A 144179-nucleotide genomic window follows, 5' to 3' on the forward strand; every position below is an offset into this window, starting at 1 on the left:
CGGAATTATCATCACGAGCCACGCTTTTCTGAAATTATCAACGAGAGACAAAAGAGGTCTTGCTAATTTAAGCTGGACAAAAATGCCCTTTCCTTAAGCTACACATTTTGCTTTTCCACTTTTCCCTCTTTTCTCTACTTTTCCTCATTTTTCTACTTTTCCATTTTCAACTTTGTTTTTTTTTACCCCTACTAGTCATCTTCCTCATTCATTCAGCCACCATTGTCACTGGAAAGTCTCGAAAACTTGAAACGTGAGTTCACTCGCATCTATCTCTCTGTATCTAGGTTTTGTTTTTCATTTGTTTTAGGGTTTTGCATTTCTCCTTCTCCCTTTCAATGGTGGATGAGGAAGATGGAATCACAGGGTAGAAAGAAAAAAACCGTGAAAATGAACGACTGAAAAAAAAAAAAAAAAAAAAGAAGTAAAAACATGTTCATAAGGGACTTGATAAGCCCATTCCGAAATTGGTAACCCCATTTTGATACTGGATAACCCCAATCCCAATCCAGAGACTTGAAAACCCCCTTCCGAAACTTCAGTACCCTCAGCTAATTTTCAGGGACTTGATAAGCCCATTTAGAAATTGGTAACCCCATTTTGGTACTAGATAACCCCAATCCCAGAGACTTGAAAACCCCCTTCCCAAACTCCAGTATCCTCGGCCAATTTCCAGGGACTTGATAAGCCCGTTCGGAAATTGTAACCCCATTTTGATACTAGATAACCCCAATCACAAAGACTTGAAAACCCCCTTCCAAAACTCCAGTACCCTCGGCCAATTTTTAGGCACTTGATAAGCCCATTCGGAAATTGATAACCCTACTTTTGAGAGTTGCTAACTCCCTTCGAGAGAGTTAATAAACCCCTTCTGCTACAAAACCGCCTGCCTATAGCAACTCTTCTAATGGCATTACAATTCTGCTCATGATAGAAATAACAAGAGAAATGGATGTTGTATTCATTAAATGTGCTTCACGTATTACATCCCAATTCGTGTATTTCAAGAAAAATTAAGTACGTCAAAAAAATGTGTAGCCATCCATTCATGTATTACATCAAATTTTTCCTATACAACCACTTGTCTTCCAAAAAGTGAGTGAAGCCATCCATGCATTATCTCCAGAACACACCCTAAAATACAAACCGCTTAAACCCTAAACAAGATAAATCATAAACAGAGGAATGAAAAATAGTGCAAAACCCTAAAAAAACAAAAAAAAACAAAACCTAGATACAGAGAGATAGATGGTAAGAACTCAACTTTCTAGTTTTAAAGACTTGCCAGCAACAATGGTAGCTAAACAAGGAGGAAGATGACTAGTAGGGTAAAAAATCAAAAAGGTGAAAATGGAAAAGTAAAAGTAGAGGGAAGAAGGAAAAAACAAGGTGAAAACCTGTTTTAAATGACAAAGGGCATTTTCGTCCAGCTTTTACTGACAAGACCTCTTTTATTCTTTGTTGATAATATCTGAAAAGCATGGTAAAGGTTGGCAGCGGGATAATCATGGTCTCACGTTAGTCTCTTTTTCCAGGGATTAGTAAATTAGTAAAGGTCCAACTACACAAGTTTAAGAACATTAGATTTGCTCCACTTGGTGGATGATCTTTGTTTAGTCATGGTTGGATACATAGACCATTAATCATAATAATATAAGTTGGAGTTAACAGTAGCAGAATTTGGAATTAATAAGACCAGTTCGGATTGTATGAGCTCAGTCTAGTCAATAGCATAAACATGCAGAACCAACTAGTCTATGGAACAGTTGGAAGCATCAAAACACAGTTTGAGATCAACTTAATCCATAGAAGGTAGGCTGACTTTCATACAGGAGGATTTCCTTCAAACAATTCTTTGGGCAAGGAAGGATGCCTCCCTTAGAAGGAAAGATCATATTGATGTTAATGGAATTCTTGCATTGCTTAAAAATTGTGGAGAAAAAAAAAGGCTTCTTATACCTATGCCTTGTAATAGTTTTCATGGTTTACGGGTGATTGCGTGCATCCATAGGGATTAATCTCGCACTAAAATGGGGTGGGGAGGACACCCCATGTCATAAAAAAAGCCTTTTCTCTGAGATTCTTTATAGGACAGCTTCTTTTTCAGTCATTCACCACTGTTCTTCTTTAGAATAGTTGTCCTCACAATCGTGGGCTCTTTGTGTGGGTCAGGGTTGCAGGATGACCCAATAACATGGGTTTTTAGAGTCTGCAAAATGGGAGATTTGGAGATGCTTGAAGCTCTGTTAGAAAGAGATCCAGGTGTTTTACATGATTTTGGATCGATCTGTTCATCCATCTGTCTTGAGTCTTCAAAAACAAACTCCCCTTGCATTGGCTTGCAATGCATGGAAAAAATCACAAGTGTTCAGAAGCTCCTCCAAGCAGGAGTAAATAATTTGATGTTTGATTCAATGCATAGAAGAACTTGCTTTCATTATGCTGTTCATTATGATGAATCGGGGGACAAGCCATTCTTTGTGCTGCCCAGTGGGGATTTCCAAAATTTGTGAATGTTAGAGATGGTTGTGAAGCAACTGTATTGTTTTGGCATTTATTTAAAACCCTAGAGGAAGCAGTACTGTATATAGGACCCCATTGTTGTGTAGATTTTGGCATTCTAAGGAAAATGAGGAATCAAATAAGAAGTTTTCTTTTTCTTTTTCTTTTTGCAGTTTCAATTGGTTTGGCTTCCTATCAAACTAGACACTTTGGATTTTAAAGGGAGTATATCATGGTTACTTGAATCACATCAGTATTGTTTGAATATAAGAATATAACTTTGTAGGATTCTCTCTTCAGAATAATAATAATGATTGTTGTTCTGGTCATAGAGGTTGTGTTTCCTTATTTCTAATTAGACTAATGCATCTTCACTTGCAAGTATAAACATGCATGTTGAAATGTTCCTACTTTTATAACAATTGTGGAAATACTCAAGTACTGGAAGCAAATTGAGAATTCCCTTTCAACAATTCCAACACATCCATTTCTTTTAATATTAAGAAGAGAAAATATATTCATCAAATTTTCATCCAAAAACAGTCCAAGTCCTGTCCCACTAGAATCTTGGGATAACTGAATTTCTCCACATTCCAAAACCAAAATTCTTAAAGTTAAGCTGTCCTTACATTTCCCACAAAACAGTTGTAGTAATCTTAAAAACTATTACAGAAGCCATTAACAATAGTGAACATTGTTGGTAAAAAGTATAGCATGATAGATCAGTACTATTATATTTTATCATATGCACATATGATTAAAAAGATAAAAATCCAACAAAAGTCCATTCATATAAAATTACATTCACGACTAACAAGATGAGGGGTTGCGTGGCAATAGCATCTGCTAGTAATTTTTTAAGAAAGAATTCCATGAAAAGTAAGAGAAAGCAAAGTGTCCTCTCTCACTAAATGAGGATTCTTAATTACCAGCAAAACAGATTGACTTCCAGTATGTAACCCCATTGGCAATGTGGATCGTGCAAGAGCTTTATTGACTGGATTACAGATTTCCACATTACACTTTGAAGGTCGATGGTGGAAGGAGATTCATGGAATGCGGTAAAAAATGGGGTACACAAAGGAACAAGCGGCCTTCGTGATTGGGGTCTGTAGAAAAATGAGGGCTCTTTTTTCTTTTTTCTGCTTGTACATAGAAGTGGTGTGATTTGTTATAAATTAATTAACAATTTTTCATGAAATGTAAGATTATGGTCAATTTGACCATTTCTTATTTCCTAAAGAGGACTGCTTCAGTGATACATGCTCATTCTCATTCAGGAACAAATACCTGTTCATACAGCTGTTGGGATTCATTACCAATATGCCATTTTGGCTCCCAAATCTTTCTGCAGGGTCCCATCTTGCTTCAACAACAGGATTGGAATTTTTTTAATCGTGAAGCTTTATTTTTTTTTCAAAAAAAATAAGTCTGAATGTTGAAGCTCTTATTAATAACAAAGATAGGAACCTCGACAACGCACTGGTCAAGGGCTACACAACAAAATCAAAAGACATAACCACCCTGAAGGGCAAAGTGATCAAACACCTCAAAATCCTATCAAAGTGATCAAACACCTCAAGAGCCTATCTCTCCACTCTACATCGAGCCAGCTGATATGCCTCACTATTAGCTGAGGGGAGAACATTCAAAAAAGATTGGGAACTTTGTTCGTGATTCAGAACAAGCATGTAGTGCCTGCCTTTTCCTCTATTCTAAATAATTTTCTAATACTTTTAATAAAAATCTTAAAATTTTCAACGAGTTATTATAATTCAATTCGATTTCAGAACAATGGTTCTTATTATTCATTTGTACAAGCAACATATCTCAGCTGGCATTCATTCCACTTTCTAACACACGATCACTATCTGCTGTCGTATTTTTGCTTTAGTTACATTAGTTTGACAAATAGATACACCTTTTTCTTTTTAGATTAGCGCTGAGTGATCATAATCCATTCTTTGTTTTGCAGAAATGGCTTCTGATTCTTCGTTTATCGGCTGCACATAGGATAACGTGCTCCTGATGAGGATGAGAATAATACCTGATTACCGTCTAAGAGTCCTTTGGTAGGTGCTGGAGCATCAATGCCCATGTTTTACCGTCAGGTTTAAGCCCGCTGTTGCGCATTCGCTTGTAAAGCTTCTTTGCCAATGTGGTTCGGCCTCGTAGGCACATGCCACGGATAAGTGCATTATAAAGAGATGCATCTGGTGTGACATACTACAAAAAAATTTAAAAAAAAATTAAAAGTAATTGGAAAAAGAAATTCATGGGTACCAATCTGTATCCATGTGGGTGTGGTGGGCACCAAGGTTGCCAGAGCGGGAATCGAAAGCGGGAATCGAAACGGGAATCGAAAGTGGGAATCGAAGGCTCCCGGAATGGTCAAAAGCGGGAATCGTGGAGTCGCCGGAGAGTCGTTGGGAAGTTGGGAATCGCCAACGAATCTCTGAGGAATCGCCGGAAAATCGGGTTTCACATAACATTAAACTGCGGTTCCCAAAAGTGGGAATCGCGTTTCCGGGGAATCATAAACCACGATTCCCAAAAGTGGGATTCGAGTTTCCGGCGAATCCGAACCGGGATTCGAGAAGATTCCCGTTTCGGATTCGAGAACCAGGGAATCGCGGCTCCCTACTCCCAGTGAAGAATCATGCTTCCTTGGTGGGCACAAACACATGCAAGAGGGTGACCCATCGACTCCAAAACAATGTATATTAAGTTGCACAACGCAGAATACAGGGAGAGATTAATGCTAGGTAAATCAAGTTCATAAACCCGTAGGAAGAGCATCTACATTTGGGCCGCACATAGAATACAGGGAGAGATTAATGCTAAGTAAATCATGTTCATAAACCCGTAGGAAGAGAACCTACATTTGGGCCACACAAGTGTGCACACATACACACACAGCATCCCCGCTGTCTCTCAGAGAACAGATGCTCTCTCTCTCTCTCTCAGTATTGCTACCATGCTGCTTTGGTGAATATGCTTGCTAGCTGATCTTTGAAAGGGAAATAGATGTTGTAACTCTCATAAGTTGCTCATTCTCAGATGAAATTGCAGTCCAGTTCAATTTTCCTTTAGAAGCGAGTTGCTACCTTAGGAAGCAAATTGTCATCACAAATGGCCACAGATCAAATGACATCGAATCATATGCAAGAAACAATATAACATTATGTTGCCCACTTTGAAATCTTCTGCTTTCTTAAATCTTGGAACTCAGAGCTTTTTCTCAAGGGGACTTTAGCCTGGAGTTGGTGTTCTAGTTGTTCCAGTCACAATAATGCCATTGTGTTTTCTAGCACTAGCCATGCTTGTAAGCAGAATAAATCCTCTTCTTTTATCTATTCTATAGTTGTATGAATCTTATACTCCTGATTACCCAACATGCCACCCCAGAATAATGAAATGCAGGCACATTTTTGGGTTTCAAACTAGCGTACTTTTTACTTTTTGCTGCCTAACCTTTGTTTTTGGTAATCCATATCCTTCAAAGTTTTACAACAAGAGGCATTAATAAACTAAACCTTTTGATATTTACAATATGATAACTCCCCAAAATCAAGAAATGAAAAATTGGGTATACGGTTTTTTGAAAACAGTAATGGAATTTAATTAAAGAACAAAGTAAAAACAGCAAGCAAAATTACTCGCGGGGGGAGGGGGCAGAAATTACCCCTGATACATGGTTTCCCTCCCCTTAGCGAGAAGCTCGGCAATTTCATTTGCAACACGGGGAACATGGGAGAAGGACGGTCTTCATGGCCAATGGACTGCGCTTCCTCCCCCAAGAAATGATGTTCAAGGAATCCCCTTCCACCTCAAGATTTCCGTGGAAGTTACAAGTAAAGAGCTTAGGGACAGTCGTGACAATCCATGTTAACTTTGTTTCACATACCCACAATTGGGTATGCATACAAAGGGCGTCAAACTTGTTTCACACACCCAAATGCCTTCAACCAACCATTTCAGCCACAATCCAGGTCAAACTGTTGGATGGAATTCTAGCTAACATTCGCATAGTTCTATTTTATTTTTTAACAGTAAATACCAAGATAAAGCTTTCTTTCAAAAAAAAAAAAATATATATATATATATATATATATATATATATATATATATATATATCAAGATAAATTTATTTGCCAAGGACTTCCACCATCATTGTAATTAAAAACGATCTCACAAAACATAAAAAAGTGGTGGAGGTGTCCTCACTCATATCGAAAATGTAATTATTGTCTACCTATTCTAGGTTTTGAATTTGGAGGACTTGTAATGCGAACAAGAAACTGTAACTTTATGTGAATCATTTATTCATTGATAAACTTCATTCCTTTGGAAAAACCGAAAAACAAGTCAAGCACAAGTCAGTTCAGCTACGCATATATAAGCAAGCACCTGACCAAGAAAACTATAATTGGTTTGCATCAGATTTACCATGCTTATAATCCTCTGCTTGACAAAATACCAAAAGAAGAAAACAACAAAAATAAGGACCATAAATAAGAAAAGTCCATTACAACTTCAAAATTATTGAAAGGAGATATGTTGGGCTATCTAAGATCACCATGAATGACACTAACACATCTCCAAGTCCAAGTTATAGAAAAGAACTGTCTCCTATTGTGAAAAGGAATCTCTCAAGGCAGACAACGATGGCAAGGTCCAAATGCCAAGTGTTTTAAAATCTAACATAAATGTCATACCATAATAGCATCTCTGAATTCTCAAGCACTGCATAATCAAATTATAAACTTGGGCGAGCAAGATTTGGGTCAGAATTTAGCAAGCAAGAATACTTGATAGGATGTTAAGATGCTTTCTTCTTATCATGGAGGGAAAACTAAAACTATGTAGATACATCACTAAAAAAAAAAAAAAAACTAAAAATATGTAGATAATGTAACATGTCAAGAAATGGAAACTTACATCTAAGATTTCGTCCACTTCAGCCCATAGAGATCCCCATACGCAAGATCTTATCAATGACAAATAAGTGAAAGTGTCTGGATTAGGTTTGTAGACTTGCAAAGCAACTTTCAGCCTCACAAGCACCAATAACATGATTATACCACACAGTCGAAATTGCCATTCCACTTGCCTCCACATGCCACAAAAGTTGCAAACATCGATCCCACAAACCAAGCCTCTGACATGACATTAGAGACACATTATACAGATGAGCATTCAAATCAGAGCTTTTCTCCCTTGTAATCCTCTCAAAAAGTTGAAGGACATCGGCGTATCGATTTCCCCTATAAAGGGCACTAAGCAATGCATTACATGTACAACATCAGCTACATGACCCGAAGATTTCATTAAATTCTAAATTATAAATGCAAGGTCAACTTCCCAAGACAATTGATCAATGCATTATATGCAATAGCATTTGGCTTCAACCCACTATCCAACATAAGTTGGATAACATCAAGTGCCAAAGCCCACTTTCCCTCCTTTGCACGCACCAATTATAGCTTTCATAACATCCTCACATGGTTTTAGTTGATTCTGAACCATTTCATGGAAAGCATCAAGTGCCAATTCAGTCTGACCACATCGTACAAAAGTACTAACCAACACGCGATAAGTAACCACAGTTCCACTATAACCATCCTCCTTAAGTCTTCTCCACTGCCCCTCCATTTGAACCCAATTATTTGCTTTTCCACAAACTGCTATCATTGTGTTGTAAACAACAGCATCAAAACTCTTCTTCAACGTTCGTTCCCCTTCCAATTCTACAAACATTTTCGAAGCGGAATCACAACCCTGAGCACTCGCAACTGCTTTGAGGATCAAGCTGTATGTATGACCTGTAACTGTTTCCTTCTCCTTCATTATATCGAACACTTTCAATGCATTATTGAGAGACCCATATCACAAAAGACATGAAAGGAGAGAATTACAAGCATGTATACTGGGTCGAAGACCTGACGCCTCAATTGACATATACAATTCTAATGCACCCCTAACCTTGTTTGATCTGCTAAGTGTCAAGATCTTTTTTGATAATACCTCTTCATCCCTTTCCTCTAAAAAATGAAGCTTGGTATCAAAAGTAATAGAACAAGATGGGCTAATTCTATGTTCTAATTTTCGTTCATCAACACTCATACTAAGTTTTTCTTCTTCTCTTGAACTAAATTGTTGACTTCTTCTTCACAAACCAACCCAGATTCAAAACCAACAACCTTGACCAAATTATCCCTTGTTCTTATAGACCCAAATCCACATTTCACTGCTTTAATTTGCAGTGGCTGAATTCCATGCCAATTACCATATTGCTCTAAGTCATTATTTACAACAGATTTTCTCAGCCCGAACCCAACCCGAACTAGACACTTATATCGTGAGATTACAGGTATGGCGATCCTTCCTTGCAAGCATTTTTTTAACAACTTTAAAGATTTATTTTGTGTCAAATGTATATTGCATAGGAGTTTTTTTAAACAATTTCCAGACTTGGCGCTTGACACTTATATGAAAAAAAAGTTGTTACGTTTCAGTGTATCTTTTGATTTTTTATTTTTTTTACTTCAAGCAGTTTATCGTTCTTTTTGTCAGATCTGGTTGGAGTATTCAATATATTTCAGACCTTTTGACTTTTGCTGATTTTTCATTATTCTAGTTCTCCAATTCAGCTTATATTTAGAGGCTTTCGATTTTCTTGCTTCTTGATGTTTCTGTTTGGATTTTACGGGTTTTTGAATTTCAACCTATATTTCCAACCTTTTAATTACTACCAATTTTTTAAATTTTGGACCTTTTTCCCCATCTGGATTGTTTCTCGTTTTCTTTTAATATGCTTTTGATTTACCATATGTTTGTATTCTGCGTTCCAGTTGCAACGAGTACAAAAGAGAATCAGTGACCGGAGGATCCTAATTCAGGTGAGTGAAGCTGCAATTGAACTGTTGGGTAGTCTTGGATATGACCCCAACTATGGTGCGAGGCCCGTAAAACGTGTGATCTAACAGCACGTTGAGAATGAGTTGGCCAGCGGCATTTTGAGAGGAGAGTTCAAGGACGATGACACCATTTTCATAGACACAGAGGTCACTGCATTCTCCAATGGTCAACTCCCCCAACAAAAGCTGGTTTTCAACCCCCAACAAACGCTGGTTTTCAAGAAGCGGAATTCGGTTTCTGTTACAACAACAGCTGGAGAAGATCAGAGAGCTTTCTCGGAGAGTCGCTGATCTTGTTATTTTCCGTATTAAGCCCCATATAAAGCTCTCATAGAAGGCAACCACCTCATAGAAATTACATCTTTGCATGCATACAATATCTTGTTTTTTTGTTGTATCAAATCTGAAATCTGTGTAGAAATGTTTCCGCCTTATTCAGTGGAAAATGATGGAAAATAATCTATACACAAATCAAGTCGTCAACACGTTCTTTCACTGAATCACTGTGCATGTATTCTTCTCATCGGATTGTGAATGCGATTAGATTAGTTGAAAAATTATTGTCATAAACAACACAAATGCAGCAGGAATTTCAGTTTAGGGAGATCTATTGAGAATGAGAAATAAGAGTGGTTAGGGAAAACTTAAAGGTCCCCCTGCTTCACGGTAATTAGTTCTCATCGTCTATGCCTGCTATATCTTTTGGGATCTTGAATCAGTTTGAGATGTGGATGAAAATATTTTTCTACAGAAGATGTAATGATTTTCTGCTTAAGCAGATCCAATCCACATATATAAGATTCTCTCATTTGTGTGATTATCATGTAATTTGCTAGAAGGATAGCCCACTCAATGGTATACCTTTCGATCTATCAGTCTTGGGCCCGCAAAGCCCGCAAATGCATTTGTAAATTCTTTTCGAAAAGAATAAATATTTTTCGGAAACCTTTGATAAACTATTTATCGAAGAGGAATGATAATAGAATGAAGGGTGCCCTTATAAAAACCAGTTTCAACGGCGCCCCAATTGGTCAGTTTCAGCGAAAGTCAAAGCCATTCCGTTTTTTCCTGCGCCATCCACTATTTTCGCTGCCATCTTATTTTACTTTTGCTGAAACTGACCAATGGGGGCGCCCTTGAACTGGTTTTTGCAAGGGCGCCCTTCATTCTCTCATTCCTCAATCGGTCATTATTTAAAGCGCCTGAGATCGAAACTGTTTATTTTCTTTCAAAATAATTAGGTTATTCTGAAAAAAAAAAAATTGGTAGGTTATTCGGAAAATTTGTCAAACATTTCCGCACCTTTTAACTTGTTGATTTTTACTGTAGCCCCATGTATTACTCTGTTAAAGGGTGCCTATTGTCTTGAAATCCCTTCACTATTAGTAACTTCACCTTCATCTGCTTCATTTTCATTATCATCTCTTTTTGTATTATCTTGTTCTTTTCCTGCTTCAAGCTTCTGGCCTGCAAGAAAATTCAGGTAAAATGGAAAGGCGAATGTTGAACTTCTCATGGTTATTAGGATACTTGCACACGAGAAAATCAAGGAGAAAAAAAATCTCTTATTTAAGCAAGTTACAGATTTATATAGGTTTGGAATAGGATTAGAATTTATCATTTTCTGGTTCTTTGAACCATGAAATGGCCTGTTACTCTATTATCTTTCAATGCTCACTCTGAGAAAAGAACATGAGAAATGGTTGTTGTTTTACGTAGAAAAAGGGCATTTTGAGTTAGAAATCTCCTAATGGAGGTGGATTTCAGTGGACTCTTTTTTTTTTCTTTTTTTCGAGTTACACTTTTCTAGCTTAGTTGCTATGGTTAGGGAAAAAAAAAAAAACTATTGACAATCAACTTGGGAAAGTTCTTAATTGAGGAGTGCTATATCTATCGAGAAATTATTGGCTGTTTTCCATATCAGAGAATGTCCCTAACAGCCCCTCTTATTCTTTTAATTTATCAAGAGCATTTTTTTTTAATTACAAAAGCACCCGTACATTTTAAGAAAATGGCAAATATATCCCTACCTGGTAGTCTAAGCCATATTATTTATGGCTGCCTAAGGGACAATCTTGATCCAAGGAGGCAAGGAGGGAGGAGATGCCAAACCCAAGATCAACATTGGGTCCCATTTAAGGACATGCATCATTAGGGGTTTTTGATCGAATTGACCCACATGATCCTAGATCAAGGAGCTATGATCATCTGATTAAAGTGGGGCCAATGGCAATGGACTGACTTGTGTTTGTGGGTCATATTCGGATCAAACGATCCTTTTACATCCAACTATCCAAGCAAAGAAAGCTATTGACAGTCAACTTGGTAGGGAGTGTCATTACCAATATAGAGAGAGAAGAGTGAAAAAAAGTGAGAAAAAAAAGCATCATTCCCAAGAAATCGAAGCAAAAAATCACCTTTTTGGGGTGGTTTCTGGGTGGGATTTTGTAGGGAGTAAACAAGGGTGGCACATTAACATTAGCAGACATGCAATGATTAACCAAGAGGCATCCATGGTAATCTCTAGGGATTTCAATTTCTCTATATTCAAGTAGCTTATTGTTGAGAAATCTTAACCACCAAAATAGTTTAACTGATGAAAATCCATGGTAATCCCTGTTCCTTTTGGATTTTGAGAATTGATTTTGAACCAGAAGTGATTTGGGAACCAAAACTGCGTTTGATTTGAGTAAAATAATCAGTTTTGGACTAAAAAATCAATTCTCTAACAGGGCCCGAGTCTAAACAAATGAGTTGCTAAGAAGTCGATTGGTAATAATTCTCTATACAGTTGGCTGATATGAGCAACTGTATAGAGATCATCACCCTCGCATGACCAATCATTGTATAAATAAAAGCTAGGAACAATTACCAATGGTTGAGAAAAATTAGGCGGAATTATCCACATGAGCCATGCTTTTCTGAAATTATCAACGAGAGACAAAAGAGGTCATGCTAGTAAAAGCTGGACGAAAATGCCCTTTCCTTAAGCTACAAGTTTTGCTTTTCCACTTTTCCGTCTTTTCTCTACTTTTCCTCATTTTTCTACTTTTCCATTTTCAACTTTGTTTTTTTTACCCCTACCAGTCATCTTCCTCATTCATTCAGCCACCATTGTCACTGGAAAGTCTCGAAAACTTGAAACGTGAGTTCATTCGCATCTATCTCTCTGTATCTAGGTTTTGTTTTTCATTTGTTTTAGGGTTTTGCATTTCTCCTTCTCCCTTTCAATGGTGGATGAGGAAGATGGAATCACAGCTTAGAAAGAAAAAAACCGTGAAAATGAACGACTAAAAAAAAAAAACCAAGTAAAAACGTGTTCATAAGGGACTTGATAAGCCCATTCCGAAATTGGTAACCCCATTTTGATACTAGATAACCCCAATCCCAATCCAGAGACTTGAAAACCCCCTTCCGAAACTTCAGTACCCTCGGCTAATTTTCAGGGACTTGATAAGCCCATTTGGAAATTGGTAACCCCATTTTGGTACTAGATAACCCCAATCCCAGAGACTTGAAAACCCCCTTCCCAAACTCCAGTACCCTCGGCCAATTTCCAGGGACTTGATAAGCCCGTTCGGAAATTGTAACCCCATTTTGATATTAGATAACCCCAATCCCAAAGACTTGAAAACCCCCTTCCAAAACTCCAGTACCCTCGGCCAATTTTTAGGCACTTGATAAGCCCATTCGGAAATTGATAACCCTACTTTTGAGAGTTGCTAACTCCCTTCGAGAGAGTTAATAAACCCCTTCTGCTACAAAACCCCCTGCCTATAGCAACTCTTCTAATAGCATTACAATTCTGCTCATGATAGAAATAACAAGAGAAATAGATGTTGTATTCATTAAATGTGCTTCACGTATTACATCCCAATTCGTGTATTTCAAAAAAAATTAAGTACATCAAAAAAATGTGTAGCCATCCATTCATGTATTACATCAAATTTTTCCTATACAACCACTTGTCTTCCAAAAAGTGAGTGAAGCCATCCATGCATTATCTCCAGAACACGCCCTAAAATACAAACCGCTTAAACCCTAAACAAGATAAATCATAAATAGAGGAATGAAAAATAGTGCAAAACCCTAAAAAAAAAAAAAACAAAATCTAGATACAGAGAGATAGATGGTAAGAACTCAACTTTCTAGTTTTAAAGACTTGCCAGCAACAATGGTGGCTGAACAAGGAGGAAGATGACTAGTAGGGTAAAAAATCAAAAAGGTGAAAATGGGAAAGTAAAAGTAGAGGGAAGAAGGAAAAAACAAGGTGAAAACCTGTTGCCAAAGGACATTTTCGTCCAGCTTTTACTGACAAGACCTCTTTTATCCCTCGTTGATAATATCTGAAAAGCATGGTAAAGGTTGGCAACGGGATAATCATGGTCTCACGTTACTCTCTTTTTCCAGGGATTAGTAAATTAGTAAAGGTTCAACTACACAAGTTTAAGAACATTAGATTTGCTCCACTTGGCGGATGATCTTTGTTTAGTCATGGTTGGATACATAAACCCATTAATCATAATAATATAAGTTGGAGTTAACAGTAGCAGAATTTGGAATTAATAAGACCAGTTCGGACTGTATGAGCTCAGTCTAGTCAATAGCATAAACATGCAGAACCAACTAGTCTATGGAACAGTTGGAAGCATCAAAACACAGTTTGAGATCAACTCAATCCATAGAAGGTAGGCTGACTTTCATAGAGGAGGATTTCCTTCGAACAATTCTTTGGGCAAGGAAGGATGCCTCCCTTAGAAGGAAAGATTCATATTGATGTTAATGGAATTCTTGCATTCCTTAAAAATTGTGGAGAAAAAAAAAAGGCTTCTTATACCTATGCCTTGTAATAGTTTTCATGGTTTACGGGTGATTGCGTGCATCCATAGGGATTAATCCCGTCCTAAAATGGGGTGGGGAGGACACCCCATGTCATAAAAAAAGCCTTTTCTCTGAGATTCTTTATAGGACAGCTTCTTTTTCAGTCATTCACCACTGTTCTTCTTTAGAATAGCTGTCCTCACAATCGTGGGCCCTTTGTGTGGGTCAGGGTTGCAGGATGACCCAATAACATGGGTTTTTAGAGTCTGCAAAATGGGAGATTTGGAGATGCTTGAAGCTCTGTTAGAAAGAGATCCAGGTGTTTTACATGTTTTTGGATCTATCTGTTCATCCATCTGTCTTAATCACAAGTGTTCAGAAGCTCCTCCAAGCAGGAGTAAATAATTTGATGTTTGATTCAATGAATAGAAGAACTTGCTTTCATTATGCTGTTCATTATGATGAATCGGGGGACAAGCCATTCTTTGTGCTGCCCAGTGGGGATTTCCAAAATTTGTGAATGTTAGAGATGGTTGTGAAGCAACTGTATTGTTTTGGCATTTATTTAAAACCCTAGAGGAAGCAGTACTGTATATAGGACCCCATTGTTGTGTAGATTTTGGCATTCTAAGGAAAATGAGGAATCAAATAAGAAGTTTTCTTTTTCTTTTTCTTTTTGCAGTTTCAATTGGTTTGGCTTCCTATCAAACTAGACACTTTGGATTTTAAAGGGAGTATATCATGTTTACTTGAGTCACATCAGTATTGTTTGAATATAAGAATATAACTTTGTAGGATTCTCTCTTCAGAATAATAATAATGATTGTTGTTCTGGTCATAGAGGTTGTGTTTCCTTATTTCTAATTAGACTAATGCATCTTCACTTGCAAGTATAAACATGCATGTTGAAATGTTCCTACTTTTATAACAATTGTGGAAATACTCAAGTACTGGAAGCAAATTGAGAATTCCCTTTCAACAATTCCAACACATCCATTTCTTTTAATATTAAGAAGAGAAATATATTCATCAAATTTCCATCCAAAAACAGTCCAAGTCCTGTCCCACTAGAATCTTGGGATAACTGAATTTCTCCACATTCCAAAACCAAAATTCTTAAAGTTAAGCTGTCCTTACATTTCCCACAAAACAGTTGTAGTAATCTTAAAAACTATTACAGAAGCCATTAACAATAGTGAATATTGTTGGTAAAAAGTATAGCATGATCGATCAGTACTATTATATTTTATCATATGCACATATGATTAAAAAGATAAAAATTCAAGAAAAGTCCATTCATATAAAATTACATTCACGACTTACAAGATGAGGGGTTGCGTGGCAATAGCATCTGCTAGTAATTTTTTAAGAAAGAATTCCATGAAAAGTAAGAGAAAGCAAAGTGTCCTCTCTCACTAAATGAGGATTCTTAATTACCAGCAAAACAGATTGACTTCCAGTATGTAACCCCATTGGCAATGTGGATCGTGCAAGAGCTTTATTGACTGGATTACAGATTTCCACATTACACTTTGAAGGTCGATGGTGGAAGGAGATTCATGGAATGCGGTAAAAAATGGGGTACACAAAGAACAAGCGGCCTTCGTGATTGGGGTCTGTAGAAAATGAGGGCTCTTTTTTCTTTTTTCTGCTTGTACATAGAAGTGGTGTGATTTGTTATAAATTAATTAACAATTTTTCATGAAATGTAAGATTATGGTCAATTTGACCATTTCTTATTTCCTAAAGAGGACTGCTTCAGTGATACATGCTCATTCTCATTCAGGAACAAATACCTGTTCATACAGCTGTTGGGATTCATTACCAATATGCCATTTTGGCTCCCAAATCTTTCAACAGGGTCCCATCTTGCTTCAACAACAGGATTGGAATTTTTTTAATCGTGAAGCTTTTTTTTTTCAAAAAAAATAAGTCTGAATGTTGAAGCTCTTATTAATAAGAAAGATAGGAACCTCGACAACGCACTGGTCAAGGGCTACACAACAAAATCAAAAGACATAACCACCCTGAAGGGCAAAGTGATCAAACACCTCAAAATCCTATCAAAGTGATCAAACACCTCAAGAGCCTATCTCTCCACTCTAGATCGAGCCAGCTGATATGCCTTACTATTAGCTGAGGGGAGAACATTCAAAAAAGATTGGGAACTTTGTTCGTGATTCAGAACAAGCATGTAGTGCCTGCCTTTTCCTCTATTCTAAATAATTTTCTAATACTTTTAATAAAAATCTTAAAATTTTCAACGAGTTATTATAATTCAATTCGATTTCAGAACAATGGTTCTTATTATTCATTTGTACAAGCAACATATCTCAGCTGGCATTCATTCCACTTTCTAACACACGATCACTATCTGCTGTCGTATTTTGCTTTAGTTACATTAGTTTGACAAATAGATACACCTTTTTCTTTTTAGATTAGCGCTGAGTGATCATAATCCATTCTTTGTTTTGCAGAAATGGCTTCTGATTCTTCGTTTATCGGCTGCACATAGGATAACGTGCTCCTGATGAGGATGAGAATAATACCTGATTACCGTCTAAGAGTCCTTTGGTAGGTGCTGGAGCATTAATGCCCATGTTTTACCGTCAGGTTTAAGCCCGCTGTTCCGCATTCGCTTGTAAAGCTTCTTTGCCAATGTGGTTCGGCCTCGTAGGCACATGCCACGGATAAGTGCATTATAAAGAGATGCAACTGGTGTGACACACTGCAAAAATTTTTAAAAAAAATTAAAAGAAATTGGAAAAAGAAATTCATGGGCACCAATCTGTATCCATGTGGGTGCGGTGGGCACCAAGGTTGCCAGAGCGAGAATCGAAAGCGGGAATCGAAACGGGAATCGAAAGTGGGAATCGAAGGCTCCCGGAATGGTCAAAAGCGGGAATCGTGGAGTCGCCGGAGAGTCGTCGGGGAGTCGCCGGGAATCGTTGGGAAGTTGGGAATCGCCAGGGAATCTCTGAGGAATCGCCGGAAAATCGGGTTTCACATAACATTAAACTGCGGTTCCCAAAAGTGGGAATCGCGTTTCCGGGGAATCATAAACCACGATTCCCAAAAGTGGGATTCGAGTTTCCGGCGAATCCGAACCGGGATTCGAGAAGATTCTCGTTTCGGATTCGAGAACCAGGGAATCGCGGCTCCCTACTCCCAGTGAAGAATCATGCTTCCTTGGTGGGCACAAACACATGCAAGAGGGTGACCCATCGACTCCAAAACAATGTATATTAAGTTGCACAACGCAGAATACAGGGAGAGATTAATGCTAGGTAAATCAAGTTCATAAACCCGTAGGAAGAGCATCTACATTTGGGCCGCACATAGAATACAGGGAGAGATTAATGCTAAGTAAATCATGTTCATAAACCCGTAGGAAGAGAACCTACATTTGGGCCACACAAGTGTGCACACATACACACACAGCATCCCCGCTGTCTCTCAGAGAACAGATGCTCTCTCTCTCTCTCTCAGTATTGCTACCATGCTGCTTTGGTGAATATGCTTGCTAGCTGATCTTTGAAAGGGAAATAGATGTTGTAACTCTCATAAGTTGCTCATTCTCAGATGAAATAGCAGTCCAGCTCAATTTTCCTTTAGAAGCGAGTTGCTACCTTAGGAAGCAAATTGTCATCACCAATGGCCACAGATCAAATGACATCGAATCATATGCAAGAAACAATATAACATTATGTTGCCCACTTTGAAATCTTCTGCTTTCTTAAATCTTGGAAGTCAGAGCTTTTTCTCAAGGGGACTTTAGCCTGGAGTTGGTGTTCTAGTTGTTCCAGTCACAATAATGCCATTGTGTTTTCTAGCACTAGCCATGCTTGTAAGCAGAATAAATCCTCTTCTTTTATCTATTCTATAGTTGTATGAATCTTATACTCCTGATTACCCAACATGCCACCCCAGAATAATGAAATGCAGGCACATTTTTGGGTTTCAAACTAGCGTACTTTTTAATTTTTGCTGCCTAACCTTTGTTTTTGGTAATCCATATCCTTCAAAGTTTTACAACAAGAGGCATTAATAAACTAAACCTTTTGATATTTACAATATGATAACTCCCCAAAATCAAGAAATGAAAAATTGGGTGTACGGTTTTTTGAAAACGGTAATGGAATTTTATTAAAGAACAAAGTAAAAACAGCAAGCAAAATTACTCGCGGGGGGAGGGGGCAGAAATTACCCCTGATACATGGTTTCCCTCCCCTTAGCGAGAAGCTCGGCGATTTCATTTGCAACACGGGGAACATGGGAGAAGGACGGTCTTCATGGCCAATGGACTGCGCTTCCTCCCCCAAGAAATGATGTTCAAGGAATCCCCTTCCACCTCAAGATTTCCGTGGAAGTTATAAGTAAAGAGCTTAAGGACAGTCGTGACAATCCATGTTAACTTTGTTTCACATACCCACAATTGGGTATGCGTACAAAGGGCGTCAAACTTGTTTCACACACCCAAATGCCTTCAACCAACCATTTCAGCCACAATCCAGGTCACACTGTTGGATGGAATTCTAGCTAACATTCGCATAGTTCTATTTTATTTTTGAATGGTAAATACCAAGATAAAGCTTTCTTTCAAAAAAATATATATATATCAAGATAAATTTCTTTGCCAAGGACTTCCACCATCATTGTTATTAAAAAACGATCTCACAAAACATAAAAAGTGGTGGAGGTGTCCTCACTCATATCGAAAATGTAATTATTGTCTACCTATTCTAGGTTTTGAATTTGGAGGACTTGTAATGCGAACAAGAAACTGTAACTTTATGTGAATCATTTATTCATTGATAAACTTCATTCCTTTGGAAAAACCGAAAAACAAGTCAAGCACAAGTCAGTTCAGCTACGCATATATAAGCAAGCACCTGACCAAGAAAACTATAATTGGTTTGCATCAGATTTACCATGCTTATAATCCTCTGCTTGACAAAATACCAAAAGATGAAAACAACAAAAATAAGGACCATAAATAAGAAAAATCCATTACAACTTCAAAATTATTGAAAGGAGATATGTTGGGCTATCTAAGATCACCATGAATGACACTAACACATCTCCAAGTCCAAGTTATAGAAAAGAACTGTCTCCTATTATGAAAAGGAATCTCTCAAGGCAGACAAGGATGGCAAGGTCCAAATGCCTAGTGTTTTAAAATCTAACATAAATGTCATACCATAATAGCATCTCTGAATTCTCAAGCACTGCATAATCAAATTATAAACTTGGGCGAGCAAGATTTGGGTCAGAATTTAGCAAACAAGAATACTTGATAGGATGTTAAGATGCTTTCTACTTATCATGGAGGGAAAACTAAAACTATGTAGATACATCACTAACAAAAAAAAAAAAACTAAAAATATGTAGATAATGTAACATGTCAAGAAATGGAAACTTACATCTAAGATTTCGTCCACTTCAGCCCATAGAGATCCCCATACGCAAGATCTTATCAATGACAAATAAGTGAAAGTGTCTGGATTGCACTTCTGATGAATCATATGTTTGTAGACTTGCAAAGCAACTTCTGGCTTCCTTGCAGCCTCAAAAGCACCAATAACATGATTATACCACACAGTCGAAATTGCCATTCCACTTGCCTCCACATGCCACAAAAGTTGCAAAGATCGATCCCACGAACCAAGCCTCTGACATGACATTAGAGACACATTATACAGATGAGCATTCAAATCAGAGCTTTTCTCCCTTGTAATCCTCTCGAAAAGTTGAAGGACATCGGCGTATCGATTTCCCCTATAATGGGCACTAAGCAATGCATTACATGTACAAACATCAGCTACATGACCCGAAGATTTCATTAAATTATAAATTCTAAATGCAAGGTCAACTTCCCCAGCTTTCCCAAGACAATTGATCAATGCATTATATGCAATAGCATTTGGCTTCAACCCACTATCCAACATAAGTTGGATAACATCAAGTGCCAAAGCCCACTTTCCCTCCTTTGCACATGCACCAATTATAGCTTTCATAACATCCTCACATGGTTTTAGTTGATTCTGAACCATTTCATGGAAAGCATCAAGTGCCAATTCAGTCTGACCACATCGTACAAAAGTACTAACCAACACGCGATAAGTAACCTCAGTTCCACTATAACCATCCTCCTTAAGTCTTCTCCACTGCCCCTCCATTTGAACCCAATTATTTGCTTTCCCACAAACTGATATCATTGTATTGTAAACAACAGCATCAAAACTCCTCCTCAACGTTCGTTCCCCTTCCAATTCTACGAACATTTTCAAAGCGGAATCACAACCCTGAGCACTCGCAACTGCTTTGAGGATCAAGCTGTATGTATGACCTGTAACTGTTTCCTTCTCCTTCATTATATCGAACACTTTCAATGCATTATTGAGAGACCCATTTCACAAAAGACATGAAAGGAGAGAATTACAAGCATGTATACTGGGTCGAAGACCTGACGCCTCAATTGACATATACAATTCTAATGCACCCCTAACCTTGTTTGATCTGCTAAGTGTCAAGATCCTTTTTGATAATACCTCTTCATCCCTTTCCTCTAAAAAATGAAGCTTGGTATCAAAAGTAATAGAACAAGATGGGCTAATTCTATGTTCTAATTTTCATCCATCAACACTCATATTAAGTTTTTCTTCTTTCTCTTGAACTAAATTGTTGACTTCTTCTTCTTCACAAACCAACCCAGATTCAAAACCAACAACCTTGACCAAATTATCCCTTGTTCTTATAGACCCAAATCCACATTTCACTGCTTTAATTTGCAGTGGCTGAATTCCATGCCAATTACCATATTGCTCTAAGTCATTATTTACAACAGATTTTCCCAGCCCGAACCCAACCCGAACTAGACCCGATTTCCCAATCGGGCCGGGCAGAGTACGGTTGGATCAGGTTGGTCCAGTTATGGTGATATTTTTCCCTTTTAGGTTTGTATGTTCTAAAAAAGCAAAGCAGAAAAAATGGTATTAAAAAAAAAATTCATGTCGGGCTTTGATGCGGGTCGGGTAGACCCGAACTGTTCAAATTTGCAACAGAGGGAATCAGTGAACTGTTCCAAAACCGGGCCTTAGTTTTAATTTGAGTCCAATAATCAGTTTTTGACACAATCGGTTTGCAAAATCCAAAACAAACAGGTCCTAAATCCTCATGGACCAAGCTCATATCCATCAAGACATTTTTTGAAGTGGAACTATAATCAAAAGACTTGTGTGGAGGCAGATCTTAAAGATGCCGTCCATTCTTCAAGAGGACCTACTTTGGCAAATAAGATAATAGAAGTAAAACTATCATTTGAGCAACCCTCTTCCTCACATTTGGCTCCTAAGCGAAGTGACAGTTCCAACACTGGTCAACAGGTCCCCTAGTGAAATACGAAGAAAATATTAGATATGTTGGGCCCTTCTTCTAAACTCATGGAGACCCTTCAAATCCCTCACACACACTTAGACCTGATGGCTTCCTATTAGATCTAAATCAGCATACAAGTTCATAATAGCCACTAACAGGATCTCCCCCACCCCAACCATCCGGGTCTGCAATACCCAAATTAAATCAAATTCTTTATGTCAAGTTTCCTTTTCTCCATCAGGCAAAAGAAATTTCATCAGAATACAAAACTCACCATTTCAGTAAGCTTCATCTGAATGAGCTGATCAGGTGCAAAAGCAATAGGCGAAGCCTCAATTCCATTGAATAACAGACATAATACAAAATTTAAGGATTCTTGGTTTTTTGCATTTACACTCTGGCACAAATTACAAATATCTACAACAGGTGTGGCGGGGAGAGGCTGATGTGGGGTACACTTTTGAATCTGAAGGTCTGTTGCATCACTTGGATACAGAGCACCGTGATATAGACCTGTATGTAACTATTGGGAATTAATATTCCACCAAAAAGTTTTCTTTTACGTCAAAATGATCAATATGAGGCTCCACAGGTGGCAAAAAAGATTGCTGGGATATCAAACCTAAAGGAGTCACCAACATTAGAGGCCCTCCTTCTAAGATGCCTTCGAACAATTCCAACGCCCCTGCTAAACCTCAGAGGGTGCTGTACACTTGAATATGAAGGCCTGTTGCGTCATTTGGAAACAGACCTCCATGCTTTTATTCCTGAATGGAGGAATCTCCAGGTGCTTCAGTTCTGTAATCTGTGGTATTTTCTCTAGAGTATGCGCTACCAGGAACCTTGATTAATAGCTCATCGTCATCTGCCGTACTCTCACCTACATTCAAACCCATCCGCCCCTGAAACATAAAAGTATCAGTATCCTATCAAACTGAGCACTTGAAAAGCCCAGGAGAGACGGAACTTAATCAGAAAAAATCCCTTTGATCAGAGAGGAAACGACAAAATCAGGTTTCTAGTATCCCATCAACAATTCTAATACAATTTGGAGAGGACCCAGTACACCATTCCCATCAATTGCTTCAATGGAAGAGTAAGAGTTCCAATTAGGCTTAGTTTCTTTCGAAGTGAAATGTGCGTAAAACAAATTTTATGCCCATTTTCCCGTGTTGTAAAATTTGTTTTACAGACATTTTACGTAGAAGGAAACAGTCATTGTAACAAATAAAGAGAAAACTTTTCATGTTAAGAATTATGATAAACTACATTGAGAATTACAGGCAATAAATTTATTTGGAGCACTCGTAAAGTTGTAAATAAAGAATCTATAATAACTCTTCAGACATGAAAAGACTAGACGGTAGCAGAGCTCTTCAGACTTGAAAGCCTAGAGGGATAGACTACATTCCGAGTTTATTTGGAAGGGTCTTCACTGAGCTGAAGTCTTTTTTTGAGGTTTTCAAGACTAGTGTCTGAAGAGGTGCTAAATCAAAAGGTGTTAATTACCTCTAAATTAGAGTCAGACTCTCCTATGTGTTCTGTGCTGCTACCATCTTTAAGCTCCTTCATAATGACTTTGAGCTGTTCCTTTGCCTTCATCTTTGCTAACTGTCGTTCACCTCGTTGAGCTGCAGTAACCTCAGAATGACAGGCAACACAGAGTGTTCTCATGTTCTCTAGTCTGCATTCCCCTACCAAGGTTTTAAGATACAATTAAACCCAAAAGTACCTCACATAGATAAAATAATCTCATTTTCTATTCTTGTGCATTGATAATGAAACAAAATTCCATAAACATGGAAATAAAAAGACCAACTTCCATTTTTTTTTTATCATTGATGGAAATGAAATTGTGTTTCACACCTCCCCCTCTATAAACAGGTACTATATGGTCTGCATGCCATGCATTCCCCTCGACTGGTTCATAAACGAGTTTATCAAGCCTGCAAGAAATCAAACAATAACACCGTCTTGAGACCAGAACAATTCATTAGGTATCTTGAGAATAACAATATAGAACATATAGATAACTAAGTAAGCTAAAGCAAAATTTTAGCTCTGTTTCTTTCGACGTGAAATTCCAGCGTAGGCCCTTTTGGATGCTCCAGTGAGAAGAAGTGACTCGTGCCAAGTTGATGGAGTAAAAAGAGGTAGTGGTAGACCGAAAACAACTTGGGTAAAAACAGTGAGGAAAGACTTGAGGGCTAGGAACATAACAGAGAACATGACCTTGGATAGGAGAGAATGGAAGAAAATGATCCATGTAGACGAACCCAACTAGTGTCGGCATTAGACTCAGTCAATTTGAGCTGGGTAGATCCTTTCACCTTCTTCATGAAAATTTTCTAAAGGATTCAATAGCCGACCCCAACTAGTTTGGGACAAAGGCTTAGTCGAGTTGAGTTTCTTTCGATGTGAAATGGGTGTAAAACTTGTACGCCCATTTTTATGTTGAAAGAAATAGAGCCTATGTTGTCCCATTTGCCATAGGAACTTTCTCATGACAGCAACACAGGGAAACTTCCAACTGAGATAAGGGCGTACAGAACTCCCATTCACCCTTTATGTCATGAATTTTAGAATAGTGGAATGATGAGTGACATTCTTTGATTTTTGTCAATCCTCTCAATGGCATTTCTATACCCAACAATCCCTGAAAGATGAGATTTATGGGTTCAATGTTAATATTACCTAAAAAAATGGATTCAATGTTAATAAATTTAGTCAACTTAAGCTTTCAATATTTTTATACAATAATAAGGTTATATGGGAAACATACTAGATCATATGAGTGGATTGTTTTATTTCACACACACACACACAGAGGCACCAAAAAAAAATCTAATGAAAGCAGACAGGCTACACAACCAAAAATATGAAATCATATTAAATTGTAGATCGGGCAACTACTCTACATACATCAAATATTCAGATGAGTTACATATTTTGACTGGTTTGTTATAATATTTTATAATTAATTAACTATTTTTCCTAATTTTAAAGGATTTTTCTAACAAAAACAAATAATATCCATTTAAAAAAAACAAATAAAAATAATTGATTTTGGAAATGGGAAAAAACAACCTTGTTAACCGGTAGATCAGGCATCGGCATCTTACATACAAAAAGTTTAAAACCGAACATGAACAATGACATTTTTTTTCAAAATATAGGTTTTCCAAAATTAATTCAAAATCCATCAAAACTCAAATTTCATCCACTAATTAATGTGCAATTGCATCAAATTTAGACCTCAATCCAAAAAATTAACACTACAAATAAAAATAACAAGTTGTTCCGAAAAATTTACAAACCCAACAAAATGCAAGCTTTCTCTCGGCCCAGTTTGGTACACTTTTTAACTGCATTGGCCGCTGCTGATGTTATGTCGGCCGAACCCAACACGTTTCAGCCGACATTTGAAACCATTGCCAACCCTGAAAAGTAGGTCTGAACTTTGAATATAATTTTTTTTTTTTTTTTGAAAAGTAGGTCTGAATATTATTACCTGCAATTCCATTTTGTCCCAACAATCCATGAAATTAAAGTATTAAACCATCTTAAACAGTTAACATCCAGAAAAGCTAGCATTTTCCATATTGAGTCAACTGTATGATTTATATACACTTATGCCCATGGAGATTTAGAAAAATTGTGAATTGTTATCTGTGGGAATCAAATCATAAATCATAAGACTTTTATGACAAAACAAAGAGCAATGGCATTATGTGTTAAAGGGTTGTTATCTGTGGGAATCAAATCATAAATCATAAGACTTTTATGACAAAACAAAGACCAATGGCATTATGTGTTAAAGGGGCTCTGACATTATATACTGTATTGAGTTACTTTAAACTTTTAAAGGAGCATTTTCCTAAAGATAACAAAAGCTTTTTGAACAGCCACTAGAATCGAGCAATAAGGCAAAAAGAGAGTATGCCAGCAGAAGTGCTATTCATTAAACCTAATATCAACCAATAAGTAAACATCTCAGTATTTGAGGGTACGCTTCCGACGATAAGGCATTATGCAATCAGCGTTATCAAGTATGAAAAAAGACATATCTGTGTGTCTTTCAATTGACATTCATGACTATGAAATACCAACTGGTGTCAGTGAGAGGCTTACAAGTTCTTGTGGCTTGCCACCTTAGGAGCTGCCTTTTCGATGTGTTCTCGTCGCCTTGCAACAGATAAGGGTCTTATGCACTGAACGAGTTTATGACAGTCTAGTTCACACCGAGTGCAAACACCTTGCTCTATTTGCAAAAGTGCCTGAAACATAAAATAGTGAATAGTAAGCAGTGAAGAGAGTTCAGAAAAATAATGATCAATAAATAAAGGCTTACTAATGCTTCACTGCCATTTTTTATAATGAGACAAACTCACCTTGTCATTTATTATTTAACCAGCTGTCAAAAGTTGTTACAATTCCCAAAAAGCTCTCAGCAGCTAATTAAAAAAGGAAAAGACAAGAGAGTTTGTCTCATTATCAAAACATGGTAGTGCAAATATCAGTAGTGATGCATATATCCGGTCCTACATCAAGTAACCTATACAAATTGACGCTGTAGTAAATGTGGATGACATAAACAGCAAATTCTTGGTAGGAAAAAACCACCCAGCGCAAGTTCTTAAGCAAAAATTGTAATGATCAATTGGTAAATGTGTCAATATAAGATGAAGTTCCCAGGCCCACCTCACGCAGTGACCTTCGACTAGTTCTTATCCGATATTCTTCAAAGCAGCTCAAATTACAGAACAAATCCTCAAAGAATTCGGGTGTCTTGGCAAGCTTACCACTGTCAAAACAAAGTATTAGATGTTAGGCCATGTCAACACTGAGACTGATTATTACATAGGGACTTACCTGCAGGGTTTTTGACAGAGTTTACAAAGTGGCTCATCTGTTATGCTCCAAGCCTGGAAGTATTCTCTCTCTTTCTTTGCGTAACCACTTGAAAGCGAGATGTTCTTCCAGATAGCATTTAAGGGTAAGGGGTTGCTTATATCACTCAAAGGCGTAAAACGGCGCTTGCTTCCACCTTTTAACAGTCCCTGTCATGGTAAAATAATCAGATTATTGTCGTAAAAAAAAGGGTGAAAACATAGATCCACATAATGAGAAAAAAATACAATCTTGTTCATGGAACAGTTGGTCAGTTTTTTTATGGCATACATACCCCAGATCCATGATTGACGGTTTCCTTCAAATAGCAGAGCTCGAGGCTCAAAGGAAGGTGCAAAGGCTTCCCAAGCAATTTATTTCGATCAATTGGCCTTAGATCATTCCACTCCTTTATGAATGCCAGGAGAATATCCCAGTATGCTGGATTTTCCTTGATGAGTTTGGGAGCCGTTTCCTTGTTTGTATCAGTGCCAGAAAGAATCAGTGACTCAATTTCCTCTGGTCGAAAATTCTCAAACAATGGTCTCGGTCTTGAATCCTTTCCTGGAATGCAAGCATACAAGTGAATCCGCCCTGTATATTGGCTTACCTGTAAAAGTAAAAGTGCAAAGAATGTGAAACTCTTCTGTAGTAGCTTTCATCATGTTGTATTTGAACATGGATATGGGATATATGTGACATTGAAGGGTAGAGAACTGGAAACTGATAAGTGATACTCTCATCATCTCAGGTGCAGGATATGGCTAAGAGAGCATAACAAAAGAGTTAGTATTATCACAAAACAAGTACTAAACATTTTTCATGCTGCATACATAACAATGTTGTACCAAAAATTCTTTGACAATAGGCTGTCATGAATGAGATTACACTTCCATGATAATGAAGTTATGCTCTTGAATAGCAAGAGCACGTAAACATGTAAGATTTAACTTTGAGAGACAGTTAGGTGGCCCAAGTCTCCACATTAGGATGAGCTTGTATCTGTTGATTGGAACTGTTTAGCAGATGGATGTTCGGACAAACATAGCAGTAATTAATCCTAAACGTCCGATTAGTGGCCCACACATCGATGCTTAAAACTAAAAAATGCCATGTTTTTCAATTTGCAGGTCACCTGTTTGACAGTTAGGAGTCCCTGGTTGGTGCAGTGCAGTCTTTGTACTTTGGTCTTTGGCCCATCAATATTGGGCACAATGCCTGAACGGTCCCATAATCAAGCAGCGTACAACGGACCCTTGTGCGGGTTAAATTTTGGAGTCGTGAAGGGGCTACCTGCCTTTTTACCCTAAAATTTTTACCCAAAAAAGTGATCAAAGCACTAAAACTCACCTTCGAGACCTTGTCAGATTTTGTATCTGGGATTTAAATACATTCTTTGTGGGGTTGCAGAAATTTCCTAATTGTGAGAACTGTGACTTCTTGATATTCTTGTTACTTGTATAAGTCAAAGTAGATAAGTTATCTACTCTGGGGAGTAGGAATAGGAACTCTTTTCTCATACACACACACAGATATATATATATATATATATATATAATTAAATTTACTCATGGAAAATGCTCAAAACATTTGTTGTTTAATCATATTTTGATAACTGGGTTATTTAAGTCACATGCGGTCCATATTTATTGCACTTTTATTAATAATCTTTTCATATTCCTGGGAGTCCAACTTGATAATCTGTCACCCTCGTTTCAGTTTCAAGAAATCACAAACAAGAGTTACTGTCCTACGTTACTGAGCTTATAGAGTTCGTGATGGATTATAACTTTTGCAAACTTCTCATCATTTGCTGCTGCTTTTTCTTTTTCCTTTTTGACACTCGTTATGATGTGGCTCACCTCAACCTACGTAACACGGATTCTTTTGAATGGGCTAAAGTACTCGATTCAGAGTTAAGAAGCAAGAATCTTCCTTCATGAATGCCGCTCCCGTCCCGGAATTGTGATGCAGTGCTCATTAAGAAGGAGCTTCCAAGGAGCGTGAACCCGCGACACTCCCCAACCTGATGAACGCAACCCCGTGATGCTCCCAACCTATTGGCACCTCCATCTATGCTTGTATCTTCGAAATCTAGTGCATCAATCTCGTCCAACTCTTCAAAGTACTACATTGGAGCAAGCACAATGACGAAAGGCACAAAAATGAAGATGGCAAGAAATTACTTATTTTTTATGTACTTAAAATTTGAAAGATACATATGATGATATGAAGATGATTAGAAATTAATATTTTTTTTATGTACTTGAATTTTGAAAGATTTATAAAGAAAATATTACATAAACACTCCCATGGCGCTCCCAACCTTACGACTCTTCTACGCCCCACGCTTCCCCACCCCACACTTGCACCCATTCGTGCTTGTAAGTGTCGGATTCCAATACTTCAAGATTCACTCCAACACTTAGATCTCTCCCTTCTCAGTTTTTTTCTAAATACTGCTACCACAACTCTACATTTAACACATGTTTTGAGTTTTATCCATCCTAGTATTTAGTTTTTTTATATGGAATAAAACATTATATTTACTTACTAAAATTTTCAATATATTGTTATAACAGTAATTATGCAAAAGAAATTCTGAGTTAATTAAAATATTTTTCGTAAATCGACAAATCTTTCTTTCTGGGTTTGCATACCCTGAAACTCGATATCTATGTCAGATTCCAACACTCATACTCGTACTGATGCAACATGGAACTCAACCCATTGTATTTTGTACTCTCTTTTCTTTAATAAAAATAACAATTGGACACAACAAAAGTGTGGTAAACCCAAATTCATGACATGAGAATACTACTTCACAAAGGTTCAAAAACACTTGCATATAGTTCCAAACCAAGGTTGCCAGAACGGGAATCGAAAGAGGGAATCAAAACGGGAATCGAAGGCTCCCAGGAAAAAATCCTACTCAAGGTTGCCAAAGCGGGAATCGAAGCGGGAATCGTCCCAGGGAAGAATCCTGCTTCCATGTTCCAAACCCTACCATGATTTGATGATATGAACTTTTGTCTTTTTTGCATGTATTCTCCCCGGTAGATTAACTAACACGTGTGTCGTGTTACGCTGATAGCAGGTAAGCCATCCACATGAGAATAATTTGAGCGCCCAAAAGCACCACTCATAAGTTCAATGGACCCTTGTTGAAATGACCTACCAGACATTTCGGCGATTTCAGTTTCAGTCCCAAAGAAATCCGAAATTTAGGTATTTCGGCCGAAATTTAAAACTATGGCTACCTGTAAGGACCCTTGTTGAAATGAACTTCCAGACACTGCTTTTGACAAATTATCAAATCAAAAACAATTTCAGTACCAAGGTTATACCTCAAACCGGAGAGACTCTGCTCGCATGGAACTATTTGCATCAGTATAAATTAACTCAGAAGATCCCCTTTCAACTTCTCCAGACATTACAGTGCACATCTTTTCATCCTGTGTTATCAAATTCACTGAATTATTTTGAGAAATCATCCGTCCCGCATCGGAGAAAGAAATGGCCTTGCATGTTATATTCTCAAAACACTCATTCTTCTCGTCGCCCTTATCAACTTTACACGAAGAGACAATACCAGGACTTCCAATTTTTATAGGTTCAGAAGCACTGCCTTCGACAACTCCAAATGAGGCACAAACCTCGGCTTTCTCCGGAACGCTAGCCTTGTCGACCTGGAAAAAGATGAATTTCTCATGGAAAACAGAGAACAATAAAAAATGACTACTAACACCATAAAAAATATATATAAAAACTATGGCGTGTTCGGCAAGGATTCTCATTCTCGCCCAATTAAATTGGCGAGAAACAGAGTGATGAGAATCTTCGGAAGCGGTTATTAGTCGCTCTGTAGAATCCTATTTTTTAGTAAAAAAAAGTAGGTAAAATTTTAGAGAAGGGCCTTAGCGGGTCACGCAGCCGAATGAGATTTTTGAGATTTTTTTTTAGCTTTCCTCAGTCTCCACCCATAAAAAACGGGAAAATCCCGTAAAAGAATAGTTGCCGAACACACCCAATATTAACACAAGACACTGGTAAGGGTGTAAGAATTAAATTTCAAAGTTCATGTAGGATAAGGAAAGAAACAATTTAAGCATGAAATTCTACCCTATGTCACAAATGTCGTTCTCGGGAATTTCTCGGCAAGGGAAAATCTCGGGATATATTAATTTTTATTAACTTTTTCTGGTTTATATCGGGAAATAAACGGTAAAATTAAAAAATTTTATGAAAAAATATAAAATAAAAACATCGTAAAAATATCGGGATATTATCGTGATATTTTATGATAAAAACGAAAATATCGCTATATTTTTAAATTCTGGGGATTAGTTCGGGATTTTGTCGTTTTATCAAAATATAGCGATAAAAACATATTATTTTGAAAATATCGGAGATATTTGTGACATAGATTCTACCTCAGATGGGAGAGCATCTGTTCGGATTGAGCTCAGTGAAACAGCTTCAATCTGCTCGTGAGTATTAGCTTCATCTTTTTCAACTGTCTCACTGTACATTTTAACAGCCTGCAATTCTATCGCGGTGTTCCGAGAACTTGATGGCTCTAAATCCGAGTTGGAAAGTTTGTTACACACCATATTGTCCACCAACCCGTTTTTACCAGTGCCATTATCTAATTGACTGGTAATCTTTGGAGCTGAACTTCCATCTTTCAAACCTTCAGTGCTATGGCTTTCTGAATTTGCAGATTGAGCAAAACCGACGTCTAGATCCAGATCACAAACTCCATCAACCTGTCAACCCAATATAACTACGGTTTTCAAAATGAAGGACCAAATCAAATGACTCCTTTATTCCATCAACAATAACCAAACGCACATAATAAGGCATAGTGGCATAGGAGGATGCAAGGAACAATTGTAGTAAACAATTCAAGTTATTCCAGTATACTGAAAACCCTACTGTAATGAGCATGGAGAGATACGATAGACCAGACTATAGGTACAGTAGGAGAGAAGGGTTTGTAACAGCAGCTGGTGTGAGGATGACAAACAATTCAATTTAACGAGACATTTTAGAGATGGAATGCTAAATGGTTGGTTGATATGGGGTATGTACACTGTCCAATCATACCTAGTACAAGTCAGGGTAATGTACTTGGTGATTACACTCAGTCTAAGGGCAGTTTGTAGTGGAATCTGGTATGAGGCTGGACCACATTCAAATTCAATGAAATATTTTAGGGATTGAATAGTTAATAGTTATTTTATACTGAACCACACATTCTTCAACCTTATCAGGTAGAAGTATCTAATGTTTTTTTTAATGATGAAGAAAGATGTCCAAGAGTGGGAGCCTCCTGTCCGTGGTTTTTTGAAGCTAAATTTTGACGGTTCAAGTTTAGGGAACCCTGGACAAGGGGAAATCGGAGGAGTCTTGCAGAGCGAGAGGGGAGAGGTGATTTGGGCTTTTGCAGATCCCATTGGAGTTATTGATGCATCTGAGGCTGAGGTGAGCGCAATTCACCAAGGTATAAAGCTATTAGATAAAGGTTGCTTGGACTCCGGTGGTTGAAGGGGAGTCCCTCTACGTTATCCGGTGGCTTAGTGGTTCTTCTTTCAAGCCCTTGGAGATTGGATTGCCTATTCGATGAAATAAATGATTAGGTGGGGTTTTCCTCAATTGTCTTTCAGAATGTTCGGAGATCCGCCTATGGGGTGGCTGATAGCCTAGCTAGAGAGGGAGTCTCCACGGAAGCGCTAGCTTTGTTTGATTCAATGCAAGGGAGGTACCGACCGGCAAACCTTAAGGTTGGGGCATATATTGCCCAATGCAAGGGAGGTGATAAATGAAGCTAGAGCTTTTCTCAGCGATTTCTACCAACTGGAATGATAAGTTCACCCTTGGATAGAGGGACCCTTCTCAAATTTGTCAATTAATGTGAGGTTTGCCGGTCGGTACTTCCTACAGGGAGGAGTTAAAGACAACTTTTTATTTCAGGCATCAGGATAGAAAGAGAAGGTGGAGCGTATCTTTACATGCCATATGCTACAAGCATTGAACAAATACGCAACTTCTGTGGGCTGGCAACCTTTTATCTTCTCTGCCTCTATTGTCCACTAAAACATACCACCCCTGAGAGTCAGTGATCAACGGAATGACGGTCAAGCAGAAGATGAAACAGGCTCTTGTTTTATTTATATATTTTTTTGAAGGGCTCTTGTTTTATCATTGCCAATTTTCGCACAAGGGAAATTTTCTAGTCGGTTCATACAACAAACTCAATAACAAAAATGCTAGCCCATTCATAGTGTTGAAGAAGATAGATAGCAAAGCTAATGTGATTGATTTTTTTGTAAACCGATAGAACTACAATTCTCCCAAAAGAAGATCAAACTTGATGTGCAGCCAAAAACATGATGAGATGCAAGAATGACCACCCGCCTTGCTTCGAGACCATCAAGAAGGCTACACAATGTTTTATGTTTTAATGGTGAAGAGAAAAGGGGAGATAGGTTCACACTGCCTAAGGCCTCAAGGGAAGAAGTGGAAAATTGCCCCCAATTGAAGCGTAAGGAGAAGTGGAAAGTCGATGTGCATAACACAATTCAATTCCACTATTTGACCCTGAAACTCATTTTTCCGGAGTCTAAAGAACAAGTGACCAATCGACTTTGTCATATGCCTTGGTTTAAGCAAGATACTGATTTGGCCGCTGGATTTAATGGACTTAATCAATTCATTAGACTTAATCAATCTTCCTTTGACACAGCCAAATTGATTATGATTTATGAACAACCAAAACCGGCATCCTTTTTCTTAGTCTTAAAGAAATTACTTCATAAATGATTTTATAGACTCTCACAAGACAAATCAAGCAAAAATATTTAATATATGAGGCATTTTTTGATTTAAAGACAAGGGAAATAAAGGAGGCATTGAAGCCCCCACAAATCTCATTGGAATAGAAGAACTCTTCCATGACTTGCATGATGACGGTTTCAATTGTCTTCCAAAACACTTGGAAGAAGCTAAACAAGAAACCACCCTGACCCAGAGCTTTGTGTTCATCTAAACACACATATACCTCTTCCTTATTAAAGGCAACCCAAAATCACGCCTTAGAAACATAGAGGAAATGAATGTCATTACAAACCCACGGTCTGAGCTCTCACTAAACTCGAAGACAGATTGGATTTACTTTGTGATTTCTTCCTCAAGACCATTTCTAGCCTTGAGACCCTGACCATTAACGTCTGAAACATTGATGAGCTTTTTCCTAATCTTAAATGTCGACATGTTGAAGAACGGAGAGTTTCTATCTCTAGAGCCTAACCAAAGGGCCCCAGACCTTTGTCGAGAATTTCTATCTCTAGAGCCCAGCCAAAGGGCCCTTAGACCTTTGTCTCCTGAGGCCACACCTTATGTTATGTAGGTCCATATGGGAACCTCTATCTTTATTAAGCCTTCAATAAATATTCATATCCACTTTTCAAAAAAAAAAAAAAAAGAATTAAAAGAAACGTGCAACCAAAAGAAAACAGAAGTTCAAGCCAAGACCCCATCAGTTACATGCTTAAATCTCAAGTCATAAAACAAAAGAGAGTTTAAAACTTGTGATTAATGAGGATTTTGTGTTAGAATCTTTTTCTTGTTTTCACTTTCTTCTTTTTATTTTTTTATTTTTTTATTTTTTACAGTCACGCGGTTTCCTCTTGGCTAGGCAATCCATTTGACTCAACTTGCTTTTGAAAGATAATACATCAAAATGATCGTAACTCTAATCGTAATCCTAAGTAAGGTTTTAAATTTCAGTTTAGGTCTGGATGGAAATAAAAACGCTTCGACTAAAGTTGGAATTTTCGATGGAAATCATGTAAAATGACCGATACGTACGGAAATATATGCAAAGGATAGAATAAGCATAAATACACACTTAGAAAACATCACATAAGCAAGACAACCATCTATGCAATTGCAATTTATATAAATAATTATACATAATATATACCACATTTCACAGGAAATTCATGTAAATATAATTATATAACAAATATTGATATAATCTACCACTAATGCACTTACTATTTAGGTTTTGTTATGCATTTTGGTTTTAGTTTCGGTCGTGATAGAAATGAAAACATTTCAATTGTTTCATGTCGGTTTTGATGGATATTTAAGACCATGATTCTAAGTTCCCTGGTTCCAGTTCACTATCTACCATTTGGATATAGGAAAACCTTGATATAAAATTCCCACTACAAAAAACAAGATCGTAGGCATGGCACTACATCTGATTTATACAAATATCATAAATAAATAAAAAACTTAAGCACTAGGACGAGTTGTGCGATCTATTATCTTTGTGACAAAAATTATGATTTTGAAGTATATCTTTCATAAAATAAAAGGATTTTTAAATTAAGAACAAGAGCTTTTGCTTTATGTATCACAGCTAAATGTAAGGGAAAATAAGCAAATATGACATGACAAGACCAGACGCTTTAACTGATCTCGATCTTGCAAAAGTATAAGTATACACACTTTCAATAGACGGAGCCGAATGAAATAAATTATGAGACAAACAACCTATATGAAATACAACACAAACTCTTACCTCGATCTCTTGTATCGCATCATCTTTTCCATTCATCATAGATGAAACACGGTAAAGACTTCTGTTTAAATACTGCCAGTGCGATTGATCTGAAGTGTCCTAAAATATGAACAGAATAAACTTTCAAAACCAATAAAAGAAATATAGGAGGCAAAAGCTCCAAGCTGACCTATATACAAGAGGAGTTAAGAACCTTCGCACAGAAAATATATATGTTGACCGCATTGGTTTGCCCTCTCCTATGAGCTCGATCCTCAGCCTTTGGAATTAGTAGCAAGGATATATAAGTACAGAGTCAGAACAAACACCAAATAAATTTAAAAACAAAGAAAAGGTTGAGTAGAAATATGTGCAGAAGTATTTAAAGAATTTCCTACATAAAAATAAATGGAAAATGGACTATGGAATCTGCTAGAATTCCCAGAAATCAATTCCTTGAAAGAAGAACAAATATTTCCTAAAAATTGTCAAGCATACTGCACATTGAATAGCACTATATATGATAAAGATTGGATACTAGCTGCTATCATATTTATCAGCTTCTTCTATGTTTTCGGCTATGAGTGATTTTTCGGCTAGCTGCTATCATATTTCTCAGCTTCTACTATGTTTTTCTCTACATTAAAAATAAAGTTGGTGTATGGTAAGGAAAAATGGGGCACAAATATCAGCTCCGACACACATACACAGTACACAAAAGGAATGTTTTGAAAGTAGTAGGATAAAATTAGCTAAGATTGCCCAAGCCAAATAAAGTCTAAAAAGAGAGTCTAAAACAAGATAAAATCTAATGTGGAACATAAGTAGTAGGGTCATGACTTCGCACGTACAATTTAAAGAGTCCAACACTCCAACTCAACTCTGATGGATCCTGAAACATGACCTTACTTACCCATTCTACTATGGTCAACCCAATTTGATTAATCAAGAATGAGTTAAACAAATCGTAATGTGGGCCAGATGTTTCTAATTACTGTATAGTATGTCAGAGCTTGACTCTTGAAGAATAGATAGCTAACATAACAAATACCGTAAACCTGAAGCATTTCTGATGCGGATTTGGGAAGCTCCATGAATACAACATTTTGAGCTGAAGAAAAGTCTAGTCCTACGCCACCAGCAGTTATTCCAATTATTGCAATCTTGACCTGAAGAATAGAAAAAGCAAATTAACTTCTCAGTATCTGGAAAAAAGGACATTTGAAAGGATGAATAATGAGGAAAAGAAACAATTTATGCACCACAAAAATGGAAATAGACGCATTAGAAACAGCATAGCTTACTGAAAATGAATTGGTCAAATTTATGGTTGTTCACACACATACCAGTTACAAAGACAAAGTCGTTAGAGGAAAACAATATACAAACCTCTCCCGACGAACGGAATGCTTGCACAGCTGCTTGCCTATCTCTAGAAAGAGTGCTCCCATCAATACGGACAAATCCAATTCCTTTCTCACAAGCAAACTCCTAAGCAATTCAGAAATGAGTAAAGTTTGATATTACAAAAACTCATCAATCTTAATAAAATAAAACAGACATAACCACAAAATGAAGTAAATATCTAGATATCATGATCTAAAGGAAATTCAAGTCGGGTCAAGCTTATCATAACTTAAAGAAACATTCGAGAACTATTTAAATAACGAATGTAATGAATGATGCCAACAGTTGTCAGACTCCTTTGATAAAGAGGGGGCTGCAAGGAGGAATCTTTTGCCATTGTGCAGCTTTGCCTTATTGTGATTTTCATTTTTTATAACTCAATAGGAGCAATTGAAATTAAAGACAAGTTCTGATGAGGCGGTCCCAACTTTCCTCATAGTGAAGCAGACAGAATAGGCATCTCAGTGCTATAATTGAAATCTAAAGTATATCATCTAAGTGACGAATCATGCCAAAGAAAGACGGCCAAAATTTTAGTACCTGTACTCCATCAAGAACCCTAAGGTGATGGGCAAATATTATCATTTTTTGGGAGCTAAGGCCCATGTCGAAGTTTCTTGTGCCCTCAGATTCGGTAGCAATAGAATGATTGGAGATCCACTCACGAAATCCCGAAAGCTTTGCAATACCAATTTCTTGATAGGATAGTTGCCTTGCAGTATGACGACATCCACTGTTATCTGAAAGCAGGAGAAAAAATAACTGGATAGAAGCAAATCCAAGACCATGTACGTGGATGAAGTGCAAAATTAATCGCCTTGTCATATCCTTATAAGCTAGAGAACAATTGCATACCTCTAATGGGATGTTCAATACTACATAAATAATACTCTTATTTCACCCAGCCAACAACAAAACACCTAAGAGCATTCTTAGTTGATCATCTATTGGAAGGTTCTATATTATAATGTAAAATCACATGATTACCAAATAACTGACCATGGTAAACACAGCATGGCAACATGAATGATTGGAAATGAAGAACACATACAGATAGGCTTCGAGATGCAATTTTAAGCTCATAAATTATGCAGTAGTCTGGAGGTTACCATTGTTCTCACTAGAAATCCCCAGCAACCCATCTCCATCAGCGTTAGTTTGGAAAGTGCACGAATTCATTGTAGATCTTCTCTTGGGCCCACCATCCATACAAATCATTTTGTCTGTCATACAAGCAGTTGTTGCCGAGATAATATCTGGACCTTTCAGCATCAATATTATAATCTGTCGACGCTTGGGTGGTAATTCTGTCAATACATGCTCCTTCAACCGTCTTATCTATCATATCAAACAGGTAGCAAAGCATTAAATATTGCTTATTTTGCAAGTAAAAGATTTAAGTACACAGTCCTAAAGTTCACTAAAATGTTAATTTTTTGTGACATTCCAAGATAAAAGGCACAACTAAAATGCCTAAAATTGGATTTAAATTCCATATGCAGGAATGACTACATGATTAAACATCGTCTCTAATATGGTATTGTCTAATACCTAGTCACCAGGATGTCTCACATATTCTAGTTAAATTCTACATTAACTAAAGGGATATACAATCCATTTAATCTTGTAGTTTGCATATGATGCACTGGAGTACCCTATATACCTGTGAATTTATCATGCTTTGTACAGGAACGACAAGCTTTAAATCAGAGTTCACCATCAGGTTTAAAGTGCAGGGTGAGGATGATCAAGGCCTCAAGGGTACAGAAAAAGAAATAATCATGAATATGCTAACATGCAATAGTAAATAGATTCTAGAAATACAAAAAAAAAAGGGGGCATTACAAACATGAATGAAAAACTGTAGCATTTACAACCACGTCAAAACTCGATAACAGTTTGCTTGAGTTCATACCATAACAGTTTGCTTGAGTAACACATTTAGCTCCTCCAAGCGAATGCCCCTTGAGAAATCCTGTTAAGTATGAAAAAAATTGTTTCCAGATTTTAGACAGTGGAAATATAATAAAGGTAAAAATGTAAAACTATTTTACACTAGCCATATAAACTATCATCAAACATTTTTAACAATCGCATATGGATCATAATCAATCTGCATTACAAGTGCAAGTCCTTTCGACACCATTGCACTAATTCTTAGGGAACACTATGAAATATCGCATCTCTGAAGTAGGAAGGAAATCAGTAGTTGTGAGACATTTTAACAAGTATGGTATAGAGCAAAAACTTAACCATATTTCAGTTTGAAATAATGTGACGTGTCAACACAAACATGTATGAGATAGAAAAAACAGCAAGCAATGAAACAAGGCCATTGAGACATTGAGCCACTTTGTCGTTCAGAGGCGAGGGTGTTCTGAATAAAATTTTAAAGAAAACAGAGCTCTACCTCCAATCTCTCATCTCCTATATGCATATATCTATTGATTTTTGGAAATGATACGAAACAAGATATAAGGAATAAGCAGTCCTCGCTTTTTGGATAGAATTTGGAAGAGCTTGGTGGTGGGGGTAAATATGGAGAATGATAAAGGTTTTGGACCTTACAAACGTTAACGTGTGCAAATCTATTACCCTTCCTCTTCCTTATCTTGGCCTCCTCTTGGGATGGAACCCCTTCAAAGTTTTCATGGGAAATGGTGGTGGAAGGGGTGGAAAAGGAAATGGAAACATAGAAAAAAAGAGGGGGGGTGGGGAAGTGATATATTCGCCTCTTTTTCTTACTTGGGACAGCCCCCTCTGGTGTATGTCTGACTACTCTTTATACTAGAGGGGGCTGTCCCAAGTAAGAAAAAGGGGTGAATATCATTTCATCAATTCTTTGGCAGTCGGATTATCAAAGAAAAAGATTGGCAGGCCTTTGAAACTTTTCTGTGATAATAAAATTGTCATAAGCATCACCCAAACCCAGTTCAACATGATCGAATGAAGAATATTGAACTGGAATGGCAATTTATCAGAGAAAAGGTTGTTTCTCAACATGTATGTGTCCCTTATTTGAAGACCATTGTATCAAAACTCCCTGCGTCGATTTTTTGACTCATCCGAGTCAACTTCCTTTTACCTTGGTCGAGCTTTTTTCAAATTACACATTTTGTCCTACCAAGCCATCAAAAGTCCTTTGACTCTCGAGTTATGACTGCATCAACTGGACACTTGAATGTATTGCGCCAAGTAGGTTAGGATTTACTAAAGGCCGTGTTTTGGCCATTATCCACGTTCTAAAACACTGGTGAAGACTGAAGACTAGATCACTGATGTTCTTGAAGAAGGGGTAATAAAATCTAAATAAGATAAATTGGTTGGCAAGTTGGGCATGATTGGCAACTATGCCCGACTTGAGGGTGAGTGTTGAGATGTATCTTTTGTATTCAGGGGCAGACTTGTGATTATAATAAGAATGACTTAAGCTTTTCAATAAAAGTTGAAGGCAGAGGTATGATTCCCTCCCTCCCTCCTTCCTTCCCTGTCTTCTCCATCACAATGTGAAGCTCAACTCCAAAAAAGCACGACCCAAAGGTTTGGAGGGATTACGTCACTTTATAGGTACCGAAGCTACAAGATCCAAGTTTGACATAAACTTCTCCCAAAGGAAGTATGTTGTTGACCTCTTGTCCAAGATATTAGATATGTATGGTGAAGCCTATTGACACCCATATGAACCCCAATATAAATTTGGTAAAGGACAGGGGACAGAGACTTTGAAGATCTGGCAGATATCTTCCCCCGGTTGGAAAGATTATCTACTCGACTATTGCACAATCTGATATTGCCTTCCCTGAAAGTGTTGTCAGCCAGTTCATGCAAAGTCCATTAATATCATTGAGAAGCAATTCGGTGTATTCTAAGGTATCTAACGGGTTCACCAGGAAAATTGCTTATATTAAAGAAAAATGACCATTTAAGAATGGAAAGTTTCTAACATGCAGATTGGGGAGGGCCACCTTCGGAAAAACATTAAACTTTCAGACATTGTAAATTTGTAGGAGGTGATTGGATACCTGATGCAGAAAGAAACAAAATATGATTGTCTGATCCAATGCAAAAGAAAATGGCTCACATAGCTTGTGAGCTAATGAGGCTAGAGCAATGTTCTAAATTTCGGTTTCGGTTTCGGTCATCACTGAAACATTTCGGTTTCGGTTGGAATTTTCAGTGGAAATCCTGTAAAATCGTGAAACATACGCAAATGATAGAATTTTAAGATTAAAATGCAGAAAATACTAGAATAAGCACAAATACGAACTTAGAAACATTCATAAGCAAGACAGCCATCCATTATGTTTAAATAACATCAAACACCTAGTGAAAAGCGAGATCGTGCATGTCTGATAATTAAGTGCATACAACATTTCACATGTAATTCATATAAATATTTGTACAGAATACGTAAACTACATTTCACATGAAATTCATAAAAAAGAATACCACTAATGCACTTATGATTTTGGTTTCGATCCATCTTTCGATTTTGGTTGGAAACATTTTGGTCGTTTCGTGTCGGTTTCGGTAAAAATTTAAAACCATAGGCTAGACACTTATGGAAGAGATATGTTTTGATGTTTGTAAGCTGATGAAGATGTTATGAGGCAATCAAGAAACCACTTACTGCCAATAATCCCATGTTTCTTAAGAAGACTAAGCATATTGAAGTAGAAGCTCGCTTCATGCATGGAAATGTCACCATCATGTTGATATCTACTCCATGTATGAAGTCCAAAGATCAGCTAGCAGACATATTTATGAAGGCACTTGCCTGCAGCCAATTTGGAAGCATTTGTTTCAAGAGAGACGTGGATGACCTTTATTCACCAGCTTGATGGGGAGAGTAGAGACTTGAGAGAGTAGCTATTAGGCTAGAAAACGAATTTGGACAGCAAAATGGGGAACAGAAGCATGAAAAAATAGAGGGGAAGTGAAAAAAAAAGGAAACGATAGGAAATCGTAGCAGAAAAGGATTGAGAAATGTCAAAGGAAACCCGTTGGAAACCTTTTGAAACAATAAACAAGCATCAAGGGAAATGCATATGACATGCAAGGGAATCGCGAGACAAAGGCACCCGAAGCGTGTGAGGAATCCATAAAATGCATATAGGAAATGCCTCCAAAACATGACCAGAATGCCTGGTATACTTTTATTTTTATTTTAGTTATTTAATTAACTTTATTTATTTGTTTTTAATTTTTTATTCTCATATTTCCTATGAATTTTAGCGTGTTTATGGAATTAGAATTTGTTAATTTCAACTTTCAACAAGCTATTACGAATAAATAGATGCATTTATAATTTTCTTCTTTATTTTTCTTTATTTTGACTTAAATTAGGGACATACATAGATGATTTTTATATGTTCTTTACATAATTTACTTTTGTAATAGATTCTTTTACTTCTTTTTTTTAAGTGTAATAGATTCTTTTACTTATTTTTACTTTTATTAATAGGTATTCTTTTGTTTTTGTAATAGATTCTTTTACTTCTTCTTTTTTTAAAGTGTAATAGATTCCTTTACTTATTCCATGAAGTTTTTTCTACGATATCTACAAAATGTTTCATCTACATTTCCCACACATTTCACATGTGTTTCCTATGTTTTCTCATACGTCTCCGACACGTTTCATGTGTATCCCACGTGTTTCCCATAGGTTTTTGATACATTTCCCACATTTTTCACATGCATTTTTGAAGTATTTCCCTTTTTTTTTCTTCTTTTGCCTCCATTTCTGAAATGTGTTTCTAGTGACACCCCCCCGCCCCAAAAAAAAAAAAAAAAAAAAAAAACCTTGGGTGTTTCTAGCAAATATGATTAAGAGTTTAATTTAGATTTAAACTATATCCATACTAACTCTTTTGGTAAAAGAGTGTTATTCTTGTATTAATTAGATAGGACACTTTAATTGTAAAGATTGTAATTAGTGTTGGGTTGGGGAGTCAAACCCACACAAAATTCTTCTCCACTCCTTTCTCTTTTCCTTCGCTTCTACTACCTTTACTTATCTCTCTTATAGATGATGATGAAGGTTCTTTACTTTGACAATAACTATACGATGCATAGTAGTTAGAAGGTTCTTACACAACATAAAGGACCATAGAAGTTCAATTTTTGCACATGGAGCTTTTACAATAAGATGAGGATAATTTGGTAGCAATAAAATATATTTCAAGCTTTTTTAAATATGTGCATTACTCCATTTGTTTCACTCAAACTACATTTCAAGTATTATAAAAATCTGTGCCTTACTCCATTTGTTTCACTCAAAGTCATCCCCTCAGTTTAATGATACCGTATTAGAAACTCAAATGGTTCACAAACATAATGAAACATATGATCATTTACTGTTGGCTGCAAGTTTGAAAGCTTAAAATCGTGGGGATGGAGAATCAACCCACACAAAATTCTTCTCCTCTCCTTTCATTTTTCCTTCTCTTCTCCTTCTACCTTGTCTCTCTTACATTTAGATGATGATGAAGATTCTTTACTTTGACAATAACTATAAGATGCATAATGACACCACAATTGAATTACAAGGTTCTTAAACATAATAAAGGACAATGGAAGTTCAATTTGTGAACATATAGTTTTTACAATAGAATGACGATAATTTGGTCTCAATAATAGCGATAGCTTGATCATAAATTCTAGATAACAAAGCATAAATAATTACAATAAATTAAGAAATTATTGTTAGATGCAACTCTGCCAAGATACCTTAAACATCTTCCCGTGAGACCCTTGAGCAAATTTTATAGAACAATAGTTATTTGCAAATTCATACTTGTCCTTTCCCAACAAACCAGGCCTATGGAGAAATATTGTCATCAGGAGGTATGAACTAGCTTAATCGGAACATAAAACATGGTGATAACAAAATTAACCTCTTTTATAAAAAGACACCCTTATAAGTTGTTAAACAGATAGAACTCACCATAATATATTTATCTGATGAAAAATGTCATAGGGCCTATGATCACCTAGGAGAGAAGCCAACATATATATTAGAATGCATCATTAAGTTTCATGATCACATTTGAATATTTGATAAAGAATTAAGCAAAAAAAAAAAAAAAAAGGAAAAAACAAAACCAAAAGAGTCTAGACTAATAACTATGTAGACCACGAATTAAGGACTGGATGATAACACTAAAAGCATTAGAAACATATCATGCCATATAGAATGACTCTGATGAGCATAAGTTATTCAAACTAAGAATATCCGATGTCAATATCATTATTTGTTCTAGGAACTTAAACATGTACAACCTTGACAAAGAAGGCGTCCCAGATAGTAGAATTATGCGTTTGACTTTTGCGGCCAGATCAAGGACAGACTGTACCTGTTACAAACAACAAAACACAATTTTTTCAATGAAGTGAAATAAATTTCAACAAATGAAGAAATTACAGAAACATAACATAATAGTCATGAGAAACTACAAAGCAACATATGCTATATTGGTGGAACTAATGCAAGGATCAAAGCTATTATAAAAGTGCTCCAAAACAAATTAAAGTTCAAACATAAAATGAATAGTTCAATTAGTCTGAATCTAAAACATTTGACCAAACAACAATACACTAGCAAAGAAAAGCACACCTCATGTTGCATGAATTGTAAATCAAAGCAAGTATCACGTTTCAAATTTAATTGTGATCCAAGTCTCTTTTTTTCATGTTATATTACAGCATCCAAAAAGAAATTTGAGAAAAAAGCATACAACAAAAAATACTGATTAAAGAGTTGCTCTTTTTTTTCAGATTTTCTATTTCTTTTTTATAGAAGTGAAAATTTTATTAAACTGAGAATACAAAAGAGAAAAAAAATTATAAAGCTCCAACGACACAAGAAGCCCAGTGACAAAATAAAACCTAAAAATCAGGCATAAAATACCATTGGACTACATCACCATAAGAGACCAAAATTTGCCATATAATCTGCCAACAAGTTGCCTTCTCTAATAATGTAAGTTAGAAAATTACATAAATACCCTGCTTTAGGCCCTGTTAGTTTAAGATTATAACAACCGATGGTAAGTGCCAAACTGATTATTGTACTCAAATTCGAACATAATTGAGTCCAACAATCGGTTTGTCAGTCACAATCGATTTTCATAATCTTAAACGAACAGGGCCTTAGCCTTCTAGGAAACAAAAAACGAAGTGCCTTTGTTGTCAATAAAAAAGGAAAAGTAGCTACCATGTTAGTGAAGTTGGGCATGCGAGCATTCCCACACACAGAAATATGGTACTGTTCAATCAATGAAATTTTATCAATTAAAAAAAAGTGAAAACAAACAATAATCAACAATCCAACCATCGGGGATTAGTCGTAGGCTGTAAACCGGGCATAAAAGAAAGGAAATGGTTGAATGCGTCAATCTGGGATTCGGGACACCCAACCTTGATTCCTTAGGTGAGTGGGATCTGTTTATGCAAGTTGTTCTATTATTGAAAGAAGAGACATTCAATATAAGTGAAAAATGGGTGGTCGCAGGGGATTTCAATGAGAGCTTAAATCCAGAGTTAAAGGCAGGAGATAGGGCTCTCTGCATAAGATGATGGGGCTGGATTAGTGGATGTCGGCTGCATGCGTAGTAGATTTATCAGATATGTTAATTAGGAGGAAGGTGGAAGAGTGAGTGCCAGACTTGACAGAGTTCTCTCTAATAGATTGTGGAGTGAATAGAGTATTCAAATTAAAATCATATCATTTTTCTATTACTTGTTCTGATCATTCTCCTCTCCTTGTTTTGATAGGCAGTTGAAGCATATATTCATCCCTCTTCCTTTCAAATGTATGTGGTGTGTCATGCCAAAAGAAAAGGAGTTCAATCATATATTCGTTGACAATGATGTGACAAGAGCTATATGGTATCACTTTTCTATCTACCTTGGGGGTTACTTGAGAACTAATCCATTATCGCGAGGCTACTCCGGTGGTTCGAGCTAACGAAGAGGAAAAGTAAGTTGACTTTTGATTTTGCTCTGAAGGTCATTCCTTCAGTTATAACCGGGGAGATAAGAAAGGAGAAATGTAGTAGATGCATGGAGGGTTCCTCTAAGCCAATCAATATGTTAATTAAAGTTGTGACCAACTTGGGAAAAATGCTTAATAATTCATTCTCTCCATCTTCGGATTGCTCTTCTTGGGAAGAGAGGGCTCTTAGCGATATTGAGATATTTCCTAAGATATCGAAGAGCCATAGAGTTACTCGAGTGCATTAGGAAAGGCTCAAGTTAGATGAACTAAAATTAAGTATTGGCGGTGCATCCAAGGATAATCCTGGCTTATTTGAGTTGGTGGGATCGATAGAAATCATGATGGCAAGATTACCTTTTGTGTTCTCTCATTATTATGGAATGGGAAGCAATATCCCGCCATAAACTAGAAACATTCAAGATGGTCTTAGATATTGTAAAGCCTTTGGATTCTTGAATGCTTGGGTGGATTCATATAACAATGTCTGAATTGATATGATCTTTTCTAACAAAGATCCTCATTGGTCGATTAATACTATTGGCAGGAGCCGCAGTCTGTTGTCCTTGATTTGAAGCCAAACACTATATATCAGTTAGAGAGGATAATCAGGTTGTGGATCACTTTACCAACGATGCTTGTAAGTGTAACAAAATTAGTGTGTTTTGGCATTGGAGAGATCCTCCTACATTGACTAAAGGCGTTGTGAGATCCGATTTCTAGGGAATCCCTAGCATTCATAGCAAGTAAGACCTTTTGGGAATTTTATTTTTTTTGTTTCATGAGGTAAGGTATTATGCCTCCCTCGTGTACTTTTGTGACTCCTTGGGCATTTCAACTATTTGTAGCAGTTAAGTTTTTTTGTAGGGAAATGATATCCCGTTATTCGTTAAGTTTTGAAGGCAAAGAAAAATGTTAAAGGGGGGTGAATCTATCCTCGAGCAGTGAGCCATTTTCACAGAAACCGTTAAGGACACCAACCCCCCCCCCCCCCCCCCCCTCTCCTTCCTCCTCCTCTTTGTACTCTTTTACCATATTAATAAAATCTAAGGCACCATCCAAAAACAAAACAAAAAAAAGGTATCGGCCCAGGCTCCAAGATAAACTTCAGGCTATAAAAAAGGTAGACTTGATAAGATAATATTCGTAAGAGTTCTTCACACCAGATGATGGAATAAGTTTGATAAATAGGATAAATATAAGAGAAAAGGAAGAGACAAGCATCATCCACACAAATCACCTCAATACCTTATATTTGAGATGTAAACAGCACACAATCATAGCAAAACAGATGCATCGAAAAAGGTTTCATTTCTTGCCTACAAATAGGGGGAACAGTATATACCTCTTCCGGTTCAGCCTTTTTCTTCGAACACCGGACATTGTGAGATTCATCGACAATCATAAGTGACCATTCTCGATCTAACATACTCTTTTGAAGACGATGAAGCATTGTGAATGAGATAACAACTACTTTTGGACACTTTGTCAAATAGATGAGATTATTTTGATGGCCAAAAACTGCAAACAGAGATAAAAATCAACTTAAGCATGGTTTGAGTGTATAGAGACGAAGAAAAAAAAGGTAGCATTTGTAACAAGCTATAGGAAATTATATCTTCCAAAACATTCAAAAAAAGAGTAAAGTATATCTTCCAAATGAAAACAGAAAAATGCTAACAAGATATGAAACTCTTCATAAAGAGGACAGAATTCATGTGTAAACTACAGAATAAATACAACAAAACATGTGAATTACATAATAAATGCAGGACTAAAAACATGCATAATATTATCGATGTACCATGTGGATTTGACAAATTGAGATTTTAATTGGATAGCTGCAGGAAACAAGAATTGCAGCAATATTTCGTCTCAGTTGAAAATGAAGTTATCTATTTTGCCACATGCCAAAAGAAATCACGACCCCTGTACAAGCTAGTCTTCCCAATAAAATAGAATATTTTCGCGTTGTTTTCTCAATCCATTTCTCATCTGTTCTTCATCATGTTGTATCATGGAAATTAGGAGACGTTGACTACCACCATTATCTTGATTCAGTCACCATCTGCCCCAGCTTGACTTTGTTGCGTCTTGATAAAGAAGAGTACAAAAGCAAAAAAAATAAAGAATTTTTTTAACCGGTGTAATCAACTCAAACATCTATTTTCTTTCATGGTAATCCTCATTTCCATTGTTAGGGAGGAACAAAAACATTGCCACCTCCAAATGTTCTGATCACCATTCCATCCACCCACCCACTAACACCTAGACCCCGAGCCCTAGAACAACCTTATGGCCAAGCAGCCCACCCAAAACAACCATGCTCCCCACCAAAACAGTGTAGCTGTTAGAAATGAACCATGATTAGTTATCTCTTTAGCTCACTTGCCTATATGTTGGTGGTCTTCTAGTTTGTTCTATCAAGTCTACTTCATGGCATGCTCCATGCTTTTTGGCACCCTAAATAAATGAAGGCATTGATTTCGATTAGCATCATTTTCTCTCTGGGAAATATTTTTTTTAGTTGGCTTCCTTTTCATTTTGGAAGATATCTAAGTAAATATAGAGTGTTTCAAGAACTACATTGCATTGAAGTGTTGGTGTTTTAAGGATATGGCTAGGTATTGTTTGTTATGGTTCCCTTGTGTAGACTTTCTACTTTTTGTTAGGCTTTCTCTTGATGCATTGTTTACAACATGTAAGAAAAACTTGTTTATCCATATAAAGAGGAAATGGGAAAAGGAAACTTTTTTACTTGTTCCATTATTATGCTTATAATGTAAAACATATATATATACATTAGGTGACGAGAAGCTTTTTACATTTTCTTTATAATGTAAAACATAGATACACGCATTACCATTTTTAATTGAAACTGGATTAGATTCGTGGTCTTGCAAAGACATGTTAAGAGCAAGATTTATCTCCCTGCAAATAGAGATGATAAAAGAATCTTGTAGACGCTGCTAAGATTAGAAACCATTATTTTAAACAATTCGAAGAGGAGACTGAAATCGAGAGAAGGGATTTTCAACTCCCCTTTCCGATGTTTAGCATCTTTCCATCAATTTAAGGCAGGCAATTGAGATTAGAAATGTATTTAATGTCTTAACAGCAAACATATAAAAAGAAAAAGACGCTGTCTGGAAAAGAAAACTCACTAGAAATTGTCCATGAAATAATGATATCTAACGCATAGTAGAAGATAATATCCATAAACTTGTGACTATGGCTATGTGTTGGCTTACAAATTTTAAGTTTCTGCACTCACTAACTCAGATTTGTTATGGTTTAATTTTAGTTTCGACCGTTGCTGTTCATGATCATATATTAGATTAATGTCCAACAATCTATGGTTAACACCTTCAATATTCATGCCATTACTGTGCTCCCCATGCTATCAATATCTCTCTCATGGCCTAGCTAATATTCAATTTCAGTTGAGGATGTCAATGCTTAAATTGACGGGATGGGATTTATATAACCCAAGTTACTATACACCTCGGTGTATCTATACCTATATACACACGCATAAAAAAGAAAGAAAGCAATAAAACAGTATCATGAAAAAGAAACCACATAAAAGTTTCTCAATAGTACTACTTCCTTTGTAGTGAAACATATACCTATTGCATGTTGTGAAATAAACAAACCACGATATAGAGAACTTAACAAAAAGAAGAAAGCTTACATGAGGAAACCACGAATCAATACCAAAACAACAAATACTACAAACCCATTCTCGGAAAATAAAATACTCCACCACAAATCAGCCAAAGAATCCGTCTGACTAAAAGGGAAACTAACCCACCTCATTGTACCCCCCTATTTAGGTGTCGAAAAGACAGAGCAAGCCACTAAACAAACTTAATGGAGCAAATTAGAAGACCGCTAATACGTAGCAGTGATCAAATTAGAAAACCGCTAATACACTATTGCTGGGAGCAAGGGTGAAACTCCCTTTCATCGTGTTTCTCCTGAACACTGTAGAGGAGGATGACAATGGAAGCAAATGAAATTGTAATAACAAAAAGAAACATATATTTCCTTTTCTAAAAAGGCCGAGCTTCAATTAATACAAGTTTGTCAGAAGCCCGCTGACTCTCACCATACCCAATAGGTCGAGGATGAAGTAAAAATATTTGAAGATGGTTAAGTGCCTTCGAAGTCAAAAGTGATATATGTGAATGGGCGTTGGTAGCCCCAAACAAATGTTAAACGTACAAACATGGTGGTAACAAGATTTGGTCGGATAATAGCTTTGTGGAAGTGGAGGAGAGAGAGAGAGAGAGAGAGAGAGAGAGAGAGAGAGAGGTAGAGGGGAGAGAAGTATGGAAGTGGAGGAGAGAGAGATGGGCTAGGAAGAAGGGGAGGCAGAGAGAAGAGAAGTAGGTTTTTCATAAAGGAAACCAACAACAATGTAAGAAGAAACATCTCCCTAGTCACCATCTTCCATTCTCAACAGCAACTTCCTACCTTTTACCTTTTTTTTTAATGGTTTCCTACCTTTTACCATTATTTACCAAACATTTGAATATACCTTCTCCTCCACTACATGTTTCTATCACCAGTATCAATTGCAACAAAGCTAGTGTGTGGCATATAACTGAAAGCAGCCCTAAATATCACTCTAAATAAAAGCATAAGTAATGAAAATTAGAGGTACCAAGATGTATATCAGCTGGTAAAATGAAAGGAAGCCAACGCTCTAATTCTTCTGCCCATGAGAACCGCAAAATGGCAGGGCAAACAACCAGTACAGGACCTTCACTCATAAAACAGCTTGCAATAGCAATTGCCTGAATAAAAAAGAATAAAGACATGAATAAAAAGTCCACATACACTTGAGAGAAGACTAGCATCCAATATGCTAATATTGTGTCTAAGCATAAAAAAATTGCAAGATAACGCTAGCACATTTTATAAATATATACCTGAAATAAGATTAGCATCCAATACTAGGTTAATAGTGTGTGTAAGCATAAAAAATTGCAAGATAAAGCTAGAACATTTTATAAGTACATAAATTACAGTATATTTAACATGAGAGATGAATCTGAAAATGAATAAAGATTATGAAAGTAAAAAAGATTGTCTGGATACAGTTGCATTTGATGTACCATCAGTATTAGTGGAGACTAAACCTAAAAAGAAGAGATGATGATGATCAATAGGACCATAGCGCAAGCTTGAATTAGGATTAGGGTGCAATGCAGAGTTTCAAAATGTGGATGCAGGACAAAACGAGATGAAAGCAAATCCTAGTCGACTTAGTGCGGCATGATCGAGTACTCGGTTGACGTAATCAGAACTCAGGAGGTTCATAACTCAGAAGGTTCAAAGGAGCGTTGATTGACTTTGTAGGGCAAAATGTGGGCTCGGATAAGAAAGCAGCCAAGGCAAAAGAGAGTCAACTCGGGAGAGTCGACAATGACGGGAGGGAGTTTTGAAACTATGCACCCATGCATACAATGATATTAACAACAGGGACAAATCAATAGGAAAAAGACAACTCCTACTAATATTGGATACATGTTGCAGGCTTTCACACCCTCAACAGATGGGCTCCGACAAAAAATCCAATATTTCTCAAGGAGGACGATAGGAAAAAGACAACTGCTACTAATATTGGATACATGTTGGGTTCCGACAAAAATCTAATATTTCTCGAGGAACAATCCAAGTCAACACATGTTTTATTGTTTTTATTATCATGCTTACTTTGTGATCTTCGAGTTTGTGTGTTTGATTTCTTTTTCTTTTCCTTTCCTTATTCTTGTAGAAAAACGAATGTCTTCCAGCAGAATCAGTTAGTGGAAATTGAACTAGAAATAACAGGTAGGACTGAGTTTGAAATTTGGCTCACGTATTCCAAATAAACAATATATATATATATATATATATATATATATATATATATATATATAGAGAGAGAGAGAGAGAGAGCATGCATTTGCTGCGCTCGAGCACAGAAACAGGGTGGGGCCACATTTGGCTTTGGATCCCACACAAAATGTGGCCCCACCCTGTTTCTGTGCTCGAGCGCAGCAAATGCATGCTCATATATATATATATATATATATATATACACACACACACACACACACACACACACACATATGGGTATATATTCATGTTTGCATATGTCAGTAATGGGGACATTTACCACCCAAATGTGAATGCACTCCAACAAAATCAGGAAAGAAATCAAAGAGTGTATGAAGATACATCAAAAGAAAAAGAGCACCGAATTAGGCAGCACATATGGAGATGGGATCTATGGTTTTCCACAGCTGCAATAGAAACCTTGAAACCCTTAACAAATAGAGATGAGACTACATCCTCTGAGGAATCTAATTTGGGTACATTTCTACCCAGATCCATGTTGCTCCAAGATTTCTAAAAGTGATGGCTACGAGAGGATTCAAATGAGTCTCCTCATCTTCTTGGCCAATTCTGATAGGATTCTTGAGGTCCAACATGGAAGAGGAAACCTAACACATTTACCTGCTTAGGTGGGTGGTGACAATTTTCCAACTAGGCATATATATAGAGGAGATTGAGAACCAAAGAAATAGCATCACGGATGATCAAGAGCTCAGCTCCAATTCCTCCCACTTTGTAGGACGGTGTAGAAGAAACAAGAGGGGAGTCCCAATCCCAACACTAGAACTACAAAGGATTTGGGTTGATAAGGGGCCTTGCACTTAGCAAGTGATTATGATTCCCAAAAGACATAGAAATGCCCTAATTCGTCAGTTGCTAGAAGAAAGGGAGTCCCAATCTCACAGCTATGACGGGGAATGCTCATGATGAGGGCTTCCACTTCAACCGGACTGATAATCACACTTATTATCATTGGTATGAAATGGCATATCAACAGAAGTACAGAACAGCCGTAAAGAATGACACTAAAATACCGCTGAAATAACAAAAATAGTCAAATTGATTTGATGAACTTAAAATATAACTACACATTATACTTTAATAAATTTCACATAAAATTTACAAATTATCATTAGTACAATATAAAGAAGTGGAATCACAGAGACTTCTAATAAACACAAGGCACACAAATTTGTAGGATACAAAACAACAAATTTAACCTCTAACTGAATCAAGAAAGATCTAACATATCAACATACAATTCAAAGTGCAAAAACACTTACCTGGATAGTTTTCCCTAGTCCCATTTCATCTGCAAGCAGACACCTCCCACCCCTTCTGAGACCAAATCTAACACCATCTAGCTGAAATGGTAGAAGGGCATCTCGTAACATTTTAGGTATCTTTTCAGACAATGAATCAACTTCATCATCGGAGAAATGGTTAGGCATGCAAGCTATCCAACGATTCGCAACAAAGGAATGTGAAAATTTCTGGACAACTGCCAATGTTTTCCAAGGAATCTCTTGCAGCTGAATTCCTGGCAACTTCTTTAGACACTTTAGCACAACATTGTAATCCTTCAGCATACAAACAGAAGCCTTCTCGCTAGTCTGACTTTCAGTAGAATGAAATGGTAAAACCTAATAAAAAATCAAAGGATACAACCAAAAAAGTCAATAATCAGTTATGAAGAACTAGCATAACAATGACCTAATGCTGCTTGGAAACATATGAAAAAGAAATGGAAGCTTCCTAAACAGGAATTTTCAATACCACAACAACTCTTCAACATGGAATGTATAACACATGTAATCCTAAATGGGCTCATATTGCAAACAGAGGAACCCAAAGGAATTAAATAACAGAAAATCTAATAATAAATAAAAGTGATCACAAGAACATTCCATGAAGCATGGTAATAAACCAAATTATTTGGCGACAACTGAAACTTAGTGACGAGCATTCAACAGGAAAATAAGTGGCTTGAAAAGGGACAAAATAGGGGCCAAGCCATACAACAACACAAAGATGAAAAGGAGGCCAAACCAAGGTCACCACGAACAAAAACAAAGAAACTCGGACTCAATCAAGCCGAGGCCACAATTGAGGAAAACCATGCCAAATTTCAATTGTGTTAAAAGCACCATAAAAATTTACAAATTTATCTACTAAGCCATTTCACACTCGATGAATGTGAGTATTTTTTAAGCACACAGCCCATTAATGATACCCTGCATTTTCAAAAAGAAACAACAGTGCTTCCATGGAAAAGGATTCACATCCTTGAGCCATCTGATAACATGGATTTAAATTTCCACCAGAACTGACATGAAACGATCAAAATATTTCCGTTTTCATCCCCACCGAAACATATAGCGAAACCGAAAGGCATACCGAAACTAAAATCGTAAGTGTATTAGTGATGTACTATATTAGTATTTTTTACATAATTATATTTATATGAATTAGATGTGAAATGTGGCGTATGTTAATGTATAAATGTTTATATGAATTACATGAAAAAAGTGGAATGTATTGAATTATCGAACATGTGCGACAACACATGTCAATAGGTGTTTCGATGTTGCTAAACCATTATGGATTGATTTCTAGCACTCTTGCTTACATGATGGCTTCTAAGTATGTATTTGTACTTATTCTAGCATTTCCTGAAGTTTCATCTTAAAATGTTATCATTTACTTACATTTCCATACGCTTCCATGATTTTATAGGATTTCCATTGAAATTTCCAACTGAAACCTAAATATTTCCGTCTCTGTGGCAGTCAAAACCGAAATTTAAAACCTTTTTGATAATGTTGAGTCACCTTCAATCAATAAACATTTATGATAGCCGTGGTTTAAAATTTCGACCGAAATCTCATATTTCAGTTAGCACCGAAACTGAATTGTACATACCCGAAATGGTACATTATTTAGGCGAAATTTCATGTTTTCTGTAAATTTCGGCCAAAATTTACGGAATTGATCTCAATTTTTTTAATTCAGGAAAGTGTTACACGCGCCATTGGTTGTTTGACGCCGAGGGCCCACATTCACTTACAGAATATCGGAAAAAGATAATTTCAAAAATCACTTTTTACACAAAAGAGGGCAAATCTCACATTTTAGGAAAAAGTCAATTTTGTGAGTCTTGTAAAAACCCAAAACCCTGTTCTTCGTCTTCTTTGCTTGCTCATGGGGATTCAACTTTTCTCAGAATCCACGATCCAAATGGAGATTGTGTGTTCATCTTCAAGCTCCATGGCAAAAAACGTGGGATGGTGTGGTTAAGAAAGAGCCTTCCATCAGATTTGCAAAACCTATCAATGGAGATCAAACCCAACAAGAAAAACCCTAAATCTTCAATCGAATTTGCAGACAAGATCAGCATTTTTTGCTCGTCGGGTGTGCCTTGGATTTGCAGATTCCGAAGAAGAAAATGGGTTTGGGAAAGTTTCATGAAGATGAAGATTGGTTTGGGAAGTTTTTTTTTCTTTTTCCCGATATCTGTATCTCATTCAATTTGGGAAAGTGTATTTGGGTAAACTCAAATACGAAGTGTATCTTATTCATATTAGCGTCAAAGAACCAATAATAGCGTGTAACTTTTCTGTTTTTAATTATGTAGTATTTCCCCCAAATTTCGACTAAAACTGCGGTAATTTCGGCCGAACTTTGGTATTAAACAAAATATTATTTTTTAATGGTGTACCTGATTAAATTTCAAAATTTCGGTAAAGGACGAAACGCATACCGAAACCGAAATTTAAAATCATGATGATAACAAGCATTTTAATGCCAATAAAATGTTTAGATTATGATAACAAGCATTTTAATGCCAATAAAATGTTTAGATTTTGATGCAGGATATACCATGAAGTAATTTTTCAAGGATTACAGAAAGAGACTTCTTCGTTTGAGCAGTTGACGGCACGACACCTCTCAATGTTGATCGTCTTAGACTTCAGCCAGAAACCTCGACAAAACTACTAACAAAACTCTACCCTCTAGCCAAATTGCTAGCCAAGATTGGATTTCTAGCCAAATTCAAATACCCCAGATTCCTCAACCTAAAACAACAACATTGGCATTCAATCCACCTCCAAAATCATACTCATTGTCCTATGAAGAGCATGAAGAGCACCATCATGAAGCCAAGTTTTCAAATCCATGGCTCCGCTAGATAGCAGTCTTTCCATGGCAAACCACCCTCAACATCATTCAAACACTAGAAATCTTCTTCCCACGAGACATCGCCTTAATGAAAACAACTAAAGTGGCCTCGTTTTCATATTTTAATTATAAATGTGTGAGTCAGATAAGAAGTTGTTGAAGGAAGAGCTCAGTCGGCGGGGTGAGAAAGGGAAGATGAGTTCGGTATTAGTGGTTGTGTGTGGTGTTGTATGTGTGTCATGAGAGGGAGAGAGAGAGAACAACCAAACAAACAGTAGGGGTGAGATATGGTAAAACCAATGGACGCATTTAAAAACTCCAAATGGAATTTCATATTTTCTTTTTTTGAAAGATGACAAATGTTTTCATTGATACTATGAAAGGTACATTGGGGATCAAAGGTCCCAGCTTGCATTACATAGTATCGAGTCCGCCTGGGCAGGAGCATACTCTTGAGCCGGAAAAGCTGAGAGTAAACAAATAGAAAAAAGTATGGATCGTGCCATCTTGCACCAATTGTTTTCACAACAAATTTTTAGAGGCATATCGACCATATCACATCGAAGACTACAGCGCGATTTAACCCAATTTTATAACAAGTGTTGACGATTATTGAACAAAAAATTGTGACTCACAAAAAGTTCTCAAAATCCAAAACATAGAGGGCCTAAGTTTTCCCATCAGGGCCAACTAAAGTTTTCCCAATAAAATAGCATAGGAAATTTTTTTTTATTGGATGAGTTGGGATTGAACCTCATGGCCTTGACCATTGAGCTAGAGGCTCAATCTCATACCCAATCCCTCTCATGTTTTGACGATTATTGAAATTTTTTTGGGTGAGTTGGAATTTCATTTTTTTTTTGGGTGAGTTGGAATTTCAATTTTTTTTTTTTTTTAAAGATGACAAATGTTTTCATTGATACTCTGAAAGGTATATTGGGGACCAGAGGTCCCAGCTTGCATTACATAGTATCGAGTCCGCCTGGCCAAGAGCATACTCCTGGGCCAGAAAAGCTGAGAGTAAACAAATAGAAAAAAGTCTGGATCACGCCACGCTGCACCAAGCCATCCTCATAGACCTTGCATTGCCGCCAAACCAAAAAGAAGCCCCTTTCAAAATCGTACCGATCCATCCTCCACTATGATCAAACAAAAGAATCGTCCACCAGCTTCACAATCCAAACACTTTGCAATCCTTTACTAGCAACCCTAGATCTCCATCACAAATACAGATGAGAGAAACCACCAGGAAAAAATGCCTCACAAAGCGAAAGACCATGGTCTCTCAAGCTATTGAGGATCTACTTCATTTACTACACCCCGCCTGGATAACATGAGAGCTAAGCATCTGAACAAGGACAAGAGGTTGTGCTTCCATCAGAGCTCTCCCCATTGGCGAAGGAACCTAATTCCGCACATTGAACCTCCTCCTTCACAGTTGCGATGGAAACAGACAATAAAGGCATCCCACCTAAGAAATAATTACACCGTAATTGAGAAAAAAAGCAGCAACTTAAACCCTAATCTCCAACAAGGAAACAACATAATGACCACACACACCACCATTTTTTAAACACTCCAGCGATGAAACAACAACCACCACTACAAGCCTCTCACATTTAACACCTAGCTTCATGAAGTAGCAGACTCTTTCATCCATGATTCCAACATACCCAAGAGCCTTTCAAGCACCTAACTGCTGCAGACGGACCCTCCTTCTCCTAAATTCAATACCAAAGGCTTTACCCGGAGACCCAGACGCGATAAAAGAAAAGAAAACGAAAGACGAAAGACCCAAAAACCCCTAATAAAAAAACTATATACATAGGTGATGATGACTCTCTATTTCCTGGGAGCATTAGGCTCTCCCTTTCCCCAACCCTAGATTTTTCTTTTTTCCTTTTTCTCACACATATCTCTTTTCTCCATTCCCAAGAACCTCTTCTTCGCCTCTACTGATTTCTCCTCATATCATATCCTGAAGACATCACCTATAGATAGCATTTCATCAACCTCATCAGAGGCATTGACCTCCTTCATGGCTTGAAAATTACTGATCTCCTTCAAATTAACCACTTCGTTCTTCTCACTTTCCTCTTCACCCTAGTCAAGACAACATCTGACCTTATCACTCCGATCCACCTCTATTGAGTCCCTGGAAGCTTTGGATTCCTCTTCAGGAGTATAAGCTACAGGCTCCTTTTCCAGTTTTGAACCCGCCTGTTCTGACTCCCAGCGTTGCCTTCTTTCCTTCTATTCTTATTCCAAGGCCTTTTTAAAGTGCGGAAGTTTGTAGACAGGGATACAAGCTTCTTTAACATTTCTCTTGCCTGTCAAATAGAAGAACTCCTCTGCATTCTCTCTAGCAGCTTTTTGGAATTCCTTCCATTCCTGCTTCAGAATCTCCATCTCTCTCTCTCTCTCTCTCTCTCTCTCTCTCTCTCTCTCTCTCTCTCTCTCTCTCTGGGCGTTGGTGGACCTTCATAAATCATCTTTTCATTGTCCTTGGGCACCTTCTTGCTTTCGTCTACTGGACCATCATCCCATAATACTTTTTTTTCCTTTCCTGTCCACTCCATCACCTTCACCGGTTGAGGAAGAGCGACTCGGCTTATCAAAGTTTACCAACATCCTTTGAATTTCAGAGGGGAAATTTTTTTTTCTCTTCTCTTCACTTACCAGGCGACCCTGTAGCTTTCTTTTAAAGAGAGAGAAACCGCCTTTAGTAGCCTGAAGAGTCGTCGGTTTGTGGTGATAATTATCACACTCGGGCTTGAGGCCACCCAGCATGGAGGAAGCTTTTCCTATACGGAAACTTTTTAGCGTCTGAGCTGATTTGACACGTTTCGTTTGGTATTTCACTCTTGTCAGTTTCTTTCCTATTAGATTTCCCAAAATCCTTTTTGTAGCTAACATTAATTTTTCTTGTGTTCATCAAGGCTCTAGCCGACTTCGTATCTGTTTTGTCACATGTTTGATTTCTATTGGCCATCCCTCGTGTGCCACTTGTCCTAAACATTAATACACCTTGTTTATCCTTCACAACAAGCCCTCCTTCTTTACTGTGTGGGCTCGTCATTCTAATCACGGACACTTGTGATTTGTTTAAGGGTAATCTATTCAATTCAAAATCGAGAGCTGGATCTTCGACGGCTCATTTTCCTTTTCCTTTCCTTTGTCAAGAAATATTTTTCCTTTACTATCTCGAATTAACTTTTCCTTCGACAATGGCACGCCGGACTTCCGTTTATCTACCTCCTCTCGAAGCCCGTTGTTTTTCCCTGCTTTAATCACTTCTCCTACGTGCTGGTTTTCATTAATATTCGTCTCCACATCTTCCGCCTTAATTCCCACCAGATAGCTCTTTGATTCTACCTTAAGGCTGATAAATGGAATCAGGTATTTCCAGTCTGAAGTGAGAACCTTTGCTGAGGCGAAAACCATGCAATGGTCATGATTCCCCGTGAGTTGGACCTCAATCACCTACCCAAAGTACTTCCCTAGAGACTATTGTTGACAAAGTCCATGCGTGTAGCGGGATGTCATAAAATCTGACTCATATGGCTTTCGTTCCGGTGTTGAACGATGGATTCCATGTCTGAAGGGAAGTAAGGGATCCCCCATGATGCGTATTGTAGGCCCAATAAGTGGCATATTTGCCCAGTAGAACTTTTAGGATTTTTATTTCCATGTTTTAGTCTTTAGGGATTTTATTTTTCATGTTATTTTAATTCCATGTTATTTTAATTGTCTATATATAGCCCTCTTGTATTAGGGTTTTTAGATTTTGGATGATGAATGAATGAATTGAGAACAAAGATTCTCCCCTTATCCGTCTTCTTCTTCCCTTTCTCTTCTTCTCTTATTCTTCTTCTCCTATTTCTCCCCCCTAATTTCTTGTCTTCTCTCTTCTTTCCTAGTGGATTCTAGGGTTCGTCTCTCCTTCCCTCCTTCTATTCTTCTTCTCTTCCCCTTACTCTTTTGTTTTCCCCTCTACCCTCTACTTTTCCAAATGGGCCACATCACCCCAAAAGCGTCATCTCCTCTATGAAGGATCTCTTTTGCTTGAAGCTCCGATTCAAAATTGAAAAGGATTAACGTTAGACTAATGTCAAACGGTTTTTCTAACTGAGGTACACCCCAAACTCTCTTTGCCCATGACCATACCTCTTCCAGGATCCATGAGTTCTTTCTCATGCAACCCACCAAACATCTTTTAAGGGCCGATTTACGCTCTTCAACCTGCCCCATGGTATACTAATCTCCGGTGGACCACTGCTGGTTTCATTCTTTAGAGGCATTTTATCCTTACCCTCTTTGCGAGTCATACCTCTTGCTCATTCCTGTCGTTGCACTGAGCACTTCCGGCATAGATTGCGACTCCCAAAATTTGTATAACCGCAGCCTGGGCATTTCCAATCTGACTGATGAGAAGAGATATTCCTACTGCTCCTCTCCTCCCATGTACCGAAGATTCGAAGAGTCTTCTAGCTCCTGCGTGGTAGTCCCGTAAGAGGGCCTCTCTCACATCCTCACTTTCCGGGGCTATATAGTGATTCCTTGGAGGGGACCTTAGCGAACTGATAGCACTTCTTCCCTTAAACGTTGATCATGCTACAAGGCCGAGGCGCTGAGCCTCTCTGTAGAAGAACCCCATTCGATTTTTCCCTTCCACCTTGTCCCTTACCTCATCAATCGCACAAGAATTTCATATTTTTAGAAATAGCTAAGAAACAATTAGCAATAAATTTCCAAAAATCTGGGAAAAATGACTTCCTACAACTTCTCAATGAAAGCCCACGCCAAAAATATCTAGAAAGTGATAACTAGTAATAAGATTTGAAGTATCATATTGTTCATCAGCACAGAAAAACATCCTGAAATAAAAAAATAACCTCAAAATTCCATGATAAAATCCGCATTGACAACATGTGAAGTAGCCTAGTATTTTTCAAATTCCCCAACTTCCGTGGAATGTGGAAAAAAATTCCATTCTCGCATGGCATGTAGAACTCGAGAAATTCCATTTATGCATACTAAAGCATAAGAGATTAAAAAGACCACACCTCCCATAGTTTCTGTCTTTTTCCTAAACTTATTCTGTTTCTTAATTAGGTTTTAACACCAATTCCATCAATCCCAGTCTCAATTCTCCAAAGTCCCACCACTTCAATTGTGAAACAACTAATTACTCCAAAAGCTTAAGCTGTTAGAGTTGGTGTTATTTAATCATTTATACTGCAACAATCCTTTTTCTGGGTTGACGAATAAACATGGATATTTATGAAGGGGTTGTTGGGTTTTGAACCCAAGACCTTATCGTGAGGCAATAGCTCTCATACCATGTGAAACAACCAATTACTCCAAAAGTTTAAGGTGTTGGGGTTGGTGTTATTCAATCATGGGTTTTTTAAATCACATTCAGGTGCATTGGGACATTAATTTTACACATGTTTTGAGACTTCTTTATCAAAACATGTGTAAAACCCTAAAATGATGAGTAAAACGATTGCAAAATTAAGGTTCCAATGCACCTTAAAGAGTGCCTTAGGAGCAAAACCCTTAAATCATGTATCCTTCAACATCAATGAAGATATTTATTAAAATTCCAAAATGAGAGAGAGAGAGAGAGAGAGAGAGAGAGAGAGAGAGAGAGGCATTGAGCTTACAGATGAAAGACAGGCATTGAGCTTCCGCAAGCACTCAATTTTGCCAGGAAATGGAGAATCCGGCACAGGCTCCGGAGTGATAGAGAATGCATCAGGGGCGCAGATCTCGAGAACGATGCGGAATCGATCCGTGGGTAGGGTTTCTTGTTTGAATGAGGTGGAACTTTCCGGCGAGACCTTTCGGCATTTAAAGAGCTTCCATGTGTCTTCCTTCGAGGTTTCTGAAGCTCGATTCTGCTTCGCAAGTGCTTTGAGACGGTTAGATTCGGCTCTCTTCCTCTGCTCCTCCGTGATTTCCATATCAGAATTCGAAAATCAAGAGGAAATCAATTCGAAGAGAGAGAGAGAGATTAGGGTTTGGTGGTGGTTTTGAAGAAAATGAGAGAGATATTAGGGGTTAGTGGTGGTTTTCAAAGAAATGTGAGAGAGATTAGGGTTTGGTGGTGGTTTTGGAGAAAATGAGAGAGAGAGAGAGAGAGAGAGAGGTTAGGGTTTGGTGGTGGTTTTGAAGAAAATGAGAGAGAGGGGGGAGAGAGAAATTAGGGTTTGTTAGTTTTAAGAAAATGAGAGAGAGAGAGAGAGAGAGAGAGAGAGAGAGATTAGGGTTTGGTGGTGGTTTTGAACAAAATGAGAGAGAGAGAGAGAGAGAGAGAGAGAGAGAGATTGATTAGGGCATGCTATTTTTGAAGAACATGAAGAGAGCGGGAGAAAGAAAATAGAGGAGAAAGCGAAGTTTCGCCCCCACAGTAGGATAATGCGCCCCCTGTTAGCGTAAATTGTTGGCAGACTTTAACGCGATATGACGTCAAATCACATTACAAGGGGGCGCATTATCCTACAGTGGGGGTGAAAACATCATCACCCATATGAATTTGTAGTCCTCAGCAATCTCCACCGTCCAAGGTGTGAATTATGTATTTCTAGCCTTGGGACTATATGAATTTGTGATCCTCACCAATCTCAACCGTCCATGGTCTAAACTGCAGAAAATGTCACCCAACAGACGATCTTGATTCTACTGTATGGAGTGATCAAACGTATTAGAGGAAGGGACCCACTTTAGTCCTTCCCAGAGAAGTATTGTATTGGTCCTAGTCTTTCCTAATGGAACAAATGATCTGGACCGTTAAATGGCAAAATGAGCAATAATCTCTAGTGATCATCTGATTGGTACAATTTTGAGGGTACTATCCATCCCCTATTCATAACTTCATTGCCCTGTTTTGGATTGCAGGAAAAACATTTCTGGCATAAATATTTTCTTAGGAAACTATTTTTCTTTACATAATTTAGAAGGAAATGATATGCTTATGGTCTATTATGGATGTGTTCGGCGTACCGTTTGAAATAGCGTTTAAAATGCCATTTTGGTTCAAAACGGCGTTTTGCCAAATGGCGTTTTCATGTTTGGTTGGCCAGATCAAAACGGTGTTTTAAACGGCAAACGGAGGTATTGTGTGTTTGATTGCAAATGCCCCAAAACGGAGTTTTAGTGATAAAATGACCAACCAACCAATTGTTTGGTTGGCCTCAATGTAACTCAACTACTCTCTCATTAGGCCCAATATTAAAAGGTCATTAGGATCTCCGTCAAACACTATTAAAATTAAACGTCATTGCTAAAAAAATAAATGGCTATACCTTTGGGGTTCTTCTCCTTCTTCTTCTCAACAGCTGGATTTGCCGGATTTGAGAGACGAGTGGAGGCGCTGAGGCAGTGAGGCGTGAGAGGGTTTGCAATTTTGCAAAGTAGATAGAGAAAGTAAGAAACTAGGGTTTCTTTTAATTCTTTTGTCTTTAGAAAATCAAAATTAAGAGATCATATAATGATATTAGCAGCCCCTTGTTTTGAATTAAATATTAACAATTTAACAAATTTTTGTCCTCAAGAATGATATTAACACCCCCACTTTTTTGGTATTTGACGTAACGCATAAAATTGCGCGTATATATGTAAAAATGGATTTTGGTGAGGGCAAACATGTAAAAACCCAAAGCCCAAAAACTCCGTTCAAAACGGCATTTTGCATACGGACCTCCCCCCCTCCGTTTGCAAAACACCGTTTTGAGGGTTCAACACGGTGTTTCAAACGGCGTTTCAAACGGTAGCTGCGCACCCAAACACTCCCAAACGGCCATTTAGCCCCAAAACGGTGTTTCAAACGCCAAACGGTGTTTCAAACGGTACGCCAAACAGGCACTATGTGGGATATCATCATGAATTACAAGGCCCAAGGTCCTGATTGGATTGCAGGATTTTTTGGAAAATTTTTAGAAAGGAAAGTAGAAATTTTATATGGTCAGTGATTAGTAGTCAGGATTTTTCAAAAAAGTACAGTAGGGGCCACTTCATAGGATAATCTGAACCGTGCATTTCTTGGGCTAATACTTGAATAGGTTGTACCCCAAATATCATCTCCATAGGATGATCCTAACCCCGATCTCTAGAGGACTTCACATCATAGAAACCTCTAGAGATTACAATCCTTCAAGGAAGGATCCGAGCCCTCGGATCTGTGAAGATATTTGCATTGTTGCCTTCTTTCTGAATTTTTATCATACAAACCAAGAGTTCTAGGGTTCGGATCATCTGATAGAGAAGATTTTTGAGGCCACAATTTCAAGGGTTAGAAAGATTGGGCCAAGCACTATATAATGTCATGTGTCCCCTTTTTTCCAACCGTATCTTTTTGCTTTCATCAAGAACCAAAGCCTTTCAGATACATGGCTGCAACTCGGGACGATGGGTCGGGTTTTGAAGAACCCAACCCTACCCAAGAAATATCTGAGGTCGGGTCGGATTTTTTTTCGGAAAACCCACGATTCCCAAACCCGGCCCACCCATGATAAATCTCGGGTCGGGTCGGATTTTTTCACACTGACGCAAGTTTTTAAGAAAAACTCTTGTTTGGCAAGGCAACTCAACTCATAGAAGTAGAAAACTCGAGCATGGTAAACGTAGTGCATTAACTAATAACTAGTCAAAAGAGAATAAATTGATGCATTACCAAATGAAAATGATTATACTCATGTGTGATAAACAACAAACTCTTTAGTATATTAACTAATAACTTGACCCCTAATATTTACTAACTTAAGTAACTCGGGTCAGGTCGGGCCCTTCAAACCCGGCTCGACCAGAGATTCATCCATTCATCCAGGTTTTTGGATCCTAAACCCGGCCCGACCTGAAACCCGAGAAACCTAAACCCAACCCAGGGCTATTTTCGGGTCTGGTTGATGCAGGTCGGGTTTTACCCTGCTCGAGTTGCAGCCCTACATGCTGCCCATCAAAGTTTGGTTTTTTATTGCTATCTTCTTAAATATAAACATTTCTACTGTTGTTTTGGCCCTGGCCCAAAAAGAAATCATTACTCAACACTTGAAACAGGGTTGGTTCCAGAGGCAGATCTCTGTCGTAATGAGTTGAGAGTTGAGACAACACTAAAAGAAGATTAAAAACAATCAGCAGGTAATTTCTCACCTCAGAGAATTTCTCCCCCTTCCACATTTCTCTCAACATTTCTTCCAGGAGAAAAAAATACACAGTAATTATAGTCTCAGCAGTGACACAAAATTCAACAGGTACTCCGAAGCTCGCTGATTTGAATCGACCTGATCAAGACTTGGGTAGTTGGGTCAGTCTAAAGGGATGACAAGCCACTGAGTTCTTCAGAAACAGACAGAACTCCTAGGAACTCTGGCAAATACTGGAAGAAATCCTATCACTGCATCAAGATTTTTAACCTAAAAAGAGTAAATACAAGTCAAGTTGGACTCAGGCTCCCGATAAATGAGTTTTGAGTTCTTAAACCATGCTTAAAATTGACCATAACCCTCCTTCAAAAGCACGGGGACAAACCACCAATCCTGGCACCAGAATGCATGTTTTCCTTATTGTTAAGCTAACGATTTCAGGTATGAAAAGTGAGTGCCAAGTAAACCAAATAATAGGATTCAGGAAAAGAAGCAGCATTTGCACATCGACTGAATAGAAATCAATACTGATGTTAAAAACGCCATTAGACTACATGTGCAAAGTATACGTTGCACAGATGCATACACAGTACAAATACTCAATCAAGGCCACAAAGTATACTTACACAGCATATTGTAAGTAGCAGGGTAAAGAGATACTCCTGTATAACATTACATCAGAAACATACAATCTGGATTTCTGTCTCCAGTTAAAACAGAAATTGATGGAAGATCACCATTCCAGCTTTGTCTCATCCCACGTCCAAGTAAGATCCACAAGGAGAACAAACTATTCAATACTTTATTACACTCAAGGATCTGCATGAAAAAGGAAATTAAGAGATAAAACATTACATACAAGAGTGAAATAACAAACGCAAAGTCTAGCATCAACATCAATGAACGTTTAATCGACATAACACCACATAAAATGAGAGAAAGAATCAGGTACTTGAGGAATTCTTCGGTGAGGATAGTCTAGATCTTTGTATCAGAGCCAGTTCCACCACATTTGAAAATTTTGGATTCTGACATGTGAGACCATTGTTTTGGCATGTCGAAGTTGAGATAAGAAAATGATACTGCTGAATTTTAAAATGAATTGCAGCAAAGGAAGTTGTCCCTCTTCCTAAATAACTAAAATAAATATGGGATGACTAAACATCCACATATTTTCCAAACATTAGAAGTGGTGGACAATGCCACAAATCATATTTTCAAATAATAAGAGCAACTTTTTTGTCATTTTGGAACACAATCACAAAATTTGGAAGGGCGATGATATTTTTGCGCCCCCCCCCCCCAATTCTTCTCTTTTTAATGTGACGTCAAAAAGCGTTAAAGTTGCCCACTTTTCATGTTATAAGGGGGGTGAATGCGTACTGCAAGGGGAGGGGGTGAAAATATCATCGCCCAATTTGGAATGCTAATTCAGAAAATGTCGACATTTGTAAATGATTTTCTTATTATTTGAAATGGTAATATTTAAATTACTTTAGTAGGGGGTAGTTGCTTAATAATATCAAAGAGTCCAAAACCCTGTTATTTTGAAGTAACCAAACTGCTGATGTTATGCAAATAAAAAGGAAAATATCTACTAATGCAAATGACAGGAGATTCCTTCTAAATGTACAATGAGAGACTTTCAACCGCCATGGAAGCACTAAAAGCAATGAAAGTATGTATTAGAAAATAAAATGCCCTAAGAAAATTAAGAATGCTATTTGAAAATCTGGCTGCAACTTTTGTGAGCTCCACAGATTAAACAGAAGAAGTTGAGATAATAAGAGCGCACCTCAATCGGGTTCAGAGTCACTCCAACTCAGAAACCTCGTCCGAATCAGAGAGGGGTAAAAGGGTGCAGATCCCGACCATATGCCCGTTGAGGCACACGTAATATTCAATACAATCATCATAAGAACCCAACCTATTGCAGGCACTCCGAGGTATCATATTCGCTTGTAGCATGCTCCAAAGTTTCGCCTTGCAATATGGGCACACTTCTGTGGGATGGAACTTGGTCTTCCGTTCAATCAGCATCTTACGAACCCTCGAAACCGAAAATGACTTGAAAACACCCCGGAAAAAACCAAGGTCGCCCTCTTCCCCTTGATCGAGATGCTCACAAGGGTCCGACACATACAAAACATCCGATCTGCATTGAGGTATAAGGAAACTCTTTCCCGACGTCCTCGAAAATCGTGTCCTGTAAACAAAGTGGCCCGGAATTTGGACACTGTTAAACAAACCGCCCTTGGTGCAGCCAGAACAGTAAATTAGCAGCTTTCCGAGCGCTTTCCAGTTCCCATCTACACTGTGGGTTCCGCTAGACTGCAGATCAAGCATCATTTTTGGGGCCCGGGTCCGGCAGAACTCTTTCCAAAAGATGCGCTTGGCAATGTCATCGAACCATTTGCAGACACAAGAAAGAGTCGCAATCAATCTAGGGTTCCAATTCTGATGTTGTAATACTAGGAAAATTGCATCCTCGCTCAGATGACCTTTTGTGCATATGCATGTTGCTGAGTGTACACAACGGTGCTGTTTTACCAACATTATTTCCACCAGTTATGACCCACCTGTTAGCACCTGAATCTTGTTACTGGAAGGGAGGTCTCAGCAACCAATATAACTAACTGTGGTTGAGTTAGTCAACCAGGTCATTGGTAAGCACGACAAGTTGCCATCCTGGTGCATGAGTTTCACTCAGTTAAGCAAGATTAGATTTTCCCAAGAACAAAAAAATTGCATTCAACTCAGACACAATGGCCAGATTTGGATAACTAGTTAGGATGCTATAAATATCAATACAAGTTCTAAGAAGTAAGAACTAATACAAGTTCTCAGAAATGTTGCCTCGAACAAGAACCAGGTAGAAGTCTAGGAGGCACCTTCGTTTCTATAGAAACAAAAAAATGTTTGATCCAGTGCTCAAAAAATTGAAAAACCAGTCATACTTGAGCTTCAAAATTCGATGGCATACTCAAGAGATTTGATTGATTCATCCTCATTAAGTCCGAAGTGTCCAATTCAACTTTTCAAGTTTTAGGTATTCTCTTATCTGATAAATTCAACGAAATGATGAACATGTTGGTTTCAATTTGCACAGCTTTATGTTCCAACTTTGACCACATTTTAACTACAATGAATAGAACGCCAGCAAAAAAGTGAAAACATTATTAGCTTGCCACTGGCATTATATCTCTTACGGAATAATTCCTTTGCAAAAAAGATAAAAAGATTGAATGTGAGAAAGATCCCATTTCCGAAAGTTAACTATTGAAACCAGAGTGTAAGATGAATATTCATATCTTCCCAAGAAAGACTTAAGATCCCATTTCCAAAGGTTAACTATTGAAACCATGAGCAGAAGATGAATATTGATATCTTCCCGAGAAAGACTTCCTAGGAGATTTGCCAGCGCATTGGAGGAGGTACTTGATCACAAAGAGGGGCACAAGGTCACACTTCATGATGTAGGACATGCTATGGAAGGGATAACGAATTCAAGACAGTTCTGAAATTTGGAGGAAATTACATATTTAGAAGGGAAAAGTGCTGAATATATACTCAACTTACTCAAAGTACACCTTTGAGGTTGAGTGAAAAATCAGTATTCCGCGATCCATATTTAATATTTAATAAACCATAATTCCTTACGCTATAACATACGTGCACGATGCGTGAATGCATATCAAGTAACAAAAGTTGTATACAGTAAGTGATGACAACCTTTTCTAACTCTATCGAAAGCATTGAGTCAATATATAAATAGCAATCCAAAGGTTCAATAACAAGATGCTAGGCGATAAGTACTCCTTGATATTAATGGCAATGAGGGGAAGCATGTTAAGCAATTCACTTAGCATTTAAAGTCAGTGATTCACTTTCGAATAACAAGACAATAAACTACAAGTACGATTCAAAGGGTTTAACAGTTCCATATTTCAGTACATCCAACCCACCAATACACACTTCAATATTTATATCTTCTATTTGATATTCAATGAGCGACAGTTCCCTAAGCAATGATATACTTATGCTAAGAAGGAATGCATGCTAAGTAACAAGAATTGCATATAACAAATAATACCAATCAATACCCATTCAATCGAAATCATTGAATAAATCAAGTTATTCATAACTATCAAGAGAACAATATCAAGATGGTAGACAATAAACACTACCAATAAACACTTCAATATTTGTATCCTCCTATACACCCGCCAGCCAACACTCCAGTAAATACTTCAATATAATTATCCTTCTACACATCCGCCAGCCAACACTCCAAGCAATCAAGATTCCTCAACCAGGATCCCCACTATCAAGTTCAAAAGAACCCCAGGATCAAGAAAGGGGACACTCATCTACGACCCCCACTATCAAGTTCAACAGAACCTCAGGATCAAGAAGAGTCCAACACTTCAATAAACCCTTCAATATTTACCAAAGTACAGGTAAACACATCAATGAGCAGAAGCACAATATTAATGACAATGAAATTACAACACTTCTATCCAATACACATTGATCCCATACATTCCAATTTCAAGAGGGAACAATAAAACAAATTTTATCACTACACTTAATTCTAATCAAATATATAGCAAATAATATCCAAACTCAATAAAACCACTGCCATTTGAAAGAAAATTGAGTATAGAATAAAATCTATGAATACGTCATTCTCGGATAATGACTACACAAGTAGCTATTAGAGTAGAATCACAGAAGGTCAATTTCAAGCTCTACACAGGAATTTTCTTACCAGCAGTTACATCCAAATTTTCTAGGAACATATTGAAGTCCAGTTACACTCAAATTTTAACCACGTGTTCATAACATAATAATAATCAACATAAAAATTTATTGGATTTAAATAAATTACACAATGACACCATAAATTCAATGAAGTCGGCTCAGATTTTAGCGCTAGACAGCATAACAGATTCTGTTACTGAACTTGAGATGAGTCATAACCATACTAAATGGTGTCCAAAATTTATGAAATTTATGCCATTTGAAAGAGCTTTTAATCTACTATAAATGTTATGTAGACATGATTTCAATTTGATAATCACAGAATTAACTATGATACAATTACCACACAAACATCAGATTTTAATCAATTCCGATGATGAATCATTTCAAAAATTCTATAGATAATTCCTGTGATCCAAATGCTCTGAAATTTTAACTACATGCCAAAAACCCATATAAGATAATCTGATAAAATTTTGATAGTCAAATTCAAACTAAAAATATTTTTTCAGTATTTAATAAAAACGGGTAAAATCTGAATCTTCTTAAACTAGATTTCATGTGAAAATAAAACTATGGGAAACCAAGCAAAAGCATACCAAATTCTCAATTCAATTCAAAAATAAACTAAAATCTAGAAGCAAGTTAAGAATTTACCTTAATTCCCAAAATATCTCTACCTCTTTCTCTTATTTTTCCTTTTTTTCCTTCTCTTCTTTTCTCTTTCGTTTATTTTCTCTTCCACTCTCTTCCTTTCTGTTCAGCCAGTCTTTTGCACGAAATTTTATTTCTATCATTTTCTTGTTTCTTCTAGTGTCTTCTCATTAATTCTATCATTTCCATTAGTTTACATTAGTGGTTATTAATATTACATTAATTAGGATCACTTTTGTTAATAGTAGTGTGGTGTTATGCTTTTGGGTCAACCAAATTGTGCCGGAATTCTCTTAGTAAGGACACCTATTCATGCATAGATAATGCTCATGTCTCATGGATATGTGCAAAAGAGACCATCAAGTAGACTTTTGCCATTTTGTACACTATTTTACAACCTTGCAACCACACATAGAAAAGTCTATTCTATTCTTCCTTTAATTAATTTAATTAAAATTTACACAACTTGTAAATTACATTCCTAGCCTTATTTAAAGTTTAAGTCACTCTCTAATCCGTGGCTAATAGGTTAAGGTCTTGGGTTTGTGGGTATTTATCAAAACTATGGCCAAAACAATTACAAATGTAATGTAATTAAGAGTTCTAAGAAGGGTTCTAATTTATCTTTCTTACTTCCAACCATCCCTTAATCCAATCGCTTATTAAGTTTCTAAATACTCTAATAGTTATAAAAACATATACAATAATTTACACATAGTATGATATAAGGCATGCTATTCAAGTGAGGCTATTTCATCATAAAGGAATTATCCATAAGTATAACTTATACATAATTAAAAATAATCACAAAAGACTTATACTAATATAATTAAAAGTATGTATACATATCATGATTAATACATGCTAAATCACAATTAAAAATCCAAATCCAGATTCTCGCACATTTCTTACAGTTCTTTTGCATCATTTTAATTCAAATAATTTATAAAGAATAACTTAGGCTGCCAAAATTAGATCTTTAGGTCGTATGTCACGTAGATCACATTATCCAGAATCAAAGCATTAAGGAGGGGAGAATGTGAGAAACTGAATTTTTAATTGTGATTTAGCATGCATTAATCACGATACATATAGATTCTTTTAATTATATTATAACAAGTCTTTTATGATTACTTTTAATTAAGTATAAGTTATACTTATGGATAATGACTTGATGATGAAATAGCATTACTTGTATAGCATACCATCTATCATGATATGTAGAATACTATTGTATATAATATTTATAACTCTTAGAGTGTTTAGAAATTTTAAAAATAATTGGATTAAGGGATGGTTGGAAGTAAGACAGATAGATTAGAACCCTTCTCAGAACTCTTAATTACATAGCATTTGTAATTGTATTATACATAGTTTTGATAGATACTCACAAATCCAAGACTCTAACCTACTAGTCACGGATTAGAGAGTGACTTAAACTTTAAATGATGTTAGGAATGTAATTTACAAGTTGTGTAAATTTTAATTAAAGGAATGATAGAATAGATTTTTCTATGTGTAGCGGCAAAGTTGTAAAATTGTGTGCGAAATGGGGGGCAAAAGTCTACTTAATGGTTTCTTTTACACATGTCCATGAGGCATGAGCCTTATCTATGTATGAATAAGTGTCCATACAAAGAGAATCCCAGCACACTTTGGTTAACCCAAAACACAACACCTCACCATTATTAATACTTGTTAAAAGTGTAAAAGATAAATAACGCCTTTCTCCAACAGCTTAAGCTCCTGGATAGAAAATGATGAAAATATGAGAAGAGACTAGAAAAGAGGAGAAAATGATATAATTTTTTTTTTTTGAAATGGTAGAATGATTTCATTAGATAAGGGAGCGGGCCGAGGAGGACCACTCCCGAAAGTACACGAGAAACAATAAAAATAAAGATACAAAAAAACTCTCAAGGAGGGAGGAGGTCAAACCACTCCAATGTCGTACGACTAACCCCACGCCTAGCCAAAGAATTTGCCTCCCCATTGGCAGATCTCCGCACATGATTGAAAACAATAGCAGAGCCCGAGATTAGATCATCTATTTCATCAAAGATAGACGAAAATCTCCAAGGAGGCAACACCGCCCCCTTCAACCATCGAATTACATTGAGTGAATCACCCTCCACAATAATGAGATCCATGCTCTCTCTATCAAGTCTTTTAATACCATGATATACCGCCTTTACCTCGGTCTCCGAGGCATCACATACCCCAAGAGGGCCAGAATAAACCCACACAACTTCGCTACAATCATCACGACATAACCCACCTACCCCGGCTGGGCCCGGGTTCCTAAAACTCGACCCATCGAAGTTAATTTTAAACATCTCAATAGGAGGAGCCTCCCACTGCTGAGCAATTTGAGACCTAGCCTCCCTACTAAAGCAAACTTCTCTCCACTCCTCCCATAAGTCAAAGGCCGAAACGAATCGGAATGCCGAAAGACATCTTTGCCCACGATAGAGAGGGCAATAATTTTCATATATAGCCAGTACGGAGATTTAGCAACCCCCTCAACAACTCTAGAATTTCTCCCCCCGGCTGGGCCCGGGTTCCTAAAACTCGACCCATCGAAGTTAATTTTGAACATCCCAATAGGAGGAGCCTCCCACTGCTGAGCAATCTGAGACCTAGCCTCCCTACTAAAGCAAACTTCTCTCCACCCCTCTCATAAGTCAAAGGCCGAAACGAATCGGAATGCCGAAAGACATCTTGCCCACGATATAGAGAGGGCAATAATTTTCATATATAGCTAGTACGGAGATTTAGCAACCCCCTAAAAAACTCTAGAATTTCTCTCTTTCCAAATCACCCACCATGTTGCAAGCAAACAAATTTTCCACAACAATTTTCCTTTCTTTCTCCACGGCACAAACTCCCACTGATGCATCAAATCCGAAATAGATAAAGGAAAAACCCAAGATATGCCAAACCTCAGAAGTATATAGCTCCATATCTGATGAGAAAAGGAACAATGCATGAAGAGATGACCCATAAATTCACCATCATCCAAGCATAGGGGGCAATGGTCCACAAGCAACATACCTCGCTTCCTAAGGAAGTTAATTGTTTAAATCCGATCGCGACAAACCGCCCATCCGAAGATACAAACTCTAGATGGACAATGAAATTTCCATACCTTGGCTGAGATAGAGGATGCATCGCAAGGAATCAAGAATAAATAAAAAGATTTGACAGTGAAAAAACCAGAAGATACCGTAGTCCATACTCTTTTATCCAAACCGGTCCTCTTAATATAGCCAAGGTTTAAAATTTCGGTTTCGGTAACCGTTTCAGACCCCACCAAAAACCGAAATTTCGGTCCGAAATTTGGTGATTTGGTTCCAAATTCCGGACCCAAATTGCGAAATTTCAGACTGAAATTCCGAAATTTTGTATCACTATTTTTTTTTAATAAATAGTCATTAAACCGAAATTTCGGACCAAAATCCGAAAAGGGCGAAAAATGGAATTTCGGAAAATTCCGGTTTCGGTCCCCACCGGTACCCGAAATTTCGGATTTCGGTCGAAATTTTAAACCATGAATATAGCACCCATCTAGAAGCTTAAGAAATTGGGATACCGACTCTAACTCCCTATCAAAGAAATTCCTCCTGAAGATCGGAGACCAAACTAAACTACCCCCATCGCGGACAAAACAATCACAAACAAAAGCCTCTTTATCGGAAGCTACACTATATAGATATAAATTAAGGGCGCATTTGGATATAAATTAAGGGCACGTTTGGATGCAAAGAAGATTTTGATTTGGAATTCTCACATTTGCAGCCCTTTTTGCGTTGACATTTGGATCCCGATCAAATCCTTGAATTTCCAATTCAGGGACCGATAGTGAAAAATATCATATTTCCATATAAGCTGTGTAAATAAGAAATTGGAAATCAACAGATCTGACAGTTTTCTTCAGCCTCTTGCCTCCTCTACCTCTCCCCTGCAGCAAGAATGACCCCCTTCCAAATACAAAATCTAAAGTATCCAAACAGTCCCTAAAGGAAATTTAGTGCAAATGGTGCTTTAGTGAAAAGAAATGAGAAGAAAATGATAGACAGGAAAGGAAGAGAAAATAAGAGAGAAAGAGAAGGAAAATAAGAGGAAAAGGAAGAGGAAATCTTGGAAAATAAGGTAAATTCTTAACTTGCTTCTAGCTTTTAGTATATTTTTTAATTGAAGTGAGAATTTGGTATGGTTTTGCTTGGTTTACCACTGTTTTATTTTCTCATAAAATCTAGTTTAAGAAAATTCAAATTTTACCTGTTTTTATTAAATAGTGGAAAAATAGTTTTACTTTGAATTTGACGCTCACAATTTTATCAGAATATCTTATATGGGTTTTTGGTATTTGGTTAAAATTTCATAGCATTTGGATCACAGGAATTATCTTTTGAAGTTTTGAAATGATTGATCACCAGAATTGATTAAAATCTGATGTTTGTGTAGTAATTCTATTATAGTTAATTCTTTAATTATCAAATTGAAATTATGTCTTCCGAACATTTATAGTTTACTAAAGCTCTTTCAAATGGCATAAATTTCATAAATTTTGGAAATCATTTACTATAGTTATGACTAAACCCAAGTTCAGTAACAGAATCTGTTATGCTGTTTAGTGCTGAAATCTAAGCCGACTTCATTGAATTTCTAGCATCTTTGTCTAATTTATTTAAATCTTATAAATTTATATATTGATTATTACTATGTTATAAACATGTGGTTAAAAATTGAGTGTAATTGGACTTCAATATTTTCCTAGACAATTTCATATGTAACTTCTAGATAGAAAATCCCTATATAGAGCTTGAAACTGACTTTTGTGTGATTCTACTCTACTAGCTACTTGTGTAGTCATTATCCGAGAATGATATCTTTGTAGCTTTTATTTTATATTCAATTTTGTTTCAAATGGAAGTGGTTTTATCAATTTTGGATATCATTTGCTATATATTTGAATAGAATCAAGTATAGTGATAAAATCTATTTTACTGTTCCCTCTTGAAATTGGAATGTATGGGATTAACGTGTATTGGATAGAAGTTGTGTGATTTCATTGCCATTAATATTGTGCTTTCGTTCATCGATGTGTTTACTGGTATATAGGTAAATATTGAAGTGCTTATTGAAGTGTTGTACTCTTCTCGATCCCAGGGTTCTTTTGAACTTGATAGTGGGGGCCGTACATGAGTATTCCCTTGATCCCAGGGTTCTTTTGAACTTGATAGCGGGGATCCTGGTTAAGAAATCTTGATTGCTTGGAGTGTTGGCTTGCAGGTCCGTAAGAGGATAATTATATTGAAGTATTTACTAAAGTGTTGGCTGACGGGTGTGTAGGAGGATAAAAATATTGAAATGCTTATTATGAAGTGTTGCAGGTTTATGTATGGAAAAAAAAGGCTTTGCCCAATTGCTTGGAGTGTTGGCTGGCGCGTGTGTAGGAGGATATAAATATTGAAGTGCTGTCTTTTAAATATGGAAATGCTTAAACATTGAATCGTACTCGTAGTGTATTGTTTTGTGTTTCAAAGTGAACTGATGACTTTAATTGCTAAGTGAAATGCTTAACATTCTTCCTCTCATTGTCATTAGTATCATGTAGTACTTATTGACTCGCATCTTGGTATTGACCCTTGAGATTGTTATTGATATATTGACATAATGCTTTCGATGGAATTAGAAATGATCATTGTTTATTGTATATAGCTGTTGTTACTTGGTATGCATTCATGCACGCATACGCATGTTAGTGCGTAAGGAACTATGGTTTATTAAATATTATATAAAGATCGTGCGATACTAATTTTTCACTCAACCTTAAAGGTGTACTACACTGTTTGAGTAAGTTGAGCATCTATTGAGTTGTGTCGCTCATCTCACGTCTTATGACTATTTTTCAGATCAGTGATCTTGAGGAGCATCGCATGTGAGAGCCGTTTTGGGTGATTTATGGGAACAAGTTAGGCCGCTTGCGCTCTCTTAGTTTTAGTAGTTTTGTTTTTTTCATAAGTCCTTATAATTCGGATCTATGGGCATGCCTGGCCTGATTCCCGAGTCACAGTAGCTTTAGCTGTGGCGTGGAACTGGTTGGACAAACTGTAGTTGGCGAGAACCATTTCATAAAAAAAAATTTACATATTTAGAACCTATAGGTAACTGCATTATAAGATTTAGAAAAAGCATTGGGACACATATTTAATCCTATTGAAACTAATGATGAAAATATAATTTTTAGAAAGGTCGGATGCAACCGAAAATAGTTATAACAGTCCAATTCAGAAATCCGAGATATGATTCGCAAAATCAAACCATCAATTCGTCATATGAGTCGCTCGGTCAACTTGATGGCGGACGAGCTCGCCAAGGGTGGTGCAACCTTATCAAACCTGTGCGTTACTGTCACAGGGTTGAGAACTGGGCCTCGATACTTTATTTTCTTTTGTAATCCCCACGAATAGTGGAGTCATTCTATTGGTCTCTTACCTTGTATGGGGGACATCTTGTCCCCATCACATTGTGTGATTGATCTTATCGAATGAAATCGTTATTTTCTCAACAAAAAAAAAAAACAGTCCAATTCAGAAAATACGACCCCTTTTAAATTTTAACAACAAAGATAATAAATGTGCAGATTTAAAGAAACAAAAGCTTTGGAAAACTGTTGTGGGGCTTTAGAAAGAAAATGAACAAGACTAGACGACAATGAAAACTGAACAAAAGATTCAACCAAAGACGGAACAAAAATAATAATGAAAGTCTAAACATAGTAATGGAAAACACGAGATAAAACATACCATGACTGAACACAAAAGATAAAAAAAACTAAATAACTGGGCTAGATAGATTCCTAGATACTTAAATTTCAAATCCTAGCCCTGGAGACTTCGAATAATCACCCTAGAGATTGATCTATCCAAAAAAATTTAATTGGGCACATCCCTTTGGCCAATGATCTGATCTAGATGGTTTTTAGATATAACCTTTTTTTAGATATAAAATTTAAAATCATATAGTTTTAGAAAAACCACCCAGATTTTAGTTTTTGTGATCCGATTGACCTCAAATGCTGATATTGTCACCCAAAATTGATTTCCTGCCACATACTAAAATGTCAAAGAGATCCAACGATCAGATCCTTACTAAGCCGTAGGGCCAGTTTCGAAAACTAACCATTTCTCTAAATCTGAAAATTTTCAAAGTGGTTTTTCTTGAAATTCTCGAATTGGATTCCATCTAATTGACTACTAGAATCTAATTCCAACCCCTCCTACTCATCGAGCATTCCCTTCCCTAGAAATGTCTATCATCAGTTGGATACAACCAAGAATAGTTTTCGCAGTCTAGTTAAGAAAATACTCCCGCTTTTAACAAGAAAGATAATAAATGTGCAGGCTTAAAGAAACATAGGTTTGGGGAAACTACTGTAGGTTTTTAGAAAAAAAAATAACAAGACTAGAATGATGAAAACTCAACTAAAGATCTAACCAAAGATAAAAGAAAAATAATAATGAATGTCTAAAGCTACTGATGGAAAACAAGAGATAAGACCTACCATGTCTAAAAAAAAGATAAAACTAAATAACCAAACTAAGATAGATTTAAAAGGATAGATATATAAAGCATGAGACAAAACCTACTATGACTAAACAAAAAATAAAAACTTAATAACTGAACTAAGATAGATTTAAAGTGATAGAATGTATCAAAATAATCCACTTTTATGTTTCTAAGAATCCATTTAGAGAAGATTTTAGCTTTTATTTCCATTTGAATTCTATATAGGAAAGGGTGAGATCGCCATTCTTGAGGTTCTGAAGTTTCAGCGGAAAGGTGACTGAGGAGAAATAAGGATGGGACAAGGTAAAATCGAAAAAATAAGAAAAAAACTGGAAGAATAGGAAACATTAGACTAGCAGAGAAAAGAGGAAGATTCTGCTCAAGATTTTTTTTTTTGAAGAAGTTAACTTTAAATTGCATAAATCAAAAAAGTACAAGGGGACGAGCCGACCCCTTACAGAACAGGGACCACATATAGGGTCGATCACAAAGAAAGGAAGAAAACACAATACATCTAAAGCTCCAGGGGGCCGTGAACAATAACAAGAGTGTCCTCCCGATCAACCCCATCCTTTGCGAGAATATCAGCCCATCCATTCGCCGATCGACGCCTATGATACGGAGAGGGAAGGATAATAGAAATCAGATCCCTGATTTCATCAATTTTGTGAGCCAGACGCCACGGACCACAAATTTTATTAGACGCCCATGCAATCGTATTAGATGAGTCCCCTTCAGCAATTAGAGGGCCCAGATTGTGATTCGCATACCAACGCAGACCAAACAGGAGGGCTGAGACCTCAGCTTCATTAGCATCGCAACATCCAACCAGCCCCGAATAAGACATAAGAAGGTTACCCAGATGATCACGGAAAACCCCGCCTATGCCCGCACTCCCAGGGTTCCCGCAAGAACTGCCATCAAAATTTAATTTTATCCAGCCGTCGGGAGGAGGGCTCCACCTTGGTAATACCTCAGATTTGTGCTTCTTTTTCGCCACCACCGTAACCCAATTCCTAAGGATGTCACCGACAGAATATTGGATTCCACTCTTGGCTTTGGCCTATTTGATAATTGAGAGTTTAATGTCAAAAATAACATTCGCCCTACTCCGTTCCTTTCCCTCAAAAATCCGGTAGTTCCTCTCTGCCCAAATATGCCACACAGTTGTGGATGAGATAGACAGCCGCATAGCTTCACCAGCACAACCGACATACGCCACACCCCAGTTCGAGATGACAGATCTTATGCGTTTTTGAAGAACCCAAGAGTGTCCAAAAAAATCGGAAAATGCTCATCCACAGCTGAAATGAGAAGGGCACAGTAGGAACAGGTGGCTCAAGGTCTCGCCAGCCTCCTTGCATAGAACACACCGACTTGCCTTGCTAAACCCACGACTCATTAATCTGTCACATGTAATTTCAGCTTCCACAGCATATGGAAAATATGTTGAAAGTTCGAGACTAAATACGACAAAGAGATGTCGAGGAAGGCCAGATCTGTTATTCAACTAGAGGTGATCAAAGAAAACGAATCGCTACCAACCAAAGTATCTATAGAGGAGGACGAGGTCCAAAATAGAGAAAAAAGAATATGGTACAAATCTCCTGGAATTGCAGACATAGTGAATGGAATAGATACAAAGAGCATTCCAAAGGTGGTGGTGAGAAATATTGAGTCGGCGATGATCACATACCAAATCAAGGTGGAGCAAAAAGAAAAAGAACTAAAAAGATGTTTGGCTGGTGAAAATTATGGTTACAAGTTAGAGGCTGAAATGTTGGAAGAATGAGCGAGGATCCCTAATTGCTCAAGGTTAAAAGAAGGATCTAAGGGCGGAGTATCGGATCGTCTCTACTCATGCTTCCCTATGTGTCGCTTGGGAGCCAAAACGGTTCGGGTATTCATTCTAGGCGTTCTGTTGATGCTTAGCCCATGTCAACCTTTTCAATTATTGGATCTATATTCGGACAAGTGTTTGAAAGGGAAAGACATTATTTCATCCAATAATTAAGATTTTAACTCGCAAGTGGTAGGTTATTCATTTGGTGGTAGAATGCTGGTTGAAGATTGATGGTACCCTGTGACGGTAAGGATTGAAGAAGATGATGTTCCCATGTTGGGTTTCTCGTTTAGAGAATTCATGGCTTTTCGCAGAAGCTTTTCTACGACTGGTTTTGAGCGGTGTGGCCATGAAAACCTGACCATCCAAGATCAATACTTTGAAGCAGAGAGGGATTTCATGCTAAGACCAAAAACAATGGTCGTGATTTTTGGGTCACTCGTAAAAAACTGAGAAAGATAATTATTTTCCTTTTTCAGCGTAATTGGTAACTGGTTAAGGATTTTAAAACTTTTAAAAATTAGGAAAAGTGGAGAGAATGTCTACCTGGTATCTTTTTTCATTAGGTTTTCAAGCCTTTTAATCTCGTCCATCAACCCGATCGGACGGCTATGGCATGGGAGACAAAGAGAACTGCATTGTGTCGCGATATATGCAAATCGGTCTCCTCTAAAAAAGCATAAGAATTAAGAAGGCATAAAAGATGCGATATAATAACATTTCAACATCAGCAAGCAAAATATCGTCACTAATTAAGAACAATTGTTGTTTTCAAAAATAAAAAGTTAAGAAAAATTGTCTACCTATACCCTTCACAAGAGAATCTATCTCTGCATTGGCATCTAAATCCACATGCGGAAAAATAACCAAAACATCAACAGACAAAACAATTGTATCTGAGCACCTCGCTCCCCGGACGTAACCCTTTTCTCTTTTTAATATATTCTCATTATCATTAAAAATAATCAACAGACAAACCAACCAACTCCTCAGTGGCATCAGTCCGTCTCCAAGGTTACTCTTTCTCAATCTTCAAGCACCTAACCACATTAAGGGAGTTACCCTCAAGGGTCACCAAACAAGGAAGTGAGTCTCTTTAACCTTTCCCCCAAGACCAATACCTCCTCGATTGAGTCTTTAATATAATTAAACCATATTAAGCCAACCTAATGTGCTCACTATACCGAATGGTTTCTAATGATGCCTTTGATATGTTCTATCCATGCTACACCCTTCAAAATTCAGCTTGATAGTGTCCAAGGGATGTGGAATCCTTCCAGGAACCACCCTATGATATGAGTATGTTTTTTTGGATGGTAAAAAGAAATTTATTAAGAGAACGAATTATGGGCAGTTGCGAGTTTGCAACCGAGGTGGTCAGTACAAGAAGAAAGCAAAAACGAGACAAACAGGAGCGGAAACAAAAACAACAAAGGCCCTGCTCAATTGGGTTGTATGGAATTAAGGATAGACCAATAGAAGGCAGGGAACTTTAATTAATATAAAGTCAGGCCTTAAAAAAGATAAAGGCCCCTCAAACTGTGACCTACTCATGAATTTCTTTTTACTTCAATTTTATATCATTTCCTCACTGTTTTCATCTCTATGTAATCAGTTCTGTGCCACAAAAATCTTTTGAATTTATTTTGCATGTTTTCTTTCCAAAAATCATAGATGTTGGTTTTTCACTTTTTCTCAACGAATTCATCTCTTTGTCCAAACAATAACAACAATATCAATCTTCTACATCAGTTGACACTTCATACAAATGCCCAAATCAAAGATTTGAGTGTTTTGCATGCATCCAGCTCTTACCCCTAAACAATAAGAACTGATCAGTGCCTTATTAATTAAGTTGGATCACATAAAAAACATACAGTTCCCAAGACACCAATATCGAAATTCAGCAGTGTTTCATGCATTTTACAGAAACACTCTGATTTAATTAGTCTTGGGTAAATTAAAAAGAGTCAGTTAGTGCTTATCTAGAGCACTAACATGATAAGCATAAAATGAAATCAAGATAACTATGGAAAGAGATAAGAATAGAACATCTTGTTATTGGTGAAGCCTAATCTCAGTCTAATCCGGATAGTATTGTACACTTTTGAGGAATTTTTATATTGGGGGTAGTTTTGTATTTTCAGGAATTAGGGTTTTTCCCTTTATTGTAACGTGTCTCAGAACGCTATATATAGGGTGTGATATCAGGAGAAGTTGTGTGAGAGAGAGTCGTGAGGGCTTTTGTAATCTCTTCTTCGGAATAGTGGAATCGTTGGCTTATCGCTCTGCCGTAGACGTAGCCCATACCATACTGTGTGAACCACGTAAATCTGTGTGTTCTGTGTGTGAATTTTTCGCTTATCTTTTTCCTAACACATCTTATTCTAACATAACTGCTAATCTAGTCTAGTTGCCAAATGAGTGTTCATATAAAACTATTTTGGAATGAGATGAAGATAGAAACATCCTAATTTAACCTAATTACCATATCTGGCTTAGTTGCCTAATCCAACCAATTACCTAATCTACCACGCTAACAATCAAACGGTCAAGATTCCCTTAAAATCAAAGGGTCAAGATCTCATCTATTCTAATACATAGTTCTCAATGTGAACAAAAATCTAAATTTTGTTTTATTTTCTCTAAATTTCAGCAGATCGTACTTAAATTCAAACAACTAAAACTTAGGGTTCATACATACATGAAAAAACAAATAATGAAAAGAACAGATAAAAAGGTCAGTACTTTCCAAGCGAGAAAGTGCAAAAGAAAAAAGTACAGAAACCCTAATTTCTCACCGGAGCGGAAAACCTTCTCTTTTTCCAGATTTGCATCGACAAGGAGGGAAAAAAGGTAGAGAGAGAGAGAGAGAGATCTCCGCTTATTCTTTTCTCAAACTCAAACCCTAGAAAACAAAAAAACTCTGCAAGAAACGAAACGAGAGAGATACGATTAGGGTTTATACGCAGACAAGATGGAGCTTATTCATATGAGAGAGAGAGAGAGAGAGAGAGAGAGAGAGAGAGAGAGAGAGAGTAATTTCACCGAGATCTAGGGGTATTTTAGTAAACGCCACCTTTGCTGATCTATCTGTATCGTCTTTCCGCTAACACAGAGAGAACTTGAGAAAGTCAAGGGATGAGATAGTGGTGTTTACTTTTGTCGGACATAACAACGAGAAGATAGAATGAGAAAGGGAGATGATTTGTTCACCCAACTGGAGGATTATGCGCTCCACTGTTGATGTGATTTGACGTCAAAAAGCGCTAAAGTCTGCCCAGAATTCACGTTAAAAGTGGGGTGCATAATCCTATAAGAGGGGCGAAAAATTATCTCCCTTTGTTTTAATGTTGAAATATTCGAAAAAAAAGGTTTTTATTTTCAGTTTTCACAGGAAAAATGGAGGAATCCAGTAGCCAGGTGCCATTCGTCCAAGGGAGTTACCGGTGGACTCCGGTTAGGGTTCAGGTTGACCCTCCTCGAGTTGGGCTCGGGTCATATCAAGTTAGGGTTATATAATCCTTGCATCCAAACGGCCAGTCAATGCCATGGTCATGACTCAATTTCAAGTGGCATAATTATTACCATTCAATGGATGAATACTCTCTTACCATGGTAAATTGACAATGTTGGGCCACGTTTGGATACCCACAAGATTTAGATTTGGATTTAGTTTACATTTTGAACTGAATTGGATCGTAAAAATTTCCAAATTAGCTACAACAGTGCAAAAAATTCCAATTCTCAAATCTGTTTTGCGAAACATTATTTGGAAATCAATATTTGTGGCAACTTCCTTCACCGTCGATGCTCCTCGACATTGCTCCGGTAGCAGTGAGACATCCCTCCCTCTCTCTTAAAACATGTTCATGAAGATGATGGATGTATTTTGTATCCAAAACTCAAATCCAAATCAAAATACAAATGCATGAGGTATTTAGGGAGAACCAAATTACTTGATTACTGATCATGGAGTATGTGGAGGATATTTATAGAAGGGGGGAAAGAAAGATAGAGGCTAGTGACAGATTAAGTAGTCTATAGACATAAAACTTTGATAAGCGGGAGTATGGTTGATAACGACAAACTACTTGTTAGAATATGTGAGATCCAATGGTTGGATTTGATTAAGATCTCACCATTGGATCATCTTGGAGATAGATTGGGCAAGTTGGTTGGAAGGGGTAAGTTAGCTAGATTAGGCAACTGGATTGGATTAGTAATTAGGTTAGACTAGAATATTCTACACTTATCTCTTTTCATAGTTGCCATGATTTATTTCTATGTTTATCATGTAAGAGCTCACCAATTGATTGTCATTCGTAAGGGAAATGATAAATGCGCCCCTTTGCATCACATGGGACACCCAACTGGCAATCAAATCTGTTGAATCCTTCTGACGTGAAGTACATCAGCCTCTCTGTAGTAATTGATTATTTGATACACTAATGCTGGGTGTCCCTAGTGATTAAAAGGATGCATTTATCATTTCCCCATTTGTATTGTAGAGAGAGAGAGACCTAGGATGCTATGGACACCCATATATGTCACATCACTACTTTCCATGTATATCACCCTCTCAACACCACGGTATCTCTCTAGATAAGAGTATATCTTGACTGGGATTAAGCTTTAGCTCGTGGTGGGTTCAATACTTCAATCCCAGGTTGCCTATGAAAAAAAAGGAATATATTTAGATTAAGACTGCACGTTACCTTTGTTTTCGATAGGTAAGCTGGGATTGAACCTTTGACCTCAAGTGTGAAAGCCAGCCTTAACTAATTGAGCTAGAGGATCAACCCCAACCGTACATTACCTTAATATGTGGAATGACAGAGTGAAGGGCGCCCTAGCAAGAAACACATCTACAAGGGCACCCCATCGGTCAATCTTAACAAAGTGCATTTATTGTTCATTTAAATAATCTTAACAAAGTGCATTTATTGTTCATTTAAATTTGTATCTTCTGCGCCATTTTTATACTTTTATACATGGCTTTAAATTTCAGGTTCAGCTAAAATTTCGGACTTATCTGAAACTGAAATTTCGGACGAAATTTGGTACTAGTGTACGAAATGCCTTTTTTTTAGTACGAAATTTCGACCGAAATGACCGAATCGAAATTCTTTAACGGAATAAAAAATAATATTTTATAACAAATTTCGACAAAATTTCCAAAGTTAATAAAATTTAGAACGAAATTTCCGAAATTTCGACGATTCGAAACGTTTCGGTTTCGGTCCTCACCGAAATCCAAAATTTCGGTTATTTCGGTTGAAATTTCGGATTTCCGTCGAAATTTCAAACCATGCTTTTATATGACCTTTTAAATATACCCTTTACTGAGATGGACCAACTGGGGTTGGCGTCCTTCAGTTGACTAAGGGAGGAATGATAAAGGGCACCCTTGCAAGAGCCCAACCACAAGGGCACCCTGCAAGTCCCTTCTTCCTCACCTTTTCCCCATTAGCCACAGTGCAAATACTTCAACCAAAATGGTTATGATCTACCAACAAATTGTCCCCTAGTTCCACGAAATATCTTCCAAAATGGCTTTATCCTACTTGGGACCATACTAAAATTATCTAAGTTGTCGGCCACTAGTTGCTCACAGACACGCGCATACCCACAAATGACACATAACAAAACTCTAGTCCTCCTATAGAACCCGACAATCTGAAAAAATGGTCCCAAAATTTCCTGCTGGGCTCATTAATTTGCACCTAACACTAGGGTTTGGATCTTGGATTTGAACATTTGTGTTGTTCTAATGAGAGAGAGAGAGAGAGAGAGAGAGAGAGAGAGAGAGAGGTGGGGACACGTGGCAGCAAGATAAGTATCATATACAGCTCAATGAGGTTGCCACTTGGCCAGGTGTTGGCAAGACCACTTGTCAAGCATACATGCATGCATTGGGAATGGTTGGCAGAGATGTAATGGGGTGCTAGCTAATATAATAAAATACTTATGGTTAAATTGGAAATTCATAGAAGCTTGTAAATTTTTAATTGAGTATCATTTGGTAGATTATACTGTTAGGTTTCAATGGTGGTGATCAATTTTAAGGTCCCACACATGTGGCATGTAAGTGCTATGAAGACCATTGCTAGTACATACATTCCCTTAATGTGTGTACCTAAGTAAAACTGACTTTCATAAAGATTGCTACATAAAATCAGCCAATGATAGCTTGTTCCTCATGGGCCATTCTTATCCATTGAGGCAACTCTGTCTCTGGTGATCCATTTCCACTAGAATCTGTCTCACAAACTGTCCCATAAGGACTCGTATATTGAGGCACATCCTGCCTTTTAGGCAACAATATATCACAGTCCATTGACTTTCTAAGCCCACTTTGATGCTCATCTTTTAAGTGACACCTTCTTCATTATCATCATCTGCAATATGCACTAGTTAATATCAACAGGCATTTATCATTAAGCTTCGACATTGTGCCTCAAATTGGCAGTTTCTAATTATATTTGGGAAATGATAAATTCGCCCCTTTTCTTTACATGAGACAACTAGCTTCAGTGTACGTGGCAATCGTGCCAGTTAAATCCTTCCCACGAGAAGTACATCAGCGTGTCTACGGTCATAGATACTGTGAAACAACCATTTACTCCAAAAGCTTAAGCTATCGGAGAAGGTGTTATTAAATCTTTTATACTTTAACACTCCATCACACGTGTGGGCCCTCTTTTTAGGTTTGGCCTGCATGTGGCACATGTGGCTCCTCTTTTAGGTTTGACTATTGCATGTGGATTTTTACTATCATGGAGGTTAAACCTAGGGCGCCCTTTGCTTTGTTACCATGTGAAAACAACCAGTTACTCCAAAAGCTTAAGCTATTGGAGAAGGTGTTATTAAATCTTTTATACTTTAACAGATACACTGCTACTGGCTATCCCAAGTAAAAAAAGAAGAGGGTGGATATATCACTTCCCTTATATTTTCCTATAGAGGATATTTTATTGTAATCTAACATAAGTTGATTTTCAATCCATATACATATGAGAGGCCAAGCGGATGTAAATGTGCTGAGAAAATCAGCTGGGCATATCCGATCTGATCGTGCACAATTAAACCGAAAAGTAAATATAAGCACAAGCCACAAGATGAATACGGGATTTTACGTGGTTTGGCCAATTCCTACATCCACGGGAGAGAGCATGATCTTCCACTATGAGAAAAACAATATACAAGGATTAGAATCGATAAACAACAAACCTGATGTTATATATTATTAAGTATATTATATTACTAATAATGTATTTTATATTATAAACTATGTTATAATAAAATAATGTATTTGAAGGGAAAGTCAAAGTTTTGAGACTTGTGCAAGTTCCCTCCATTAATTTGAAGGGAAAAATCAAAGTCTTGAGAGTTGTGCAAGTTCCCTCCATCTTTTTCATTTTGGAATCTTTTCAATTGTTTTGGTGAGAATTATTTGAAATTGTCGAATCCCACATGGAGATTTGGGATTCAAACCCCTTCACTCCTTCATCTATAAATAGGAGAGGGTTTCACTCATCTCATTCAAGTTCTTTGGAGCTCTTTCTCTTTGAGAGAGCACCATGAAAGAACTTAAAGTAATAATAATTATATATATATATATATATATATATATATATATATATATATAGAGAGAGAGAGAGAGAGAGAGAGAGAGAGAGAGAGAGAAAACGGTTCCTACACACATGTGTAGATAAGTTATCTACACACTAGCTTAAAATACAGTGGGGGCCACATTATTTGGGTGATCCAAACCATTCATTTTTAAGGCCCTCTCATAGATAGGTTGTCCACAAAAAATCAGATCCATAGGATCATCCTAACCATTCGAACTTTGGAGGCAAAAAATGAACTAATTTGTGAAGGTTTAAAGACATCCATTTTACCTCCACAAATCGTAGGGTTGGGATGATCCTATGGATCTGATTTTTTGTAGACACCCTATCTATGTGAGGGCCTTTAAAATGGATGGCTTGGATCACCCAAACAATGTGGGCCCCCATTGTATTTTAAGCTAGTTTGTAGAGAACTCTCTACACATATGTGTAGGAACCGTTTTCTCATATTTGAAGAGTTGCGCCTCTTCTCTAGAGGGTGCAAGTCTCTTCGGAAGAGGGTGTTATTTGCATCGATTCTGAGTCTTTTCGGAAAGGGTGTTTTTGCACATATTCGAAGTCTTTAAAAAGGACTCGATCCGAGTTTATTAAAAATAAAAACAACTTCTTTTGGAATTCTCTTCTCTCTTTCACATAAGTTTAAACGTTTTTCTGAGTGGGTTCTGGTTCGGAGAATACAAGAAGTGCGGTCTTGTTAAAATTCTCACTGTTGGGCATTGTATCCTGGAGATAAAATTTCAAGAGTCCATCTGCATCTATACGTGGAAAATTACTATCATAAAGATAGCTTCCTGGAAGTGCCTTGCCCAACAAATTCTACTGTTTTATTTTCTGCATTCTGTTCTGTCTTATAATTATCTACAACACCCGCAACCCTTTCCTTGTCCTCTCAACCAAGATCTTACAAAAGAGAAGCCCGAGAAAAACCCACAAGAGAATATGCAAGGAAAATCCCATGAGAAATCCTAAGAAGAAACCTCTTCTTCTTTCTCCTATCTGTCTCTCTTGTCTCTCTTTCTCCCTCTTTCTCCTTTTCACCGGGAGATAGTCGAAGCCGCCTCCTTTGCCTCCATACTCACATGAGTAAACCCAAGACAACTTTTATACTTGGGTTTTTCCCAAAACCTAAGAAAAGGTATTTCTATATTTTTCCTTCCACTATCACGTGGGAAACAAGGCAGCTTTCCCAACAATTCCCACCTTAGCTTATTTTCCAGCCACCTAAAGATTCTTCATTGATGTCGCCACTGATCTGCTGTCACTGCAAACCACCATTGGCCTTCTGAAGTACCCAGCTACACACCGTCGAATCATCCTGGTTCCGACTCCTCCCGATTCGATCAATATGACCAATGTACATGTGTAGCTGCCAACCCATTGACTCACCCAATCAAACCAGAAGAGGGATCTTGATCCATCCTCCCTAACGCAGGTACTGTCACCGCAACATCGCATACAACCTAGAAACTTATCTTTGCACCAACTACGAAAGAGACCCTACGCTTGTGCACGCCATTACCATGTTTCTAACTAACCATCGAGATCTTAGGAATACTAGTCACCAGGTCCCTGACCAGATGATACAATCTGCCATACTTGTCTCCTTTCATCAGAACCATACAACTACGTCTGATTTTCATCTCTCCACTTGCAGTTGAATAGCTGCAACCCCTAGAGTCCAACTGGCCAAGCGACACTAGATTCATCCATATCTTTAGGACATACTCCACACCACCCAAAGCATGAACTGCTCCATCGAACATCTTGATCTTCACCGTTCCAATTTCTTTTGACGTTACATCTAGATCTGTCACCCAAGGACACTACACCCGCCCTTACCTCTTGGAACATATCAAAATATTCGCTCCTGGAGCATACATGAACATAGCGTCCTGAAGAATCCACTCATCATGAAGAGAAGTTGGATTATCTGTGGAGACTATGAGAATGTTTTGAACCTCTGTAAGCCCAAGGGTTCCCCATGGGTACATTCAATCATCTTGTTTTGATGATTAACAAACACAAATTGATTAGTTGTTTATGGACTGATCATTTGCCTTGAGTGTTGTGCTTTAGACAGGTCCTACACAAGTCAAATCATACTAGCACGCACCTTGTTGGCCTATGCTTGAAGATGAACCAAACACAATGGCAAAGGAGCTTGGAACATACTTGGACCAATCACACCTTGGAAGTACCAAGGAGAAGCTCATCATCAACCATCTCAAAGCATTGAACAAGCAAAGGAAGATCAATGAAGGCCAAAGCTTGTGGATCAACAACTTGCAAATGAGCTTGAACCAAATGGTGGCATCATCCTTTGAAGGTGTCAAGCAAAGAAGCTCAACCTTGAAGATCCCAAAGCAAGCCATGCACTCAAAGAGAAGATCAAGCAATGGCTACCTCAAGAGTTCATTCAAGAGAGTGGTAAAAATGGTAGATTGTATCACCTATCTCTCTTGTGTTTTCTCTTATCAAGGCACATCTTAAAACCCCTAAAATATGTTTTTCAAAGAGACTAACACACCCTTTAAGGACTTACATGGATAAGTGAATGGCCATGGTGGTGTACCAACATGTTGGGACCCATATGGCATTCAACACAAGAAAGAACAAAACAGAGTTCCGAAGCAACAACCTGGACCAGCAACTAAATCCTATCAAAACTTATTTAAAACATTTTCAAATATTTTTGAAAATATTTTTAACAGATAGCTCTCATTTTTCTCATATCCGTAGAGTATAAGAACATCGAAATCTGACGAGAAATGAGGGAGATATGAATTTTTCAAATGAAAGACTGTTTGCTGGAAATCCAGGCTCGGAACTCCGAGACCATTCTCGGAGCTCCGAGAAATGGTCCAGGTTCTAAAAATAAAGGCTCTGTTTGGATTCTCGGAACTCCGAGAATTTTGCTCGGAACTCCGAGAATTTGCTCGGAACTCCGAGAAATGTCTCGGAACTCCGAGAACACTATGAATTCAAAAAAATATAGCCGTTGTTGTCCAACGGCTAGTTGAATTTTTGACCCAGTTTTGACTGTTTTGCCCCCCAAACGGTCATATGGAGTTGGGACACCATATATACCCATCTAATGGGTCTAAAACAAGAGAGGAACATTGTCCAACTTCAACAAACCATAGAAAATCATTTGTGAACTATTTTTGGTTAAATTCTCTCACCAACCAAACTCTTTGTGCCTTGATTTGAGAAAATCTTTTGAGATTGGTTTAGGCTTAAACTTGTTTATTCTTGAGAGCATCCTTGGAGCTTCAACTTGCATTGTAGCCTACATAGAGGCAAAGCTTTTATCTTCTTCTTTATTCGATCGGTGGCAAGGGCATCCGTGTTTAATTCCCTTGGGAGAAAGCGCTTAGAACTCGGCGGAGAAGGAGAGTCATTGTAAAGGTGGAAGGGCATCCTTATCTAATTCCCTTGGAGTGTAAAAGCCTCGGAGCCGGGCGTCGTGGAGGTCTCAATAGTGGAAATCCTCAAGTGCGACCTTGAGTAGAGTGGAGTAGGCCGTTTGCCGAACCACTATAAATCTTTGTGTCACTTGTGTTGGTATTTCTCTATCTTTCTCTCCCTCTCACTTTCTTATTTATTTGTGCTTGCATTCTTACATATTTGGAATTGAGTGAGTAGTTAGCATTTTGGTTTTGATTGAATATTGGTACCTTGCTAATTAGGCTATAAATCACCTAATTAAGTTTGCTAATTAACAAGGGTTTTTGAACTTATATTAATTTGTAATATTGTTTAAGTTCAACTATTTCAAACTTAATTAAACAAGGGATAAGTCTTGGGTGAAATTTTAATAAAAGTTTTCAAAAGGTAAAAGTTTTATAAACATCCTATTCACCCCCCCTCTAGGTTGCCAAACCAAGTCACTACTTGGATTTCAACCTCTTTGCTATGTTCATCCATTACCGTCACTATAATATTCGTAGAACCGTTGTCCGACCGGTTAGCTCCTGACAATTCCTCTTGATGTGGTCATATTCCTTGCAGCGATAGCATTTCACCTCCTTTCCCCTGACCTTGGATCTTAACTTGATCCCCTGTCAGATGACCTTCCTCTTTGATTCTCCCCACGAACAATCAACCCATGCTTTTGATCAACATCTTGGTTATGCCTCCTTCTAGTCTCATTTGATAAGATGGTTGTCGTGACTTCTTCCATATTCACAATATCGTTACCAAATAATAGTGTCGGGAATATAACCGGGTAGAACTCACCCCTAAAAGCTAGTTGTTAGAGGGAGGGTGCCCATTCCCTTATAACCCAGCCCCATCCCTATCACTTTACCGATGTGGGACTATTTACTTTTGCGTGGAACCCCAACAAGCTCCCCCTCCACGCTGAAGCAATGTGGACCATCTCGCCCCTCAACGCGGTGGCAACGTGGGAACCATGAGATCTTCTCCGAGGGAATTCCACCATCCTCGGAGGCACACCGAGGTTACCGAGATCTTCCCGGGAGTTACCTCGCCCCAGCTCTGATACCACTTGTTGAGAAAATTCTCCGGGCAATCCAATCCGATCGTGCACAAATTAAACGGAAAAGAAAAATAACAAACAATGTTAGGTACCTTATCGATATGCCAAAAGCTCCACAGCTGATGGAACACGTTAGGCAAGGCCCTTTAAATCTGTCCCATACCAGGCTGGGTCCCACCCAGTCCCATACCTAGGTGGGCCCCGTAACATACCACCATACTTCCGCATCCGCCGTCCTCAGCGGCCCACTCTATGACGGCTTTCACTCTGGCCTTTTTTCCAGGTAGCCCTTTCCACAGGTCGCCCCTTCGCGACCTTCCGTGACTCAAACACGGGACGTGATTAGGGGTGGCAACGGGGCGGTGTGGGGTCGGATGTTGCATTCCCCATCCCCGCTTCGTGGATGACAGGGAATCCTCGTCCCCGCCCCACACACTACGATGAAACATGTTTGATGGATTTTTTTATTGAAAAATTCTACTAAAAAATGCATTTGAAAAAGATATTAGGGAAAATTTAAGAATAACAAAGAAATTTGCTCGATGGCAAATGTGGCTACCCAAATTAAAAGTGGCAAACCCAAATTTATTAGCGAAAAATTCGATTTTATATTGGGATAATGGGACGGGGCGGGGATGGAGCAATCCCCATCCTCGCCCCGTTCCCGCTTTGGGAATTTTTTTCAATCCCCGTCTCCGCTTGAATCGGGGAATCCCCGCCCTGCCTTGCCCTGGTCGGGGCGGATCCCCTCTTTTACGGGTTTAATTGCCAGCCCTAGACGTGATGGTTGCTCTTATACCAAATGTTAGGTATCTTACTGATACGCCAAAAGCTCCAGAGCTGATGGAACGCGTTAGGCAAGGCCCTTCAAACCTGTCCCATACCAGGCTGGGTCCCACCCAGTCCCATACTTTGGCGGTCCCCCACTCTGGATCGTAACAGGACTTGGCTAAGGCATTGAAGGGAAATGATGGGAAGTAAGAGAAGAGAGAGATTTGTAGGGAATATAGCATGGTAGAACTTACCCCTAAAAGCTAGTTGTTAGAGGGAGGGTGCCCATTCTCTTATAACCCAGAACCATCCCCATCACTTTACTAATGTGGGAATATTTGCTTTTGCGTGGAACACCAACAATCTCCACCTCCACGCGGAAGCAACGTGGACCAGCTCGCCCCTCCACACGGCGGCAACGTGAGAACCACGAGATCTTCTCCGAGGGAATTCCACCATCCTCGGAGGCACACCGGGGTTACCGAGATCTTCCCGGGAGTTACCACGCCCCCATCTTTGATACCATTTGTAGGGAATATAACAGGGTATAACTCACCCTTAACAACTAGCTGTTAAAGGGAGGGTGCCCATTCCTTTATAACCCAGCCCTATCCCCATCACTTTACCGATGTGGGACTATTTGCTTTTGCGTGGAACCCCAACAAATAGCGTAATCACCAGATTGTAGTATGAATCAGAAAATGAAGTAAGAAGTAATAGGGCATTGTCTTCTTTATCTTTTCTTCAATGTGGAGCTGATCCACACTCCCATTTAACACAGTCATGTGTTCCAGAAGATCTCCGCCTTCCTACATCCTCAGCCTGTACAACTATCACTTCTAATACAATTGGTTGGCCAAGTTTTTTGACGTGTAAATTTTTTCCAAAATCTCCATAACTTAGATGCCTCTTGTTCTTCCATAACGTTACACATAACGTTATCTGTCAGACATAGTCGAATCATGCTAACCGCCTTTGACTCAGTATCTTCCCACTTGGCATCCATCATCTTCTCCGCCTTTCCATCCATTCCCTTCAACGCATTAGCCAATCCATGTTGAACCAGCATTTACCCTCTGCCATAGGGTGAAATCGCCATTTCTATCAAACTTGTTAATATTGAACTGGGTAGAACTCGAATTTACTGCCATCTCAGATTCCTCCATACTTCTCGATGTAGCGCTCCACCTCGAACGAGAATTTCTTGGAAAAATCTTTCTACCACCAATGATCGCTCTAATTACGATCCAACTCCAACACTCACGATCACTCCAAGCTTAGCTCTGATACCACTTGTTGAGAAAATTCGTCGGACAAATCTGATCCGATCGTACACAATTAAACAGAAAAGTAAAGATAAACACAAGCCACAAGATGAACACTGTGATTTTACGTGGTTTGGCCAATGCCTACATCCACGGGCGAGAACACGATCTTCCACTATGAGAAAAACAATATAAAATGGATTAACCCGAGAAACCCACAAACCCGAAACCCTTTCCTTGTCCTCTCAACCAAGACCGCACACAAGAGAAGTCCGAGAAAAACCCACAAGCGAATACCCGTGAATAACTCAAAGAGAACACCCAAGAAGAAACCCCTTTCTTCTTTCTCCTGATCTCTTTCTCTATCCTCTCTTTCTCTCTTCCTTTTTTTTCCTTTTTCTCTCTTTCACCTTGAGGTAGCTAAAGGTTCCTCCGTTGCCTCTAAACTCTCATGAGTAAACCCAAGATAACTTTTATACTTGGGTTTTTCCCAAAACCTAAGAAAAGGTATTTCTAAATTATGACTCCAACTATGCCGGTGGGAAACAAGGCAGCTTTCCTGAGATCTTATTGTTTAAGATTATTTTGAGATCTGATCATCATGGAATGATTTTCAACATGACGCAGTTATGATAGATTAGGCACTTATGTTTGAATATTATTATCTTTATCTCATTCTAAGTTGATCATTATTCTTCTATGTTATACTTTTGAGTCTTGTAAACAATCATTACGCTCTTTGTAAAGCATTAAGATGAGTGAAAATCATTCCTTAAGACTGATTTGAGTAAGAAAAATGATTAAAAATAATTGAATTGAGACACAGAGAGAGAGAGAGAGAGAGAGAGAGAGAGAGAGAGTGAGAGACTTGCCACCACATCCTCTCAATGACTTGGTAAGAGAGAGAGAGAGACTTGCCACCACATGTCCTCTCAAATCTCAATGACATGTAGAGTAAAACAAGAAATAAAAGGCCCAAAGCCTATCTCTTCTCTTCTCAATTCTCAAAGCATAATAATGAGAGAGGAGAGTACTACTTTTGTAGACATTTTTGCAACCACACGTTCTCTCTATGGTCTTTGTCAAGAATGAATGCGACTGGTAAAGGATGCCCAATAAGGAAAATATAAGGCCTCAAATCTATCTCTGCTCTTCTCATTACGCAAAGTGAGAGATGAGTCATTGTGTTGTGCCAAACTGGACTCATCAGAGACACCAAAGACAAGAACAAGACGAACAAGAGGGAAAAAGATCCTCTCACGTGCAAAAGCAACACCAAAATCTTCCTAATTCCATGTAAGCAATTTTTTATAGATTATGAGAAATTCATCTTTTAACTATCAAGTCTATAATTTTTTGAATTATTTGCTAATTTTTAATGTAGAAAATAGAACATAAAAGATATACTAATTGTAGTCATTATTTCAACTATCTATCGAATTTTATACACTCTTCTTTGATCTTCGTTTGTATTTTCTATTTGAGTTTAGTTTGTCTATATTTTTAAACCCCATTTCTCCTTTCCATGTATTCCTCTTTTCTATTATTTTCTATTCTTTGTTATTCTATGCATTTTCTCTTCTTAGGGGGTTTCCTTTTAGTTGGAAAACCACTTTGCTTTTTCGTTCATTTCTTCTGCTTCTCAATATAGTTTTTATTCCTATATTTTTTTTGGGGAAACCCATCTTTTCTTTGTGAATTTTCTAGCTCCTTTCTTCTTCTTCTTCTTTTTTTTCTTTTTCCTTCACTTAGTTTCAATTGTAAGAGCCCATTCTGTCTAGTTTCCATCTCATTTCTCTATTCTCAATGGGAATGTTGTTTTGGAAAAGCCCAAATTCTCTTCATTTGATATTCCTTCTCATTTTCTCTTAAATGACAATCTTCATTTTCTTTCCAATGGGTTCAATTGAAAAACATCACTTTCTTTTTCAAATTTTCACTTCCACTTTGATCTCCTCTTCTTCCCCTTTTGTTCCTTTTTCAAGAGTTGTTTTGAGCTGTAAAGAAACTTTTCCTTTTCCTTTTCTTTTTTGTTGCCCATTTTTTCAAATATTTCCCCCCCTACAATTTCCCTTTTTTTCTCTCATGTTAAAAATTTTCAAATTTAAATAAAATCTACTTTCTCACAATTTTTAATTCTACTACTCCTACCTTGATAATTGATATCCTTCTCATGTTTTTTATTTTAAATTTAGGTCTAATTATGGAGTTACTGAGCTTACATGGGAGAATGGCCAGCTAGGCCTTCATGGGCTTGGAGGGCTCATGCACACCATACCGACAAAACCTGTGTGGGTCCGGGCCAGCGACACACTTGAGTCCATAGTCCAACAAGCCACCCACCATCAACAAAATTCAAATTCATCAAACACTGATCGAAATCCAGCAAAAATTGCCACTGCCATTGCATTATCCGGTGGGAAATGGGCAGATAATTCGTCAGAGATCCCATCAGAAGGCCCATCAGGCTTGGACCCAACAAAGAAACGGGCCCGACGAGAATCGGATCCTAGAAGAAGGCAATGTAGTAGTACTTTTCTGGAAGAACAAGCTAATAGCACAAGCTCAATGACATTAAGAGAGAATGATACAACTCTAATGACATGGGCTTCCTTTGAATCTCCTCAAAGCTTGAAGACTAAGACCACATATGAGGATTCAGCTTGCCGGGATACATCGGTAAATAAATGACACCCCACATGGGTATTTTAGTCATTGAAAGTTTAGCAATAAATTAGATAAATTACACAATTTTTTAAATTGAAGATATGATTTTTATTTCCATATATTTAGAACTGCACTGAATTAATTTTTTGTACTATCTTGAGCTTACCATTTAAACATGTTTAATTATCAGGGTAATCATGATCAAGAAGTGGAGAACAATACTGAAATTAGGAGGTCCCCCTCAATAAAGCGAAGCCGAGCGGCTAATGTTCATAATCAATCTGAACGGGTAACGGATCCTAACCACATTTCTTACATCTATTCACTTAGGCTCTGTTTCTTTCGACGTAAAAATGGGCGTAAAACAAAATTTATGCCAATTTTTACACTTAAAATGCGTGTTAAATTTGTTTTACGCCGAATGAAAAAGAACCTTGAGGATGTATTATTTGGGTTGATGTAGAGACGCAGAGATAGAATCAATCAAAAGATGAAAGCTCTACAGAAGCTGGTACCCAATTCAAGTAAGGTAGGAAAATATTTTCCCTCCTGTTTATAGCTATTTATTATTTTTATTTAGTAACATTGTCATCTTCCCCCTTTTTAATGTTTTAAATTTTTTATGTAGTAATATATTGTTACATTTGTTCACAATTTAATTATTTCATTTACATACGACTACGTACTTTTTTTTTTTTTTTTTTAACAATACCAAATTTTTTCATGGTTTCAATATGATTTCAAAAAAAAAAATGACACTCAATAAAAAAAAATGTTCAATGAAGTGAGGATGTTATCAAAACAAAGGAGGGCGAAAATCATGTGTTTTGTAATTTACAAGGAAATGTTTGTAATTATTTTCAAAGGATAACAAAGGGAATTTGGAAATTTTGATTTTTGAATGAAGTTTTGTTTGGAGAAAACCTCTATTCGATGTTTGCGAAACAACCAATTACTGCAAAAGCCGCCTAAGCTGTTATAGTTGGTGTTATTTAATCATTTATACTTCAACACTCCCCCTCCCATGTGGCCCCTCTCTTTTGGGGGGGGGGGGGGGGGTTTGAGTGTGCACGGGGCACATGTGTCCCCTCTTTTGGGTTGGCCATACACATGGATTTTTAATATCAAGGAGTTGTTGAGTTTTGAACTCAGGACCAGGAGTTGTTGGGTTTTGAATCCATGACTTATTGTGAGACAATAGCTTTAATACCATGCGAAACAACCAATTACTCCAAAAGATTAAGCTGTTAGAGTTGATGTTATTTAATCATTTATACTTTAACAATGTTTATTAACAAGATACACCACATCATCTTCTTCACCATTTTATTGTGGTTTATAGACAGATAAAGCATCAATGCTGGATGAAGTGATTGACTATCTAAAACAACTTCAAGCACAACTTCATGTCATGAGCCTTAGGGGCATGCCGCAAATGATGATGCCAATGGGGGTACAACAACAACTCCAAATGTCCCTAATGGCGCGCATGGGCATGGGACTAGGCTTGGGCATGGGAATGCTAGACATGAGTGCCATCGGTCTCACCCCGCCACAACCCATCTCTCCCCTCCTACACCCCACCTCCTCTTCCCCCTCGAGCGCTTTCCTCACACCACCTTTCGTACTTCCTCCATTGATGCCCATGCACACGACTACACCTTTGAGCTCTGATCGAACCTCCAATCCTCCTCCCATCGCTCTACCAGATCCCTATGCTGCCTTCTTGACACAAGTGAGTGTGTAACGTAAGGGCCTTTTTGGATACCTCTAGATTTTGTTCATATCAGATTTGCTAGGCAATAACACAAGAAACCCATTTCATGGCTCACTTTTCCAGGAGAGAACAACCACTTTGTACGTAGTAGATTTTGGCTGAGGTGGTGGTTCTCTCTGAAAAAGTGAGCCATGAAATGCCTTTCCGCGAAATTGCCTAGCAAATCCCTATACATATAGGAACTCTATGAGATTTGCTAGGTACAGAATTGCCTAGCAAGTCACATATATGTGGGAGTTTCTAGGCAATTTTGCACAGAACAATTTCGCGGTTTCGTTTTCAAGAGAGAAGAGATACCTCATAGCTATTCATTTAAGATGCATGATGTGACACTTCTCCCCTAAAAAGAGGGGTGCAAAATTGCCTCAGATACTCCTCATATTTATATTTAACGGAATAATCTTAAAAAAATAAAATTTTATCTAATTTGGCAGCAAATCATAATAAAATGACCTAATTAAACATTGTTTGTTACCATTAAAAATAAAAAATAAATTAAACATTGTTTCTGTATCTTCATATAATAAATGAGCCTATAAATTGATCTCTCTATCTGACTAGAATCATATTTCTATGAATACCTCTAAAAATTTTTACTTGTTCAAAAAAAAAAGTTATATATAATTATATTGAGAGGAATGATAGATGCAAGGGCCGGAAAAGGGCCCTTGAATAGATCCACGCGCGCCATTTTTTAAGTCAGTTGAGAAACTGAATTTGGTTTCACTTAGTGACGCGGATCTATTCAAGGGCCCTTCTTTAGCCCTTGCATAAAGACGGCCCTTGCATCTATCATTCCTCTTATATTGATTACAATATTTTTAGAAATACTATAGTTAATGGCTTCAAAATAAGATTAAATTAAAACAATATTACATTCAAACAAGGACCAAGTTTGGTGGCATCAAAAGAGGCTCTAAATCATGTAATGGACCTTCTTCTTTCTCAATGCAAACTCACACAACTTATGTTTTTCAGTCTCTAAACATTGATATGTACAACAAGATGGCCGCACTCTATCGTCAACAAGTCAATCATGCCGCACAATCGAATGCTCCGGCACATGCGGACCATGCGCCCCATGAGTAAGGACAGTCTTAACCGTCTGCGCCGCATGAGTAAGGGCAATCTTGACCGTCGAGCAATGGAACTATTAAGGATGGAGTGCTTGTTTCAACATCATAAATTGCTACTTGCTCAAGTATTATTGTAGCTTATGAGAAGCAATCTTGTATTTTAAGTGTTCAGTTATAGATTATGAATCATACATGGTTCCTACTTTCTATTGTAAATCTTTGTTTTTTTACTTAAGGTTGTCTTAGAAGCTGTAGAAACTTATCAAACTCACAGGGCTTGCAAAACTACGAGTGCGGACACCCCGATTATATTTTCTCAATGTTTTTTGAAAAAATGTATGATTTTATACACCTTTATTGTACGCTCTTGAATTTTTGTTGAGGATTACTACTGTCAAGCACTTGGTATACTAAGAATATTATCTTCTTTACCAACCAAGTGACAAGACCAACGCCTAATCTTCTCAACACACTACAGAAATTGAAGCAAGTAAAAGAAGATAGAAGAAAAAGAATATAGAGAAGAAGAATAGATGTATGTATGTGGGATGAACAGAAATTGAAGCAAGTAAAAGAAGATAGAAGAAAAAGAATATAGAGAAGAAGAATAGATGTATGTATGTGGGATGAATAGAAAAGCAGACTTTTTTTTCCTGATTATTTTCCCAAACTCTTTCCAAACATTTCCCGCTTTTTTTTTAAAATTATTTCCCGAACTCTTCCGAACAATTGCCACATTGAATTATTCCTAAATTCAAACCTTGTAACATAACTCTTTTTTTTATGGGTAAGCAGGGTTAGGTGGACCCCTACCAATGTATTAAACAAATAAAAAGATGATACAATAGCAGGAACAAGACTGCTGCCCAGTCCTTAGAAGAATGTCTTAGGAAAAGGGCAGAACAACTAGGGTCATGATACCTTTGAAGACAAACTCAAAACAAGCAAGAGAAAAGAAATACATGAGTTAGACTTATGCAATTGGTGAGGCTTGGGACACACATGATCCCTAGAGCAAGAACCCATACTCAGATGAAGCTAGGGGTACATCTCGGGTCGGGTTGGGACCAACCCGAACCCGACCCGAGGAACCATTTTCCCAACCCAACCCGACCCGATTTCCAACCCTACCCAAGGAATCCTTTTCCCTAACCTGAACTAGAGTTCAACCCAACCCAACCCAACTTTTTAAGCTTACCCAAAAAAAAAAAAACGATAAATAATGTTGGGTTGAAGTCGGGTCGGGTTGCCCAAGCCCTCAACCCAAACCTGATCCCGAACTCAAACCAGGTTGGAAAAGGTGTATGGTGCCGTAAAAAGTGGAATGGCTATAACTTTTGCTGAAACTGACCACTGAGGGCACCTTTGAAGCTGGTTTTTGCAAGGTCGCCCTTTATTCTATCATTGCACCTCAAAATCACGTTTAATTTTGAGTCCAATAATTGGTTTTGGACTTGCAAAAAATCTAAAATGAATAGGGCACCCTAAAATAGGTGTCCTATAGATTATTTTAATTGTCCATCTTAGGGCGTGCACAGCCGTCGCTTTCCCAAGGCGACCTTGTTCGAAAAATGCGCATCTATGTACCCTTGATGCTCATGTGAGCCAGCAGGGTGTCATGCCTTATCTCACCAATTAGCCCAAGTCTTTATCAGAGTGCCTTAAAAGGCTTTGAATATGAGGTGCAAGTTCAAGGCTGTGTGGGGACCTTAATTTCATGCATAACCTAATCACATTTACTAATCTACAAGATATTTTTGTATGCCTGGTTCTTTTTCTATACTTAGAAGTGCCAAGGATTTGACATTGATTGTCTTGCCAAATTAAGAGCTTCTAGAGTTACCTTGTTTATGGGCCATATCTACCTCTGAAGTAAACTTGTAATGGTGGGGGGGGGGGGATGGATCACATCTACATAATAATTTTCTGTGTGATCACATCTAATATTATTTCTAGTGATGATCACATCTCTTACTTCTACCAAAACCCAATGTCGTAGGTTCAAATCCTACGGAGCGTGATTCTGTTTTTGTAATGTCGAATCACAATAAAATAACTTTACTAACTTGAACTGCAACCATCTTATTGGGAATTACCAGGGCATCTCTGAATACTCAAAGTTTCATATCCGAAGCAAGTTTTCAAGAAACTGCTCGACTTTTAGCAAAAGCCGCTACATAATAATTTTCTGTGTGATCACATCTAATATTATTTCTAGTGATGATCACATCTCTTACTATACAAGGGATAGCATGGGAATACAATTTAGAAGATGTTATGTGGCCCCACTTTGAGATATTATAGATTCACCTTCAATACACAACACCCACTAAATTTTTCCACAGGGTAAAATACCAAATTTCAAATCAATCAATGTAAGAGAACTCAATACTCTCTCTTTCTTTATATGAGTAAAATTACACTACACTTATTCAACTCAACACCCCTGATCAGATAGTACTGAAATCTTCCTTTACTTCCTATGTAGGTGATTGAATTTTCTAGCTACATTGAAGGAGTCTGGACCATTTGCTACTTCCAAGCTGGAAACTTAGGTGGACTGTCTTGGATTGGAGGTCACAACCCCTCTTGGCCCCACAAGCTCTATTCTCTGGTTGGCATCTTCCGACCGGCGACGTCGAACAGCGGATTCCAATTCGAGCAGGACCAGATATTTTTTTTTTATGGAAGCTGTACAGGGATCTACTGATAAATGCCTAAATAGTGACACCTCCATGATTTTAATGGTTTTGAATGTGCACTTAAAGCCATATGGATGTGGGTTTACTTCAATCATAGCCATACACGTGGCTTACGGTCTGATGATCTTGATCAATGGACATATGCCTACAGAATGTCGACCGTAGATGATTTTGTTTTCTAATCATCCATTTGAAGGAACTGATTGGATGGTTAAGATCATCCGAGACACATGGCACATGTGTCTGTATGATGGAACCGTTGATCTGATGGGCCATAGATCAAGGGTATGGGATCAATCAAAGTGAGTAGGAAATGGGCCGGATTTATGGTGGGCCGTATTTTTCTTTTTTTTGGAGAAAGAATGACAAAATTTTATTAGGAAAAGCCCATTTCCACAAGTACGATGATCCGTTTCATGATATTCTTGGCCATCATAAATCTGGTTTATTGCCTTTGGTCCCACTCTCATCAGATCAGATGATTCTAAACCTTTGATCAAGCATGATGAAAAGACGTCCTTCAAGATGTCTTTAAGCCATTGTTTTCTGCATGTCTCCATCCTGAGAATGAGATCTTTCTGCTATATTGCCAAAATTTTATTATTAGCATTGTTTTCAATAAAACTCAAAAACAAAAAAATCTTTGAAACTTCAGATTTTAAAGTACATTGTTTTATCCATTTTTTTTTTTTTTTTTAAACTTCGAAGCGGATCGAAGTACATGAGCCAATTGGATACATGGGTTTATAAAACTGGGATTTTACAATCTCTGAGACTCTGTTCACTTGTTTTCCTGGGAAAGGAAAAAAAAAGGTTTTATGGGAATCTGACGTGGCATTAGGAAAAGAAATCCAGGGAAACTGTGCAGGAAAAGGTTTCCCACACCTGCTCACTAGCGCAGGAACTGTGCAGAAAAAGGTTTCCTGAGAAGCTGCTTGATCACTTTTTTTCCCTAGTTTTCCTGGGAAAGCAAATTCGACCAAAATAAAGGGAAAAGAAATCTCACACTTGTGAGAAAAGACTCATTTCCACATCATATTTCCCAATTTTCCATGTCAGATGTGACATATTCCCCTCCATGTCAGATGTGACATTTTCCCCCTAGGTTCCTTCAAAATCCCGTGAAGACAAGTGAAGATGCGAATTTAAGCTTTCTCGGGGAAAAATGGGGTGTTTTCCTGGAATTTGGTGTCCCGGGAATGTGAGTGAACAGAGCCTGATTATAAAATCTACGCTTTAGCTTAAATAAGATCCAAGTTTGAACTTGTAAATATTAGAAGTTTCTATTTTAAAAACTTACTGATGGTGCCTGGAATCCGACTGTTCGGTCTAGCCTGGTAGAGCCAGTGATCTTGTGCTTACAAAGAAAGCGTTGGTGGGCCCAGAGGTGTGGCTCCAGGCGGCCACTTCGACACTCAAGTCAGAAACGGACAACATAGAGAACTAATGCTTGCCCTAGTGTGTTGATGCCTTTTTATAGGAGGGGAGGTCAACAGTGTTCACGATGCCCATTACACCCATGATACCCCTGACATGTCGCGGATTGGACGGCGGTTACAATCATGGGGGCGTGATCCTAGGAATGGCCAAATGGGGATGGTGGAACGACGGGCGTGGTGGGAGCCCACAAATTCTCTTTCCATCGTGGGGGCGAGATTCCTGTGACGGCCAACCGGACCTTCCGCTCGCTTTCGGGATTTCCACAGTGGTGTCTCATTTTCCTGTAGGTCGGTACCGATAGTCGAGGGCGTGGGCCCAATTCAGGCGTGGCCTGGATTTGGGAAGAGGCATAGGATCCGTCCCGGTTAGATTCGAACCTTTCTGGCTCATCAAGGGATGAGCAATTAGGATTAAGGTCCGGCCCAATTAGATCCATAAGTACTTTGCTCACTAGTAATCTAGTATCTAGGTGGCTGGATTTCAAGGCCTGTTATTAAATAGTAGGTCAGACTTGGAGATGAAGGGATCCGTTGATCTGACCTGTGAGATCAACGGATGATCCTATACACTCATTCAAACCTCATCTAGGGCTCCGCCAAGATGCAAAAACCAAAACTGCTTGGATGATTCTAAAACTTTGATTGTGGGCCTTGTAAAGTTTTACCAGAAATAACTTTTGCCTAAAGAAGGCATTCTCATCAAACCTTAAAAAAAAAAAATCATTTTCCAAGGAAAAAGGAATTCAAATAATCAATAGTTTGGAAAAGCATGTAGATGAATGGATGTTTTTTCATGAAAACTGAAATTTCCAGCGTTCGGAGAACTCATTTTCTATGGAAAGTTTTTCCAAAATCAATAAACTTCTCTGCTTTTTAAGAATGATTTTTTCTTCTTCCATGTAACACTATTTTACATGGAATTTTTTTCCATGATCCCCCACCCCCGTCCAATGCATGCTTTCTCGTCTTCATGTCTTCTCCTCGCTAGAACTTCAATGGGTTTTAAGGTGAATAAAATAATAAGGGGACTTATACCCGAAACCGACACATGTGGGCACAAGATAACTCTCTCTAAGGACTTCGGCAAAACAGTCCCCTAACTTCGGGGAGAAAGGGTGCCTCACAACGGGACGACTTATACAAAAAAACACAGGTCTCCGCAAAGTCATGAGACTAAACCCAAAGCAAGAGAAATACCTGAAGTCAAGGGTTGCTGAAACTGTAGTAAGACTACAGCGAGAACCAAAAGCCAAGCTGTTTATAGCACTGTTCAAAGCACTGATGTATGTCAAAATGCCAAGCTGGGTTGACACAATCATAACTCGGAAGAGTCAAATGAATTTTGATCGACTTTATAGGGCTAAATGCAGACTTGGACAAGAATGCGGCTAAGGTAAAAGGAAGTCGAGTCAGGGGAGTCCACAATGACGCGGGGGAGTTCTGAAATTATGGTTTATAGTAGAAGGATCCTTGAAGCAGCCAACTCTACATCAGTTCTACAAACATTCAACTTCTCACCTACAGGAAAAATCAGGGAATGTACTGGCTGCATTACTATCAGCCTCCCCCCAAAGCATCACTTCCATCAACTCCGACAAAATCGAATAGATCTCGTCACTCCTCGGATGCGACTTATCTCCAGCAATAAAACCATGAACCCCACCTTCGACCTCTATCGAACTGCACCCGGCCTGCTTCTCAATCTCCCTATCCTTCATCAATCTCCTGACTTTCCCAGCCTCAACATACCTGTTTAGAGAGGCATATATATTGGCAAGAATGACGAAATCAGTAGATTCACAACAACCAAGCTCCATAAGCTTCGCCATAGCCAACTCGGCTCTTGCCACATCATTCTGTCCCCTACAGCCATCAAGAAAGCTCCTCCAAATTACACCATCAGGCCTAATGGGCATGGTTTTGATGAATTCCTCTGCTTCCTCTACACATCCCGATCTTGCTAGCATATCAACCATGCACCCATAATGATCCATCTTAGGCTCAATTTTGTACTTGGTTCTCATCTGTTCAAACTTTAGTTTCCCTTCATCGACCATACCAGAGTGGGCACAGGCCGTTAAGACTGCAACAAATGTGCTTTCGTTTGGCCGAGTGCCAGCTCTCTCCATCCTCTGTAGCAACCCAAGAGCACCCTGGCCATTGCCCTGCAAGGCAAGGCCTGAAATCATAGCATTCCAAGCTACCACATCTGGTTGGAGAATTTTGTCAAACATTTGAACTGCAACATCAATTAAGCCACATTTTGCATACATATCAACTAAAGCTGTAGCCATTCTTGTGGTGAGTTTGATTCTATGCCTGTTTAAGAATCTATGCAACCATTTACCAGTCTCAAGAGCACCCAATCGAGCGCAAGCAGAGAGCACACTTGGTATGACACTCTCACAAGCGACTGCACCAACCTCCCTAACCATCAGTTGGAAAAGTTGCAGAGCCTCCTCGGGTTGATCGCTCTTAGCATATCCCGATATCATGGCAGTCCACAAAATTTTATCTTTCTGCCTCAACCCATCAAAAACCTCCCTCGCGGAATTAATTCTTCCAGCTTTAACATACCCATCAATTAGCGCTGTTGAAGAAACCAAGCCTTGACAGGGCATTTTATCATATACTAGGCGTGCCAATTCAATCCTTGAACAAGCTGCGTACAAGCCTATCAGAGAACTGTGTATGTAATTATCAGACTCGAATCCAAATTTCAACACAACCCCATGAATTTGTTCTCCCTCGCAGAGAGATCGGTTCTGGGCGCAGGCTCTTAGAACAAAAGTGAAAGTGTGCTTGTCGGGTTTTAGGTCCTGTTCTTCCTGCATTCTACTGAATAGAAAAATAGTCTTTCCAGAGAGAGCAGAGGTAGCTGAGTAAGCTCTGATCATGGTGTTCCATAGAAAGATATTAGGGCGATCGGTTTGCTCGAAGATCGAAGTTGCATAATCAAGGTTGCGAAATTCTGAGATTGTTGAGGAGGAAATTAGCTTGCTGAGAGTAAAATGGTCGACAAAGGAATATGTTCTGAGAATTCGAGCATGTATTTGCTTGAGTTGTTTGAGAGAAGAGCACTTTTGGAAGACAGAGATGGTGGAGTTTTTGAGTTCGATGCGTTTAATGTTGGGTTTGAAACGAAGGTTTTTCAACTCAGTGGGGAGTGTAAGAGTTGGGTCTAGTACTGGACTTGCCATGGCTGCTTACAAAAAGGAAATGTAGGAATTTAAACTGTAGGAAATTTTAGCTACTTAAAGGGGTATTTTGGTCATTCAGAAAATTCAGGGAAAAAAATAAATAAAGAGGAGCCTTCTTGATCAATTAACTTCAAAGACAACATAAAGGGGCATCATCTTGTTTCTCTGGATCTTCTCTGTTGGATTTAAATGCGTGGCGGTTTGATTAACATAGACATTGCTTTTAGATTTTGTATCATGTACCAAGAAATTACACAAGTAGACGTATTTTGGTCATTGTAAAGGTAAAGGGCAATGCATGATAGTCTCAGATACTTCTATGCTACTAAACAGCTCTGTACCCACAAAAAAAAGAAAAAGAAAAAACAGAACAGCTCTGTACCTGAAACTGGAGTCTCAGGCAAGCTGATCACAGAATTGTAAACTCTCTTTTAGTTTCGCGCTACTCTAGACTGAGCCTGAGAACCACAATGATAGATTCAGATATACATACAGTCCCGGGAAAGTTGTAAAAAAATGCAACAAGTAAATCCATATCAGAAAGGTGGGATCAAAATCATCATATTCAAGATAAGTCTCCATACAAACATAGATATAAGCACTATGCTTATACACAAAATACCCAATTCCTAAAAGCAACAAATGGTTTAATCTAGGGACCTTGTCTGTCGCCAACATAGCTGGGTTCAACTGCATGGAGCAAGCTTCAGACTCTTGAGACCTTCACAGCCAACATCATAGCAAGCCATGCACATTCAGAATGATTCTCAGCGCAAAAAGGTGGCCATTCAGATTCAAATGTGAGCAAAAGCGTTTCATTCACCACCAAAAGACAGAGCATATCTTGAAAACAGGAAAGTCGGCAAATTACACAATAACGGAGACTGGAATGACGAGAAGCAACACGGCGAAGTTGCAATCTTCTATTCACAGGATTTGTGGATAAGAAACAAATGATATTTCAGGTGATGATTTCTCTCACCAGCCAATCCAAACTAGGATATGCAAAGTACAGTATCAGAAAAGATGGCAAAGCAAACAGAACAGTAACAAGGATGTACAGAACCAGGATAGCAGCACTGGCTGGAATTGCATACAAGACGATCACAAGGAATATGACCACTAGCGGGAACTTGGCAGTCAAGTTAAGGAAGAAATCCATTGATTTAAGTAAGGAATCATGTAGCCTCTCTATGCTCAGGTAATCAGTGACAAGGTTGATATCATTTGGGTCGGGCTGCAAGGGCCTCGGACCCATGTATGGGGCCCTTCTGAGGTGACTGTGACCAACTTGACTTCCTGAGGGTGTGCCATTGTTTGAAGACCAAACCCCTCGATGATCCCCGCAAAAAGCTGGATGAGACTTCACCCTATCGCCATTCATGCTCTCGACCATCCAGAGTAGGAAAAAGTTCTTGCGAGGGAACTTGAGATTTCCGTTGTAAACTAGGCGAAAGGATAATAAGTGGCACCATGGGCAGGAGATGAAGAGAGGTAACTGGACTGGTAGGTTGGGGAATTTCATGACTGCCCATTGTAGTCCAAGGACACAGTTCTTGCAGAGGGTGTGACCACACCATAAGACATAAGGTATGTTCTCAACCATATTGAAGGATTCCAAACATATTGGGCACTCCAACCCTTCCTCTCTGCTAGCACTCGAAGAAACCTCGTCATCTGAGCATTCGGAACCAGCTCTAGTTGGCACAGGACGGCTGTTCTTTGTTCCTATGTTTCCAGATATAGCATTTGAAGCAAAACTCCACATGGTGATCGTGGAGGTATCTGATTATAAAAAAAAGGCATCAGCAACTACACCAGTAGAGTCAAAATGGATCCAGCCACCGAGGGTAGTTCAATTCCGAAGGGTAACAGTCAACAGGATTTCTTTTAAGTCAAACCTGAAAAGAAATAGTATGTTATTGAGTAAAAGACCTTAAATTCTTGCTAATAGAACAAGATCTGCAACCACATGCTTACAAAGAAATAGAAAGGCAAGAATATATCTATCATGCGCAGATATGGATGCTGCGGATATGGATACAGATAAGATTTGGCATTTTCCAAAGAAAAGGAGGAAAATAAGAGGTTTGGGCATGAGGATTCTATCTCATGCATGAGTACCTAGGAAAACCGTACATGGCATGAAGGGGATAGTTGGCCAGCACCGTATTAAGAGGTTATATAAAAGTACCATCAAGAAATTGGATATTGCCCCTTCAATACATCATATAACCATTAGAAGATTCATTTTAAGTGGTTTACCTGATCAAACTAGAGGTTACCAAGGAATAATGCATAGCACTGAATACGGAGCCATTGTGATTTGGATCTTGATGAAACAAGACATGAAGGAGAAGATAGCTCCAAAAGCATACATGAGACTTTCATCCCATTATGGCTCCTCTATTCTATGCCTAGTACTAAGGGGAATAATACATGGAATAAAAAAAGATTGACACATTCTCATCATTAACAGACAGGGGATGATGTTTTTACAAGATATTTCTAGCCAACCCAGCAGTATCCAATATAAAGGGGATAGTAGGGTACTGCCATATGAAAAAGGTACATAAAAAGTAGAACTCATCGTGTCCAATAACAATCCCACTTCATATCATTTTTGCATGGATCTATAGCCATATGAAAATACATAGTCCCATGAGCAAGGCTCTCTAGCCTTGGCTTTGGAATCTGAAAAAGCCAAAGCACCTAGCCATGATTGTCTCTAAAGTATGAACACACCAACGACTCTGACCAGCCCCAAATTCCACAGCGACCAAGCATAGAAAATAGGCTCATTTATGAGCGGAGACAATAGAACCACTTCACACATTTTCTTTCCTTAACAATCTTCCCTTTGGCCTTTCCTTCCATTATCTAAAAATGTCTTGACACCCCAAAAAAAACTTTCCCAGCAAGAGCCCAACTAACCAACAATTTTTTTATACCAAAAAATGATTATACTAAATGAAGTATGTTTAACCTCAAATATTCCTTAATTTCTTTTTTTAGAACTAAATATTCCTTAATTTCTCTCCTTTCAAATAGTCCAAGTGCACGCAAAACTAGAGAATAACCAAAGCACTTGAAAAACAATTAAATTCACCGTTCTTAGTATTCTTGGAAAAAGAAAATTATCTCTCGAAATAATTGATTACTAAAACAAACAACACCACCTACCACCCCCCAACTCACACCCATCCACGCACGACAAGAGCCCATCTAACCACCAAGTTTTTGACATGGAGAATGATTATATTAAACTAAGCATGTTTACCCTCAGGTAGTACTCCTTAATTTCTCTCCTTTCAAATAATTAATAATTTGTCTCCTTCCAAATAGTCCAACCCATGGCAAAATAAGAGAATGAGCAAAGCACTTGAAAAACAATTAAATCCATTGTCCTTAAGATTGTTAAAAAGGGCGGCCTAGTGCACAAGGCTCCCGCCATTGCGGGGTCTGGGGAGGGCTAGATGTAAGCAGCCTTACACATGCTTTGTAGAGAGGCTGTTTCCGTGACTCGAACCCGTGACCATCAGGTCACAATGGAGCAACCTTACCGTCCTTAAGATTGTTGAGAAAAGAAAATTAATCCTGGGCTCTCAGGCGACGGGATTAGATTTTGGCATGATGAATGGTGTCGAGAAGTCCCTATGATAACTATGTTCCAAGATCTTCTTGTCATGGTGGTGGATAAGGAGATGTTTGTATCTTTAAAAAAATAAGGAGATGTATGTAAAGGAGTGAGTGGGAGGGAGGTAGAGTCTCATGGAAATTAAACTTTAGAAAAAACTTATTTGACAGAGAGTTAGATCTGGTGGAAAGACTATTGAAGATATTTGAGGTAGAGTCTCCGAATCCGCGTTTTGCCTTGCAAAGTCAATCAAAACTCCTTTGATTCTCCCAGGTTATGACCGCATCAACTGAGTACTCAGGCGCGTCAATCGAGTACTCAACCACATCGTGCCGAGTCGACTAGGATTAGCTTTGGCCGCGTTTAGACCTACACTGCTGGAAAGTGGTATTGCTGCCAGTGATGAGTTCTTTGGTAGGAAAAGGAATTCCAGGGTATTAGAGGGCTTTGTAAAGTCTTCGAATTTTATCTACAGCAAGGTGATTGCCCTAACCATCACTTGGGTAAAGATTTTACCGAGTTCCACATTTGTATTAGCTTATGATTATTGGCAAGAATGGAAGGAGATAAGCTTCGGTAGCGAGCGGTTGATGACTCCATCCCCTGATTGGGAACCTCCAGAGCCAGGCAAAATGAAATGGAATTTCGACGGATCCAGTCTGGGCAACCCCGAGCAAGCAAGAATAGGAGTTTTGACGGATGGGCGGGGTCGATTGGCACGAGCCTTTTCAGGTCTTATTGGGATCGCAAATTCCAATGAGGCGGAAGTGCAAGTGGTCCTCTTAAGGCATTGGGAGCATAGAAGGCAACATCATGGACCGGTTGATAGTAGAGAGAGACTCCCTTAATGTATACAGGCGGATGCAATGGAGTCACCCTCATCCCTGGAGATTTGCAGAGTGGTTCAACAAGATGCAAGAAAGATTAACGGCGAGAGTAACCAGATCCTCAATCAGTTACAAGCATTTAAGAAGATCAACAAATGCTGATGTGGATAGCTAGCTAGGGCTAGTGCGCATAGGGAGAGATTAGACTTGTATGATTTCTTCCCCCCTTTAGAGCTATGTCACAACTCACAAATGTCCTCCGGAATTTCTCGGGAAGGAAAAATCTCGGGTTTAGTTCGGGATTTTGTCGTTATATCAAAATGTCGCGATAAAAACACGATATTTTGAAAATATCTCTCGGGAAGGAAAAATCTCGGGTTTAGTTCGGGATTTTGTCGTTATATCAAAATGTCGCGATAAAAACACGATATTTTGAAAATATCGGAGATATTGTGACATAGATTTAGAGGGCTCTCCATATTTGGTTTCTTTTGTATCTTTTCTTTTCACTTCTCTTTTCTCTTGTATTGACCATCTCTGCCTTCTTCTCTTTTAAAATATTATTGCTATTCAAAAAAAAGGAAAAAAATAAACCTTAAAAATTTGATTACAGGAAAACACATAGCCAACCCCCACACCACCTTTTTCTCTCATAAAAAAAGACAAGGAGATCAAGATATGATGCTCCCTCAAAGAGAGAACATCATAGAAAAGGTTGTAAAACTCCTTGCAAAAAATTCGTAATTTATGAAATACTCCCTCACCCAAAAATAATAATAAAATAAACATGTCTTCAAATGTGACTTTTTTCACCTCCAAAACACTTTCCTTCTTAGACACAAACATTCTAAACCTTTTCCATACACTTTCGAACTTTGAAGTAGAGAATCTTTTAAAATAGTCCTAAGCAAGCTTGAATTCTTTCAGAATAAATATAGAATCTTGCAAAAGAAAATCACATATAGCTCTTCAAAAAAATGTAAGTCCTTATCCTAAACGTTTTGCCTATAAACCAATCTTGATTCAACCTTCCTACTGTAACTTGAACCTCCTCAATTCAAAATAGAAAGTCAAGAACAATCCCAATTTTCCCAAAATATATTTGATTACCCAGTGTAGAATTTTTTTTACAATTGATGATACCAAGTGATGTGGACAAAATCTACTATGGATGATGCTCTGATGCCAATTGATGTAGATGTAGATCATATAACCCCAAACCCTTGAGTGATATATGCAACAAAATATTTTGTGAACCACAAACTCATTGTTTTTTGCTGAATTTTTTTGGAAGTAAAGGCTAATATATAAAGGCCAACAATAATTCAAAGAACCCACAACAACCAAGAGTCAATACGCAACTGTAATTACCATGTCATTAAAACTGATATTCAATTGTGATTTTTTGTGAAATTGAGATAGATGAATCTCCAAAAAAGGGCCCTCACAATCTAATTTTGATCTTAAATAAATTGTGTAAAGATGAATTATTTTTGACAAATAATTAAAAAAAAAAAACCAACTTTCGTATATTCAAAAGATCCGTCCTAGGTTGATAAGTTGATTACAACCATAGGTTGGTTCTTCAATACTTTGTGTAGATCAAGCATGGTTTTAAACAACCGACACGAAATGACTGAGGATAAGGTGCTTAACCTAAAGGCTACGCACCAATGCTATGACGGTGAGGGGCCGAATATCTAATCTTAGCAAATCAAGACTACTTAGAATTAGGGGTGGTTATTCGGTTAAAACCGAACCGAAAAAACCGAAATGTTAAAACCGAATTTATTTCGGTTTCCCAAAATTCGAACCAAAACCGAACCGATTACAAATTCCGAATTGTGAGAGGAAAAGAGGGAAAAAAGTAAAATTTTGGCTTGGATTGTAGGGCTAGGATCATCCGATCAAAATGATTTTTTGAGCACAACCTAATTAAGTTGTGATCAATCAAATGGACGATTTTGATCATCCCACGGAGTGCATATAAAGCAACTTTTTTTGGAAAAAAAATGGTTTCATCCATTATTTCGGTTAACCGAATTTTTTTTTAGATAACCGAAACCAAAACCGAATAACCGAATTTCCAAAAAAACCAACCGAAACCGAACCGAAATGGAAAAAAAAACCGAACCGAACCGATTTGGTTCGGTTCGGTTATAACCGAATAATGCTCACCCCTACTCAACATATTTGAAGAGGCAGTGTACGGATTAGAAGGGATCCTTGGTTGTATGGTGAATAAGATCCCAACCACATACTTAGGGCTGCCACTAGGTGTGGGAAGGCCGCAGAAGAGGGAATGGGAACCGATAGGAGAAGTTGGTCTCACTAGGAGGCAGAATCACTCTCATTAAGGCAGTCTCAGCTAACATCTCAATCAACATATTAGTGTTCAAATGTCCGATGAGTGTAGTCAAAAGAATAGAACAAATCCGAAGTAGATTCGTATGGGTGGAGCGTATGAGAAGAGGAAAATCCCATTGGTAAATTAGGTAAAAGTGTGTAAGCCTAAAAGAGCAGGTGGTTCGAATGGGTATTCTAAGACACCATCTCTGGACTAGAGTTATCGGTCAAAGTTTGAAGTATCTCCGTACTAATGGGTATCCGAAGACATGTACAGATATAGCAGAGTCACAGTTTGAATGGATATTCTAAGACAGATCCATCAGTTTAATGAGGGGATAAAATTTTGAGTTTACTCCGGTGACGGAATTAGATTCTGGCATGATATGTGGTGTCAGGAGGTTCAATTGAAGGTTGTGCTCCCAGATTTATTCTCAGCAGCAATAGACATGGAGGCTTGTGATAGGGACTACTTTGAGTGGGAAGATGGAAGACTATCATGGAGTATCAACTTCAAAAGAAACTTCTTCGACAGAGAATTAGAGCGGGTAGCCAGGCTGCTAGAGATTCTAGACAACTGCTACATCAGAATGACTGGTGAAGATAAGAGAGCTTGGACTTGGTGCACTTCCAGGGTTTTTAATGTCTCATTTTATCATCAACTTGTCCCCAACCATGGCCCCTCGCTTCTAGCCAGAGTGTGGGGCATTCTAGTGCCCTTAGGGTCTGTGCTTTTGGATGGACAGCCTCCCTCGATAGAATCCTCATGATCGAACACCTGCGACGTCGGCATATGCTGATTATGGATAATTATGCCCTCTGTGTGGAGTCAGGCGAAACAGTGAACATATGTTTATCCACTGTAAGATGGCCACAGAGGTATGGAGTAGGGTTCCTAACAGATTTGGTATAGCATGAGTGTTTCCGTCTAGGCTCTCTGGCCTACTAAAAAGTTGGTGTTTTGCCCATTGATGAAAAAAAATGTAAGATTCTCTGGAAAGTGGTATTGCTAGCCACAATATGGGAGAGAAATGCAAGGGTGTTCGGGGTTATGTCAAGAGAGCTCCTTCCTATATACTAATAGCACTAACCATAGAGAGCTACTTCAGGTTCGTCTCAGCATATGAACTGTCGCACGTTGGAGAGAAATACGCTTAAGCGGTAAGCAGGTGGTGAAGACGCCCCCGGTATGAGAACAACCCAGTCCGAAAATGATGAAGTTTAACTCTGATGGTCCTAGTAGCATGGGTAATCCGTAATCCTAGGCCGGCGGCAATAGGAGGCCTCCTTATGGAGGAGCATGGAGATACAATATGGGACTTCTTAGGTCCTATCGGTATCCCGGATTCCAAAGAGGAGGAGGTTTGAGCTGTTCTTCAAGGAATCAAGTACATATAGCGTAACATTCTCGATGGACTGACAGTTGAGGGTGATTCCCTAAATATTGTGAGATGGCAGGAGGGGAACAATCCCATCCTATGGAGATTCGCACAATGGTTCAACGAGATTTATTCCTATATGTATTTTATTTTTCTCTTTTTCTTCCTTTTTCCATTGTCTAGACCAGCTCAATCGCTTTCACCATTCGTTCCCTTTTTAACTAAAATCCCCCCATCATTACCTATTCGAACCCTATATCAACACCATTGAGAGGCTGGCAACAATCAAAACCCAATAAAATCGAAGAGACACACAAATTGTAACAAATTTCAAAACTACAAGAACTATCAATCAAAACCCCTCCATTTAAAAAAAAATCAATCAAAACCCTAATTTTCCAACATGATGGCAGGATGCAAACGAAGCAATCACTAAACACAACATCATTAAACGTGAAATTTAGGGCAGAATCTAGCATTCTGGCAGGAATAACAATCGAATCACACAAATCGAACCAAAACCCTAGATTTTTTTAAAAAAAAAATCTGATTTCAAGAAGGGAAAAGAAAATATTAGATCGATTGATTCAATAAAAGTTACCATTATTTAAATAAAAGATAGATTGAATGAGTTTGAAAGAGGATGTTACCGTTTTTTTTTTTCGTGAAATTGGGATCGATCAAACGAAGACTTGAAGGAGGAGAATCGAGTAGAGTCGAAGAAGAAGAGAAAAACTCTCTCTCTCTCTCTCTCTCTCTCTCTCTCTCGATCGAAAGTCCAAAATCACGCCCTAATTTTAACGTGATTTGACGTCAAAAAGCGTTTAAGTCCGCCCTCAATTCACGTTACAAGGGGGAGGGGGGGCGAAAAAAATCAGCTCCCTAATTTTTTTATATTTGTTGTTATGTAAGTATGTAACAAGAAACAAGAAAAGGGAGATTTATTCTTGGAAAATCAGCCACATTTGGAGAGAAGGTAAGAGGGCTGCTGATTTCCTATCTAAAAGCAATTGCATTTGTAAAGGGGATCCCATTCCCCTATCTTATATTCCATATGATCTTTTTGTAATTGCATTAGAGGATTCTTCTGGGACCCTCTACCCTAAATTGTAATTCCTTTTCTGTTTAATATATTTTGGTCGGGGTCTGCCTAACCCTAATTTACCGAGCAAAAAAAAAAGAAAAGGGAGATTTTATATGGTGTTAGGCCCATGGTTTTAAATTTCAGCCGAAATCCGTTCGGATTTTGGCGGGGTTCAAAACCGAAATTTCCCGAAATTTCGTTAATTTCAGTACGAAATTTCGAAAAAATGTCTTTTTAAAAAAAAAAAAAAAAGAAGAAGAAATGTTACAAAATTTTGGCCGAAATTTCAGAATTTTGGGGAAATTCGGTCCGAAATTTCGACACGAAATACCAAATTTTGGATTTCTTTCGGCTTTCGGTGGGGTCCGAAATGGTTACTGAAACCGAAATTTAAAACCTTGGTTAGGCCTTAGAACAATATGGTAGGGGTACCGCCCTTGATATTTGATCCAACATCAGCTCACTTTTTAAGTTGGACCGGGGGGTCTTTTTCTTAAAAAAGGACCCCCGCGAAAATATCTTCTAGCCTTTTATAGGGTCTCAGAATCGGGAAAAATAAGGACAAAAGACCAAAGTTAAAATAGATTTGCCAGGTAATTTCGCAGAAACCCACTTCGTGGATGACTTTTGCATACGATAACAGTCATGTAGGCTCACTTTTCAACTGATTTTGTCTTATTCATTTTTTATCTGAGTTGGCTGTTTTCTCATGCAAAAGCACGGCGCTCAATCGCTCCCTGCGAAATTTCCTAGCAAATCCCTAAAATTGACAACTCAGGCATCTAGTTTTATAAAAGTCTTGTGGGGCCACTTCCGCAGGATGATCCAAACCGTTCATTTGTTGAATAGGCTATATCTCATAAACCATCTCAATAGGATAATCCTAACCCTCCAGTCAATCGAGGTTTCTATTATGTGCAGTCCCTCCATAGATCGGAGGGCTAGAATCATCCTATGGAGATGATTTACGAGATACAACCTATTAACGTGGTGGCGGAACAAATGAACGGTTTGGATCATGCTACAAAGTGGGCCCCACACAACTTTTTGAAAATAGTAGACCACGCGCACACCATATAAAATCTCAAAATAATATGATAGAGAGAACAAAAAAAAGAAAGAGATGAAAATGCTAAAAAAAGATTTCACCATTGGATTTACCAATCAATTTCTGGGCTCCACATGTGCCACATTAGATGATTTGCTCCTTTGATTCTAACATCTAAATATAAACCATGCAAATTGTCGTTGGCCCCGCCATGATCGGATAGTTTTAGTCCATTGATCGATAAGGCCTTATTTATGGTCCCGCCGAGAGAAGCCGAGGGATGTTTCGGATGTTGGGAAATTTTATATATGTCGGAAATTTTTTTCTTCATAAAATGTGTTTTCTAACATTTGGCTAAGCAATTTTCAAGAAAAATATTAAAATAAAATTTTACCAAATTTCTAGGAAAATTGCAACCCTATTTAGACCTTTGAATTATTTCCATGGAGTAATTTTAGATGATCATGAGCTTGGCACCTGCTTAGCTAACTCGCTTGCTTCCCTAGCTCGTCATGGGAGTAGCTCACCAATAACCAACTCTCTCAATTGTAAGTAGACAATCAATAGGGTTTGCATTTTCTTTGCTATATGTGATGTAATGGAGGAAGAAAAAAGAAGAAGAAGAGGAGAAAAAAGAGAAGGAAGTAGACAAAAGTAAATGAATTAGAGTTATATGCTCTCAATTAGAGCATTCCCTTCTTTTAACATAAAGAAAGTTGTAAAATAAAAACATCTTTCAACACTCCTCTAGATGGATGGATCATAATGTCAAATATGTCCAGTCAAAAATCCTTTGTGAACATTTTCTAGGAATAGCTTTGGTGAGAATGTTGGCGAGCTAACCATCTCATATGATTCATGGTGAGCTAATCATCCCTAGTAGAGCCTGTCGCAGAGGCGACCCTAGCTTTGGTGAGAATGTTGGCGAGCTAACCATCTCATATGATTCATGGTGAGCTAATCATCTCTAGGAGAGCCAGTCGCAGAGGCGCCCCAGGTTTTCTCTATGCTTCCTTTATAGAAGCATTAACCTTGCAAAGAACAATGAACTAATTGAGTTACAATATAGTTGTAATTCACTAGTTATTCCAAACGCTCTCAAATAAGAAAAAAAAAAGATAAAAAAAAAAAGTTATTTCTATTACTCTAAAACCACCTCCCACATCACCATTCAATATTTCTTGACCTAAGAATCCAATAGTCCAAACCATGACCAACAAACCAAGAAGATGACCTAAGAATCTTACCATCTGTAAATTCTTCAACTTAATGTTCTATACAAATGAGAGGATTAAAAAATTCCAAGTTTTTAAATATATGTGGTTGGTTTGATTTTACCCTCTGGAGAATGGTAATTGAGTACAGCAAGTGGGGGTGTACACTACATTAACAGTGTGATGGACCACACAATCCCCCCCTTGATGTTTACAATTCAAGTCCCACATGAATGAAATAGTCATGTCATTTTGCTGGTCATCAAATAATAGAGGGGACCCATTTATATATTCATAATAATAAGGTCAATTTTAACTTATATGTATGAAGATATCCTTTGAAAGAAAACAATACAGACAGATATTTATGAATGATTTGGTAAGGTAGTAACATGAGAACACCCTTTGGAGAAAATAGAGAAAATCTTTACGACAATCGATGTTTTTATCACGAAAAACTGTTATTGTATGATAATATTGATCCAGATTCTGGCGAAGTATAGGGTGATTGGGTGCGTGAATTGGATTATCCTAGCTTTCGTGATCAAGAGTGATGAAAAAGGAAACATTTTATGAAAAAGGAAATAATTTTATGGTTTTTCTAACTTTATATTAAGGATGGGATCTCTATTTTGCATGGGACCTAGAACGAAAGACCGAAAGATTGCCGATAAGATCCACTGTTCTGATCACCAGACACATATATATGACATGGGTGCAGTTGTGATATCATTCTATAGGACAAATGGGGGCCTAATATTTATGTTAGAAACCTGAGAAATGAAAATTATATATAGGAAGCTGATATTTGTACCTACTTATTCTGACAGAAGAACACCCCCCCCCCCCCCCCCCCCCCCCCCCCCCTCTCTCTCTCTCTCTCTCTCTCGCTCTCTCATTTCTTTCAATGGCTCCTACAAATCGTTGAATCATTGAAAATTGTAACAACCAATGAAAAAATGGGCTCAAAATAGTGATGGGTTGTAGAGTACAAAAGCAGAGGGTGTAAGTATCAGCTCGCTTGATATAAACCAAGAGAGATTTTGTCCCTTCTGTTTGTTAGAAAAGGAAGTACTATCACTCTCTCTCTCTCTCTCACCCACGCACGCCTCCACCCACCCCCCAACACACCACATATTATGCTCCTTTTACCGTTAGAGAGGTCACATTGGGTTAAAAGGAACTTGACATAAAGATAGACAAGGGTTGTCCTTTGATAGAATCCAATGTATTGAATGTCAGTAGGCCCTTCATGGTATAATAGCTGATAAGAGGCTTAAAAGTAAAAAAGAGGAGTGCATCTATTATAACAAGGAGCGTAAATATCACATCTCAAAGGAATAAACCTTCATAGAGGTCCACTCAATAGCCTCACAAGAAAACATAGAAAAAACTACCAATGCCAAGCAATCTTGACAAAAATACCAAGAAGATGAAAAATAGGAAAAGTTAGAAGAGAAAACCCTTAAAATCGACGAGGAAAAATAACAAAAATTTAAAATTTTAAAAAGAAAACAATGAAGGTATGTTGTCTTCTGATCCGTATAAAGAAGGTGTCCTAGAAGGATACAAATACTACGCTGTAAAAACACCCACACTACCCTAAAAGGATACATACTCTACCCTGAAAGAAGGTGGATCTGAAGAACAGCTCCTAGATTTCTTACCATTGCAAGTTTTTGTTATCTAGAAGCCACTTGCACGGTACCATTTAGATTACTGGCATAGTAATTACATTGGAATGAGAGATATTTCTTTTGTTAAAAAATCTCGTCCTCATACATTGTCGTCCTATGTCAGGGTACACCCTTTAATGACACACTACACCCTTTACGACACACTACCCTTGAATAACACGCATAATACTTTCGAAGAAGACATTCACTACTATGGAAAGTAAAACACAACTATTCTTGTCTGAAAGTTATTTTATTGTCATCCGATCGGTGGAAGCATACTGTTGGTGTCAAAATCTGCTCTGGTTGTACTCTGGGAGACTTCTCCGACGCTCGAGTCAGAAACCGGCACACAGGTAGGAAGTCCAAGCAATAGAGGAGCAAAATAATAGTGCTTGTGTTAAAGTATAAAAGATAAATAACGCTTTCTCCAACAGCTTAAGCTTTTGGAGAAGTTGGTAAGTTAACATGGTATTAGAGCTAAAGGTCTCGAGTTCAAACTTCCCGGATAGCAAAATTCCACATGCGATGGTTAGCCCAAAGTGGGACCACATGCGCCACATGTTTGCCAAGTGGGTCACACGTGCGGGGGACAGCTTAAGCTTTTGGAGAAGTTTGTAAGTTAACAGCTTGTGAGTTATAGAGGTTTGGAGAGTGTGGGGGCCTATTTATGAAAGGAGTCCAAGGTAGTTTAGGATACTTGCGGTTGTGGGAGCCTTTCGTTATTGGTCGACATCCCATGGAATTAGTTTCCATGTTCGTCTTGATAAGTACCAGGTTTCCTCATGGGAATCGATTGCTATTTTGAACCACCAAACTTCTAGGAAAGTTGTCATGCTAGGTTCGGTCTTTCCCCTGGGGCACTTTCATGTTTATTCGGGGTTGCTATTTGTGGAGATGAAAAATACCTTTTTGCCCCAGCTATCGAAGAGGCAAGTTCGGTTACATAATTGGGCTAGGTGCCAAGTGTCTGCATTCAATTCTAGTCGGAGGATGGATTTTACCCCTAACACATACTAACCTTAGACATCTTATCCAATATCCTCAAAGGATACATATGCCACCTTGGTAGACCAACATAGAATATGATGAATTAGTCTGTTGTCGTATGCCATGTCTCATGCAGATGAAATAATGTCTTACTTATTCTTTTTTCCTTCTCTTCCTACCTCTTTTTATCATTTTTTCTACATTTTATTTCTACCTCCTCCTCCTTAATTTTAGGAATTTATTATTATTATTATTCATTTCTTTCACTTCTTTTCTTCTTACCCAATTTTTGGGGCTGTTTTGTTATTTTTATTGTTTTCCTTTCTATTCTTCTTCTTCTTTTTCCTTTTCTTCTTCCTCTTCTTTTTCTCCCCCACCCCCCCAAAAAAAAAATTTAAAAATATGGCGACAGGAATAAGAAGGGGTATTTCACACCATTTCAAAACAAGATCGAAGAAGGGCTATTTCAGTTTTTTTTTTTGTCCTCAAAACTTATCGTGTTAGAAGTTTTGTAGTTTTGCCAAAAAGCAAAAGAAAAAACTCATATGGGACAAGTAGTCCTATAATCACTATGTAGTGGATGCAATTTGTTCACTCTTCACTCCTTAAAATTCTTTCAATCTCTTAGTCATATCTACCAAAGATCCCCTTCCAAAGGATAATTCTCACTTAATCATGCCTTCCTTGAAAGGGACTCTCGTGTCCACCTCTGTGACCCCACATGCATCATTTTAAGTTTCCTTTGCAAAGAAGGAGAGTCCCATGTAATTAGAATACATTCATACAGCTTTCTTAGCCTTTGGATGGTGAACACAAGATCCAGACCATTCAAATTAGGGCAACATTTGGACTACAATGCATTTTTGCTCCTTTCTTAGCCTTTGGCTGGTGACAAGTTCCAGACAAAAGCAGTAAGTTTTGTAGGTTGCTATTGGTTGAGAAAATCAGGCCAAAGAGAGTGCCTCACCATTTTTTTGTATAAATACAAAAAAAGGTTAGCAAAACACTATTTTTTTTATATGGGTAAGGTGGGGTTAGGCAAGACCCCTGCCAGATATCATTGATAAAAAAGAAAAAAAGGAACAGCTAGAGGGCTTAGAAGCCAACAGTCTGAATGGGATGCAAGGATCCCGTTGGGAACCAAAAGTACAAATAAGAAACAAAAGAAGATTACAGCCTTGTGTAGGGGGTTCTATTTCGGTCTTCATCAATGATCTTGAGGAGGGATGGAGGGGGCCAAAGAGGGTTCTGGAAAACACTATTGAGAGAAAAAAGGAAGAATTATAGAAAAAATTGAAAATGATATCTATACTCCCTTGTTTTAATAAAGGCACCCTCTCTATTTTTAGAGGCCGATTGGATACATGGATTTCATAATCCTTGATTTTACAAGCTAAAACCTCGATTTTATAAGCTAAAATCTAGATTTTATAATCTATGTATTTTAATATCCATGTTTTCTTTTTTGAATGGTTATTTTAATTTAAAATCCCGGTTTTTGCTTATAAAATCCAAGACTTCTCTAAATAGTGTTAGGAGGCTGTCACAATTCACAAAAGACAATTGATAACCAATTAGAAATGCTTAATAAAGTGAGGAGTTTCATTATCAAAACAAGGGATTGAGGACATTATTTTCTGAAAAAAATATGAAAAGAGTAATTCTCATTGAGGGCATGCTTGTCAACCATGAAAATGAATCATGGAATCTTCATCCATGTAGTTGTGAGATAGATGTAGGAATGACACCAGAGAGACTAAGAAGGCATGATAGTGGGTGGCAAAATTAGGAAAAATTAATTCATCATCTATAAAAACTCAAAATTTATCCTATTTTTAGGGTTTTCCTCATGCTCCCTTCACTCTCCCCTCTCAAGTCTCTCTCTCCTTTCCCTCTCTCACAACTGGACCCTCAAATATTCCATGGAATATTATTTTCTGATGGGAAAATGATGTATCCTCACCTCCTTTTCTTCCCTGGGCCACCCCTTTGTAGTGTAAAAAGAGTAGTCGGTGTGGCTCTTTGGCGTAAAGTTACGGGTTTGCTCCCCAGTGACGAGCGTTCGAATCCCTCCTTGCTTACCTGATGCGCGTGGTTTCCGGGTGATTGCGCGTATCCGTAGGGAAATAATCCTACTCCCGGAGGGGGTGGGGACACCCTTCGTTACCAAAAAAAAAATAAAAAAATTCATAAATACACCAGAGGGGCTGGCCCTGAGAAGAAGAGACTCGAAGTAAAATATAATGATTTTGCTAAACAAAATAGGTATAGAAATTATAAGTCATTTTTGGTCAGTCACATTATATCCGTACTCTACTTTGTGTACGGTGATTTGGACCTCCATCTAGTGGACCCCATGATAGGTGGAGGATATCGAAGCAAGTCAGAGTTTATTTTATCCTAATATAGACTTGTTATCCTCAGTTTACATTGGCCTTTGTTCATGGATAAATTATTATGAGAACAGCATTTGTGAGAGTGAGAAGATAATTTCAAGAAAAACTTATAGAAGCAGAATAGCCAATCCCAAGAGCATCTTTTCCAAAGAATTCTAACCTCATATATAGTCTACCATGAGGATAACAAGCATGGGTTTATTTTATTCTTGGATAGGCTTACTTTCCTTGGACAGCTATGATTGCCTAGATTGTGAAACATTTATAATGGGCCCACCAAAATGAACAGTGTGGATCACCACATCTTTGTGCCACGAATCCAATCTTAGTTATTAGGAGCGTTTGGCTGTATGAACTGGACAAATTTGGTTGTTCTCTTCAAAGCATCACTTTTAATTTTTTTATAATGAGAAAAGAGTTTATAACTTAACTACTCCCTAGGCTTAAAATACAGTAGGAGCCATATTGTTTGGGTGATGCAAACCATTCATTTGATGGGCCCTCACATAGATAGGGTGTGTCCAAAAAATTAGCTCCATATGATCATTCCAACCCTTCGATTTGTGGAGGTACAAATGGACGGTTATAAACCTTCACAAATCTGTCTATTTTTTGCCTCCACAGTTCGAAGGGTTGGGATAATCCTATGGAGCTGATCTTTTGGGCACACCCTATCTATGTGAGGGCTCATCAAATGAATGCTTTGGATCACCCAAACAATGTGCCCCCGTTGTATTTTAAGCCTAGGGAGTAGATAAGTTATCTACTCTAGGGAGTAAGAACTCTTCTCTTTTATATTTCGGGAAACGATTTATGCGCTCGAGTATTTTGATAAACATGCGCTCCACTTGGTTGTCATATAGTATTTAAAGGGATGTCAGAGGATAATACGGTTCTCATAAAGCTCTTAAAACCCTTTAAATACTACACGACAAACAAGTGAGCGCATGTTTATCAAAACATTGGAGCGCTGAAATCATTTCCCTATATATATGATTGGAAATTGATATTCACAGTCCCTTGTTTTAATAATAACACTCCACTCTCCACTTTACGCGTTTCTAATTAGCTTTCGGAGGCTGTTAAATCATCTGGATGCCTTCAACAGCCAATCAAAAAAGTCGTTAATAAAGTGTTGGGTGCCATTATCAAAATTAGAGTGCGGATATCATCACCCAATATAATAATATCAGAAAAAAAAAGGTAATAAAATATATAAGTACAAAACGAAAGGTTACATTGCATTCGAAGTGGGGTCCAATCGGAGAATGGTTAGGACCATCGAATAAGTGGCCCCACCTGTACTTCAACCTATCAATAGAACAGCTCAAAGAAATAGAGCATGACAAAAGACTCCCAACATTCAAAGACAAAAGCATCCATGTGTAAGGTTGCAATGGTGGCCACAAACACAAATCTCTATGATAGATATGACAAATCCACTTGCAGAGAAAGAAATGGGCAGTTACTCTCATTTGGTCGTTTTCTTGTGAAGCTTTCCATGTTGCTATATATTTTAGAATAATCAAAGTTGCATTTCCAAGTAAATTAATGAAGGAAATTTGTCTTCAGCTGGTGATTGGAGGTATGTAGTAAAGACCAAGACACGAAAGCTAATTAATAAAAGGCTCTATAGGTAATTGGATCTTTGTTGTCCTTAGGATCGCATGAGAGAGAGACAGAGAGAGAGAGAGAATGCCAAGCAAGTTGTGTACAAGTATTTATGAACATAACAACCAGTACAGCTAGGGCTAGCTCTAATAATTAGTATTTATGTGGCAATGGCATTCTATATAAAGTATTGGAGAGATTTAATTAACAAATACGTGTTGTATGTCTTCCTACCCCTAGCAATATGGTACTTCCATCATCAAACTCATTGTCTTTGCCCACCTCTAAATTCTGGTATACCAACTTTTATGCCTTTCTGTCCTGCTAGAAAAAAATTGGGCAACTTCCCATTGCCATGGTCATGTGGGAGTCTAGTGCTGATGTCCTTCCTGCATTTGCCATTGGTGTCGCTGCCACTATTGCTCTAGACTTAATGGTGTCTGTGAATACTACAACGAATTTCATGTGATTAAAGAATGCTATGTTTGGCTTAGTGAGAGAGAAGGCATTTATTAATATATTGAGTTGCATGTGATGCAAAAGTATTTAGGATCGAACATCAAAAGTTGTATGTTATGGGTATGACGAGAGAGAGAGAGAGAGAGAGAGAGAGAGAGAGAGAGAGAGAGAGAGAGAGAGAGAGAGAGAGAGAGAGAGAGAGAGAGAGAGAGAGAGAGAGAGCATACCAAGTAGTAGGTTATGTATATGCATTTAAGAATGCAAATAGTATGTTATGTGTTGGAAAAATAGATGATCAGATTACTACTACTCTTAAGGGTGACGGAAATGATAGTAAATGAGGGACTGATTTATGGCTTAATTAAACCCAAAAATAAGGTCGGACCCAACTTGGTTATTCAGACCCAAAAGTGGTTACTCGAACCCAAGTTGGGTACTTGGACCAAAATTAATGCAACTCGGACCCAAAGCTTGTATACTGTTAAAAATTCCAGAGTTGAAAATAAACTTGGCAAAAAGGTTTACAATTATCGTAAATACCAGAATTGAAAAGAAATTTGGGAAAAACAGTTTGCACTTATCGTTTCGCACAAAACCCTTTTTGGAAATCAGATTGTTGATGTTGGAAGAAGGAAGGCTAAGTCATGCCACATGGTCACTCTCTTTAAGAATCATATCTGCCCCTATGGTGCAACTGAGATCCACGAATTGATGCTCCAAGATAAAAAAGCCCAAACAGGCTCCAGTCCACGTTTACTTGCTGACTGGTCCACTTAGAACCACCTTAGAACTGTGCTCAAACATGGAATGAAAGTAGGAAAGAGAGAAATCTGGATATCTATTTGTCTATGTCAAAATCGTGCATATAACAATGATACCTTCACTCTTTTACAGAGATAAACATGACTGTTAGAGACGGAATAAACGCCCATTAAGAGAGCTAAATGGTTCTCATTTAATAGTTGCCATTAACAAAAAACATTAGGGAGGATAAAAACTATTTAAGAGTTGATTAGAAAACCCAAAACGTTGTTGCACCAAAAAGCTAATTTTATTACACAAACCTCGGACCTCGGACCTCGGACCACAACCCGGCACGTGCGTATATGAATTTGAGTTCATATAAAACCTGATCATCCAACAAATTCCAATGCTCCCAGAAGAGCCTTTTCTCCCACTCTAGCTATTATATGGAGGGAAAACTCTTTTGAAAGTTCCAATGTGGGACTATGTGTTTTTGCATTGTAGTTGAGAACCCTCTTCACACACTTTAAGGTTTTGGGTTCATGTCGCACGCAGGGGCGATGGCACATGAAAGGGAAGGGGGACAATTGCCCCCCTTAATTTTTTGGGAAAAAAAAGAAGAGGAAGCTAGCGTTTCGGGACTCTATTGGCCAATAGGGAAGGGGGACAATATGAAGCTATTCAGGACTCTATCGGCCATAATGTGCCTTGCTGGCTTTCCCTTCTAAAACTACAATTAATACATTGGCAAAAAAAATCACCCATCTCCTCTTGACGCTAAAACTGATAGGCTGGCATTGATTTTGAAATAAATCATTCTCATAAATACCATCAATAGAATCCCAAATAGTCAGCATTTTCCTCACAACCCAAACCGTTGATTTGTTGCGCCTTTGCCCATAAAATCATCTCCATTGGATGATCCTAACTCTTCAATCTATAGATATTTCTAAACGTAATTTATCTACATATTAGAGGGTTAGGATCATCCTATGGAGATGATTTTTTCACCTGTGATTCCTAAATCAAAGTGTACTAATAGGACACACGCAGAATCTAATATTTGCACTCCATTTAATTGAAAGGTCTCAGATCCCTTGAGAGACATCTTTCAGAGAGGGAGATTATATGATGGCCGGTCATGTATGAGGGTGCAGCTCATGCCCACATTATGATCCAAACCGTTCATTTGTTGAGCCCTAATGTATATAAGATGTGCCCCAAAATATCTTCTCCATTGGATGATCCTAACCCTCCAATTTATGGAGGTTCAAAATTGACGGTACAATATAGAAATCTGCACATAACAGAGGGTGAGGGTTCGGATGAACAGTATGGAAATTTTTTTTTGGGACACCCTATCCACATCTACGTAAGGCCCAAAAATTAATGGTTTGGATCAGCCAAATGATGCGGGGCGGCCACCATATATATTCTCGTTAGAGGGGTTTTTTTGTTGACTCAAATAAACCCCAACAAGTTGACACGTGATAACATAGAAGTCTCAAGTAACTATATTTACTCCATCAATGCCCGTCAAGAATAACGCTAGAACGAGAAAGGAGCATTAAAGAATGGAGCAAGGCCGACTATTTTGACCGATTTTTTTGCCGATGTATTAATCGTAGTTAGAGAAGGGCAAACCAACAAAGCGTATTATGGCCAATAGAATCCCGATTAGGCGATTACAAAATAAGTTTAAAATTTTAATTTTACCATTTTTATATCCCTTCCTTCTAAAAAATATCTTTTTCTCTTCCCAAGTGAGGGTTTTTCCCTTCCTTCTAAAAAATATGCCCCCCTTTTGAGGGATATAACAATGAACATTTGAGGGTTTTTTTGGAAACTATAATAGTGCTTTCATTTGTTTGGAGAAAAAAAATTACTATAATTTTTGCCCCCCTTGTGCAAACTTTCTGGCATCGCCCTGGTCGCTAGTACCATAACATACAAGTGCTTTTGAAAACAAGAGGGATCTTTTAAGTTTGAATCTTCATTCCAAATTTTAAAGTCTAAAAAGTGACCTTTTGACTTTCAAATTTCTAACATAATGTTATAAAACTATAAAACTATAACATAATTTCTAACATAAAACAAGAGGATTTACTTATAAAACTAATACTAATAACATTACAAGTACATAGCAGTGTTATCTTTGTGATAAGATCAGTTTAAAAGACAAATCATGCACTTCTTCCTCCAACGTTTTTTTGGTTGCCTTTTTGGGATCATGTGCAGTCTTTAGTTTGGCAACCTTTACCAAAGTGAATCTCTTGACCTTTTTCTAAGACCAATGGTGCCATTTGGGTTATTCCTCAATTTATATGGATGGGTGGATGATCAAGAGCTGGAAGAAATACATATGCCTAGTTGCCAAGGCCCTCTTTTTGGATTTTGAGAATTGATTTTGAGTCCAAAACTGATTATTGGACTCAAAATTAAATCCAATGTTGAGACTAATAATCGGTTTTTGACCCAAAATCAATTCTCAAAATCTAAAACAAGTAATAGGGTCTAGAAAGTTGTATCCAGAACAATCCATGTGACACTGTGGCTCATGTTGTTGAGAGTCATCGCCGACTCTACACATACACCGGAGGGGACGGGCCGGCGTAGCGCAGTGCGTGCGGGCCCACATGGGCGGATGTGGGCCAACTAAATAGTAGAATCCTAGTTGATCCTTTGTTTTCTACACATGTGACCTCATATACTTGATCAATTGCCACTTCTCTTCCTCTTGGATGAGTCATCTAGATGTAACATGTGGCGCATACGATATTCACTGATGCCTACCTAGATTGTGACCCATCAACTGCGGTATTGAATACTAGTAGTTTATTGTGTGTGGGATTTGCTAGGCAATATCATGGAAAGCCATTTTTGCGGCCCACTTTTGCAGGAGAGAAGAGGGACTTCATGACAGATTTTGTCTTATTCATCTAAGGTGGCTGTTCTCTTCTGCAAAAGTGAGCCGCGAAATGGCTTTCCGCAAAATTGCCTAGCAAATCTTTTATTGTGCATACACAGTGATACTCTCTCTGGACTCTACTTGTGCCATGTCTATGTGATCAAATCTGTTGGTCCGCCAGTGACCACAAGTCGGGCCAAATGCCATGGAGAACATCATCCCTTGACAAGATGATCTCAGCTCCTTGATCTCACAATCCTTTTTTAGGCCTTGTTCATGTTTTGTATTTTGAGAATTGATTTTGAGTCTAAAATTGATTATTGGACTCAAAACTGTGTATAAATTTGAGCCCAGTAATCAGTTTTGGACTCAAAATTAATTCTCAAAATCTAAAACGAACGGGTTCGTCTCAAGCTTAGGCCATATTTGTTTTGGATTTTGAGTCTAAAATTGATTATTGGACTCAAAACTGTGTATAAATTTGAGCCCAGTAATCAGTTTTGGATTCAAAATTAATTCTCAAAATCTAAAACGAACGGGGTCGTCTCAAGCTTAGGCCATATTTGTTTTGGATTTTGAGTCTAAAATTGATTATTGGACTCAAAACTGTGTATAAATTTGAGCCCAGTAATCGGTTTTGGACTCAAAATTAATTCTCAAAATCTAAAACGAAGGGGTCGTCTCAAGCTTAGGCCATATTTGTTTTGGATTTTGAGTCTAAAATTTATTATTGGCAAAGTTGTGCATTCGATTTGCGGTCGTAGAATTGCAATGTAGAATTGATCTGAGTACAAAATTGATTCTATATTGTGAACCAAACATCCAATTTTTCAAAAGAATCGGTTTTGGAGTCAGAATCGATTCCCAAAACCAAAAAAACAAACATAATCTTAATGGTATCTACACACATAGCCTACAATTGATTGTCACTACTGATCCCGACCAGGTGTCTAATCTTCTTGGAAAGTATATTCAATTTCAATGAATTATTGGTCTCATCATGTTAATTCAACTGACGTACAACTGTACAAGTGGAGCCCATCTAAATGATTGCATATAGTTAGGACCCACAATGGATGGGTGTTAGATTAAAATTCAGAAATGATATATTCACCCTTATATTACTTGGGACACCCCTAGTGTAAAAGAGTAGATAGACATAAATACATTAGTAGAGGGGATTGTCCCAAGTAAGAAAAAGGGGGCAAATATAACACTTCCCTAAAAATCTCTTGCATCCAGCCATCCTAACCCTCCAATTTGTGTGTAAAATATTCATTTTTGGTTTATCTTTTCAAATCTCTCATTTAATTCTCACACCGTTATCATCGAATGGTGGAGATTTTCCATGATGGGAACCTAACATTAAAATGAGTGGCCAGGATCATACTCACGTCTTCTTCTATTATTTTGCTGGAAAAAGACATATTGGCCGCTCTTTCTTCTTTGGTCCACCTCTTTATAGGTGTAAAAGGATAGTCGATCATAGTTATTTTTTTTTATAAATACACTAAGACTACTAGAGGGAGGTGGCTCAGGGAAGAAAAGGGGTGAATGTATCACTTTTCTTATTTACAAGGCAGTTAATGAGAAAAGAGTTTCAATTATTTTCACAAGCTTAGGTTGAATGTACGTTCGTCCTTGGGATCACGACACAGCTCTTCATGTGCTACGTGACACATGATATAATGAGACCAAAACATCTCTCTCTCTCTCTCTCTCTCTCTCTCTCTCTCTCACACCACAACCTTTGCTTCTCCCTTCTACCCTATGCTCCATTATTCTTCCTCAAACTCTCTTTCTTTCTCTGCTCTTTCCATATCTCTCTCTCTGCACCTTTTTCTTGCTTTTTACTATCACAACACTCCATCCTCAACCCGCCAACCCAACTAGCTACTTTCTCTCTCTACTCTTTTTTCTTTGTTTCTATACTCTCTCTCCTAATCACACCCCCTCCCTCTCTTTGCCTTCCCAGTACTATTCTTGTTTTACTCTCTTTACTCTCTCACTTTTCTTTGTTTTTACTTTCTCTCTCTACCACAATATCTCTCTCTCCCTATTTATACACACATCTTACTTCACCACAACCTCTAATTCTTTTTCCTCCAATTTCCTTCTCCACACCTCTTTTTCTCTATCTCTCCTCCCATGATTCCCCTCCTCCCAACATGCAGTTCCCCAAATTCAACATCTCCTTCCCCACAAGGTTAGTCCTTCCCCACACACATGTACACACCAAAAAATTTCAGTTCATTTCAATTTCCAATAACTAACACTTTCATTCCTCTTGTCTCAATTTCAGGCTGGTTGGAATTTTCCGGCACCGGAAATCCCCTTCCGACGAAGACAACGATGACGAGAATCCCATCTCTTCTTCTCTCGAGTGCTACTCCTGCACACAACCTGGTGTGCCCGCGTTCCACTCGACTAGTTGTGACTACTCCCACTCACCAGAGTGGGAGGCCACAGCGGGGTCCTCCCTGATCCCGATCCAGGGTCGTCCTATCGGCAGGCCCCACAAGTCTCATGGGGCCGCCGACCAGCGCTCTTGGGTTTTCGGACGGGTCCTGGACCCGCGCAGCAAACGGGTTCAGACATGGAATCGTGCGTTCCTATTGGCGCGCGGCATGGCTCTTGCGGTCGACCCGTTGTTCTTCTATGCTCTTTCGATAGGCCGGGGCGGTGCACCGTGTCTCTACATGGATGGGGGACTCGCGGCTATAGTGACTGCGCTTCGTACGTGTGCCGATGTGGTGCACGTGGCACACATGTGGCTCCAATTCCGGCTTGCATACGTGTCAAGGGAGTCACTCGTGGTTGGATGTGGGAAGCTCGTGTGGGACGCACGTGTCATAGCCTTGTACTACGTACGCTCGCCTAAGGGATTTTGGTTCGACGCCTTTGTTATAATACCCGTGCCCCAGGTAAGCTATCTAATTTAAAGAACTACATAGCGATACAACTTCTGTTTTTTATAATGGCACTTTCTCTAGAGTGGTGTTTGGTTGGACGAGAATCCTCAGGAAGATTAGTGGAAGATGTAGGAGTGTCATTATCAAAATAGAGAGGGGAAGAGAGAGAAAGGAAAGAGAGAGAAAGAGAGAAAAGAGAATCAAACAAGAATATTCTCCACTTCTTTCACCCAAATTTCATCATTTTGGTAAAATTTGGGGAGAAGATTAGATGAGGGAACATTGCCACCACGTAGAAAAAACACAATTATTGTTGTCTGGAAGATGTATGGTGGTCAAAGGTAGTTTCAATGCAAAATGGCAACCAAACATGCTTTGGACAGATCTTTGGAAGATCACCGGCGTTTCAAATGCTGATGATTTCCCTCATTTGAGCAACCAAACAGGGCATGGAGTTACACTTCTTTCAATAAGAGAGTGCTATCATGAAAACAAGGAGGTGTGGATATCATTTCTGAGTGAAATTTGTTAAAGGGTATTTTTGTAATTTCAAGTTGAAAAAAATGAATTTCTGAGCTTAATCATTGGAGGGGAGCCTGGTCATACGACTGACACGTCACATGACAGTAGATCATTCGCTTTCGCTGTTTAGACCGTTGTTGAGCACAATCGTCTATTTTGATATTAGCACTCCTCTGTTGATTTTGCACATTTATCATTGCGTCATATAATTTGCTAAAACTATCACAATTAAAAACTAACAAGTAGGGGTGTCAATGGATCCAGGTCCGATGGATCGTCCGAATCCGAACGTTAATGAACGGGATCTAAACATATGAATAGGTTCCATGGGCATATTTCGGATCATCAAATCTGGGTTCCGAAAAATGTTGGATTGTGTATGGGCATGCCACATATGTCCATTGGATAGTCACGATCCGAAATGGTTTACAAAAATACCCTCCAATTTTTGTTAATGCTAACCGTTCTATGAAGGGTATTTTAGTCAAAACCTCTTTTATCACTTAATGAATCGAATGGGATTGCGATTTCGCTCATTTCAGTCGTTTCATTTCATACTTTCACGAAGGAAAAGAGAGAGGGGTTTTGTTCTTTATGGATCATATTCTTTGATAATAGTTATACATTATATTTGTGTATGTAATTTTGATTAGTTTTATTGTTTACAAGCATTATTATACACATAGGTTAAACATAGATAAATTTTTAATTTAGTTGAAGAAAAAGCATAGAGACAAACTAACAGTGGACTGCCATTCTATCTCTTTTTGTAAAAATTAATTGTTTACTTAGCTTAGTGGGACATAATAGGACACTCTGATGGACGGTCCAAATTAAAATGGATCGTGATCATGACGTGGAAAGTAGGATCCGAAGAACAATCTGACTCTGACCCGAATTGGATCCGTTGACACCCCCTACTAACAAGGGTTTAAACTTTAAAATACAGAAAGGAGTGTCAATTTCAAAACAAGGGACGGTAAATATTATTACGGATGGTTTAATTCATAGTTACAAAACGTACCTATATATAAAAAAAAAGTTACAAAACGTTATATGGCAAAAAAGACGGACAGAAAAATTCGATTTTAATACGGTACTAGTTCAAAAAAATGCTGTAAATTTTTTTTGGGTAAATACGGTACTGAGTTTAATACGGTACTGGTTCAAAAAATGCTGTAAAAAAAGTTGTCCGAAAAAAACGTGTTTAATACGTTCAAAACATGTTTTAAACGTCTTTAAAACGTTTTTTTCTTCTGTAAAAGTTTTAAATGGAAAACCAATAAAACGCAATTTTTTGAAAAAAAAAATGCCGTTTAAAACGGAGTTTTGCTAACTATGGTTTAAATTGAATACTTAGGAAATTTAATTCAAAGGTTAGTTCCGTTGTTTTACATGAGATATCCATATTTCCTGCATTTCATGCCTTCTTTTCAGTAATTCGATGGAATTGTTAATATTTTTATGTAATTTATAGGAAAATGATATTTGCACTGGCTTTGTTTTGAAAAGACCATTATTTCCTTTCTTTTTTCTCACTTAATAATCAGCTATTAAAGTCTATCAAGATTTTTCTTAAAAAAAACTAGGGGAGTGCCGTTATAAGAAAAGGAGAGCTGATACCCATATCTGTTGATGTGGACACCATCTCTTTTTCAGCTTCTTTCTCTTAAACAATGAAAGAATTTTAGTAAACAAAGGGTGTGATCTATTGAAAATAAAGGGGGGTAATTCCCCAATTTTTTTTACTTTTTTAGTGTATTTGTTTTTGGCTAATGAATTTATGAGTATTTTTTTTTCTTTTCTTATTCTGCATGCAGATGGTCTTTTGGTTAATAGTGCCAAAATTGATTAGAGAAGAAGAGATTAAGCTAATAATGACGATTCTTCTACTAATCTTCTTGTTTCAATTCCTCCCAAAAGTCTACCACATCATATCGATGATGCGCCGGATGCAGAAGGTCACCGGATACATTTTCGGAACGATCTGGTGGGGTTTCGGCCTTAATCTCATTGCTTATTTCATCGCCTCACATGTAAGTAAATCTTAATCACAACTTTAATCCAATTTGTCAATTGTGATTAATCAGTACTAGTTATTCCTAAATAGTGTAGTGGTCCCTTTCGTGGATGGGCTACCCGTGTCACTTGTTGATTGGCTCGAGTCAACTCCTGCATTTGAAAAAAGGCTTCTAGATGAGCAGATAGAGATTGATTTAACTTGTTTTGACTCACCTGACTCAACCCCTTTCATCATGGCTGAGTTCTTGTCTGAGTTCGAGTTCTTTACTACCAAGTTAATCAAAAGGAGTCCTTTTGCCTCCCCTAGTTAATTAAAAATAGATCGTCTCACCTGCGCCGACTCCTTTTTTTTTTTTTTTTTTGTCAACCTTGGCCGAATTCATATTCGAATTTTATTCTATCAAGTCAATCGAAGTTCTTTTGACTCATCCGAGTTAATGAAAAATTGATCGATTTAATTATTGACTAGCCGAGTCGACTCCCTTTTTAACTTGGCTGAGTTCTTGTCCGAGTTGCCCTACCAAGTCAATCGAAACTCTTTTGCTCGCTTGAGTTTATGAAAAATTGATTCATCCCTCGAGTCGTCTCCATTTTACGTTGTGAGTGGGCTCAACAATACTATTTAGAAAATACCCGCACCACAACGTAAATAGAGTACGATGATCCCAACCCTCCAATCTATAGAGGTTTCCACAATGTGCAGTCCGATCGTGGGGTTAGGATCATCGAATGATTTTTTTTTTTCGGGTACAGCCTGTTTACGCTGTGGACAAACAAATGAACGGTTTGGATCATCCTATTTTGAAAAAGACTGGCCTTCAAGCGCACACTCAACATAAAATCTCGTTAAAAACATATCATGCTGGCGGCATGGTTTTAAATTTTGGCCGAAATTTAAAACTGAAACCAAAATTTAAAATTTTCACCCGGAATTATAAGATTTCCACCGAAACTTAAAACCATGGCCGGTGGATCGAATTGTTACATCATATGCACGGTTGAGATTAATTAACAATTAATCAAGATGCGTTAATTGTGATCGAACGGTCTTTATTGAAGTAGGGCCCACATTGGTGCTTATTATTTATTTTAATTTTTTTTTTAGGTGGCGGGAGGGTGTTGGTACGTGCTTGCCATCCAACGCGTCGTATCGTGCATCAAACAACAGTGTGAGAATGAAAATAGTTGCAAACTCTTCTCGCTATCGTGCTCTAAGGAGGTCTGTTATAGGCTTCCGTTACCGTTAGACCGGGTCCAGTATTCATGTGGAAATAATACAAAGGTAACGGGAAATATTCCGGTATGTTTAAACGGTGACGGACCGTTCCGTTTTGGTATCTACAAGTGGGCCCTACCCATCGTGTCCAGTAACTCCGTTGCCGTTAAGATCCTTTACCCCATCTTTTGGGGATTAATGACCCTCAGGTATGCAAGAAATATCCCCAAACTATTGAGATAGAAAAGTGATATCAGCACAAGCATGTTTTAATAACTGCACTAATCCATCTTGTCTTTTCTTTTCTGATTTTATTTTGAGTGGGAACTGTAATAATCTTTGACAGGTGTTTCTATAAAGACAAGATGGATTAGTGCAATTATTACAAGTTTAAAAACATGATTGTGCTGATATCATTTCCCTTTAAATATAGTCATAAATAAAGGAAAATGATATTCACATTCCGCAGCTTTGATAATGTCATTCCTCTCTTTATCTCAAGGAATTAAGAATTGGAATCGGTATCCTAATCCAATTCCCTATTATTATTACCTTGGAAATGGACTAGGAAAAAAAATTAAAATAAAAAAATTAATTTGAAAAGATTTCAATAACAATTTCATTCCTATGGGACAGAATCAGAATACCACCCATTCCGGCGGAAAACATATTCCAGCATTTTTTCTATTTAATTCCATCCCAGTGTCAGATCTACCCCTTCATTTCCTTCATTTTTTTCAAACCAAATTCTGGAATCAGAATAGGATACCGATTCCAGCTCTGATTCAGGCAATCCAAATGCACACTGGAGGCTGTTACAAACTATCACTATCAATTGTCAATCAAAGAAAATTGAGACTAGTAGGTGTGCCATCATAAAAAAAAGGGAGCGCATTTATCATTTACCTTTTTCTAGATCTATTTGGGATTTGCAAGGGACAATCGCAGAAAGGCATTTCACGGCTGGCTGTTGCATGAGAGAGTAGCCACATAGGCTCACTTTTCAGCAGATTTTGTCTTATTCACTTAATTCATCGGAGTTGATTACTCTAATTTCGTTTACTAAACACAATTTTTTATTTTTTATTTTTTTCGCAGCACCTTTGGCAATGATCTTGAGCCCACTAGCCATTGGCTAGAAGTGATATTCAGTATAATTATGGTACTCAGCGGCCTATTGCTCTTCACTCTGCTCATTGGAAATATTCAGGTAATTTTTGCATTTTTACAAATTATGAGTTTTGTGTGTCAAATATCGGAGGTCAAATTTAAGTCTTGGGTATGCTCCCGGAATCCCCCTGGGCTTGCCCGATGCTCGTGGTTTACAGGTGATTGCGCACATCCGGAGGGAATTAGTCCCACTCTACAAAGTGGGGTGGGGACACCCTACGTCAAAAAAGAAAAGAAGATCGAAAGTCAAATATCGAAACCTTCGATCAGACCATCGTGATTTTCTTATTCTAATCACCAAAGGCTCAATATTTCTGTAGGTATTTTTGCATGCGGTGATGGCGAAGAAGAGGAAGATGCAATTGAGGAGTCGAGACATGGCATGGTGGATGAAGAGGAGGCAGTTGCCTTCGCGCCTTAGACATAGAGTCCGACACTACGAACGCCAGAGGTGGACCATGATGGGAGGAGAGGATGAGATGGATATGATCAAAGATTTGCCCGATGGACTCCGTAGAGACATCAAGCGCAATCTTTGCCTGGATCTCATCAAACAGGTAGAATTATAAATGATTAAATAACGCCAACTCTAACAGCTTAAGCTCTTGGAGTAAATCGTTATTTCACATCGTATCAGAGCCCGTGCCTCACGCCAGAGGTCCTGGGTTCAAAACAAACAACTCCTTGTATTAAAAATCTGTGTGCACGGTCAACCAAAAAAAAAAAAAAAAAAGGGCCCACACATGAGGGGGAATGTTGAATTTATACATGATTAAATAACACCACGTCTAACCGCTTAAGAGTAATTGGTTATTTCACATGGTAACAGAGCTATTGCCTCATAGCTGGTCCTGGGTTCAAAACCAAACAACTCCTCATATTAGAAATCTATGTGCACGGTCAACCAAACAATCTAACAGCTTAAGTTCTAGTTGGGTGAGAGACGCTGAAAAACAAGGAAAAGAAAAACTCTAATCAAAACACAATTTAATTATTCATTGTTTTTAGCCAATGTACCCTCTCCTCAAGTTCTTACCCTCGATCTCCTCAGTCATGCAATCTCAAATCTCAATTCTCTTCATCTCCCACCCACCCTAGCCCTCTCTCGCCACTTTATAAACTGATATTTCATGGAAAAAAATATTTATAGTTGCCAAACATGGCCTAAATTCCCTTCACATGCACTATATATTGACCTTCTTAGCAGTTTTCTAAGTTTCTTATCAATTATATTATTCAATTATTCAATATTGTATTAAGGGATTTAATTGAATTGAATTTGTTTTTCAGGTGCCTTTGTTCCAAAGCCTGGATGATCTTATCCTGGACAATATCTGTGATAGGGTTAAACCCCTAGTCTTCTCCAAGGATGAAAAGGTATACAGAAAGCAAGGATAAGGGTATTTTTTTCAACATTTAGGCCATGTTTGGAAACCATGATTTTTTTAGATGGTGCAAGGTGGCTGGAAAATAAGGAAAACAAAAACTCTATTTCAAGTGGAGTTCTTCTTTTCTATGTTTTTTCTCACCCTCTCCTCGCTCATCCCCTTCCAACTCTCTCCCTCTGGCACCCTCCTTGCCCTTCTCCCACACTTGATAAACTAATATTTCGTGGAAAAAACTTTCATGGCTGCCAAACATGGCCTTAGGACATATTGGTTATTTCATAAAAAGAAACTGATCTTGTAGATGGCTCAAATACCCTGTTTGGATTCCACACTTGAAAGGAAAGATATTGGTCATTTCTGAAAAGTTTAGAAAGGAAAGATATTTTTAAAATGAGGAAATGGTTCCTTGCAATCAGAGGAGTGGAATGGATAGACACTGTGTGTCCATGTTTCTGCCCATTTTTCCCTCCACAAATGGCAGGGTTAGGATGAAGGGCTGATTTTTCGGCCGCACCCTATCCATAGAAGGGCCTTCCAAATGAATGCTTCGGACATCCAAAAAATGTGGGCCCCCACCCTATTTTTGCAAACGTGTGTAGGTAAGCTTACCTGCACACGTTTGCAGGAACAATTTTCTCTTTTAAAATTTCTCAATTCTTTTACTCACAAAAAAGCATAACTTGAACCAACCCTATTTAATTTTTATTTAGAGTGACCTTCAATTTATGATAATATCCCTCCAAAATGAGGAAAAAATTAAACTTTTCCAGACAAAAAAAAATCCTAGAAATATTTTTCTTGCATTCCAAAGAGGGCCTTGTAGAAATCATTTTTATCCCTTATAGCGGCGGCATGCAAAATAAAATTACTAAAATATCCTTCATTTCTTAATTACATACTTTGCATGTATGCAGATCATTAGCGAAGGCGATCCCGTGCAACGGATGGTGTTCATAGTCCGCGGACACTTTAAAAGTAACCAAAAGCTCAGCAAAGGAATGGTGGCAACATGCACATTGGGCCCCGGTAACTTCTTGGGAGACGAGCTCCTCGAATGGTGTCTCCGCCGCCCATTTGTAGACCGCCTTCCCGCCTCTTCGGCCACCTTCGCCTGTGTCGAAGCCACTGAGGCTTTCGGCCTAGACGCGAACCATCTCCGATACATCACCGACCATTTCCGATACAAATTTGCGAACGAAAGGCTCAAGAAAACCGCGAGGTACTATTCTTCGCATTGGAGAACATGGGCCGCGGTCAATATACAACTAGCTTGGCGCCGTTATAAGCTAAGAACAAAGGGTCCCGAAATCCGGCCATCTGAAAATGGTGATAGTGAGCGCCGGCTCCGGCAATATGCCGCCGTGTTCATGTCGCTCCGGCCACATGACCATCTAGAATAAAAGCAGGGTCGGATCAGAGTTTTCATGGAGTGTGAACGTTGCCAGGGGATAAAATTGGCCATTCATTTATTTGTATGGTGAATATTGGAATAAATCATTTTATTCATGGGAGAATAAATTACTTGGGGCATGTTTGGCAATCATGAAAAATTATTCCATGGAATATTTGTTGGCTTAATTGTGAAAGAGTAGTTGAGGAGGGAGGAGAGACTTGAGAGAGCACTAGTGGAGGAAGCATGGAGAGAGCATGAGAAATCCTTAAAAAACAGTGAAAAAATACAATCCTTCAAATTGTTTTTTTTTTTTTTTTTGCTGGAGCTTTTCATGATCCCTTCACTCCCACCTCCCAAGTCTCTTCCTCTCCACCCATCTCCCACAACTGGCCCTACTAATATTCCATGGAATATATTTTCATGGTTGTCAAACATGCCCTTAGCATCATTCATTTCATGGACTAATCCGTAGCTGTAGAGAAGTTTGGCCAGGAAGAGCCTAATTCCAAGCATCAAACGGTGGGTGATGTCTCAATACAAATCACGTAGCAGCATTTCAAGCTGGATGTAATGTCTTAATGACATTTTCTAGTCTTCTGCAATCCGGATTGTAGAGAATGCTTGAGTGCAGAAAATCAGCTTAATGTCCTCGAGGAATCTTCCATGCAGATCAGTGTTGTTGTTGGCTGATCTCCTTACGTGCAGAAAATTAATTGAATGCCCTTCCATGCACTCCTAAATTTCTTTGATTATATTCACAAAACTCAAACAGGTCTCACATTACTTATGCTCGACCTGTTGAAATTCAATTTCAAAATGCCAGGATCCGGTGGGGACTACGCGCCGATACCAATTTGGTGCAAACATAGAGTTCGCAGGTTGGTTTATGAGAATTTGCAACATATATTCTCGTAATAGAATATATTCTCATGGTAGTAATCAAAAGACAACTAAGTTTTCTCAAAGATTCAAAGCTTTAGAATTCTTCCGCAAACAGATATCAAATCAGCCAAGAGAGTTCATACAATATCAAATCAGGAAAATCAGCTCACTCGTCAATAATAATCAGATGTCTAATCAAGTTGGACAAGAAATCAGATCTATCAAATAAACTCCCTATGGCCTAAAGTAATTAGAAGGGGTAAAGAAATAAGGGTATGGATATGCATAGGGCATAGGATTAAAGGAGAATGAGGGTAGGCTTATAGGAGAAATACTCGCAAGTTGTAATGAAAATAAGAATGTAGGAAAAATTTGTACCTAGTTAGTCTGCTGGGCCTCAGCTTTGGTTGTCTGGATGTAAGTAGCCCCCAAGAGAAGAAAGTGATATAGCTAGAGATATGAGAAGGAGGAATGATCTCAGGTAAGACAAAGAGAGCTGAAAGAAAGAAGAATCAAGATCAATAAAGATTAAGATCTGAGGGATCAATATCAAGACACGATCAAGATCTTGAAAAGAATGGAAGATTAAGATCTTGGGGCAAATGGTTTATAAACCCAACCGGGAGGGGTTAAAATGACAAAGGAGGAAATGATTTATAAACCCAACTCCGGGGGGGGGAATTGTTTGGAAACCCAACTACCAGAAAGGGTGAAATGGGGAAAAGGAGGGTAAATGAATGTAAGATGAAAGAAGGAAGGCCAAGTTTTATTGAATGTATCTTTCCTAGCTACCATTTGGGTTTTATGGAAGGAAAGAAATGCAAGAGTTTTTAAAGAGAAAGCCAAAAGTTTTGCTTTTCTCTTTATCAAAGTTATTGCATTGACAATCTCATGGGTAAAGCTCATCCCATTTTTAGGTTCGTTTCAGCTTATGACCTATGGGAAAGGTGGGGTGAGGTTCGTAGTAATGAGAAGATCAAGCAAAGAAAGGTTCAAGAATGGTCGCCACCTACGCCAGGTTATTAGAAGCTCAATTTTGATGGATCCAGTCTTGGGAACCCCGGTCCGGCTGGCATTGAGGGAGTCTTGAGAAATGATTTGGGGGGGGATGTTATTTGGGCTTTTGTGGGCCCCATTGGGGTGGCGGATGCTTCAAAAGTGGCAGGCAAGTTGTGCACCAAGGTTTAAAGTTGTTGGTAATGGTCAACGGGGACTCATTGAATGTGATTCGGTGGGTAAAGAAATCCCATAAGCCACCTTGGAGATTTGATAGGTTTTTTTATGAGATGTTTGATTGGGTCCGATCGTGCACTTTTGATTTCCATCATATTCGTCGTTCTGACAATGAGGTGGCGGAAATGTTAGCTCGATAGGGAGTTTCAAAGGAATTTTTGACATCATATGATTCTCTTCATGATTATATCATTTGTTGTTCATTTAATGTTTTTTTTGTTTTTCCTTTGTATTTGACCATCTCTGTCTCCTTTTCTTTCAATAAAATTGACTACCATTCTTTAAAAAAATGTAAGAAGGGAGAAAAATAATGAACAGAGGGTGTAAGGAGGGAGAAGAGGGAGATGGAATAGTAGAAGAGGGGAGGAGAGATGATGAAGAAGAGAAGAGAAAGAGAGAGGGGAGGGTGTACCCTGACGCAAGAGGGGTTTCTTCTCATATTGTTTCCAAAATTTCCAAGATTCAGGGTTTTGGCGGTTGTTAGGATATTATGAGGATGGGGCTTTAGGTTAAGTGATAAGTCTGCACTATTAAAAATCACAAGTCCACTTTTACAAAAAATAATAAGTTTGTCTTTACTAAAAATAGTAAGTCCGTGGTGTGTGGGCTTGAGCTTAAGATAGTGGGTCATAAAATAACAAGCAAAAAAAGTGGGCCATAGGGTTGATGTAGACATACCCCACATCTAGGCTAAATAAAATGTGAATAATCTGCTCGATTCGATTGATCATGCTCATTGAACACCGATTGGTGGTAAATTGGTATATTGGCAAGTACTGGCTTGATAAGGGTAATTTTGCCCTTCCTAATGAAACTAAGTTCAGCTTCCACGGATCCAATCCTCTCTCAACCCTTTCTACTATCGGGTTCCATAGTCTATTGCCCTTAAAAGCTAGACACTAAAGGGAGGGTGCCCAAGTCCTTATAAGCCCATCCACATCCATTTACATTTCCGAAGTGGAATCTTTGCTTTTGGTGGAACCCCCAACAATCTCCCCCTCCATGCGGAAGCAACGCGGACAATCCTCCCCCTCTACATGGCGGGCAATGTGGGAGCTACGAGATCTCCCCCAAAGGATTTTTCTCCATCCTTGAGGGTACGCCGGGGTTACAGAGATCTTCCCCAAGGGATTTTCTCCATCCTCGAGGGCACACAGGAGCTACCATGCCCGAGCTCTGATACCACTTGTTGGGACCCGGGTAGAGCTCACCCTTAAAAGCTAGCCGTTAAGGCGTTAAGGGGAGGGTGCCCAAGTCCTTATAAGCCCATCCACATCCATTTAAATTTCCGATGTGGAATCTTTGCTTTTGTGTGGAACCCCCAACAGTCTCTTTTCCGGTCTATCCACACACAATGGTAGACCAAGATACATCAATGAGAAATGGTCCACTGAGCACCCAAGTATCGCTACTAGTCCTGCCGACCCTTCCTCACTCACTTGGATGCCCAGAAGTCTAGACTTGCGGAAGTTAGATCTCCGCCTTTAGCTTCAATAATTTGTCATCCTCAAAGGCACTAAAAACCAACATATCATCAACAAATTGAAGATGTGTAACCTCCAATCCCTGGATTCTAACTTTGAAGCCTTCAATCAACCCATGACATCGACCCTTCTCGATCATTCTGCTTGGAGTCTCTACGATGATTAGAAATAAGAATGGGGGAGAGAGGATTTTCCCATCTCAATCATCTGAATGATTTGAAAAAACCTTCCGAAGGCCCACTGACCAAGACGGAGAACCACGCCAAAGAAATACATTTCTAAATCCATCTCCGTCATCTATTCCCCGAACCATTCTTCCCATCAGATAATCTAGAAACTCCCAATCCACTCGATCATAAGCCGTTTCTATGTCTAATTTGCATACAATTCCTTTAGCTCAGATTTATGGTAATAATCCACCACTTCATGGCTATCAACATATTATCAATGATTTGTCTTTCTTGGATGAAAGCAGACCGATTGGTTGAACTGATTTTTGGTAACACGTTTTTCAAGAGCTCTGCTAGAACTTTAGCCAACACTTTATACAAGCAACCCACCCGGCTAATAAGGGCGTAACTCCGCTATATTTGTTGCTCCTTTCAAAGGGTATCTCCAAGGAAGCACAGTCGGTATCATCCACATCCTGAACACCAACTCATCTGGTCTAGGGCGATCCACTTCCTCCGACGCGTATAATCGCTTATAGAATTCCACTATCTCCTTCACGATTAAGTCTTTTTCCCTCCTCGATCACTCCATCAATCTATAGTGCACTTATTCTGTTTCCTCTCCTTCTGGTGCTAACTATACCATGGAAATAGGCAGTACTTTTGTCCCCCTATTTCGGCCAACAAGCTCTAGATCTCTGTCTCCAAAAAATTTCTTCCTGCAACACAATACAGTTATACTCTTCTTTCAAGGTTCTCATCACTGGCAATACCACATTCTTCCAGAAACGAAGTCCACGTGGATTCGGAAAAATAATAGATTTCATCCTAAATTTCGAGACTTCGTTAATGTTTTGGTCATAATAAGGGAAACATGCAACTTTTCAAATACAAAAGGC

At 38.1% G+C, this 144179-nt stretch overlaps 7 protein-coding genes, 1 long non-coding RNA gene and 1 pseudogene across 18 annotated transcripts; 2 read left to right on the top strand and 7 right to left on the bottom strand.

Annotated features, from left to right (window-relative positions):
• Nucleotides 1–4449: 4449 nt before the first annotated feature.
• LOC143863707 (pentatricopeptide repeat-containing protein At3g29290-like) lies at nucleotides 4450–8634 on the bottom strand (annotated as a pseudogene).
• Nucleotides 8635–16380: 7746 nt separating this feature from the next.
• Nucleotides 16381–21389, bottom strand: LOC143863714 (pentatricopeptide repeat-containing protein At3g29290-like). The gene is made up of 2 exons (XM_077374476.1): nucleotides 19667–21389; nucleotides 16381–16971 (listed from the first exon to the last, which is right to left on the bottom strand). The coding sequence occupies exons 1-2, from the start codon at nucleotides 20615–20617 to the stop codon at nucleotides 16804–16806; spliced, it is 1119 nt and encodes a 372-aa protein (XP_077230591.1). The 5' UTR covers nucleotides 20618–21389; the 3' UTR covers nucleotides 16381–16803.
• Nucleotides 21390–21934: 545 nt separating this feature from the next.
• On the bottom strand, nucleotides 21935–61688 carry LOC143857121 (SNF2 domain-containing protein / helicase domain-containing protein / HNH endonuclease domain-containing protein). 4 transcript variants are annotated; one of them, XR_013238448.1, is made up of 24 exons: nucleotides 61222–61688; nucleotides 52657–53016; nucleotides 50154–50286; nucleotides 46830–47005; nucleotides 43771–43844; nucleotides 43436–43471; nucleotides 43219–43309; nucleotides 38405–38464; nucleotides 37599–37827; nucleotides 37030–37229; nucleotides 36472–36573; nucleotides 36141–36251; nucleotides 35297–35362; nucleotides 35104–35202; nucleotides 30944–31279; nucleotides 29858–30199; nucleotides 26806–27120; nucleotides 26493–26680; nucleotides 26322–26424; nucleotides 25752–25897; nucleotides 23487–23566; nucleotides 23130–23314; nucleotides 22243–22522; nucleotides 21935–22133 (listed from the first exon to the last, which is right to left on the bottom strand). XR_013238448.1 is itself a non-coding variant. In XM_077367409.1 (23 exons), the coding sequence occupies exons 1-23, from the start codon at nucleotides 61519–61521 to the stop codon at nucleotides 22382–22384; spliced, it is 3873 nt and encodes a 1290-aa protein (XP_077223524.1). In that variant the 5' UTR covers nucleotides 61522–61688; the 3' UTR covers nucleotides 21935–22381. The 4 variants fall into 4 exon arrangements, 3 of the variants coding, with proteins under 3 accessions (XP_077223524.1, XP_077223534.1, XP_077223545.1); XM_077367409.1 differs by having other exon boundaries at nucleotides 21935–22522; XM_077367419.1 differs by lacking the exon at nucleotides 29858–30199 and having other exon boundaries at nucleotides 21935–22522.
• Nucleotides 61689–65209: 3521 nt separating this feature from the next.
• LOC143857131 (EID1-like F-box protein 2) lies at nucleotides 65210–82740 on the bottom strand. 3 transcript variants are annotated; one of them, XM_077367453.1, is made up of 5 exons: nucleotides 82583–82740; nucleotides 82336–82460; nucleotides 80081–80203; nucleotides 66494–67386; nucleotides 65210–65517 (listed from the first exon to the last, which is right to left on the bottom strand). In XM_077367453.1, the coding sequence occupies exon 4, from the start codon at nucleotides 67252–67254 to the stop codon at nucleotides 66511–66513; it is 744 nt and encodes a 247-aa protein (XP_077223568.1). In that variant the 5' UTR covers nucleotides 67255–67386; nucleotides 80081–80203; nucleotides 82336–82460; nucleotides 82583–82740; the 3' UTR covers nucleotides 65210–65517; nucleotides 66494–66510. The 3 variants fall into 3 exon arrangements, with proteins under 3 accessions (XP_077223568.1, XP_077223561.1, XP_077223571.1); XM_077367446.1 differs by lacking the exon at nucleotides 80081–80203; XM_077367456.1 differs by lacking the exons at nucleotides 80081–80203; nucleotides 82336–82460 and having other exon boundaries at nucleotides 82583–82709.
• A 12107-nt stretch (nucleotides 82741–94847) lies between these two features.
• Nucleotides 94848–99626, top strand: LOC143857142 (transcription factor PIF7-like). The gene is made up of 6 exons (XM_077367464.1): nucleotides 94848–95004; nucleotides 95904–96387; nucleotides 96566–96664; nucleotides 96839–96904; nucleotides 97718–98110; nucleotides 99131–99626. Exons 1-6 carry the CDS (start codon nucleotides 94883–94885, stop codon nucleotides 99239–99241), a joined length of 1275 nt encoding a protein of 424 aa, XP_077223579.1. The 5' UTR covers nucleotides 94848–94882; the 3' UTR covers nucleotides 99242–99626.
• Nucleotides 99627–102182: 2556 nt separating this feature from the next.
• LOC143857150 (pentatricopeptide repeat-containing protein At5g66520-like) lies at nucleotides 102183–107366 on the bottom strand. Of its 5 annotated transcripts, none has more exons than XR_013238480.1 (4): nucleotides 107230–107366; nucleotides 106951–107027; nucleotides 104567–106574; nucleotides 102183–102508 (listed from the first exon to the last, which is right to left on the bottom strand). XR_013238480.1 is itself a non-coding variant. In XM_077367506.1 (4 exons), exons 3-4 carry the CDS (start codon nucleotides 106567–106569, stop codon nucleotides 104884–104886), a joined length of 1578 nt encoding a protein of 525 aa, XP_077223621.1. In that variant the 5' UTR covers nucleotides 106570–106574; nucleotides 106951–107027; nucleotides 107230–107366; the 3' UTR covers nucleotides 104139–104883. The 5 variants fall into 5 exon arrangements, 3 of the variants coding, with proteins under 3 accessions (XP_077223621.1, XP_077223610.1, XP_077223591.1); XR_013238481.1 differs by having other exon boundaries at nucleotides 102183–102511; XM_077367506.1 differs by lacking the exon at nucleotides 102183–102508 and having other exon boundaries at nucleotides 104139–105608; nucleotides 105717–106574.
• On the bottom strand, nucleotides 107087–115669 carry LOC143857157 (uncharacterized). Its single transcript, XM_077367522.1, has 2 exons — nucleotides 115409–115669; nucleotides 107087–108470 (listed from the first exon to the last, which is right to left on the bottom strand). The coding sequence occupies exon 2, from the start codon at nucleotides 108335–108337 to the stop codon at nucleotides 107531–107533; it is 807 nt and encodes a 268-aa protein (XP_077223637.1). The 5' UTR covers nucleotides 108338–108470; nucleotides 115409–115669; the 3' UTR covers nucleotides 107087–107530.
• A 1856-nt stretch (nucleotides 115670–117525) lies between these two features.
• On the bottom strand, nucleotides 117526–118116 carry LOC143863725 (uncharacterized). The gene is made up of 2 exons (XR_013240954.1): nucleotides 118036–118116; nucleotides 117526–117921 (listed from the first exon to the last, which is right to left on the bottom strand). It is a non-coding gene; the product is annotated as an uncharacterized LOC143863725 (long non-coding RNA).
• Nucleotides 118117–130780: 12664 nt separating this feature from the next.
• DND1 (Cyclic nucleotide-regulated ion channel family protein) lies at nucleotides 130781–139681 on the top strand. 2 transcript variants are annotated; one of them, XM_077367534.1, is made up of 8 exons: nucleotides 130797–131094; nucleotides 131191–131812; nucleotides 134143–134358; nucleotides 135450–135769; nucleotides 136659–136770; nucleotides 137051–137287; nucleotides 138021–138107; nucleotides 139033–139681. In XM_077367534.1, the coding sequence occupies exons 1-8, from the start codon at nucleotides 131057–131059 to the stop codon at nucleotides 139516–139518; spliced, it is 2118 nt and encodes a 705-aa protein (XP_077223649.1). In that variant the 5' UTR covers nucleotides 130797–131056; the 3' UTR covers nucleotides 139519–139681. The 2 variants fall into 2 exon arrangements, with proteins under 2 accessions (XP_077223659.1, XP_077223649.1); XM_077367544.1 differs by lacking the exon at nucleotides 134143–134358 and having other exon boundaries at nucleotides 130781–131094.
• Nucleotides 139682–144179: the final 4498 nt, after the last annotated feature.

The sequence above is a fragment of the Tasmannia lanceolata genome, unplaced genomic scaffold (genome assembly GCF_043159265.1).
Source record: "Tasmannia lanceolata isolate RefF3 unplaced genomic scaffold, GAP_Taslan_0.1 ptg000003l, whole genome shotgun sequence".
In the NCBI taxonomy this organism is placed as follows: domain Eukaryota; kingdom Viridiplantae; phylum Streptophyta; class Magnoliopsida; order Canellales; family Winteraceae; genus Tasmannia; species Tasmannia lanceolata.

Excerpts from the sequence above, each read along its gene's own strand:
- LOC143857121 (XM_077367409.1), bottom strand. The coding sequence starts at position 61,521 with ATGGAAATCACGGAGGAGCAGAGGAAGAGAGCCGAATCTAACCGTCTC. Across the intron at positions 43,310-43,435 it reads CATCAGATAAATATATTATG|GCCTGGTTTGTTGGGAAAGG; the intron begins GTGAGTTCTATC and ends ATTTCTCCATAG. Across the intron at positions 37,230-37,598 it reads GATTTCTAGTGAGAACAATG|ATAACAGTGGATGTCGTCAT; the intron begins GTAACCTCCAGA and ends TCCTGCTTTCAG.
- LOC143857131 (XM_077367446.1), bottom strand. The coding sequence starts at position 67,254 with ATGTTGGTAAAACAGCACCGTTGTGTACACTCAGCAACATGCATATGC.
- DND1 (XM_077367534.1), top strand. The coding sequence starts at position 131,057 with ATGCAGTTCCCCAAATTCAACATCTCCTTCCCCACAAG. Across the intron at positions 131,095-131,190 it reads AACATCTCCTTCCCCACAAG|GCTGGTTGGAATTTTCCGGC; the intron begins GTTAGTCCTTCC and ends TCTCAATTTCAG. Across the intron at positions 136,771-137,050 it reads TGCTCATTGGAAATATTCAG|GTATTTTTGCATGCGGTGAT; the intron begins GTAATTTTTGCA and ends ATATTTCTGTAG.
- LOC143857150 (XM_077367495.1), bottom strand. The coding sequence starts at position 106,569 with ATGGCAAGTCCAGTACTAGACCCAACTCTTACACTCCCCACTGAGTTG.
- LOC143863714 (XM_077374476.1), bottom strand. The coding sequence starts at position 20,617 with ATGAAGGAGAAGGAAACAGTTACAGGTCATACATACAGCTTGATCCTC. Across the intron at positions 16,972-19,666 it reads AAGTGGACGAAATCTTAGAT|TGTGTCACACCAGTTGCATC; the intron begins GTAAGTTTCCAT and ends AAATTTTTGCAG.
- LOC143857142 (XM_077367464.1), top strand. The coding sequence starts at position 94,883 with ATGAGTCATTGTGTTGTGCCAAACTGGACTCATCAGAGACACCAAAGA. Across the intron at positions 95,005-95,903 it reads CAAAATCTTCCTAATTCCAT|GTCTAATTATGGAGTTACTG; the intron begins GTAAGCAATTTT and ends TTTTAAATTTAG. Across the intron at positions 96,665-96,838 it reads TTCATAATCAATCTGAACGG|AGACGCAGAGATAGAATCAA; the intron begins GTAACGGATCCT and ends GGGTTGATGTAG.
- LOC143857157 (XM_077367522.1), bottom strand. The coding sequence starts at position 108,337 with ATGTGGAGTTTTGCTTCAAATGCTATATCTGGAAACATAGGAACAAAG.